Source organism: Leptosomus discolor, chromosome 1, assembly GCF_034619465.1.
Source record: "Leptosomus discolor isolate bLepDis1 chromosome 1, bLepDis1.hap2, whole genome shotgun sequence".
NCBI classification, from domain to species: Eukaryota; Metazoa; Chordata; class Aves; order Leptosomiformes; family Leptosomidae; genus Leptosomus; species Leptosomus discolor.
This window is the reverse complement of record NC_141391.1, coordinates 171,210,235-171,354,413: the sequence shown is the minus strand read 5'-3', so window position 1 is coordinate 171,354,413 and position 144,179 is coordinate 171,210,235. Positions and strand designations below refer to the sequence as shown.

The 144,179-nt window shown below is 37.5% G+C and overlaps 3 protein-coding genes across 3 annotated transcripts; 1 reads left to right on the top strand and 2 right to left on the bottom strand.

The window, feature by feature from the left end:
- Positions 1 to 56,520: 56,520 nt before the first annotated feature.
- ZC3H11D (zinc finger CCCH-type containing 11D) lies at positions 56,521 to 69,432 on the bottom strand. The gene is made up of 12 exons (XM_086461893.1): positions 69,332 to 69,432; positions 69,016 to 69,100; positions 67,226 to 67,394; positions 65,120 to 65,236; positions 63,727 to 63,801; positions 63,526 to 63,636; positions 61,736 to 61,855; positions 60,394 to 60,501; positions 59,963 to 60,160; positions 58,579 to 58,668; positions 57,892 to 57,983; positions 56,521 to 56,586 (listed from the first exon to the last, which is right to left on the bottom strand). The coding sequence occupies exons 1-12, from the start codon at positions 69,430 to 69,432 to the stop codon at positions 56,521 to 56,523; spliced, it is 1,332 nt and encodes a 443-aa protein (XP_086318019.1).
- Positions 69,433 to 72,094: 2,662 nt separating this feature from the next.
- On the top strand, positions 72,095 to 81,068 carry RLIG1 (RNA 5'-phosphate and 3'-OH ligase 1). Its single transcript, XM_086480145.1, has 7 exons — positions 72,095 to 72,184; positions 74,179 to 74,296; positions 74,925 to 75,020; positions 77,455 to 77,571; positions 78,059 to 78,253; positions 79,362 to 79,531; positions 80,118 to 81,068. Exons 1-7 carry the CDS (start codon positions 72,095 to 72,097, stop codon positions 80,304 to 80,306), a joined length of 975 nt encoding a protein of 324 aa, XP_086336271.1. The 3' UTR covers positions 80,307 to 81,068.
- On the bottom strand, positions 81,065 to 136,315 carry CEP290 (centrosomal protein 290). The gene is made up of 54 exons (XM_086480133.1): positions 136,214 to 136,315; positions 135,996 to 136,073; positions 135,150 to 135,219; positions 134,880 to 134,926; positions 134,361 to 134,504; positions 134,102 to 134,155; positions 132,726 to 132,878; positions 132,196 to 132,378; positions 131,759 to 131,848; positions 131,561 to 131,683; positions 129,966 to 129,986; positions 129,699 to 129,822; positions 128,994 to 129,166; positions 128,243 to 128,405; positions 127,498 to 127,598; positions 127,318 to 127,405; positions 126,728 to 126,840; positions 123,509 to 123,593; positions 121,989 to 122,131; positions 121,251 to 121,415; positions 120,153 to 120,302; positions 119,229 to 119,344; positions 116,897 to 116,999; positions 113,922 to 114,152; positions 113,210 to 113,383; positions 111,527 to 111,638; positions 110,575 to 110,780; positions 108,355 to 108,506; positions 106,655 to 106,766; positions 105,462 to 105,917; positions 104,172 to 104,336; positions 103,837 to 103,944; positions 103,615 to 103,749; positions 102,681 to 102,947; positions 101,448 to 101,549; positions 100,190 to 100,386; positions 99,315 to 99,528; positions 98,976 to 99,113; positions 98,662 to 98,883; positions 98,005 to 98,121; positions 96,462 to 96,607; positions 95,385 to 95,540; positions 94,656 to 94,779; positions 93,438 to 94,088; positions 92,274 to 92,408; positions 91,910 to 91,996; positions 89,213 to 89,377; positions 88,749 to 88,871; positions 88,270 to 88,433; positions 85,103 to 85,244; positions 83,355 to 83,428; positions 83,112 to 83,215; positions 82,170 to 82,276; positions 81,065 to 81,890 (listed from the first exon to the last, which is right to left on the bottom strand). Exons 1-54 carry the CDS (start codon positions 136,313 to 136,315, stop codon positions 81,690 to 81,692), a joined length of 8,076 nt encoding a protein of 2,691 aa, XP_086336259.1. The 3' UTR covers positions 81,065 to 81,689.
- Between the last annotated feature and the right edge of the window lie 7,864 nt (positions 136,316 to 144,179).

The following is a 144,179-nucleotide window of genomic DNA, read 5'->3' as shown; positions in this document are numbered from 1 at the left end:
GAGCCAGGAAAGTCAAAGGTCAGCTGGAACAGAAATTACCAAGGAAAACAAGAAAAGCAAAATGAAAGGTGTGTGCATCAGTAACAAAAAGAAAGGTAAAAAGAGCATAGTAGAAGAAAAAATTTTGGTATCGCTTAACCCATTTGGACACACAGAAGTCCCAGGTACAAGGTGGCATATATCCAAGGGTGCTGATGGAGCTGGCTGATGTCATTGCAAGTCGACCCTCTACTGTCTTTGAAAGTTGACAGCAATTGGGGAGGTTCTTGTTGACTGGAAAGATACAAAGGCCACACCTATCTTCAAGAAAAGCAAGAGGGATCCTTACCTCAGTCTGTGGGAAAGCTATGGAGCAAATCTTCCTCTAAGACTTTTTTAACATGTGAAAGACAAGGTGATGGAGGGCTGCCAGTATGGATTTATCACGGGCAAGTCATGCCTAATCAACTTCATTGTCTTCTGTGATGAAGTAACTGGTGCTGTGAGCAAGAGGAGGGCAGTAGATGTTTTATATCTTGATTATAGCAAGGCCTCTGAAAGTCTCCCCATAGTCTTCTTATCACCTCTTCTTATCCATGAGCTACAGGCTGGATAAGCAATGAAGTGGACAGAAAATTTGCTGGACAGCCAGACTCAAAGGTTGAGGTCTGACTATGGAGAAATCAGTTCTGCAGAAAAGGATCTGAAAGTTGTAGCAGAAGATAAGCTGAACACAAAGCAGCAGTGTGCCTTTGTGGCAAAGAAGCTCAAAAGCGTCCTGGGTTACATTAGCAAAAGCATCGCCAGCTGGTCCAGGCAAGTATGTGTGGAGTGCAGCATCCAGTTTGGGGCTCTCTAGTACAAGTATAATGTTGGCATATTGGAACAAGTGCAGTGGAGGGCCACCATCTTGGGATGGTTGAGGGCTGGAGAACATGACCTATAAAGAAATGTTGAGAGAATTCTGTCTTTTCATCCTGAAGAACAGAAGGCTCGGGCAACGAGAGGGCTCACTTCTGTCTACAACTACATAACTGGCGGATACAGTGAAGGCAGAATCAGGCTCTCCTTGGAGTTGCGCAGCAATAGGAGAGGCAGTAAGCACAGCCCTGAGCAACTTGACCTAAATAGACCTATTTAGAGCAAAAGTTTGCACTAGACGACCTCTGGACAACCCTCCCAAACCAAATTACGATTCCATGATTCTTACATATACAGAGCAGAGTTTCTAAAACTAAACAGTTATCTAAACTTCCTCTTGGTCCTCTAACAGTCTACATTTTAGATAGTGGTGTCCTCTACATTGTGTTTTGTTAATTAGTGCGATCGCCAAAGATGTATACCAGTGTCATCGCTGAGATCATAACTTCATTAGAAGTGTAAGCCAGCTTGCTGCATCCTGTTGTACAAGAGGACAAATTCGTCTTAACACGAACTGTTCTGCAAATTTAAAAGTGTGATTTGAGTAGCTTAATATTGATCTAGACTTCTAGAAGCTGTTTCTCTGCTACTGTCTGAGAGCAATAATCCTAAACATTATCATTTCTGTAACAGATTAACTAATGTACTGGAGCTGAAATTTTTGATGCTGTGTATGAAATTATACTTCTTATTATGAAGCTTTATGAGATCCTAAAGGGGAAGATTTTCAATCTGGAGGAGACAGCCCTCCTCTCTCAAACCGTTTATAATTTGAACTCAAAATGACTAAATAATACTAAAAGAGAGAAAAAATAACGTGGGAGGGAATGGTGAAACTTGTAATAAAAGTAGAAGAGGCTTCCAGCTAATTATGTTGTGTTTTTCTTATTTGATGTATTCCTAGGAAGATTAGAAATACGTAGGAACACTATCATCATAAATTCTACTAACTGCCACCTTGTCTTTTGTATATTTAAGTTATTGAGAGCATTGTATCACCTGTGTTCTCTTCCATAGTCAATACAATAAGTTTCCAAAGGTGATATTTGCATAACTACACGTGCAGATCAACAAAGATAAATTACTGCATATCTAGCAGAAAAGTATTCTCTGTTCACACCATTGCTCTAAACTGTTTGGCAGAACTAAATAGGAATGTAGTAGCCCAGATGTTGTTCCAATGACAGGATCATCTAAATTCAGTGTAAATTTAATAGGCAACAGTTACAGGAGTTATTCTGCACTTATGCTTGTATAGCTGGCAGCTGTACAAGACAAAATTTAGAAGGCAGGCTTTAAGGAACAAAAAAGATGAGAAAAAAAAAAGAAGATGGTATGTAGGTCCTAAGTGGTGTAAATGTTCAAAATCCTTAAGTAATTTAGGGGAAGATCTAAAAGAAGCTAGCTTTATAAAACTACTTCTATAATGTTGTGCGCTCTGAAGTTTACAAGTTTGCAAAGAAATTCAGTCAGACACCTGATGGGAGTTAAGCATGTAATCCTTTTTGGATGTTAATTCATTACATAGTCAGCTGAGAGGATTAGAGTGCTCAAGGTTACTTAGTGTAGGCCATCAAAATGAAAACCCATATCAGAGAGCAACCATTTCCTCACAGATACTGCACTTTGCTGTTGCAGAGCCTTCTAGAAACATATCCTATGATTCTTTATGCATGAGTTATTCCAGTTCCTTCCCAATAAACTGTGAAATAGCTTGTCAGTATTTCTGGACGCTTTGGAAGGTGATGGAAGAAGATGAGAACTGAAGTAATTTAGCTTGTTTTATCACTAGCAAGACCAAGCTACTCACGTGTGTAAAACATTCAACCAAGTGTCAGTCATCCTACACATCTCTGCTGGAATTTCTGTGTGTTAAAACCCACATTATTTATTTACCTTTTCATAAGACTAGTATGTGTTCCAGTTTATACTTGGCATTACATTTGCAAATAATTTAGTATACAAATATACTATTGGCTAAACAGTTCACCCCGTCACTTCAGATCGGTAACATTATTGCATAAATCATTAAAAACAAATTCTTATCATCCAGATCAGAACAAAGACATGCTTCCAAGTGTATATAGATATACATACAGTTGTGTAGTGAATTAAATATTTTACAAGAATGGAACTATTTTTAACCAACTATTTTGTGAAAACTGTAAGCATATTTGTGTGGTTAAATAAAGATGTACCTGTCAGGCACATTATTGCCCAAAGCCATCTCTTAGCCAGAGACCTTAAGTTGCATCTAACACAGCACCGTTTCCAAGCTAATGAGCCCACTGAGTGCTTGCAGTTAAGAGCAGGCTACTTTGCAGCATGGTCAAACTGTGCTTGTTTTATTTCCTGATAATAATTTTGTCAGTACTTTTTAAGAGTGAAGATGCTATGCTCAAAACCAGTGCCACACACTGGCATATAATTTAACATAATCTCCACAAAATACCAAGGAATATCCTCAGGTTAATTTAGTGTAAACAGCCATGCTTTACTGAAATCAAGAAACGGCAACAGTGACAGAGATTCTTCATTAAAAGGATCATCAGATGAAAGCAACAAAAGATGGAAGAAATGGATTTTCCCAAGTGTAAATATAATGGAGTAACTCAGTTATCTGTTCAGAGAATAATTTTTTTAGGAAAAATAAACTAAAAAAATGCATAAAACTGCTAAGTCATTGCATTCAGACATTCTGTTTATATGTAAAGACTTTACAAAGTTACAATATTCTGGTGTATCTGTTACATACATAGACTTCACTAGGAGATATCAGGGGACATTTTAGTTCCAATATTCATATTTAGAAACAGGATTTGAAGACATTCTTTTTTATCTCAAGATGTTACTATAATAAGCTGCAAAATTATTTGCAAACAAAAAAAGATACCTAATAGTGTGTATCCTTTTGTATTCAAGGCTTTTCTGTCTCAAATTCTTCCCCTCCTCTTTCAGCAAGACCTTTTAGGAAGATCCTTTTAGCAAGAGCTGCACTTGAAACAATTTACAGTTCAATGTGAATACCAAGTTTCATCTCACATTATTCCAGAATCTGTAGATTATCTCAGTCGTATTCACATTGTATGTGATTCTCTGCAATTAGCAACTGTCATACATATGCCTCACTATCCAACACACATATATGAAGATAAGAAAAATATATATGATTGGACAATGCATTACAGCTCTGACATATGAGATTATGTCCTCCACCTGCTGAAATTACCTCTCACTATACCAGTAATCTTCTCAAGATACCAACCAAAGAAAAAAACCACATACATTGTTAGCTTTCTAAATCAGATTCAATTATATGGATAAACAAACTCCTGTATTCTTCCCTGTAAAAAGATTTTGTAACTTTAAACTTGTTTTCTACACTGAAAAGCTGATGCATATCACTAAGCTCTTCCTTTTTCTTCCTTTAAGAATGACACAATTTTGTTTACTTTTCTAAAATATTTTTTTTCATGGAAATTTACTATTCCAGTCACTGTCGCTCTTTCAACGTCTAAATGTTAGGATGTATTACCAGAAAGAAGAAAATCACAAAACTCTGAAAATTAAGTTGATTTGTATTAATTCATCTACATAATTCATAGGGAAATGTCCTTTATTAGCTTCTTCACTGAGAAAAGAAATGCCTCATTAATTTTAAAGACATCAATCTGAAAATGTTATCCATGTCAGATAGAATAATGACTGACATTACAGAGAGCACAATAAACTGCACAGAAAATACAATCACCCATTATTCACTGTCATGTGAATTTATACTCAGGTGTGTAAATACATACACTTTTTTGCACTGTGAAAGCTTTGAAAAGCAGAAAAATTAATGGTAACTGTGATGTAGGTGAGGAGAGAGATAAGGAACATGGATTTAGAAATTCATATAGAGACAGATAAGATACTGACTTTTGCATATCATTGAAATTATTGATGCTATCGTGCAGTCACTGCTCACTCTTGGTCCACAGACCTAGACATCTCCTCGCAGAAAGCAATCAAGTTGGTCAGGTTTGATTTATTCTTGGTAAATCCATGCTGGCCTATTCCCACTCACTTCTTTTTCTTGTTTCTAGAAACGACTTCCATGCAACTGCAATGTTACATTATATTACTAGTATCAGTCTGTTAGGTATACCTAACTGTCCTATTTAATTTCTGAAATCTGATCATTTTAGAAGTGCATTCTTTCTTGAGGTTGTTACAACAAAAGTTGTCCTTTTGCTTTTTCTTTCTTATTATACACAGCATGAAAACACCAGAAACAGCCTGTTTTTCTGATTAAAAGTTTAAACATCTAATTGAATGGATGAGAGGTGGGGAAACAAATAAACAGTAGTTTCATAATATATGCAGTTGTCAGCTAGGTAAGCTATCATCTATCTAAAGAAGATATCACCTATCTAAATGGCTATTAAAAAAAGTCTGTCAATATGTCTGTTAAAGCACACCCCCACAACACCTTTTTGTAGTCCCTATGGAGGCTTGCTCATCTCATCCAACATCAGTAGTCACATTGTGTAACTTGATTTATTGCAATTAATTTAAGTTGAAGGTAAAAACATCAAAGAGCGGTGAAAAAACACATGGTCACCTGGGATATGTGAAAAACAGTAATTCTCAGAGAAGGAAAAAACAACAACAAAGTAAAATAAGGTTTGTAGAGGTGAAAAAAATTAAGTACTTTTATGAGGTATTTTATTCACCAGCATATACAGTTACTTTGAGCCCTTTCCTCTGTAATACCCAAGTTACATTTGCTGTTCTTAAAACATGAGTTATTCTTCTTGTCTCAATATCTACCCATTTATTAATTTCTACATAGAAAATAAGTAGGTCAGCCAACCATTCAATTGATATGAAGGAAGATGACAACTGAAAAGACCTGACTTACAAATGACTTGTAAATTGTTATCAGCTTTGTATCAACCATTACATCTCTATATTTCTATTAACACTGGTTTTCACCTCTCTGTAAATATAATCTTTAATGCCTGACAACTAAGGTCTGTTCAAAGAAACTTATACTCCTACTGCAGATCTCTCATGTTTCTCAAGTAAAACCTTCTGTCAGGCTAAATTAATGTACATAAGTTTGAGAGAAAAGTATATCTGTCTGTACAAATGGGGGACTAAACATTACAGGACATTTCTGAAGATACAGTTAGCAGTCAATGTGTCTACTTCTATGTTTTATTTCTTCCCTGTTCTAATCTCCAAACTCCTGGCAAGACACAACAATAGTTTTTTACAACAGTTGTGTGTGGAATACATGCTGGATGCTCTAAATGGCCTATAATGCACTGCACTTCACAATTAGTATGATCTTTGTTCCTATTTTACCAGAATTTGAGTGGCTCCAAAGTGATGAAATTAGCAGGTTCCACAGATTCTATTAAAATATCTTCTCTACATACAGACAAAAATGAAAGTAATTCTTGCCCAACTTTCTTCTTCTATATTACATTTTTCACATACATTAAAGAAAAACATAGCTTAGAGTTTATTCTACAAATAGCTTGACATTCAGTTTATGATGAGGCAAGTGTAGAAATCTCCAAGCTGAAAAGACTTTTTAAAGCAAATTAATTTATCAAAGCTACTTCTATCAGAACTCCACTATTCTCAAGTATTTCAAACTAGGATGTTAAAATAGAAAACAAACTCTTATTTAAAGATGCAAAGAAACTGCACTAACATTGCCCTAGTACAAACCAGACATATAGATATAAACCTTTTTCTTACAAAGAACTTCAAATTTCTCTTAATGTTTAAGACCTTTCCATGGCCAAACAGTGAAGCTGACTGGGTTGCAGTTCCCTCCATCACCATTTCCCTTTTTGAAAAATGAGTCCAAGATTTGCCTTTTTGCAGTCATTGGGAATTCCCTCAATCTATACACCATTTAAAAAGTAATGGAGATCTCAGACTTGATCGGCTTCCACTGCTGGTTGTTCCTCTGTTTGAACTCTGCGTCTAACACAAAAGTTTGGTAGAACTTTTAGTGAATGTAGAGGCAAAGAAGGCCTCTACACTTTATCCACATCTTCCTTCCTTATATATACAGCACCTTATCTTCCTTCATATCCTCTACCTTATTTGCATCCTCTACATCACTAAATGACTGGACTGTTTCATCATAGACACACATTTTCATTTACTCTTTTACTGCTCATGTGGCAGTAGAAAGTCACCTTACTGCCTGTAACGTACCTTGCCATTTCAATTCTGACTGAGCCTTGGCTTTTCTGACACCACCCCTGCAGGCCCAGGCAATGCTTCTAAGTTCCCTCTTTGCAGCCTGTCCTCATTTGAATTTACAGTATATGTACTTCATGTATTGGAGCTTGGTCATGAGCTCCCTGTTCAGCCAAGCCAGCCTCCTGATACACATTTGTGCATTTTCCTAAGTAATGGGATGAACCAGACTTATACTTGAAGGCATGCTAAGTATGTGTGGGAAGTCTCAAGGAAAAAACAACACTTAGACATTACCCAAACTTATCATCTTACAATTCCTTTTTAATAGACATGTAAGCTTTTCCTCTGATTTTTTCTGAAACTTACTGCAAACTCAAAACTAGATTTTTGTATAGAAAGATATATATATATATATGTATATATATACACACACACACTAGAGAGGTATAACTCTATATGTCCTATACTGTTTGCAGACCTGAACCCAACATCTATATGTTATTTATTCATCACTAATGAACCACTATATATAGATGCTCAGAAACTCACTGAACTTCACTGGCTTCAGAGAATGTCAGAAGGGTAGGGTTAGTGATGAATAAATAAGAAAAATATTTAAAGCAGGTGAAATATTAGAAATTAAAAAATAAACCATAAGAAAGACATTGGAAGATATGCAGACTTTTTTAGTTCAAATAATTAAGTTTTTATTTTGATTAATAACACAGAAGTTTATATACTAGTTGTATATCCCTAAGAAAAAATATCTTAAGAGTGTAAGATTTTTGACAGTGACAATGTATATACAAATATTGTTTAGGGAGCTAATTAGAAAGAAATAAGGAAGAATAAACAATAATTATTTTTTTTCATCATGACCTTTATCATATTTAGTTCATCTAAGACTTAGCCTAAAAAAATATTAAAAATCCTTACGGTTCTCACCAGAAATACTGAGAATGATCAATCCCTCTGTTCTATCAATACCCGAAGGATCATCTTCATCAAGAAAAACCTTGAAACGTTTTTTTATATCAGTTATCCATAATTATACAATTTCCACATGTTCCAAATCTTTTGGATCACGCAGCAGTCAATCAAGTGAACACATCTTTTCCAGTGCTTCAATTAGTAAGCCTGTATTTTATATTAGCTTCTTAGCAACAGGCAGACATTTATCTTTGCCTAGGATTGTATCTTAAAATCAAGACTAAAGTTCAATATTCTCAGCATCTGATCTTGTTCAGTTTTTCCCTTAATAGACCCAAGTTAATGGGCCATGGGTGAGATGTTATTTATTGATTTGCTTTCTAAAACTCCAGAATTGACACAAAACTACTTTCAATGAGTTTAATTTCTTCTGTCCCTTTCCAAGTAATTTTTTAGTGCTTTTGATATTGTTTATTTGATAGAATGATGGTTTTGCTTAGTGAAATAATAGTCACTGAATCCAGCCTTCTGAAAATCATCAACATATTTTATTTAGCCTCTTTGGCTCCTTGATTTAAACAGAACTTGCAGACAAGCAGCAGCAACACATCCAGTTATCTTCTTCAAAAAAAACACGTTATTTTGACTAGTACTCTTAGAAGATATTTGTGAATATTCAATCAAAAAAATATAGTTAGCTGCTGAGTTCGTTCTTCACTACAGAGCTCTTTCAATAGCTATTCAGATAAATGAATAAATGCATAGCTTTTGTATGTCCATATAGAAAAACTGTTATCCAGAATTCACATTTCATATTTTTATGTCAAATTAACTTAGAAAAAGAAACACTCTAATATAATTCACGACATATCCAGTTTAATTAATAATTAGTTAATATCAGAAGTACTGATCACCAAATCATACACACCATTAAAGCAATTACAATGATAAATATAAGCCATCTTATTCAGGCCCTTGAAAAGTTAAAAAAAAAAAAATAAATCTGTATTTCTGGTGAGCTGATGCCAGACTCAATAGTCAAAAAAACCCAAAACAAATCCAAAAACCATTAGATTAAAAATTCTCCTAATCATTAGATAGCTTACAATAACAGTATCTCTAAAATGAAGATAGAGCTACATTTGTCAATTATGGTAGTGCAATGAACTCTACTCTTGAGAGCTCACCGATGTATGATCTTCTCAATTAAAGGGGAAGGACTGCTGTGCATGGCTGGGAAGGTGATGTACATCTAATGGAGAATATATATATAGCTATATATATTTATGTATTATTTCATCTTGGTCTTTACTTCACACAGCTCAAGTTGTTATGCAGATTATGCTATATGATCTTATAAGTCAATATTAAGAGTGTTTGGACACAATTCAGGTCAATACTTTTTCTGGACACAATAATAGTTCATAAGGCTGTTGACTCATGCTCCTTAATGAGTCCTTAAGAGAATAACTGATGTTAACAACAAGTTGCTCAGAAATATCTCTGTTTTCTTTATGCTACTAACCATCTTCAATTCCCAGCCCACAGCTCTTCAGCAAGGCAGCAACTACTACTTGCCCCTACATGTTCTAGAAAACTGGGTAACTGGAGCAAGTCTGTCATATCTGAAATTGAAACCCATAGGTAACTGACTCAGTTTACAGACATTTCACTATTATATAATGCAAATGAAGGGAAAGATAGAGACAAAGGGAGAGCTAGAGAGAGATAGACTACATTTATAAATAATATTTCATGTCTCCCCAATTCAGTTTATAATCACCTATCATGGAAATAAAACGAAAATTCACACTGAAACAGACTGTGGAAATGAGAGTTAACTTATTTATTTGAGTCTAAAAAGTTAAAAGCAAATCTTCCAGATTTCCAATTACTTCAGCACTTAAAAAGTTAACCACATATTGGTCTACAAATAATTGTTTCCATAGCTTATAAAATGGAGACCATATCTCAACTTTGCCACAGTCACAGAGCAAATGTATAGTTATCTCAGGTCCCAAGCTCTCCTTTGAACTCAGATGCATCAGGTGAACCTATTCAAGTTATCTATTCGTATACAGTATGTATATTGCCTTCACAGGGAACAAAAAATACAATTTGCCAGATCAAAACTACTTCACATATAAGGTCAAATTTGATTAAATATTTTAAGGTGTTATTAAAAAAAGAAAGAAAGAGGCAGAGCAACAGGGACAGAGTAAGAGAACTATTTAGAGACAGAGAGGTGGAGGCAGAAGGGCAACAGGGAGGCAAAAGAGAGGGAGAGGCAGCCCAAGGGGCAGATGACTGAAAGAAGACTACATATGCTTCAGTGACACACACACAAGCCTCAGGCAGCACTGGGACTGCAGCCACACATACACACCCTTGTCCCAAGCAGTTAATTGTTGGTTCCAAGGGAGCTGTTGAAAAACAAGAGCCCAGATGAATTAGAGCAGTCTTTAAACCAGGGAACAAGGAGATTTCTTCCTATTCCTGTCCCTTTACAGAGTCTGATCTATTTGCAGACCTTTGCTTTATTTTCCTCAAGTTTTCTCAACTAAAGGCAAAGGGAAAAGATTTATACTTGAAGTTACCTTGTGATGATCATAAAAGGAACATGCTGTGCTCAGAAAAAAAGAGAAAAAGAATTGCATTTTCCTGAAAATGTCAGTACATCCCATCTGAAAGGCCAAGTCATTCACCTTGGAAGGTATTGCACTCTGTATGGATCATTTCTTTAAACAATTAGTTCTGCTAAAAGCAACAATGCAATTAGTAAAGCTGGACTTGAATACTAGAATAAACTCTGATAGCAAATGATCCTTACATTAGGAGTAATTTCTGAAACTGTTCTTGAGTTTTCACTTACTAGAAGGTTCAAATGGATCAAACAGGATCCAACTGGACATCCCTGCCTAGTGTCAGCACGAGATGAACACTTTTCAAAGTGGGAAAAGAAACAGAGTCCTTAAGCATTTGGTGAGCACTTCAGAGAAGGATCATATACAAACAGCGCCCAGCAACATACCCAATAGGTAAGGCCAGACAAAGCAGTTACTACAGATATTAGGACGATTACAGCATTCTTTCAAAAGAGACTCATTCAACTTCCCCTCCCCCATTTCCACCTGTTTAGGGCTTGGTTTCAAGCAGAGAGAGTAGCAGGATGATCCTGTCTTTGGTAAATATAATTACTGTGCTCCTTAATCAAACTGTTAGCAAGCCTAAGCATGAAAGTTGCTAAAAAAAAAGCGTGAAGGGATGACAAACTACTTGCTAAAAAAGGAGCTCAATGTCTTTAAAAAATATAATTAAGGCAACGTGAGGGAAGGTCTTTCCATGCAGTTAGATTTGTCTGTTGCTCAAACATGCTAATTTGCACCTTCCTTAAAATGCAAGAACTAATTTAGCGAATTATGCTATTGCAACGTCTAGACCAGGAACCGATAATTACTGCATGGTGTGTGTGGTTGTTGTGAGATAATTCTAACCCCTCTCTTGTGGAATACAATGAAACAATGTGCTTCAATTTCTCCCTGCAGAGAATAACCTAAGATATATGCTTTGACGCCTCAAGTCTCAGCCAGGTCACTACTCATTAAACACCTTAAGTACCATCAGTCCTCCCTGAGGAGAAAACACACACAGCTAACACAAAGAAATACTCAGAGTTAGATTTGTCCTGTGCAGAGGAGGGTTTGCCAGAGTTTAACAAAAAGGACCAGCATAACTGTATATATTTGTTAGTGTCCTGAAACTCCCTCAGGGTATCCCAGCAAGAATTAGATTTAACAAAGATGGGGAACCAAAATACCTTGTTCAAGAAAATTAGTCCACGGCCATCTTTTACTGGTTCCCTTCAATTTTCAGTGTTCTCGCTGTTATGTTGAGGGCACTATTTCCAAAGTATTCTTTCCGAAGATACGTCCTTGCTTTTAAAGCGCACAACCTCTACAGTTCACATTTGTAAAAAATTGCAAAGGGCAATCATCAAGGTCTTTACATAGATAAAATTGTTTTAGAAATATGTATAGCAAAATTAAAGTAATTTAAAAGAAAACAAAGGTATGCATAAGTGCATAAGCTGATACTTAATTCACAGATGTAAATTCAAATTCTTTTTGAAAAATAAAATTTTTGGTCAGTCAGTTATTTTATTGTTCTTTCTCCTCAAACAGATAAGTATTTTAAACCTGTACAAGACCTTGATTTGTAGCAGGTTTTTGGTTTGGTTTCCATTTTTTATGATCAAACATAGCTGCCAGCAAAATTTAAATTTATGCAAGACTAGACACAGTATTACAACAACAATAGTAAATCAAAAAAAACATTCAGATAACTGGCTTGATCTTTGTCTTTAATTGTTCACATGCAGTTAAAAATGACCTAAATTTGTGACGCTGCTTTATCACCCATACATCTGCTGCATCAAATGTTTAAAATAAAAATATAAAAAAAATAAAATTTCATGTTACCCAGCCTTCAGTTGACAAATCTGCTGGTTTCCACAACTGTGTGACAAACTAGAAAGTTTGTCTTTTCTCAGAACATCAAAAGTGGGATGTAAATTTAGCCTTTCCACCTTAACTGTTCTGATGCATATGGGGATAATGGATTCCCCTGCTATGTTAGTGAAAACAAGGGCCAGGAGCTGCTGTCTGAGATTTCTGCCCAGCTGAGGGGGCAATCAAATTCTGACGAGCCTTTTCTCAGCAGTTCAGCAGGGCAACCTCTGGGCAGCAGATAATGAACCTCTACCAGCACTGCCTGTCAGAAACTGAACAAATATCAGTACAAGTTAAGAACAAAGGATGGATTTGAAAAGAAACACTCTTTTTAAAGACGCATTAGCTGGAGATGCTATTTTCACAGAGAATATTACCGAGATGCAACAGGAGAGAGGAAAATAGGGGGAGATTCAAAAGCATGTTGTTTCTCCCACAGAGCTGAAACTTGCTTTTATATCATTGTTTATTTAATGTGCTCCTTTTGCAAAACATATAGGTTCAAAAACAACCTTAGGAAATTACATGGTAGGTAAAGAATAAACTGAAATTTTCATCAATCTGATGTTCTGTAGCCAGTGGAATATTAAAAAAAGACCAGTTTACGATCTCAGGCAGCAAAATCAGAGACCTATACTTGAAGTAAAATACCGAAGGGAAACACTGAAGGGGAACACTGAAACTGCATTCAGGTCACTTTTTCCTCACCCCTCTCTCTCTTTGTGTCCAGTGTTTTTGCCCATTCTCAAACATGTTTTCCCAGGGGCATCACTGTCTTAGCTGGGGGGCTCAACTGTGCCTGGGGGGCGGTCCTGGATATCAGAACTTGCTTCTGAAGGTGTATAGCCAGGTTTTGGCCAAAGACAATGGCATGAACCAAGTATTTAAGTTAAGACTTCCTGAACCACAGAATAGTAGGTGTTGGAAGGGATCTCTGGAAATCATCTAGCCCAACCCCACTGCTAAAGGAGGTTCATCTAGAGCAAGTTGCACAGAACTGCATCCAGGAAGGTTTTGAATATCTGCAGGGAAGAAGACTCCACAGACGCTCTGGGCAGCCTTTTTCAGTGCTCTGTCAACATTAGAGTAAAGAAGTTTTTCCTTGTGATCAAGTTGAACTTCCTCTGCTCCAGTTTGTACCCGTTGCCCCTTGTCCTGTCACTGGGCACCACTGAGAAGAGCCTGGCCCCATCCTCTTGACACCTGCCCTTTGGATATTTATAAGCATTGATAAGGTCCCCTCTCAGTCTTCTCTTCTCCAGGCTAAAGAGCCCCAGGTCTCTCAGCCTTTCCTCATAGGAGAGATGCTCCAGCCCCCTCATCATTTTGGTAACCGTCCACTGGACTCTCTCCAGTAGTTCCCTGACCCTCTTGAACTTGCGGCGGCGGAGCGGGGAGGGGGGGGGCGGGGCAGAACTGGTCACAGTACTCCATGTGTGGCCTCTCCTGGCCAACCTCCCTCAGCTTGCTGGCTACACTCTTCTTAACTCACCCCAGGATATCATTGGCTGCCTTGGCCACAAGGGCGCATTGCTGGCTCATGGTCAACTTGCTGTTCATCAGAACTCCCAGGTCCTTCTTCGCAGAGCTGCCCTCCGGCAGGTCAATCCCCAGCCTGTACTGGTGCATGGGGTTATTCCTCAGGCGCAAGACCCTACACTTGCCTTTATTGAACTTTATTAGGTTCCTCTCCACCCAGTACTCTGGCCTGTCCGGGCCTCATTGGATGACAGCACAGCCTTCAGGTCTATCATATACCCTCCTTAAACTTGTCATATTGCATTTGAAAGCATTCACGAAGTTGAGCTCTTTAACAAACTGATATTTATGAGCAGTACTGTCTCTGTATTATGAAATATTGTGAAGTGGCATTTTAAAACAGTTTGAAAAAGTGTAATACGCACACATACACAGACCATAAGTATGTTGTTTTGTTCAGTACTTAAAATGCACAAGATATTCTAGCTGGAAAAAAAAAGTTTGCTATATGAGCTTGTTTGTAAGCCCTGAGAACAGTTAAAATTTTGAATTATCCTGTAAAAGGTCAATAGAATTAATAATTACAACTGTAACTATATGAGAAAACCCATAATTAGGCTTTTCCTAAATACTAATAAAAATAGTCTATCGAAAAGCAAACTAAAGCCTTGCTATTGGATGCAGCAACAATTTTTTTGGAAAGTACATCTGAAAACCAGTCATATCCCATAGTTTTATATGGATCCACATTAATTATCTGTTCTTCTTCAGTGCTTCATTATTCAGTGTGTGAATTGGTATATAAAGGAAAGTTAGTTATGTTTACTTAATATCATACTGTTCATCTCTTCTCTCTTAGCTGTTATCAAAGATCAATAATTTTCAGACAATGCAAGCAGAATGCCAAAGAAGTCAAAAAAACACAGACAACATGACTTATCTTTCAGATCTGAGGTAATTTCAGAACATCTCTCAAGATGTTAATCTTCCTGCTCACGGAAAACGGAAAACAGAAAACAATTTTAGCCCACTGAACAGTCAAGAACCCCATGTAAATGTCAAAAGGTTTAAAAGTATCCACAGCCATTTTTTTGTCAAAGCCCAAAAGAAGAAAATCTAAAGTAAATCCTTTGAAATTACAAATATACCCTCCAATGTGTCCAAGCCTGTTCCCACATTCCTTCAAGGCGCTCTCAAGGTGACTCTGAGTCGTATTATCCAGTCCAACTGGCTCTACAGGCAAGCTGATCTATGAGCCCCTCTCCTGGACCTTTCAGTGTGTGTTAGATTTAACATTAACTCCCTTGAAAAGCTTAACTGCCTGTAACTAGTTATGTAAAAAAAGCCCTACGTTTTTTTCAGGTGTTTTCAGACAACCCAGAAACCAAGACCTTTATTAATCCCCATTTCCTGACTTTCAGAAGGTAAAGTCTGGTTTTAGATAACTTTTTTCTCTCCCTTTCTAAACAAACGTCCCTCTTCCGTATCCTGTGCCCTTACTCCACATTTTGTGTTAACTTTCGTAGCTTTTACAGAAACAACAGATTCCCAGAAAACTTGTACTTAAACTAGAAATATTCTTTCCAACTTAAAATGCCCATAAAGGTGTAATAACTTATGTTGATTCTCAAAAAACTCCAAACACACAATCCATTCCTACTATGAAATCCCAAACTATCTGTAAGTATTCAATCAACTCTGTCTTCAGTAGGACTTACTGCTGTTCACCACTGTAGGATCTAGGGACTAGCAAAGTTTTTCAGTCAGCTGGAGGATGGATCTTCTTACTGTTTCACAACCACTACAGGTATCCAACAGAAGACATGGAAAGAACAATTAGTTCTCCTAGTAAGTAAACGCAAGTCTTCTAGGTTATTCTCTCAGTTGCTGCAAATGAAGAGCAAAGGGCAAGAAAAAAAATTTGCTACAGAGAGTTACAAACCTATGGTCACTGTGTCTTGCTTTTCCTTTGCCTGCTTTCCTCTAAATTCAGATGCAATCATATGGGAATAAACACCCTTCACACATCAAAAAATAACAAGATCTGCCTATCTAGTAAAATGCTGGTGTAAAGACAAATGGACCGTAGATGATAAACCTACTTCCAGAAGGGGTCCAGGCCTCCATCAGCTCCCAAAGTAAAGGTTCCCTAACTAACATTTTGTAAACAGGTAGAAGAAGAGGTAAACAGTAGAACAAGCAAAACTTAGATCCCTCTGAGGCTTAAGTAACAGCAGAAGGCAAAAATCACAATTTGTTAAAGAAATGCTGAGGAATTTGACAGAAAAATCCATCTATGTATTGCTTCAGCTACATTTATACAATTATTTTTCTGTACCTTATAAAAAAAAATATAACTACATGACCTTATCTCATGAATTTTTAAGTTTTTACTCAGAGTAGTCCTTAGGAATCATTTTGAGAGAAAAAAAGTATTAAAAAAAACTAACTAAACCACAGAATCATGCTAGACATGAAGCAAGAAATTCTATTCACTCATAAAGCATGCTAAATCTGAATGGACTGAAACAAAAAATGGTAAGAAACTTTCCATTTCACAGAAGATTAATCTAATTGAACATTAAGCACTGGGACAAATAAGTGTTAAACAAATTAATCAAACTCGAAATTTCCCCCAGAAAATGAAGACAAATTCTAATAGTCTGAAGGGCACTGTCAAGAACCTTTATAAACTTATATAATGAAACGAGAGGTGGCAGCTCCTTAGTAAACGTTTCTTTCATCAAGGAGTTTTGTGTAGTGAGGATGCACCATGAAAGACACAGCCTAAGGTTTTTGGTGTATTTCCTTTCCATACATTTTCTGTAGCTTCCTTAAAAATCCATGTATTAGAAATGTGTCTATGACTGGCTTATAAGCAATTAAAAAGTTGCCAAATTAAAAGATTTTTGTGGAACAAATCTTGTTATATTGCAATACACTCACTTACAAAATGAAGCAAAAAGGTAAGACAAAACAGCACAGCAAAGCATATTAACAACAGTTATTAAAGAAATTACAGGGAATAATTACAAAAAATAATCAAAGCTATGATATGTAAGTGAATGCAAATTTAATACATCACATGCATAGCAGCTCAGCATACCTATGGAAGTGTTTATCTTGTTCCGTGCTTCTGATACTGAGCAGCTGCATGTTTTCAGCTGTAACTAAGTAGGCAGCTTGATTCTGGCACTGACATGTATTCTGGAACTTAATCACTCTTGGGAAGGAGGAGAAAACAATACCATCAGCCATCATTGGGCCACAAATAACCTCACCTGGCAAAGTCATGAACTGTTAAGTTCAACAGAAAGAGAATTTATTTTTTAAACACTTGTATAGTCAGTTAGGAGTTCCACATAGGATTCATTAAACAGATAAAGATCTAACAACTGGTAATTTAAAAAAGAATATAAAAGGTTTATTTGGAAGAGCAGATTTAATTTTCAAGGTGAAGCATTGACTAGCAAGTTCTCATCCAGCAAAACAGGAGCAGAAACTGCAAGAATCATATTAGGAGAGAAAGAGACAAATCATATCTTTCTCCACAAGACTGGATTTTAGAAGGCACAAAACCTGACAAGCTCCCATTAGAGCCTAGCTATTATTGAAATAGAAAGCCAAAGAGAGAGTGGTCAGTATTTCCAACCTAAATCTCCCCTCCAGAAAAAAAAAGATTTGCTAAAAAAGTGCTTTCTTGCGGTGGACAAACAACAGCATGATGTTTTCAAAGTAAAGTCTAACAATCTGGCCTTTCTTTGGGAGCCTAAATGATGTAGAAGAACATGTATGCCTTCTGGATTAGGGTGAGTTCAGTGAGAGAGAAAGCACAGAGCTCCAGTGGCATAGGGCTGTGAAGGACCTGACAAGGGAAGGTGAGGGCTGCCAAAGGCTTTCAGTCCTGGACCCTTCTTTGTTAGAGCCATAGCTGTAACAACACTGTCTCAACAAGCTGCCCAGACTGCACCCTATTAAGTGAAAGTTTAAAGACTTCTATTGAGCTGGGTTGCCATTACCAGCGATTGGTTTTTCTCCTACAGCACGTCAACATGGCTTCCCTGGCTTTCAAATTCCTCAGACATTAGAATTACAGTATCTGTTTTGCTTTGCCTAGACTGTTCCAACTCTGCTCCAAAGATGGTATCTGCTTCAAAGATCTTCTGTCTTATATGTTCATTAAATAATCAAGTTCCACCTTACATTTCCCTCTATTAGCCTTTTTTGTATTTTGTATTTTTGGAAAGAATGTTAGCCAAAAGCTTTGAGACTTAATTTGAAGACACCAACAACTGAAGAACAGCTCATTTCCTTTAATGTCTTCTCCAGATGACAAAGAAGAGGTACCTAAACTTTAGTGGTTTAGCTTCAATTAGAGGTGAGCTTTTGAAAATCTAATCATCACTTCTCTCAATACATGGGCTTGCATTGTGAAAAGGTATTTAAGAGTACACACTGTAGTCTTTCTGTCTGAAGCCATACTAGAAAACGTGCTCTATTAGTGGATCTTCAGGACCTGAATCCTTAGTTTCCTCTTTCATCTTCTCCTTGCACATGAAGGCTGCTGTTCGAGGAAGTTCAGACTGTCTCAAATACATAACAGAAGTTTTCTTTAATTATTACTTTCTTGTGAAATATTAAAGACACTACCACAGATAAAGTTTTGCACCTGGGAAAAGTAATAGATCCAGTATTTGAATAACCCTTTCCATTATTATTAGACCGACTCAAGAACAAAAAAACCCACATAACACACCATGAAGAGAAATGTCTTAATTGCTCAGAGACACTTTAACTTCTTATAAACACACTTTTCATGATAAAATATGGTGACTTATTAAGACCAATTCTAGATCAAACATAAATAATTCACAGGAAAATTAAAAAAAATCATATAGCTTCCTGTAAACTTGCCATTTACAATATTTCTGTTTACCCTTCAGTGGATGATTCAGATTGCTCATTTTCCTAAATCCTTCAGGATATTGTACAAACATGAGGACAAGGAGGGATGTACTGGTTACTGAAGCAATGTGCCTCTCATGTACATTGAAGAGAAAAACAATTAAAAAAAAAAAAAGGAGCTGTAATTCACAGTATGTTTAGGTTTTATCATTGTTTATTATCATCACAATCATACATCATTAGGTCAGTCAAACATTAAAGAGACAAGCCACCCTTAAGACTGAGACGTTTCCATTCAGATATCAAAGCTAGATTTCTATTCCCTTCAAGTTCCAGCTCCACAGAAAGCAGAGTTACTGGTTTATCTTCACTTAACACGATCCAATAAAACAGCCCCCATATGGAATTCCAGTCAGGCTGGCAGGAACACCCAGAAATCAGACACAGGTAGAAAGAGATACTAACAGTGCAGACTCTAAATTGAAATAAGAATGGAAATAATCAAGAACTGAAATAGAAAACAATGGTTCCTTCTTCCTCCCTCACAGGGCAGATATTATGTCCTTAGAACGATGCTAAATGCTTCTTTCACTACTGGATTGTTTCTGCACTGCTTACAAATGTGTTATGTACTTTTTCCTGTTGGAAGAATGGTCTCAGAGCAACTATTCAGATCTGCTGCTGCTCACTGCATGAAGGTATATGAGTCAGCTACAAGGCAGAGTCAGGAGAAGTGCCTGTTTACAAAGTCCCGCAGTTGCCAGAGAAGTTGTGCCGGAAGGGCTGGCACTGCTTCCCTGGGCTCCTCTCAGTTGCAGGTTCTGAGTCAGCTAGAAGTGGTGCAACACCACCTGCTTCTCCTCCCTTTCTTTCCTACTCTTAAACATGCAAGATCCTGCAGTACCACAGTCCATCGGTAGTCTGATGAGAGTAGAGGAAGTTCCATTTGTACTGATGTTGCTGTTTTGTGCAGCCAGCAGACCTTCTGTGAGCTAATTTAATTTACCCCTTCAGGTCTAAATTACAGGATGTTGGGCAAAGAATGAAGAACAGCTCACAGGAGATTGCAGTCAGAATCTCAACATATATACTCTCTAGTGATATATAGTACAGTAAGATCTGATGGACTCCTCTTTTTATTCCATCTGTTTTCTCTACTGATTAAGGGTATCAGTCAGACCTGTTACACAGAAATGTTATTCATTATTTCCCCATGGTGCTTCAAGGAAATCAAAGCAACAAAGAATACTTAGTAAACGGTAATTTGCATTACTTTAGCAATAGGTGGAAAATTAGCTCACTTGTGTTCCCAAGATAAGATGCAGCTTTTAAAAAAGTCCTATCATGCAAGTCAGGAGTGACTTAAAGAACAAAGCCTACAAAACCTGAAATGAAGTAAGCAAAGGGAATAAAGAAAAGGCTTTCAGTTCTAAAGTATTCAGCATTTTAATATAGTTGGTTAGATAAGTTATTGAACTAAGGCTTGAAACACAACATAAACTCTCCAGGAAATGACACTTTCATCCATAAAGTGCTCTTGCTGGATGAGGACTTTAAACTTTTTATCTTTTGCCATTATCTGTATAATTTAGGGAAATTGAATGGATTTTATATAAATAAATATTTTGATCTGACTGCTAATACAATGATTTTATTCTGCTTAATATATGCTGATATTTCCACAGTACAAAATATCGTGACATACAATATCTACCTATACAAATATTGTCAGATGCCAGCCTGATACAGACCAAAAAATTCTCATTCAATTTTAGTACCCCAGCTGAAGTGGCCAATAAACCTTTTGGGCAAAATACGGAACATTTTACAAAAAAAGCAATATTAAGTAATGCGATAGTTCACCTGTTATTTGTTTTGATGTTTATCTCATTGTTACTTCCCTCTCTACTGAGCACAGACATATACTATTTATCTTGAAATCATCATTGCAGTAGAGCCTTAAAGATCAGGTTCTTTTACTACATTTCCAGTACAAATGTTTAGAAAAGTGTGTTCCATGCTTTTAGTGATTTCCAGTTTAAACAGTCACATGGTAGGAAAGAGATACTAGTACAGATGCAGGAGTCGGTGCCTTTCTTCACACAAAGCTAGATGTGGGAGAAGTGGGAAATAAAGTACAAGCAATAGCTACATTTTTTAAGGTTCTGGAATTAGGTATTCTTGCCCTACAAAGCCTCTCACGAGTCAGGCTAAAGGGGGTAATTTTAGATGTCACAGCAAGTAAACAAGCAAATTGCCCTTGAGATACAAATACAAAAACTTCTGGAGATTTCACCACATTAGACTGTAGTTGCACTGCAGTTGGATTAAATATTTCAAGCCATGTCTGAACATACTCAGTCCATTTTTAAGCAGCATGAAAAATTGAAATGGTATCACTTAGTTCATTAATTCTTTATAAATATATAACAGATGTGATTTTAGGATATGAATGAAAAATTTCAGAGGTGACCTGTCTTATCAATCTTCTCATCACAAAATCTTCCATAACCCTCACAGCAAGAAAATATAAGTCACAGAAGACAACTACAAACTAGAGCTGCATTACAAGAAATATTACTCACAAAATTCAAACTGTAATGACACTGCAGATGATCATCTGTCTGTTCCAGTTATCCAACTGTCTGTTTTTTCCTCTAAGATCTGCTAATATCAGCAAATTTGCATAAATTTTTGAAACTTCAGTAATTATTTATAGCACTCATTATTCTTTTGTGAACTAACTACCCAGCTGTTAAATATTTCACTTGTGGAATTTCCATGCCATTAGAAAGGAAACACAAAGTCAACAATAAATACCTTCTACCTCTTCACCCTACACACTCGAAGGTTACATACACACATGATAAAGCACACTTTGTCTTTCTTCCACTGATACTTTCATTTCTTGTATACATTATGAGTTAGAGGATAAGAGTCATTAAATGCATATATTAAAATAACCTGCATTTCTGAATCTCCTGAAAGAGGAATAATTTTCTGAAAGGTAATCTCTAAGCTCTCTGGCTGTCACAGTGCTAACACAGAAGAATTTTTTTTTTTTTCCCATTCTTGACACGAAAACAACATCTTTAAAGAATGCATAAGCAGGTTTTCGGAAATTATATTAGTTTTCACTTTTAGTTCCCAATATATAAATTCATATTCTATGAGAAAAACTTTTAAACTAAACAACTGTTATTTTCAATTACTTCTTAATAGTTCCTTCCAATTTTCTGGCGCTTGTGGAAGAAGGAGCAACATTGACTAGTCAAGATAAGTCCTACAGGAATGCTTCTTGAGGTAGAAAAAGAGCATCCAGTTTCCTCAAAACTAGGTTAACTATTTTCAATTTTCTACTCTAAAAAAAAAAAAAATAAAAGCATTACAATGTAGAAGGGAGAAAGGAGTTGAACAGTGAACTGAAGTGAGAGGCTTCAACACAAGTGTGCCTACACAGGGAGGGGACCTCAACTCTGGCAGTTCCACTCACTACTTCCCCTGACACTCAACACACACACATCCCTAGAAGGCAATAGAATAACACCATGCCCAGGCCCACTCTGCCTATTCCACACAGCCAGCCAAGTTACATCTCCTGGACATCCCAATCCATGGTTATTTTCTGTTCCTCGAAGACAGGGACAAAATGGGTGGCTGTAAGGAGAAGACAGGAAGAGCTCAGTCTGAGTAACATTGTATTACTGAGCCTGCAAGCCCACCAACATCAACTCAGTAGTGTGTTCTACAGTCCACCTCCTTCCCTGCCACTGGTCCCATCCACAGCCCTTCCTCCTATCACTATTCCAGCTCATCACCCAACACCATTCCCCACCTCAGAGGTACCAAACAGAGAGAGGTGACCACAGGAGGATCTTAAGTTGAGGGAAGAAAGATGTAGCTACTTAGTGGGACTAGAGACAAGGAGAATGAAAGATCAAAGTACAATTGTGAAACGGTAAGGAATCACTTCACTCTGGAGAGAGATATACTAAACACGCAAGAAAGTATCAAAGAAGTCTTATTGCAGGTGTCTTGTCAAATTAACTCCTTAGTTAATATGCACTGCTTGTCTGGAGCACCAAGTGAGGAAAAAACAACTTTTTTTAAAGTCCAACATGAAGTGAAAAAGCTAAGGCATACAAATCAAAATGAGAATGGTTAAGATGGTGGCTGCATTTTCAAACATAAAGAATAGTTAAATAGCTGTTTCTTGAGCTGTGCTCTTGATTGATGGACTACATGGATTAACAGTCTATTCTCTGTCTCTGGAAATAGAAATGTTTATTTTGCAGTGACTGTGGTTTCTAGCTCTCACAGCTGAAGACTTAAAGTGATGCTTGCCCCAAATCAAATGTGTCCATTTTTTCCCCTCAACTTTCTCATCTTATGGTTCTGTAAAACTTTTATTATTCCCTGCCATGTTTTGGAAAGATGATGGCAAAATATTGGTAAAGTTTCTTATACACAGCAAGACCCAAGATAAATAATAAAGATTACTCCAAAATAGCATAAGTGTTCATATCTAAGTGTCAAGTGCTTACCACAGCTTTAGAGATTTCACATAGGGCTCTTATGAAGTTTGTTGCTTTTAGCATCACTATCTAATGTAAGGTTTAGATTTGACAGAAAGAACAGAAGCCTAGCTAACACATGAACAGTCCTGTAAAAGCATCACTGCAGCATTAACTGGCCATACCCAGTAAGTGAGGCATGTCAAAGTGTAAACACAGGGACAAATCTAAATTATTTTTCCCTATCTAAAACCTTTTTCTGCTACACTTTAACGTAGTCCACCACTCAGCAAAATATAGTAAGTAAAAAGTTTTCTAATGAGCCAACATGCCATTTTATTGAGACTTCTAAAGATACAGTCAGTAGTGACTTGAACCCTTCTAAGAGGTCACAAGTACAGCTAGTTGCATAGAAGCCAAGACTTTCATATCGCCAGTCTTCAGCTATCATGTCCCAGCCAAAAAATAATATATATGACCTTGAATTAATATTCTGATAGAAGTTTCTGTTTTGGAAGAGTGATTCTTTTTGGTAATTGATCCCATACAGAACTATGACTGACTTACCAACCTAATTGCACGACCATTTATACATACTTCTCCATTATCATTTAAAAAAAAAAAAAAAAGAAATATGGTGATAATGGACTATTTCAAGATGCAGAAGAAAAAAAAAAAAGAGCACTTAGTTTAACTGCATTTAGAAACCACTTTAAAGCTAGATAACTTGTAAAACCCAACAATTTTATAGTGTTACTGGATCTTCAATATAGGCTATAGATAAATAATACTTGTCAGAAAGATTTCTAACTGCCTACACATTCTTCAAAACATTTTATTGTATCAGTCTTTTAAAATGAACATTCCTATGGTTGTGGGGGCACCTAGTGGCAAACTAAGCATGTTTATGTATAAAGTAGCTGATCATCAATTATCAGAAATTTGTATTCTCTCTCTTTCAGACAGCTGTTCTCTTACTTGCATAGCAAACACTCATCTGTGTAAGATGAATTTCAACACAAAGCAACATCAAGAAATAACAACTGAACATTATACACTGGCAATTCCACTGACTTCTGCCTCCTCTCCCCCCTCCCCAGACTGACATGTGTTTGCAGGAGATGAAAAAATAGATTCAGAAAACAAACCCCCTTTTTATTCTGTATGCCCTGGTAGAGCCCATCACTCTCTGAACAGCTTCTCTTAGACATTCCACACAAGAAGGGTTTAATGTTTAACACCAAACTTACTTGTTTGAAGATACTTCACGTTACACTGGATTTTGATTTCGCAGAGGAATGTGACAATGTAGCAAAATCACAGTACAAGCAGAATATAGCTATTCAGCATACAGCTGGATCACAATATAAGTATGATTTTTTACTACCGGTCTTTATATATTCACTATCATGGCACTGGGTATCCCCAGCCACCAGGAGGAAATATTTATGTTGAATCCAGCTTAAGCCCATCGCTGTCAAAGTTCATTCTGTTGGCTGTTCAGTTTTTGTACTCTGTTGAGCAGCTTACACACTTCCTCCATGCTGGTCTGGCTGGCTCAGGAAAACATTCACATTTTTGATTAACTTGGGAAGAAAAAACCCAAACATAATCAATTACACAATCAGTTGTTCCACTCAACTGATACTGCCAGCTGATCTAAAACAAAGCCCAGCCTCCGGTCTCCTTTGCATTGACCTAAATTCAGCTTTCTTTGCAATAGCTGTGGTCACCCCCTGCTTTCTTCCCCGAGCTGCACGATCTGATTACCTGTGCCCACCTCCTCTGAGCAGTCTTCTTGCAGTTGTTGATCAGTCACACCACCATCTATTTTTTTTCCTTGCCTCCATCAGAGAGGGGAAAAAAAAAAAAAAAATCCCTTCAGGGACAGAAAGACAATTATGACAAAGCTGTGCTCTGATACAGTGAGGAAGAAACCATCTGGAAAACTGTTTCCTCTCCTTCATCCCAAGCTGTGCAACATAACATATGCAACAGGTACAAAAGTCAGGAGAAGAGTTTTTGATTTGCAAAAGTTTCCTGAAAATGAACACCTTATCCATAACAAAAAAAATGGATTTTCAGCATAAACTGCTTTTGGTTCTCCCCTGTGATGAAGCTTGCTGCCTAGATGAGCGCTCATTTTGAGTATCCCGGACAACACAAAGGACCTCTATCTGTACTTGAAGTAGCTGAGGAGTTTTTTTTCCTCAACTAACATTAGCATAAGATATTTTCTTCTAGCAACCCAGCACTAGATTGCCACAGAAGTTATTCACATATTTTGGTCTTATAAACCATTTCCTTATTTCAAAAATTAAACATTTTATATGAACAGTGAATGCCATGCTGTAGGTTTTATTGTTTATTTCTTCTATTCAAACTCTACATGCAGTTTCTCAGTGAGCCTTTTAAGTTGTCTTCCTTAAGGCTTTCTCCCTGATCAGTCACCCAGATTCTTCTGTCAAATTGTTTTTCCTTCCCTTGTTTCTGCCCAAGGCCCATATGAAGGAAAACACCCAGGATTTCTTCAGGCAAGCAGTCTGGCTAGGCCTTCATTCTACAGAGCAAAATCCCAATGTTTCCCAGAGAGGTGCACATAAGGATGTTTTACTTGCTCCTCAGGGAGTCCTTGGTACTAAGTTTTGGCCTGCAGATTATTTGGTGGCACATTCTAGGTGCCAAAGACACTGGCACTTCAATTATTATTTTACTAACATCTATCCAGCTGCTCAGAAATCTCATGCTCTAGCCATACCATTACAGCACTAATTCATGAATGCCAGCTTAACTAGGCTTTTTGGGGTTTTTTTGTTTATTTTACTTAGATATATCCAGTAGCAAGTAATACGTCCACTTCACCTCCGCTGGGCTGTGTATATCCTGAACAGAGTATTGAAGGCTGGTAATACACACTACAGCTGCTCCCTAGGGAATCAGAGAAACAAACAAGCAAAGAAATACAGATTTTTCTATAGAAATACAGAACAGTTTTATCATGCTTAGGAACAGAAAAGACAAGATAAACTTAAAGTCTGAATCCAAATACATACCTATCATATGACCCTGTACTAATACCTCCAGGGATCCACCTCCAAAAGCCAGAGGCTTCCCCAAGACTCAGTAACCACCTCTCAGCAGCCACAGAGCTCTAGTCACTGAACCTGCTTCTCACAATCAAGAAGGAACACTGATCCTACTGTCCTCAATTATCTTATGTATCTCAGTCACCAACATCATTTTAACTAACAGCTCTTATCAGCTGAATCTCATCATCAGCTACACAGAAAGTTCACTGAACTCATTACAGAGAGCAGATAGGAATCACTTGTTCATCTTTATCCCAGGATACAGAAATTTTGTGCAACTACATTGCTGCATTGTAGGTTTTTCTCTCCATAAAACTACACGTTTTCACATGTCTGTCTCAAGCCTGCTTTATTGAAGAAGCCTTTTCCTCAAAGAGCTAGCAGCTTTTATCTATGTATAGAAATCATTGATTCTTTTGTCCAAATTATTCTATCAAAACTGCCTCTCACCATTATAATGAAGCATTATGGAGTAGTTATAAAACAATAAGGAGTGAACTGCCCTCTGAATATGTGGTGTGGTCTTGAAGTTTTATCTGGGACCTTTCTAGAAAACCTTACTATGCTCAAGACTGCTTAAAATCACAAAGTCAGTTTTTTCCAGCCCACATTAGGATAGCATAATTGAGTAAACCTATTAACATAAACAAACACAGGAAGAGATTAGTCAATTAGTCAACCTGATTTTCACTGCTTATACATCTGTAAGGCAATAATTTCCATGCATGGATGAAATAACTAAGATATGTTCAGCCAGAAAGGGGCAGGCATAAATGTACAAAATACAAATATTTGTGTGAAGATTTTATTTTAGCTTATATGTACAAAAACATGACATTGCCTCATCTGTGGCAATTAAACTCTTTTAATTGTACCACTATTGTAGTGCTGAAAAGACAGTAGTATTGTCAAAGTGAACTGAAAAATACTTGCTATACACTTTAAGTATTGGAACAAACTCTTTCCCAGATTATTTGCATCAGTGGTGATATCCTTTCACAATGGCAACAGAAGAGGGAAGGATCATTTTTATCTACAATGATGCACAAGTTCGGAAAATCGCAGGAAATTAGAAGTATAAAACAGATGAACAAACTTAGAAAATTTAATTACATGCTACAGGAGTTTCAAATATATCCACAGGACCTCTTTCTAGTATTGCTAAAGAGTATTTTGACATTGTAACCTTTTTGTCTTTCCTTGCCCATATCTAGATATCTTTTCTCTTTTTAAGTGACATAACTCCTATATACCCTCTGTATTGTACGCATGCAATGGTCTTACCATTGCCGTACAGAAAGCATACAAGAGAAAGTTGATTTTTATCATCCAAAACTAGGATACCATGATTTATGAAGACCACAGAGCAAGGAGTCCTATTAAGACTTGTTTGCTGCACTGAGGAGTTATTTTGGTGCATTCATTCACACCTGGATCAGGTCATGCCCTAAAATGACCTCAAAAAGAACTTCACAGTTTTCCCTCATGAATCTGTATTTACTGTTAGTGCAGAAATTCCAGCTCAAGATCACATATATCAGAACATATAAGTACCCTCTAGAGTCCGGCAATTTGTCCACCTAGCACAGTACTCTGTCTCAGGCAGTGGCAACAGGAGACATTACTTCAGGGCAGGAGACAAGCCTGAACATTACTTACATCTTCCCCTCTACCTTCCCAGTATCAGCAACTACTATATTTGTGATACTCTTATTTTCTATTAGCAGAACTCTTTTCTATGAATCTGCTTAAATTTTTTGAACCTGATGATACCCTCTGCTTCTACAGCGTCCTGTGGTAGCAACATTCAGCAGCTCACTGGCTAGTGTATAAAGAATTTCTTCCACCTGTTCAAATCAACTTTTGCTAGTGTCAAGTACTCTTTAATTCTTGTATTATGGGGCTTAGTGAAAAACAGCTCCAAATTAAATTTCCTTCTCAGCTTCATCTAAGCTGAGAGGTCCCAGTCTTTCCTCATTGGGCAGCTGATCTACCCCACTGGTCGTTCCTGTTGCCCTCTTCTAACTCTTCTTGTCTCCTTTCAGCACTTCAATTCCGTCTTGGTATTCACATCCTTCTTGATGGTGTCCTTAAAGTAATCAAACTGAAGGTCACCTGCCACCTTTTGTCCAACGTCTCAGTTTTATAGCATCCTACTTGAAGCCCTTGCAGCTGGCATGGCATTTAGCTGCTTAACAGAGCATCTATTGCACTTTGTGCAATAAATCTAGCAGCCTTTATTCTGCTCGGGGACTTCTACCTGCATATTGAACTAAGACCTTATCGGGTTTTGGAAGTTTATATTAATTTTAACTTCTCTTTTGAAGGATTTTTTTTAGGATTGCTTTTATATTACCCAGCTGTACACTTGTTAGGCTAGCTATCAACACATGAGAAATATCCAAGCCTATAAAGACAACAGCAATAGGCTGACCTGAGGTGCTCTGTGCCTTCACCAACACAGACTCCTAGTGCAAACTGCTCTTTTGGTTGCCTGCAAGTCATTAAGCTACTGCCCTTTATCCTCACCTGGGCATGGTAAGGTTTCATCCCTTTATAAGGGTCTTTCTAAGTCTGTTCACACCCTTTTTGTGTAGCCTTGGCAGGCATACACAGAGCAAGCTTTCAGTTATTTGCTTCTAGCAAACTTACCAACTGTTCATCCAAAGTTCAGGACTGCTATCAAAGAAACATCCTCTGCTCCCAGAAGCTAAACAGTCTCTCAGCTTCCCTGTCCTCCAAGCCAAGAAGTTCTTCCTTCTGCCCTTCCCGAGCAAAGCTGCTGTGTAGACTGCCCTGTCAGCTACGTTCTCATCATCACTGTTACTGCTTTTTATCATTGCCTGAATAAGCTTTATATTTCCCCTTAGAGGGTTCATTAACTCAGAGACAGGGGAGTTTAGTTTCAGTTATCGCTCATCTTACCTAAACATCTGCCAAAAAATTATCACAGTTATACCATTTAAATTAATTATAATTTAACAGTTAACATAATTAACAGAGATACAAGCAATCTATAGCCAGAAGAAGAGTTGATATTTCAGCTTTCATACTTTCCTTTCTGGGCTGAGTTAAGCATCGCCCACAGCCTGTCCCATTTTGAAACGTCTTTCAGACTAACATGGTTGACTCTGCAGAAGTTATCTATGTGATCTTAAAATAAGTGTTGAGAGTTTCCTCAGGGTTGATGTCAACCAAGGGGCCAGCCTTCAGTCTTTCTTTTGCTTCCCTTCTCCCACCAAAACAGACATTTTCTATTCAGCAAATATCCAAAGTCCACCAGCCTGTAAGTCTGTGCACCTCTGTACCACATTGTCTTCTTGTTATAGCACCTTTTTCTTCTAGCACTGTACATGCATAGGGAAGGCCAAGATCTAAAATGCAGAAAGTGAATGTGCTAAGATTGAAAAATAATATTTCAGGGAAGAAGTAGGGAATGTAAGCTAAGGTCCCTTTGATTTAAGCACTTTGTGGGAGGACAGGTAGAATCACAGAAAACTGCTGTCAACAGTGCAACCTGGGAGCAGAAAACGAAAACTCCTAACAAAAGATGCTATACCAAGAAAGTCTTCTGTTAATGCAGACCAGTGGAAGATTATGAAACCGAAACAGACATGTTTTACTGAAAGAGGATTAGAGATATCAGGTTGGCCAAAGCACATATTAATATCTAGAGGGGGAAAGTCTGCAGTCAGTCATGAAAAAGCTGTGTATGTGTCTGATAGAGGAAGAACATGTTTCCAATTTCTTGCTTATAATCTGTTTTTGTCAAAAACTTAGACATTCAGAGGGATAGTTACTGGGTTGCAAATGAAGACAAAAGGACAAGAGTTGCCTCTATTTGAAACCACCAGACATGTTCCCAGGACACATTTATAAAATCATATGAGGATCTGTCTTGACTAAATTTGCCATTAAGCTCTCTCACCCCACTGAAAAAGTGCAGGTTGGGAAATAATCTGCTACAAGAGAGTAAAGGTAAAATGTGATTTGCTGACGTTTAACTGCATCCCTACATGTTTTCCTAACTGTAGGACTGAGAGCTATTCAAAATGGTATGGTTAAACTTGTATATGTGCACTTAGAAAAAATGGTGTCTTATTAAGGATACTTTTTTTCACTAATTTAAATGAAGAGGGAGGCAGGAGGTAAGGAAAAATAAGTGGTGATTTTTTCCAGTAAATATTACATTTTCAAGGAAAAGTAAACCAACCAGCCTTTATTTTTTTAAAAAAAATAGTATATCTATGCATTACGGGTTTTGTTTTCAACTCATTTTGATGTTGAAATAAAGAAGTTCTCAAAGTGATATGTTTTATTTTGTTCAAACATATCATTTCATCATGAAACAAAACTGTGACAAGTCTTATTAACTAAGGTCTGGATCCTGCAAAGATTTATGTACATGCTTACAGTTACAACATTTTGCTATTCTCATCGACTTTGATAAAACTTTTAAATATCCAAGATTTTCTGTGTCTACACAGAGTATATGTTTCAGTGTGTGTGTGTGTGTGTAAACTTCCTCTTCACATATTTTTAAATCTGATGCCTCTCTCCAACCCTGATATTTCCAGTTCTGAAGCTGGTTAAGTCTATGCTTCACTTTGTTTCTCCCTTGTAAAACATTTCCAGAAGACCTTATGTAAATCAGAGAAGTAGCTGGCAGACAAAAGATAATTTCTGTAACACTGACAATGATCTAAGAAGACTACTATTAGCAATACCAGTAGGATTAAACAATGCCTTTGTGAGTAAATTCAGCAGTCTGATCATTCTGTCTCAGACCTAAAGCTGCAGCCTCCTTAGTTATAAAACAAACACAAAACCAAACAAAAAGATTTTTGTCCTTGTTTTTGCAGAAAACTATGGATCTAAATTAGTTTCTGACATATTTCAGATATATGTTAGCTTTCTCTAAAAAGTTGATTCATGTAACTCACATGGCATTTGTGAGTAGTGTGCCAACTTCCAGAAAAAAAAAAACGTGTTTCCATGATATCCCATTTGCGCATTTAAATACACATTTGGCAAGATCCCTTTACTCAGAAAAAAAAAAAAAAAAAGAACGTGCACAAGATACAGTAGTGTTCTTGACTTATGCAAGGAGTTGCAGACACTGTATCGTAGTACATTCTTTGTTCATACAGTTTGTCATTAAAAAAGAACCGATATTTACCGAATTTTTCATGGCTAGGCTTTATTTCAGAACTCCTCAGTATCATATGACTTATGTCTTATAAAATAGTCCTCTTCGATTTCCTCTTTAGCCATTGCTGTTCTCAATTCCACTTTTATGGCTTGTTCTCAGGTTGTATGAATGAGAGACATGATACCATGTATAAGTGAAAAAAAGAACATGCAGACATTTGGATCAATTTGAGACTAAAACCATTAGAGGAAGTAAAACGTTATTTTAAGATTGGATTACATTTCTATTTTTTCTAATTCTTGGTCTGACATGCAAATTCCTTATCTGTTATGCATAGTACATGGACCTTCTTATATGAAATACAAAATACAAACAACAGATTCTCCCTTTAAATGTATAAGATAAAAATTATAAAGGTTTAAAGGTAAAAGCACTAACACTTTAAAGAGTTTTCCTTGCTAAAGTTCCATTTAAAGACTTTCATCACTTCCGCATTGAGAAACCTGCCTTTGAAAAGTTTTTAATTGGTTCTTGAAAATAGAAATAGGTATTACAGTACAGTACATCCTGTATTCTTTGTTACATGAGGTGTCATTCTGTTGCTTACCTTATGATGCAAATATCTTCAATATAACAATAATAACAGTTCCCTAAAGATCCACAGAAATGGTTAGATTTATCCTCTTCTTAGGTAAAGACACGTCTTTCTTTTTTATTTTATTTCATTCAAGCTGATCGATTTCTGGCACGTGTCATCTTCTTTTGAGAGAGAAAGGCTATCATAACTGTGTCATTGGTGCCAATGACAGCTCTTTAAGAGGGGAAGGTCTGTTCACTAGCCGTTTGTTTTAACATTCTTTGTGGGTTATTTAAGGATGAGGAAATTGTCAGAGTCATGGACCTTATTGCAACTGTTGTCAGCCACTGCAATAGATCTCATGACTGTTAAACATGTATCAGTTAAACAAACCTTTACAAATTTGCACAGCTGCAATGAGTCAATTGAGCTCAGGTTACAACGTGATAATAACTAGATGTTTATTTTAATCACTAGCCCTGCATATACACTGTGGGATCTGAGCATAAAACTACAGCTGATTGAAAACAACTTAAATTCACTGGCAGACTCCATCAAGATGAGCAGAGTCATAGTAGCAGTGGTTACAATGACACACTAGTTCTCAAGACCTTTGATTTACAGACACCTAATTATTTCCAGTGGACATGCAGGCTTAAGTATAGCAAATTGAAACCAACTGACCGTTGCCTTGCTCTATAAGTTGCCTATTACATGCTTTGAACATGGTCTCTGATCCCAGTTAGAAAGCACTACTAGAGCCTGGACAGGAAGACAACCAAAAAACCTCATTGTTACTTTCTCAGTATCATGGTTTGGACACCTAGGATATGTAAAAGAGACTCAGCCTCTAAGAAGGCGTGATTATAGCTAACCTCTGCAGGGAAGAGGCAAGAGTCCTAGTTCTTCATTTGCTGGATTAAAAGTTGAAATGGTGTAAACACTTTTTTAAATAGTAAATGATTACACCTCATTATTTCAGATTGTATTGCAATGACTTGGTGATATAGAAAATCATTCTGCTTCTGCATTAAGGCTTATAACTGTTTTATCTGGAGTAATATATCCACACAGGAATTGTAAGAGAACAAAGGAGGAGGGGGCAGAGAAGGTTTGTTTTCTTTTAATTTATTTCAGTAGCATTTGACAATTTGCTGGTCTGTTTTTTATGTGTTAGACTTTGCAGACCATGTCAAGGCAGCTTGCAGACAACTCATTTTTTATTTAGGAAATGTATGCTTAATGGCTTTAGTGTCTGAAGTTTCATCTATATCAAATTTTGTGTAGTGCCAGCTTTGGTTTCATTTCATTTGGAATCTGGCAGAAAACAAGTCACAGAAGGGAAAACAACAAAACCCCACATTCCTTGTTTATGTCCTTTCCCCAAGTCACAATTGAGGCAGGCTATGAATTAATTATGAGTCCATATGAAGCCAATACCTTGGTGACTGAGGTTTTTATGTGTTTTGATGTTTTATTACAATATTATACTCACTGATTGTATTTCCCTTGTTTTTGCTTACATTCAGAGTTGCAAAGATCTATGTGCCTGTGTTTCTCAGGGTTTTTGTAAAACAGATGAGTTAGTTATCTGAATGCAGTTAATTTTAGTGCTAAATATGCTCGTTTGGTATATATTCAAGTAGTTGTTCTGAAAAAAAAAAAAAAAAAAAAAAAAAAAAAAAAAAAAAGATTAATACCAAAGGGGAATGTGGAAATGTGGAATAGCTTATTTAGGTCTAAGAACTGCTATTCCCCTGCAGGTCCAAATGAGCTATGGGAATTAATACTTTCTTTATCTCTGGAAATAAATACAGACCTGTGACATTAATTATGGATGTGTCTTTATGGAAAGCATGGATCAAAAGAGAGTATATACAAATAATTATACAGCAAATGTATTCAATACTGTCCCAGAAACAGATGTAAATCACATTGTAACCTCACAGAAGAGCAGTAAATAATTAGAAAGTTACTGTTAAAGAGGAACATGAGTCATTGAATAAATGATCACAGTGCTACAATGTTTGTTACAATACAGTCAAACATGGGAGACCTGTGTTCAAGAACTCGGATGCAGGCAACATCCTTAGCATACAAGTCTATTGACTCGGAAGTGTTTCAACAATCTTGTAAGTAATTGTCTCACAACTCTTCAAAACATCTTCTAAAAGAGGTAACAATAACCTTAAAAGATCTAAAACAGGAATACTGAGTTTACGTGGGAAATGAAGTCTTGCCTCTGCAGCATCAGACACTGCTCGGATTGTCTACCATGTTTCACATAATCAGTTCCTCCTACTCCTTCCAACTTAAGCCATTCTATGATTCTATGATTCTATACATGGACACTGATACTGCAGCTCTCTACACAGGCATTCAGCTGATACAGCACAGCTACAAGGCCAACGCTCAGATCTGCCAAGAATATGGTTGCTAAGCTGAAAGAAAGTTAGCAAGCTAAAGCCACTCCAGATAATAAAAAGTAAAAACAGAGTGCAGTTTTTGAGATACTGAGTGGCTCAAGGTTTCAGGAGGAAAAATACTGACATGAAAAGATACAAAGCTCTTAAGCTGTCTATATCCTGGTTTCATTGTGCATACTAAAAAACCTCAAACAAAAGTGACCTGGTGAGCTGAATTACAGATAACATCCTACCACAAGCAGTGTAGAACATCAAGCCTTAAGTCTTTGAGTTTGATGTAAGCCGGCAGTGTAAAATTTGATAGCCTGTCATACTGAGGAGGTAAGACTACATGATTTAGACATCCTTTTTGAGCTTAGCTTCATGAATTTAAGTCTCTCTCAAGGAAAGGATAGCTTTGATTTTTAAAAAGAAGCAGTTATAACACTAGAATGCCTTGACACTAACAGCAGCATCTTGCCCAGCCTGGCAGAGGACCCAGAATAGTTTTGTGAATAGCTGCCATGACAATACAGGATTGTGCTTGACAGTGCTATGAAAGGAAATGGCGCTGTAGAATGCCTTAACTGTCCGAAATAAAGAGGATTTTTTTAGCTATGTTTACAATACACCTGCATATTATTTTCCTAAAGCAGAAAGAGCATGCCAGAAGATTCAGCCCACAAAGATAACAGCCTAGCCAATGATTAGGTGGCCTCCATATGGCAGGATCAAAGAAGGCAAAATATTTCATATTTTGACCAAAAAAACCTTCCTTGTTGACATACTTGATTCATCAAGAAGCTTTGAAGGTGCAAATGAACCACCTACAAACTGCAATTCTCAAACCTTTGAATTCAAAAAGTGACTTAGAAGGAGCTACACAAAATTTCATATGAAAGCATTTTCAGGAGTCCAAGCATTGTTGAGATGGGACAGTAAGGAGCTCAGTGATTTCAGAGTAAAAATACTAATATAAAAGTGTAAAATCTTCAAGGGGGAAAAAAAAAAAAGAAAAAAGAAGAAGAAAAGCAGAGCATAAGACACAACACTAGAGCCTGAAGGATTAGCCTATACCAAAGAGCAACAAAGGTTAATAACTCTCCATTTGATGGGCAAATGGGTTGGCAGACACTCCCTTCATTGGACCTGGTGAGTATATTAATACTTAGCCTCCTAGATAATTAATTTTATCTATCTATTGTGTGCAGTCACCAATAAGCAATTGCTGCAGAGCCTTTCTATGACTGGTAAAAGATATCAAAGTGGCCCAAAGTGGGTGGAAACAGCTGTTATCAGAGTGTGCTATGTCCTGGTTATATCTTGTTTTCTCTCCAGCTAAGTTAACCCTGAATTATTTAAAAGAAGATGAGATAACAAAGCCATATTTTCCACATCCCATTATTTTAACTTTCAGGAAATAATTGAAGAGGAAGGCAGGTCCACACTGTCACTACCTTCTCTTTCTACAGCAGTCATGCTGTGAAAATTCAGTGCTTGGCTCTTATCAGTCCTTTTAGAGAGTGCTGAAAAAAGTTAGGAGACTACTCTCAAGACAAACTCTTGCTTTCTGAATTTCAAGCAGAATCATGTCTTTTGCCAAAGAATGGTCTGACTTCAGCACTGAAGGTCCACAGAGGAATCAGAGATTAAATGTTGCACTAATCCTTTCCCACCAGCTCTAGGTGGCCTCCAACCACACTTGAGATGTTTATTCACTTTCCAAAGTTCTAGTTCTCCCAACACACTATATAAAGATCCTTATCAGCCTTCACAATCCTCTCTGAGACCATTCACCTGTCATTTGGGATTTGGAGTGTGTGAAACTATGGACATGTACATGCTGTTGCAGGATTGGGGCCTGCCCTAATGCATATTTTTGGAAATAGCACAACTGATTTGTTTTGCTAATTTCAAGGACAAGCCACCAACACCATGACAAATATATACGGTATGCCTTAAAATTCACATAGCTAAAAACACATTGAGTCTTTTTGAAGGTCCTCTTGCTTCAAACTTCAAAACCATGAAGGCAAAATCAAAACTAAAAAAATACAACCAACAAACCAACCCTTTTTATTCCATGGAATTCTTAAATATTTATTACAAATTGGTAGGATGGAATCACTTGGGAAATCAATAATTAATTAGTAGAAATCTTTCAGATATCTTATAAATATCAAAGGCTTTTAATAATTACTTTACAAATCCAGATCAGCACAAGTCATGAAGGCTTAAAACATTGTGGGAGGTGGAAACAAGCTAAGAAGTTGAGAGCTATAAAATTTATAAAAAATGAATCAAATATGTTTTGATCCTATGCTGCCTTGTTATGAAGGAGATTAATACTATAAGCGTGGGGTAGGATGGATCTTCTGATGCTCACCAGAGTTAACATCAAAGCTTTTCACAGCTTTAATGATCCAGAACCAGGCCTACAGAAAGGTCACAGTATCGATGATACACGGTTCAGGTATCATTAATAGCACTTCAAAGCAAGTGAGCTAGCAGTTGCTGCTAGAAAGTAAATTTACTTTTGAATCTTATAAAAAACATATTAAAGGTTTCTGAAGTACCATTTTATGTGAGCAAATGAGTAAAAGTCTACAGAACTAAGTTCAAATGTAAAAAAATCCTCTCCCCTGGAGATTGAAAAAAAAAAAAAAAACAAAAAAGACCTCACCATGTATTCTTAAAGAAAAGCAAATGATTATTGTTTCAAATGAAGAGTCAATGCTGACCATTTCTAATTATGAAAAAAAGCATAAGAAAGACATTTAAATTAGACAACATTGCCTAAACCATAGTTCTGACAGTTGTCCTGCAAGAGCAGGATATCCATGAAGAGTCTTTCAATTGTATGCAAAAAGCAGGAGTTTTCTTCTTAATTCATTAGATTGCTATACAAATGCTGTGAAATCTTCTGTTACAGTTCTTGAAACCGACATTTTCATAAAGAAAAACACAACCAAAAAAATAGGGTTTAAAATCTTGTCCAAACTTCAATGCTTTTACTAAATATAAGCAAGTATAAGTCCCATTACTCTGCCATTGGCAGGAGACAGACAAATTGCAAATAACTAAACAGTTCATTGTCAAGTATGCTATTTCTTGTATAATATAGATATGAAAAAAAAAATCCTGTGAAGCTGTAAGAGCAGGAGTCTATAATATATATTGATTTGCACCAAAACCAGAGGACAAACATGCTGAAGAACTAAGGCAAGACTGAGATATTGAAAGTGCAGGATTCCTTGAAGGAGAGACTATTGCCAAATCTAGCATCCCTCTACTTCGTTCTACAAACATAGTGTCACTACAATAACCACAGTAAAAGTCAACATAATTTAATTAAACAATCATTTGCCATTTGTGTGTGTCGGCTTTGGTTTTTAACTAAGAGTTAGCCAGTTTATCACAGAATCACAGAACGTTAGGTGTTGGAAGGGACCTCGAAAGATCATCTAGTCCAACCCCTCTCCCAGAGCAAGACCACCTAGAGTAGATCACACAGGAACGCATCCAGGTGGGTTTTGAATGTCTCCAGAGGAGGCGACTCCAAAACCTCTCTGGGCAGCCTGTTCCAGTGCTCTGTCACCCTCACAGGGAAAAAGTTTTTCCTTATGTTAATGTGGAACCTCCTGTGCTCCAGCTTGCACCCGTTGCCCCTTGCCCTGTCATTGGACATCACCGAGAAGAGCCTGGCTCCATCCTCCTGACACTCACCCTTTATGTATTTATAAACATTAATGAGGTCACCCCTCAGTCTACTCCAAGCTAAAGAGACCCAGCTCCCTCAACCTTTCATCATCAGGGAGAAGTTCCACGCCCTTAATCGTCTCTGTGGCTCTGCACTGGACTCTTTCAAGGAGTTCCCTGTCCTTCTTGAACTGAGGGGCCCAGACCTGGCCACAATATTCCAGATCGTGTCACACCAGGGCAGAGTAGAGTGGAAGGAGAATCTCTCTCGACCTATTAACCACATCAATATTTAATAGAAGTTATTAGTTACATAATCCCAATGTCTTTATGTTTATAGACTGTACTTGAACATCCATTCATGTATTTCTGTCATCTTAAACTGATGCATATGAATCTTCCTCCTCTTTCCGTTTACTGCTCCTCTTTCCCTTTACTACTCTGTGGGTGTTTGTCAGTAACATGAACACAGTTAATTCCAACTCTTGGAACCCAAGCATTAACAGAGAGGTGCATGATGTTAGCCAGACTAAACCCAGAGATAAAATGAAAAAGCACTTGACATCATTTATGTGGTTATCAGTTGAAGACCTTTTAAAACAGGGATTTCCTACCTTAACCTGAAACAACAGATTCCACTAAAATAATTGCAGGGTTTGTTGAGCAACAGATGTTATTAACATCTTAAATAGTTAACATATTGTAAAATCTAATTTTTTTAAAATAGAATTGTCTCAGTAAGGCTGGCAGACTAGGACTGTTTAAAAGAAGAATAGAGAAGAGGGAGGTCTGATGAATATCTGGGGAGAGAAACAAATTGGTTGTGCATTTGTCTTCCTGAATAAATACCTTATCCACTTCACCATAGCCATGCTATCTAATATCATAAGTCCTGCGTCATTCTTAGCAGCCTTATAATTATTTAAGGAAGGATCTGTTCAGCTCATCTCCAACAGCTGTTAATCCCCCAGAAACTAATAGTTTATTCACTAACGAATCCATCCTCACTGGCAACATTATACTTAGTATTCACCTTCACTCTTCATTAAACCTCATTTAGTGATATGCTTATATCCTTTTGTATCAAGACTACTTGTATTAAGAATTTTTTGTTTTTAAAAAATTATGCTTCTGGCTGAGGGGAAAAAAAAGCTGGTTTTGGAACTGAAATATATGTGTGTGTGTTGACACAAAAGGAATATATCCATATACTATTAACTATGACTTGTGCATATTACACATTCCGCTCATAAGTATTACAACGCAAATAAACAACAGCAGTAAGAGGATATATTTCTAAAGAGTAGAAGGTACCCAAAACCCAGTTCCTTTTGCAAGCCTTACAACTGAGACTTCTGCAGCACCAAGTTACAGAACCTGGGAGGTGTTAAAAACAACTCACATTATTTTCCTCTCCTAAATTTATGCACTATATTCCTCCTAAGATTAATCTGAAGACTGGTGCAAACTCCTCTTTTCTATCATGCACACTCACTCAAACGTTGGCACTTTTATATTTTAATCATCCCCTTTACTGGCCTTGGGAAAAATTACACAAATTTTTGTCTAATCTTTGTAAATAAGAGCCTAACTTCTATGAAACAATACACATCAGTAAGCCAATTGCCACAGGAATGTGCCAGGGAGAACAAGAGAGAGAGTTTTCAAAAGGATTTCTCTAAGGTCATCTGCTCCCAAAACAAAGATAGTGAAATACAGCTATTGAGATAAAGATACTGAGATACAATGAACTTAATCTGAAAGTTGTATTTGTCACTCTCTCCTCCCATTCTTCTCTCAGTTTAGGAAACAAAATTGCATTTCCACAATAATGTATTTGGAAAGGCCTCTTTCTCTCTGGTTTTCCTCTTCCTCCTCTCTTTCCCAAAGGCCATCAGTCAAAGGCATTATCATCAGCCATCCCACAGAAGACATTAAAATCCTATGTTCCATCTTAAGTAAAACAACACAAGGATATAAATTTCCTTGTGTTTTTGTGAAACTGTGGGGTTTTTTTCAGAAATCAAACAGCATAGCTATCAGACTTCTGAAAAGGCAGGTATTCTTCAGATAAATCATACATGGTAACAAGTTCAGTGTTAAGTTTACTTTTGATCTGCGCATGCTTAGCAAACCTGACACATCAGACATGCAAGTGTATCTATCCCATGCAAGTGTATCTGTCCCAGCCTATGAACACCTCCAATCAGTACCACAGTCAGTAACCAAAAGGATTAAAATAGCTGGGGGAACAGAAAGGGGCTGGTAACAAGTGCATGATCTTGCAGTGAGGTGTGGAGGTACAGAAGCCTGGGCATTTATTCTAACCTGAATAGTTGAGTCTATTTGTCACGTTATTCAGTTGCCAAAAATCTCTTTACTGTCAAAACACTTCGTTACGAAGGTATTCAATTATGTTACTTCTTTGCTTGCAAGAGAAGAATGCAAGAGTATTTCTCTCTCCCACATTCCATTACAACTCAGTAGCTGGAATTTGTACCTAATATTTGGAATTCCTCTACATTCCTTCATGCAAAAATAGCCAGGTATTAATAAATAGACATGTATAATTTAGATCTTATGCTGTAGTCCATCCTGTTTAGTTAATAAATGAATTCAATTAACTCTAGTATCTGGCATAGATTCAGTCTGGATATTTATTAGAAAAAAGAAGTAAAAATACAACTAGACTAAAGCAGCTGGACAGGAAAAAAAAAACAGTGCTGGTCATAACTGCAGCAGTAGTACAGGATGGTCCTAACTTTGATTATTCAGGTGAGCCACAGTCTCTGGTCCATCCTAGAATGTCATCAACACCCATGAAGGAAAAAAGAGCAAACAAAGAGGTCCACTGCATCAATGCATGTAAGAGGCAGCATTTGCCAGGGGAGATCCTGGTGGAGCTACTATTTCTTGGTGAAAAAAGATCACTCTGCTGTAGAGTTACTTCCTGGTTTACAGGAATATCTGGGTTATAGAATCATAGAATCATAGAACAGTTTCTGTTGGAAGAGACCTCCAAGATCATCGAGTTCAACCTTTGTCCTAGCTCTACTAACACTGCTAAACTGTGGCCCTAAGTACAACATCTACCCGTCTCTTAAACACCTCCAGGGATGGTGACTCCACCATCTCCCTGGGCAGGCTGTTCCAATGCCTGACAACCCTTTCAGCAAAGAAATTCTTCCTAATATCCAGCCTGAACCTCCCCTGGTGCAGCTTAAGGCCATTTCCCCTTGTTCTATCACTTATTACTAGGGAGAACAGACCAACCTCCGCCTCACTACAACTTCCTGTCAGGTAGTTGTAGAGAGCGATAAGGTCTCCTCTCAACCTTCTCTTCTCCAGGCTGAACAGCCTCAGATCCCTCAGCTGCTCCTCATACAAGACATGCTCCAAATCCTTTACTAACTTGGTAGCCCGCCTCTGTACCCTCTCCAGCACCTCAATGTCCTTGTAGAGAGGGGGCCCAAAACTGGACATGGTGTTTGAGGTGCGGTTTCACCAAAGCCGAGTACAAGGGAACGATCACCTCCCTCCTCCTGCTGACACTATTCCTGATACAGGCCAGGAAGCCATTGGCCTTCTTGGGCACCTGAGCACACTGCTGGCTCATGTTCAGCCAGCTGTCAATCAACACTCCCAGGCCCCTCTCTGCCTGGCAGCTCTCCAGCCACTCCTCCCCAAAAGTGTAGCTCTTCTAGGGGTTGTTGTGGCTGAAGTACAGGACCCGGCACTTGGCCTTATTGAAACTCATGGAATTGGCCTTGACCCAGAAATCCAGCCTATCCAGATCCTTCTGTAGATTCCCTACCCTCAAGCAGATTGACACTTCCACCCAGCTTGGTGTCATCTGCAAACTTACTAAGGCTGCACTCCATCCCCTCGTCCAAATCATTGATAAAGATGTTAAAGAGAAGTGGCCTCAGTACTGAGCCCTGGGGGGGTTGTGCCTGCCTGGTACAATGTGACTAAATCCTATGCTGTATCTGTCTGTATTTCACTAAAGAGGCTGTATTGTGTTGATTACCTCTTCACCAAATAGTTTTTGTTTTCTTCAATCTGATAGATTTACATTTCTTTTTTCTCCCAATCTGTTTTTTACAACAGCCCAAATACAAGCATCCTACTTTTTTTTTTCCCCATAATTCACCAATGCTAACACTGCCATTTCCAGCACATCCTTTTACCCACAGTGGATATCATGCAATGAAAATTACAGTCTTAATCTTCTTAAACTCTGAAGTTGAGATTGTATAAAGGCATTTAGCTCATGAGTGATTCATTCGTACAGTGAAGGTTGGACAGAAAGTAATATAATTACAATGATTGCCTGTGAGACCTCAAGAGGCAGAACCTTTCAAGACCTGAGAATTTAACCTCATAAAAGAGATAGCAGAGTCTCACAGGAGAAGATCAGGCGAGGCCAGAGAATACTGGCCACAAAAGAAGTGTCTTGATTGTTGTTGAACTGTTTTCTTTTGGCAAAACGAAAATGATTTCTTATTTATTAAGTACTGACACAATGGTGACAGCAGACATTTATGAAAAGTTGGGTAAAGTACAATAGTGCTTTTTTCTCTACTTTAGTACGGAGTAACAAGAGCAGAGGATAGTGAGAAAGAATAAGACTTTGATCACTACTTAGGAGCTCAAATGAAGTGATTATAATAGCAGGATTTATTTTAATTCCAAGACCCAGAAGGGCAAATACACAGTTACCTTCTCTTTTATTTTATAGCTACACTCTATAATCTGTTCTAGTTTTTAATCGTCTTTCAGAAAGAAACCAGCTCCCAAAAGAAATGGCCACATAAGCTTCATATTTTTGTATTTTTGCTTCCATCTTGTGCAAAATAATTTTCTGACTGCCAAGAAACTTGTAGAACAAACAAAGAACAAGGGTATAAGAAAATATCAAAGTTTCCATAAATGTTGTGAAAAAGTAGACAGCCAACTACAAGTGGAAAACAAAAAAAAAACCCCACAAATCTCCTTCACCTAATTCTGCCCCCTCTTCCTAAGTCACAATAAGTACTCGTTAATAAGTATCGAAGAACCCACAGAAGTCCTCAGTCTCAGGATGCATTTCCAGAAAAAGTTCTTTTAAAACCTCAAGATGTTGATCCTTTTCTTTTGCTAATTTTTAACTTTCTAACATATAAAAGCCACTTGTAGGCTAGAAGCTATAGTTGTAAGCATCTAGTCTAAATTCAATGGCCATACAATGACACCTATTTGGATCAAATTCACAACACTGTTTTTCCTCCTCCCCTTGACTTGTTCTACAAATTCTTCACCTGTTAGCACTTGTCTTGTGCATCTCAATCATGCACATATTTTCATTCATTTGTTTCTTGACCTTATTTTAGACTTTTCCCTCCTTCCATTTTTGATGTTTTCCTCCCTCTCTATTTAACCAAATACTTAAGTTTCATAAACTCTGTTAGAGTAACAAGTCTCAAATATTATTCTAATGAGAGTAGTAGGACCAATGGGTTAATAAACACTGGGTACAAACAGGTGACATACACTAGGTAGACAGGAGTGAATTGGGGTTGATAATGGGGGAGGTCACCATTAGAACATCCATCTGCAACATGCTATGCAATAAGGATGCAGAGAGAAGGATAGCTCTGTTATTTACAGACAGAAAGGTAAAGACAAAAGGCAATTCACAGTGCTGAGAAAGAGGAGGTACCTCCAGCTTCTGCAATAGGTACAGAAGCTCTGCTGCTTTTCTCACATTTCATGTCTGACCAGCTTCCCATCCAGCTGCTCCTGAGGACTTTCCCCAATGCATTTTCACTGTATCTGCCTGGCAGCCCAGGTGTCTATTTATGCTTGAGAACTGTATTAAGCAGAAGTTGCCAAAGGGTCAGGTAATATATCCTTTGCATTATCCAGTGCATTTTTTTCTCCCAAGATTAGTCTTCCTCAGTTATTTTGCCTCCAAACTCTCCCAAATAACTTCTGTGATTCATGCTTTGTTTCTACCTGGGCCACACCTAGCACTTTGGTTATCTTGGCTACACTTTGATTAACGTGGCTACTTTGGTTTTTTTTATTCCAGAAATTAGGCTAAATCTTCATTATTTCTCACTTCTCACAGTTTGTGGGAGGTTACACTAAGACCTCACTTTCCTGTCAGCCTAAACAACACTGTAGGGTACCTCCACACCCCAGTCCCCAGATAGTGTCTCGGAGAGTGACTGTAAATTCTTGTAGCCTTTTACCCTATCTAGAGTTTTCTCTTTGTCTAATTTACAGCTCACATTGCAAAGAAAACTCCCCTCTTCAGACCCAGACCAAAACAACTGTCCTCCTTGATGCTCCCGGGAAGGTGTAGCTGTTCTACATTTGTAAGTGAAAACCCTGGGAGCAGGTGAGGGGAGAAACCAGAGAGCAGAGAAGCATCGTCTCACCTAATGGTAATGGAAGTGTCAGCTTACAGGGAAGGCACCATTTACCCAATCGCTCTCCCACTTCTGCACTTAAATTCCATTCAGCTACAAAAAAACCTACACAAAAGCAGCAGTGTTTATGCACTTGCTCCCAACACAGCAGAGAGGCTGAGCAGGATGCTGCCATTTCTCATGCTTCACTAACAAGCTTCTCTGCTAACCTCTGCTAAGCTATACCTCAGCAATCCTGACTGTGGGCCCTGTGTTTGCCAAGGTGCTGTTAATAAATTAATCAGAAGAGTAGAGTTTGCACAGGAGTCGTGAGGAAGTTAATTTGATTCCTCTTCATTTTCAATATTGATTATTCCTTGGGAAAGAAAAATAAAATGAAAATTTGATATTTTTGGAGGCCTGGTTGAGTTTTTAGTGTTAGTAGCTCTTAGGACTCGGGGTTTGTTTTTTTAGTAGGTTGATCATTAATATTGGGAGTTTATTCAGAGGTAACACTCAGTTATACCGTTATACATCCCTTTGCAAGAGCAATATTCAGTAGGATGTGTAATGCCCCTCCTTCAGGAGGAAGAGTTTCTTCTGACACTTGCTTTTAATCATACTTCCAGGACATGACTGAGCAACTTATGATGAACAGGCTCTCTCCTGGACAGTACTCCTCCAGGAAGTAATTGAAAGGTAAATTGGAAATATAACTTGTGTTGCTATTGAGCTATAAATGTATGCAAAGAATCTCTCCTACTTCAATGCTTTAGTAGCTGACAAATTTCTTTTATGAGCAAGAACGATTGAGCAGGGAACCTGACAGAAGACAGCTGCTTAATCTGCCATAAAAATGGATCTAGTTTAATCCGTGTTATTTGTTCTACCAGCAGCAAACTGTTATGTTGCAAAATCCCAAGAGGCTAACTGTTCTCTCAGCTGTTGCCTACTAGATGTAGAAAATCTTCATTCATGAAATCTAGATCATTTATCTGTTTAAATGTCTTTCCATGCTGACCACTCTAATATAAACTTTTTTGTGTGTGTGGCAAAAAAACTTTTTTTTTGCCGTGTTACACTCTATTTGCCGTGTTACACTATATTTGGCATTTTTTCCCCTGTGAGTTATTTGTTCTTTGTATTTGCCTGTAGGAGAGAGCCTGTGTTGTTTGGCTGGTGTGCTCAACTCAGCATAGTTTGCAGACAGGTGGTAGAAAGGCCAATTAAAAGCACATCATAAAAACAAAACAAAACAAAACAAAACAATCCAAAAGCCCAAGACATTGAGCATTTCCACAGCAGCTGAGAGGTTAGTTTTTCAGGAAGCCTTCAGGTCCCTTAAAAACAGAACATTTAAGCAAAGGCCACAGACTGTTTTATAGAACTGGGATTAGCAATTTAAATGAAAGCATTTATCTTGCCAGTTCTTGTCCTAAACCATAGGGATGACCAATAGTGACGACCAATTATGTAACAGATTATTTTTAATGTAATACTAGGAAATAATTTCTTCAGACATCATACAGTCTGCAGTAAAACCTAGGCTTATGAGGCACAATTCTTTGAGAAAACTAAGGACATGTCACCTTCTCCTTAGTAGCTGCTCCCCTGGTAACTTGCAGCTGGAGTGTGTAATTGTGAGAGCAGGGGGAGGTTACACTGATGATGAAGAGGACAGGTCTCTGTGGGGAAGACATTACCTCTGTGCTTCTCCCTGATGACTGCTGGTGCAGTATGCTCATACAGTCCCAGACCAAATTTCAAGCTGTGCTCCTTAGGGGGAAGCCTGATTGCAGTACCACTGCCTGCCTGCCTCGCAGGGCTCAGAAAGAAAAGATGATGATAGACATTGGGAAGAATAATCTGACCTACTAATGCACCTTACAGGGCTCTAAATTACCTGCTACCACAGAGGGGAAAAAAGGACTCAGATACTTCTGTGAACAACTCAATAACCATCTCTGGTCAATACACATTGATCAAAAGAGCAAACAGAACGTTAGGATGCAAACAGAGCGATGTTGAAAACGATATTGAAAGTGAACAACATCATATAAATCAATGAGAGAGCTTCCTCTGAACCACTGTTCTGCGCTGATCACTTCATCAAAAAAGTGTGTGGCAGAAGGTTTACAGACATACAACAAAAATGAAGAGAGGCTTGGGAAAATATCGATTATGTGCAGAATGAAATGACTGGGACAGTTCAGCTTTGAGAGGTACTCTTTAGGGTGCCATGAATAATACATTCGCTAAATTGAACTTAGGAAGAGCTGGGAATTTTCTAACCACTTAGTTCCAGTAGAAAATGTGAATTTGTCAAAACAGAAGTATTTTGTGGGAATGTATCATTTAAAAGAATGATTTCAAAGGAATCACAGCCAAGGTTTCTGCCTGTCAAGGACTTTTCTCCCATTAGAAACTTGACTTATTTCCTCCAAGCAGGCTATCTGGGGTCCCAACTTTCTGTGGCAGATCTGTATCACAGGACTCCTCAGATATAGGACAAGAGATTATTTAGGTTCAATACTCCAGGGCAAAGCCACTCTAGGGACAACCAATAATTTAAAACTCAAAATTTCCAGTGCTCTGGGAGCTTTGGACCCAGTAGAATTGTGCCTGTAAAAAGGCAGAAAATCTTAAATCCCTCTAAGTTGAGTCTCTCAGGAATTCATGAGTATGGCTCGAACACATACCATCCTTCATTGTTCTTTTAGCACAGTCCTTTTCATAGAGGAAATCAGTAGGCACAATACAGACTGGAATCCAAAGTGATCCAAAGGGTGCAGGTCCTGTGTCTTTCCCAAGAAGCCTTCTAAGACAACAGTGAATTTGCACCAATAGCCCTCCAAAGCCCAAAGAGCAACTTAGTGGTAGACCTCACAGTTTAGGTCTGCTCCTGTGGCTTAGTTGCTAGACTGGGAGTGCAAATCTGCAGAATCCAAATAGTTCAGGCATTCCCAGTGAGAAAAGGCTTGGATGATCTCATTCATGTTTCCCATTTACACTATCCATAAGAGTAGGTTTGGAGAATGGCTACAGACACCTTGACGATAGTTTTTGCTGTCTTCATTTGCATTTACCTACCTCAAAGTGGTCAGTTGCTGAGTAGCCAGGTTGGGCATAATAAGGCTATGCAGGGTGATAGCCATCATCTTGAACTGTTGCTCCTGAAACGTTGGTGAGCAACGACAAAGTCATGGCATTGATTCTTGGCAGAAGGCCTCCACTGTGCCCCTCCACATCTAAAGGTCTTTCTGCATCCATTACTGGTCATCCCTGCCCTGAGGACAATGTTGTCCTACAAGCTGGATGTTGCCTTGCCCTCTAGACGTGATCTCTGACCAACAAGGGGCAGAACAACTGCAGAGACCCTGAGGATGTTATTAACGCATCTTCCTGATCTGTGAGGGTTGAGAGCAGGCCATCAAGGTGTCCTCTCAGAGGTGTGCTGCAGCTGTGTGTGTAAGCCCATTATTCCCTCAACCTTCACTGAGCCTTTGTAGTGGTCAGCAGCAATTCAGGCAGCAGGCACTGCAATGTCGTCTGTAAGAAATCTAGAAATGGACAAGCAGGAACAGAATTCACACTTTATTGAGGGTGATGGCCACAGGGACAGTGATGTGTAGTCACCATTTATGTGGGGCAGGTGAAGGGACTCAGTAGCACATCCTCATGAGGCCCACTGTCCTGATGGCAAAGGTTTGTAGGAAAAAATTTCCTTAGAGAGTGCTTGGGAATGCATCTTTTCCCCACAGCACGCTAATATGCACAACTGCAACTTTCTACCTCAATTTGAGGAACTCCTTACTTTGTCCTTAAATCCAAGAAATTTTTATAATTTCCCAGTTCTCAGACAACAGCCTGTGGAAAGTTGCCCTTGCAGGATCCAGGGGAATGCAGGCACAGTGGCATCATAAAATTCCTAAGAACTGAGACAATAAACTGCTCTGATTTTACAAAAATGACAGGGTGGGGGGATGGAGGGTGGGGGGTGGTCGGGAGACACGACATGACTTTAACTTTTTTGAAATGTCAGAATTTTTAACAGAATAAAAATACCAATTGCCTGTCTTCAGTGCAGTTACTTGTTTGTAGAAAAATGGCACATCATTTAAAGCGAAGTCAAGAAGTTGAAACTTGATTTTAAAAAAGAATACATTTAGTACCACCTGGGCACACTGTTGGCTCATGTTCAGCCAGCTGTCAACCAGCACCCCCAGGTCCTTTTCTGCCAGGCAGATTTCCAGCCACTCATCCCCAAGCCTGTAGCGCTGCATGAGGTTGTTGCGATGAAACTGCAGGACCCAGCACTTGGCCTTGTTAAACCTCATGCAGTTGGCCTCAGCCAATTGGTCCAGCCTGTCCAGGTCCCTCTGCAGAGCCTTCCTACTCTAAAGCAGATCAACTCTCCCACCCAGAGTGGGAGTTTCAATCAGCACAGGAATCTTCTTCATGCAGGAACTACAAATTGCAGGCATTGTAGTCTCTAAGAAAAAGGAGGTACAGGTTATGAATGTACAGTACAAGGAGGTCACTGAAACAAGCTATGTAGTGTGGAAAATAGTACTTTCGGGTACAGTAAAATAGTGTACATTTAAATACATAAATATATATTTAGAGAGTTGATCACTACCCTGTACTTGGCTTTGATGAGGCTGCACCTTGAACACTGTGTCCGGTTTTGGGCCCCTCTCTACAAGAAGGGCATTGAGGTGCTGGAGAGGGTACAGAGGCAGGCTACCAAGCTAGTAAAGGATTTGGAGCATGTCTTGTATGAGGAGCGGCTGAGGGATCTGGGGCTGTTTAGCCAGGAGAAGAGAAGACTGAGGGGAGACCTTATCGCTCTCTACAACTACCCGAGACGAGGTTGTAGCCAGGTGGGGGTTGGTCTGTTCTCCCTAGTAACAAGCGATAGAACAAGGGGAAATGGCCTTAAGCTGCACCAGGGGAGGTTCAGGCTGGATATTAGGAAGAATTTCTTTACTGAAACTGTTGTCAGGCATTGGAACAGCCTGCCTGGGGAGGTGGTGGAGTCACCATCCCTGGAGGTGTTTAAGAGATGGGTAGATGTTGTACTTAGGGCCACAGTTTAGCAGTGTTATTAGAGCTAGGACAAAGGTTGAACTCAATGATCTTAGAGGTCTCTTCCAACCGAAACTGTTCTATGATTCTATGATTCTATATATATAATCCGGAAACCTTTTCAGAACATTAGCTCATTGCTGTTGTTTGCCTGGAGTTTACATGGGAATTAAGAGGTTGGTTTTATCTAGAGCAGTTTTGATGAGAGTCATATATCAAATTCTTGAGAGATGAATGATATGATCTAGTAAGCTAAAACTTATTTCCATTATGTACCCTAACAAAAAGTGGTTGCTAGTCTACTAGAGTAGATCTTATGCACTGCTATTCCTTGGTTTTTAAATAATGTTAGTGCATACCATCCTAGGGATTTTGAAATAATGGCTTTTAAAACAGCTTTTTCCAGCAAACCAAATGTTGGATCAGTCATGCTGGAATAAGGGGAGGAGAGTCTGCTGTGAATCCCTGAGGCATGTTACTTTAAAATAGTGCAGTGCACTGTAGGGCAAATAAAGCAACAGGAAATCATGAGAGTTCAACTGTTGCAGCTATTTATTCTACAGCAACCTCAGTTCAAGCCATGCTGATAGTTTTTTTAATGCCTTAAATCAAACAGCAGGTATTTGTTGCCTCAAGGTAAGAAATGCTGAACATCTGCCAGTTTCCAGACTTGAAACATTGCAGCTGCCTTACCTGAAGGAAATTTTACTGTTAGTGTACCAGGAATCTCAGTGCTACTGTCATGTAGCATTTTCACTAAGGAATACACGATTGTCACTTCACAAAACATTGAACAATTCCCTCTCCCAAAGACATAATTTTAAGTAATTTGCAAAATATGTTGGTTATCATATTTTTCAATTTATTATACTGGCCACGAAAATACAGCCACAAACTACTCAGTTTTAGTTCTTCAACAGCCTCAAGACTTCTCCTGACAGCTGGCAGTGGCATGAGAAGACATGTCAATGTCTACTTCAGCAGTCCATCCATCCAAGCTGTACTGGCACTATTCCTGCTGACATGTCCTTTGGCCTATAAGAAAGACCTACGGATCTAAACATAATGGAATAAACCAAACAAACCCCTAAGGCAAATATTTCATTTCTGAATGTTAATGGTCTGGTACTCATGAGAACAAGCTATTTAAGATTTCTGTCTTCCCTTCACCATCAAGTACTTCTTCCGCCAACAGAACAAAGGTTTAGATTGGTACTGGCCAACTGAAAGAGCTTGTGTGAGGCATGTTTTATCTAACTTGCAACTGATTGTCACATTTCCATAATTTATTGTTCCTCCCATGATTCTTTACTATATTTGCCCTGTGTGCAAATTTCACTTCAAAAGTTAAAGTCTTGCTGGATTTTACATCCTCATTCATGTCCAGAAACAACATCAATTTGGCAAGCTGCAACACATATTGCAATGAAAATTTTGGAAGCCACTGCTGTGATCAGTCAAAATACACTTGAATTTATAATATGAATAATTACATTGAAGTCAATAGAATTACCATGGGTCATGCCAGAGTATGTTGTGCTTGCTGCATACTCCTGTAAAGCAGTATAATCTTCAAAATCTGCTCTACAGATTCTCCTTGGGGGGCAGAAGGAGTTGTGAAGATGTAAGCAGCACATTCTACCCTCACAGTAGAAATTCATTAACAAGCCTTCATCATACGTGAACAGCAACAACGAGGATACCAACCTCTGAAAATATTGCTTTTGTCCAGGGGAAGTAAAATGTGTCATAAAAAAAAATTCGAAAGTGTCTTTTGTATACGTGTTCTTAAACCAAGTAAATAGTCTTGGATGTTCACCTTAGCTCTTCAAAAGGTCCTGTAAATTTTAATATTTAATTTTAATATTTAGTTCTGTCTAACTGCCTTTTACTTGGGAAATAGAAGGAGGAAAGAAACAGCAGGACTTCCCTTGTATTTTAAGCTTGATAGTTGTACTCTCAGGTGCCTCAAATATTACATACCACAGTAGCATGTTTCTATCATTATTTTCATCTGTAAGAAAACAGAATGTGAAAAGCAAAGGCATTTAAAATGATCTAAAATGTTTCCAGACAGGAAAGGTTAAAGGAGACTCTCAGTCTGTGAACACCTCTTTTCAAAGACTATTTCCCTGAGAAGAAGCTGTGATGAGGGGGGGTCCAGATCAGGATGTAACAGAAATGCCTTTTGGAAAGCATGTAGGATGAGAGAGGAGTAAGGTTAGATTATCGCTGTGTTTTAAGAGACAAAAAGTAGCTATTTAGCAATTTTGAATATAGGTTGTTGTACCTCTCCCCTGAGTTGGTCATTAGGAAACATAACAAGCCTGTTGGGTCCTTTTAATTTAAAGCCACTGCAGACACTGCGGAGAGGCTTTAGCTCTGGGGAGCTGGAATGAAGCACACTCTAATGAAGGTTCACTACTGGGCGTAGTTCGAGCCCATTGCTGTGACTGCACTGACCCCTAGTGACTGCAGAGCTAATTAAACAATTTACACACAATTTCTTTTTTAAATAAACATATATATTTACATAAAGGATTGCTATACAAGGGAGCTTTTATGAGAAAATGTCTTCATTAGGAGGAAATCGTCAAAATCCTTCTTTTTAAAGCAAGCTTTACAATTCCGATGAAGTTTCATTCAGCTTTTATTTTACAACAATTAATTAATTTTTTTCTTATTTGGGTGTTGACTTGAGACAGACTTTGCCACCTTAATTAATAAACAGCTTATTTGAAATATCAATGCTGCCAAGATGCTGGGAGTCAGTGGTTTTAATTTAGCCGTATAAGTTTGTTCAGGAACACAGGGTTGCAGGCTGGAAGCTTTGCATACTTTTAATAAAATACAGGTGGTAACACTGTTAATCTGTTTACTGTCTAATATGAGATTGTAATGGGTTTGCGTGGCAAGGATTTGGTAGTGGGGGGGGGGGGGGGAGGGAAGTGGGTTATAGGGGTGGCTTCTGTGAGAAGCTGCTAGAAGTTTCCCCTATGTCCAATACAGCCAATGCCAGCCAGCTCCAAGACGGACCCACCGCTGGCCAAGGCTGAGCCAATCAGCGACGGTGGTAGTGCCTCTGGGATAACGTGTTTAAGAAAGGGAAAAGGTTACTGCCCAGCAGCAATTGCAGCGAGGGAGAGGAGTGAGAATATGTGAGAGAAACATTTCTGCAGACACCAAGGTCAGTGAAGAAGGAGGGGGAGGAGATGCTCCAGGCACTAGAGCAGCGATTCCTCTGCGGCCTGTGGTGAAGACCATGGTGAAGCAGGCCATCCCCCTGCAGCCCGTGGGTGGTGGAGCAGATGACTGCCTACACCCTGTGGAGGACCCCACGCCGGAGTAGGTGGATACCTGAAGGAAGCTGTGACCCTGTGAGAAGCCTCCATCAGAGTAGGCTCCTGGTGGGACCTGTGGCCCGTGGAGAGAGAGAGGCCCACGCTGGAGCAGGTCTGCTGCTAGTAACCCCATGGGGGGGGCACGCTGGAGCAGTCAGTTCCTCAAGGACTGCACCCCATGGAGGAGACGCACGCTGGAGAACTGTAGCCCATAGGAAGGACTCACGCTGTAGAAGTCATGGAGGACTGTCTCCCGTTAGAGGGACCCCACATTGGAGCAGGTGAAGTGTGTGAGGAGTCCCCCCCCTGAGGAGGAAGGAGCGACAGGAACAACAGTGTGATAGACTGAACACAACCCCCATTCCCTGTGCCTCTGCATCACTCGGGGAGGAGGGAGGGAAATTTGGAAAAAAGTTAGGCCTGTGAAAGAAGGGAGGGGTGGGGGGAAGGTGTTTTAAGATTTATTTTTATTTCTCACTACTCATCTCTGAGTTAATTGGTAATAAATTACATTTTCCCCAAGGTGAATCTGTTCTGCCCGTGATGGTGAATGTTGAGTGATCTCCCTGTCCTTATCTTGACCCCACAAGCCTGTTGTTATATTTTTTTCTCCCCTGTCCAGTTGAGGAGGGGGAGTGACAGAGCAGCTTTGGTGGGTGCCTGGCATTCAGCCAGGGTCAAAGCACCACAGATATACTACACTAGATGTTTGATATGTTTTTAGAAATACCATCTGGAAAAACATTAGCATATTTTAACATGTATAAGGTGAAAGTAACGAATCATTTCTTTCCCCTGAGCCTTTCAATTCAGCAGCAGATTATGTACACGCATACAGAATTGCAGGGCAAGTTCAATTCTCCTTCAGTAGCCCTCTGCCTCTGATCTTTGTCTCATTATCTCAGGACTTATTTTCAAGTACTATTAGTTTAAATCAGTGTGGGGGATCTGTCATGCAGCAAGGATGTGAAAAAACAGAAATGCAATCTTTAGGGCCTCACTGCATGAAATGCTGAGTATCCTGAATTTCCTTTGACTCCTCTTTGGTGCCCTAACGATAAAGACAACCAGACGGAAGGGGATTAGGTAATATAATAGAGGATGCATCTGTGATCTGGAAACACGCATTTTTATTATTTTAGTGGATCTTAGTGCCTTTAAAGCTGTGAAAGGGGAATCTCAAACAAGAATTTGATCACACAAAGCACTTATCACTTTTTGTACCTCTGATTTCATCCAAGAGTAGTTAACACTTCACAGAAACTGTTAATATCTCATTGAGCCATATATTTATTGTATAATGATGAGGTATTTCTTAGTATCTGTGACTTGCTGGGTTAAGCAACTGATGACTAAGAGAACAGTATTTGTAATTTCTCTACAGCTAGCTCCAGTGGAAAGGGAAGAGACAATGTACTGAGGCTGTGGTTCCACAGCAATCCAGGATCAGACAAGCATCACCCTCATCCTTCTCCTCCTGCATTTCTTTGTCCTTCCCTTGAGCTGGGCCTGACACTTAGCCAGATGCTCTGCTGGGAGTATTGGCATGTTAAGATGTTAGGAAATTATCTTCTTTTGGCTGTGGCTTGTCGGGTTGGCTTTTCAGGGTGGGGAGGTGGGTTGAATTGCACCAGGAGGTGCTAGTTCTTTATGATCCCAGTCATAAAGGCACACAGATTCTATAAAGCATCTCTTCAGATGCTGGATTTTTGAGATCACACTAAAAAGAAAAGGAAGATAGTATAGATAATCGCACAACCCTCCAGATGCTTTGAACCCCAAGTTGTGCAGCACCAAATGAACCTCCAACCACGGCCCAGCACACCCTGCAGATCCCGTCCACAGAAAAGTTACCCCATTTTGGTCATTTGAACTCTCACAGGATTTTCCCAAAGCAGCCAACTCAATTCCTCATTTCTACTGTTAAACAAAAAGGATGTTCCCCTGAGAACTTCTTGCTGCACTGTCAGATACAGGCAAGGCCAGGCAGGAGGCTCTATATAACTGGACACAATACCCCTCTGAATTAAGATTTTAAATTGCCTCAGGCAGACAACATATAAAATGTTGCCACAAGGCATCACGTGCTACCATTTGAAACTCCACTTTCTAATTAGAGGGGGGAAAACATTTTCAGTACACTTAGTCCTCGATTTTAAAAACATGTATCTTGTCTGGTTTTTTTTTTACATTTCCTAACTCTCAGTTACACCAGATACTCTAGATTTTTCTACTGTTCCCTCACTTAAGGAAAGTGATGCTCAGCTGCATACATGTTTGTAATCACTACAGGGTTTTTTAAGTTTAAATCATTAAAAATTAAATTTCAAAATAGGAAAATAAATTACAGCATTACCACCCAAGGTTTATGCAAGATATTCTAAATAAAGCAGGATAGAGAAATGTATGATTATACTTCTCATAGAATGACAACATTTCAGCTAGAAGGCACCCTGGAAGATAACTGATCCAACCTCATATTCTAAACAGTCACAATGAAGAAAAGGTCCCAAGGAAGCAAAATGCTTTTATATTCACAGTTACAGGTGCCACCGAGATAATTAGTGGATCCCAGTGCTACACAAAGAAGTTTGAAAGGCTCTCCCCCAAAACTGATTATGTTGTAAGAATAACAAAAGGTCAAGCAAAGGCAAACACACAAAAACATCTGAGGCAAAGATATAAATCACATAAACGTAACAATTTAGTATGAGGTTTGTTTCTTCAGAAAGCAATATTAAAGTATCCTTCTTATCAGTCTCCCTCTCAATCTTTACCCAATCTTTTTTAGATTTTAAAATGTGTGTAAAGAAATAATTCAGTTAATTCTAAAAGTTTTGGTGTGAAGTTCATTTAGTTCATAACACAGTTCTGCTGCCCTGATAAAATGTCAGCATCTCAAGATCAAACTCAGACTGAGCCTCCAAACACCTGGCAAACAGCTAAACCACGTAAGAACCTGGCTTTCACACCAAAACAGCTACTTTCTAGAATGCATTACTATCACTGTTTCAATTAAAAGTCCTCTGAAACTGCTAAGTGAAACTAATAGTATCCATTCATATTAGGAATTATGCCTTAAAATACAGTCTGCAAAAATCATTTCAACTGTCAAATATTCATAACAGATCAAACAATGAATATATCGAAGACTTTTATATGTGACCATACAGAGCATACTTTTTAATTTTTTAATCCGTTATGAAATGTTACAGTGTACTTCCTGCATCTTGTTTTTGGAATTTGTAATTTTATCATCTTTGGATTTTCCAGTTGATCATCCTTATTTCAATTTAGATTTTTCTTGTAAATTGATGCACTCCCTTCATCTCTTTCTCCTTTCTACACATCGTTCTACTTTTCTGTTCCTTTCCATGTCTTCTTGGCTCTGCTGTCAAAATAATTATAGAGAACATTTTGTGCATAATTTATTAGAGTAAAACTATGTGCTCCTTCAGAAACATTCTGAGAAGTAAGTTTCAACACTTCCAGAAGCAACAGAAATAAAAATATTTCATCCCAATATAATTCACCCATGTTTCAAAATGTTCCATCCAAGTATTTTTCCTCTAAAACCTTCCCAAGCAGATGTTTGAGAACAATGTGGTACTTGCACAAAGAAACCAAATACACTAGCACAACCAGTGAGGGATTACAGAGGGTGGTTTTAGGTGCTCTGCACCAATGTGGTGCCTCAACAGTATTTTCATCTCGGAATTGAATCAAAATGGCCTCATGCTGAGTATGGAACTGCCCTGGGTAAACTCGTAGGAATACTGACAGCTGGGCCGTCTGCAGGGCTTTGAAACACAAAATCACAAAGTTGCACTTTCCTGAGCCACCCGCTTTGAACTAGTCTCCTCGAGCAGGCTCATACTCTCAAAACCTTATGAGACCACTTGGAGGAAGTGTTACTGACCATCTGCTATAAAATAAAGTAGCAGAAAAAGAATTCACCCACGAAAGGGGCAGTGATCAGCAGGGTTCAAACTTATCACTTTTCCCTTTCAGGGAAGCACTTTCATAGCAAGCTGGCAGGCTAAGCTTACAAGAACGAGGACGCTCTGCTAGTCCACATTTCGAACCATGCAGCTGCAGAGCGAAGTCCCTGTTACACCCATAGGGGACACAGGGAGATGGGAGATAAGAAGGAAATGCCACACTGACGCACAGACTGCAGACTATAAAGGTTTGGCCATTCATCCGAGGGACATGAGATAGAGGTTTTAATCTCTGCTTTCAAGACAGCTGTAAAATTTATTAACGGACCTTAGGGCACCTTGTCAATGTTTTACACCCCGAGTCCTTTTATGAATTTGGACCTCAGTTAATCATCGTTCAGCTATTGCAGAAGCTTCACGAGCAGAGAGGCAAATAGGTCACACCCATATACTCTCTGCTGTGCTTTGTCCAGTGTTACAAGCCAAAACTCACTTCTTGCAGCTCCTCACTTTAAAGGCAGGTATTTTGCTTTCGTATCAGTAATATTGTAAAAAACTAGAAATACACAGGCAAAATTACAACTCTGCAAACAAACAAAATGATTAACTGCTCTTTCAGACTACTCAGCATTGCTTAGAATCTTGTGGGTTTTGGTTGGGAAAGTTTTAAGAGCACTTTTACATTTTCTGGTGGGGAGAGGTATCTTACTTTTACTGAAAAGACTGAATAATAGAAATTTCTATCAAACAGTTACCTGAATGGTTGCTTTAAACTTAGAGAACGTGTTTGCATGTGGATTTCTTTTCCTCCAGGTTGGTGCATTATAAGATCCTGAATTATATTTGTCTGCAGAAGAAACATACACATTGTTTCTTAATTTCAGGTACAATTTCAGGAAAGACTCTCTCAGTCTGATGTGTGAATTAAATATTACATTAGCTGAAGTATCAATGAATGCATTGGGTGAATCATACATGACCTCTGAAATACAAGCTAATATTAAATACAGACTCTCTCATGGGTACTTTAAAGATCATTTGTAATCTTGCAGCATTTCCTTGAGGATCACAGGATCTTCCAAATGAGGTTATTCTGCCGTGGACACCCTTGACTTGAACAAAGTGAATGTTCCTGCCTTGAAAGTCTTCCCAAAGGCATCAGTTGCTTTTAGATTAAACTAATCCATAATCCAATCTCCTGTTTCATTCCTGCTTGTGAAAGCACTAGAGGCAAGGCAGCATTATGTTTTTGTGCTAGACAGTTGATTTTTCATCACAGTATGTTGCCTAAGGACTAACCACCTTCTGTAAAATTTGGTTAAAAATTAATATTATTAATATTTTTATTTTCTATTAATTCCGTCTTAATTCCACTAACTCAAATTATTAATTCCACAATAATCCAAAATTTTTCATTTTGTACCCAACACGGTAAGTATTACCACAGTTTTCCATTTGAGTCCAAAATCTTCTGTTTGTGTCAAGCTGATTTGTTTGTTTGGAGCATTTCCCACCATATGGCTGAGGTACTGCTGAAAAGAAAGTTAGCAAAAACACTAACGGTTGTTCTTATGACAAAAATACTGATCACATTTATTTTGAAATGCTCTATGCTTTTTTAACCTGGAAGTTTGATAAAATGTATTTTTCACATTAAGAGCGTTCTCTCTGTAATCTCTACACTAATCTGTCAACATTTAATCAAAACAAACATTAAAAGAAAAAACCCACAGCCGTTAGTCCCCGAGATGAAGCAGTGATGTCAGGATTCATTTCACTTAATTTTATTCATCTTAAAGCAGAGGTTACTCTGTTTGAAGGAGGTTCTTTTTATTGACAGGGAGGCACCGCAAGATCAAGATTCAACCCAGCTTAAGTGAGATGACTGAAACTGGCAAGATGAAATCATTTTCTTAATCAAATTTGTTGATGAAGTGACAGATGAAAAAACCGCGATTATCCAGAGAAACCATGGAAACGGAAAGTAAAAAGGCAAATAAAAGCAAAAAGATACCAAATTGTCTGAAGCTATATTAGAAATTAAAAATAAGGCGAAAGATGTAAAATTATGATTACAGCTGAAATAGATTGCCAAAAAGAGAGGTACAAGACTCAGAATTCCATCTGTAGCCTCATGTCAAATTTATGACAAAGTACCTACTCTCGAGGGAACGGTAGAGTATTTCAAAGATGGAAAAAAGATGAAGGAAAGTACCATCCTGCAGGAATGGCAGGAAGAATTAATTCAGTCCTCTGTCCAACATAAATAATGTGAAAAAATAATAAAATAAATCACAAAAATTTACACATTTAAATTGATAACAGACGTTTGAATAAGACCCAAGCCCTTTTTTATTCAAGATGCAAAATAATCCTAAATAATGAAAATAATCAGAAATCCATCATAGTCAAATGAGATGTTAAAGATGGATTATTACAAGGTTTATTTATTAAACATTGCAAAATAATAAATCACATAAAAGATGCTGTAAAAAGTAGAGATCGGTATATTTGTGCATATATCAGCATATCATTGCATTCATCCCTCTTTGTTGGCAGAGAAACAAATTCCTGCTATGAAGGTGGCCAAATTATTGTTCATGAATATTCTGTCTGACTAATTGTGAAGTTTTATACAGCTTTACTTTTCTGTCTGTGGATACTGCTGCAATCTACTTACAAAAATTATGCTGGATCAAATTTACTCTTGCTCATATTGAGGCATAAATAACTTAGTATTCGCCTGCCGGGACAAAATTGAAAGCAGCACGATGCAGACAGGTACATTTGAGGCATTTTAAGAATCCTGTGTAAGCAGGAACCCACCTGTAGATCCATTGATCTTCGGTTCTTGGGTGACGGTGACAGTGCAGTAGACTACATAGGCTGATCTTTGAGGTTCTGAAGAACTGAAGTAAGTCTTTCTTCCAGTTTCTTTCACATAAGGAGGAGCAGTTTTGTCATTCTTACTTTGACCCCTTTGTTGATAACTTGTTTTTACTTTGGGGTCTGAAGTGTGAATTCCTAAAAGTGAAAAAACAGACAAACAATAATGCTGTGCTATTACTCAAAATTTGACATATTGCAGGAGACTGGAGGCTGGAAGACAAGATTAAGAAAACATTCTTTGTGGATATTCTAATCCCAATATGGATTATCCATATTTGGCACTAAGAACAGAAATTAACTAGGTAGTGCTAAATCATCTAACAGTTTAGTAAATAAAAACGAATAAGCCAACTGTTTTCTCAAAATACCTTTGCCTGTCACTCTATTGGGTGAATGTCTTTGTTCCTCAGAAATCCGTTTCTTCTTCTTTACTTCTTTATAGTGATGGTCCTTTACCAGCTCAATGTGGTTTGTTTCTAAGGGATTAAAATAACACATATTTACTTTTTTAAAAAGCATGCAAAATTTTCTCATCCAAAAAAGCTATGGTGTTTTGAAAACCTAATCTCCCAGTTCATACACAGGTCTTCTTGGGTGGAACACGGTTTTAAATGTTAACTATTCTAAAAGTATCATTCCTCAAAAGGAAAGCAAAAGTGGCTATATATCCTCTAGCAGAGGTCACAAAATCTTGAAAGCAAACTCAAAAATTATCTGTAAACACAAAGACCAACACTACTTTGAACTTTTACAACTGCTTTGACCAGTGCTGTCTCAGAATGTGACTCATTAGGAATCAGAAAATCTTCATGAATACTGTATTTAGGGTTTACAGTTCAAAACTACAAACATTTGCTTTAATCCACATACACATTTGTAATAAGTGAGAATCAAATGTTGCATGCAATTTATATGTGTGTGTCACAGGGGAAAAAATCCTTTTACAAAGTCAAAATGTAACATATAAATGGGAACCCAACGCAGACTCCCAAGCATAAGGTGACAACTTCTGAGCTTGAACAGCATATCATTACAAGATAACTCAGTTAGCAACAAAACAGGAATCTTAATATGTTCCTGTCTACCTATGCTTATTTCTCATCCCTTGCTCACAAGGTATGCCCCACTTCTGTCTCAGTTGTATCAATTCAGCTATGTGTTGTCCTGCAACCTGAACAATTAAAATGATGTGGAATAAAAAACAACTTCAATTTATAAAAGGATTACTTTAATCCTCAGGCACTTCAGTGATACAGTTTACAGCATGGGCCCACACATAGTTTTAACAGCTGAACTGGCATTGCTGACGTGGTGACAAACAGCATTGCAGAAATACCACTGAATGGCTGAAGATTCAACCTTATTATACTAGCTTTACCTCCAATGTCAACATACATAATAACTAAAGGTATTATACTACAGACATGACTTTTTATAACTCCACAGAACCATTTATTTTCCAAAATTAAGCAGGAAAAAACCAATTGGAGTCAGCATAGAGGAAATTTTTTTCTAGTGTAATCCTAAAACAAGCAGAATCATAAACAGTGCTTTTGATTGTTACAATTAACAGTGAAGTGTGAGAAAGTCTCTAGAACATAAAAGAACAAAGAATAAATCAAATATAAAATGGGGAAGTTTAACGCACAAATATTCAGTTATTTATCACATGATGCTCAGCAATGAGAAGCCAAGGTTAAAGTCTATTACCTCCATTTTCAAATGACCTACGATCTGTTCTGGGAATACTCTCTGTTGGCACTTTATTTCCTGAATGCTCTCCTTCTTTTTTTGTATTATTAAATGTTGTAACAATTGTATTATCATCACCTGGAAAGGCAACAGAAAAAATGTTTTAGCTGCTTGTGTGTAAGCACAGTGAATGGCACTTCCTCCCACCTCTATGAGCTAGTGATTAGCTTACTGCAATTTCCTTTATCCTCTCGTTTTATATTCTTCTTCCTCTTTTGTTAGTTATTTGGATCCTGTCTAGTGTGACTGATGTGTAACTCTCACGCTCTCTAAGGAAATACCATAATACACAAGTTAAAGAAGAGTATGGCTCCAAAGTAAAGAACCAGCTACAAACTACCTGTTTGTTCTTTAGCTTCTCAGTTTCATGAATGATATTTATGAATCCTACCTGATCGAATACATGGTATTGCTAAGATGCGTGTCGTCATAGTACCTAAAACCTCGGAGAAAATTGAAGAAATGCTTTGGGGAGACATCTCTATCCTTTTTTCTGAATGTATCTAGTTATAAATATAGATACATATTACAAGCTATGTTCATATATTTGTTACTGATTTCCTTGTCTATAGTCTAAATATACCTAAACACTTGCCAGAAATAGCTTATCAAAACTATCAAACGTTTTAAACGTAGAAATTAGAAGAAAATAATTTTGCCCTGTTCTATTGAACAATTTCGGCTAGCAAAAAAGGTCAGTCAAAAAACATGACCTCATATGTCTGTATTATTCGAAATGGAGACAATTTTTCCATTCCCATTTCTTACTAGCATATAATACTACTACATAATACTACAGTATTATCCAAATTTTAATCCCTGAAATTTACACTACTGTGAAAATAAAAAATAATTTATATTTTTTATTAAAAGTAGCAGGTCATATTTCTGCCCAGCAATTTTTGATGACCGATCTACTGATTACTCTCGTGTCTTGTTATATTAAGACATAATTCACTCTCCTAAAATGGAATTATGCAATTACTTATTCAGTAAAAAAACTAATATAGATTTTTTTTTCACTCATGCCACTTACTCAAGAATGAAGGAGAATTGTAATAAGGAAGGTAAATATTTATTAATTTGTATTTCTTTGACCTTAATTATGTTGGCTAAAGCCCAACATTCAAAACCAAATGAAACTTTTTTGTTACTATCTTTTATAAGACACTTAAAGGAGGCATTTATTTAATCTAAATCTAGTTACAGAAAAGTTAGATGTATCACTGCATTTCATCATCTAGACATCCAAGACAGCCATCAGAGAGCACGGAGCACCTCTGGGACCTTTCTTTGGCACTATCTTATGATGCAATAAATAGCCCCATAATAGTGTCTGTCTCTCTCAATTTACAACAGAGGGCCTGGATGAGAAATTTAACCTATATTCCTAACCTTAGGATGGTTAAAACTAGACTACATAAATCTTGATCTTGACGAAAAATTATATGAAAGACCTATGTTGTATATCTCAGGGAAGTACAAATAGGGTTAATAGCCCGTTTCTACCTTTTCCATTTACAGTCATTACAGGTGGTCACCACACATATGACACACTATTTATATATATATATATATATGGGAAAAAATAATGAAGTATTTTTATGCTTTTTGTCATATGCTTTTATTGTCACTAAATCAAAAAAGTGAGGAGGAGAGGCAAACTACGTAATAGTTTCTCCCTGTAACAGTAATTTTAAAAGTGGTAAACATTGTCCAAGATGTCCAAGAAGATGCAAAGTTCTTGCCTTTCTGCAAGTCTTGCTTGGTAGCTTCCAAAGGTAATAGCTTATTTTCAACAGGAGAAGACAGCCTCTTTGATTGGTGTTCGTGAGGGTACTCAATCTTGTAATGCTCTCCTAAACATACCCCAAGAGGGAAAAAAACACCGAAGTTTACTATATTTGCAGCATTACTGTTTAGGAAAGAGCGACTTATTTCATATTTACCAGATTTATAGCATATTTCCTTTATTGCTTGTTCCTCTTCAATATCTGCTTCAGTCTTAGGCACCCAAGAAACATCTGTAGGAAATATTTTAAAAAGATTACTAGATAGCTATACAAAGACCTTCAACAATTCATAATAATCAAATCCCATAATAAATTTCACTTCAGTCACCAATTTTTATTTTCTTCTTTTTTTTTCTTGACTGCAACCTCTGCTTCTGGACAAAAAAGTTATTCCTTAATATTAGGTATTTCCACGTGCAATGGAATTGCAGTTACAACATATACCATGAAGCTAATGTTTGTTGATTAAAAATGATTCAAAAACATCTTCAGTAGTCATTTTCAAAATGATCCTTCTTTAACACCCAAAAGGTAATCTTCTGATTAAACGTGTCACCAGAGAGTGCTTGCACAAAAACCTCTGGCCAATGTTACTGTAATGTCTGCCAGCAGAGATGGTGAAGTGAGTGCTTCTCACCTGTCTCAGTAAGATTAGCAAAGCCTTACTTTTTATATTATTTCAGTTAATGAAGCTTACTCAGACCGAGTCAGGAAGCATGAACAGGCCGCCCTGCAAGCCAACCTGAAGGGCAGGGGAAGGTGAAAAGCAGCTTGGGGCTGCCTGAGAACTAGCACAGTAATTTGCAGGGTGCACAGATGGAAGTGGTCGTTCTCTCCCTGTCTCTCTCCAGGAATGTGCAATTCATTCCTTCCCTACGAATCTCTCATCTCTAAGTGAGATAGTCAACAGTTTAACTACATTAAAAAAATTAAAAATGAATGAATAAATAAATTATTAAATATATATGTACACGTACACATTCAGTTAAACTAGTGAAGAGTTTTGCACGGATTCTTTTCACTAGATTTAAGACGAACTTTCTGTAATAAAATGAGACTGCCTACAGAGTTTAGGAAATCAGTTGAACAAACTATTTAAGTTGAAGTCATACAACTATCTTTTGTAAATAAACCTGTGACTTCACCTTCAGTGATGAGTGTGTACAGCCCCTGTTCAAAAGTTTGTTTCCCAGAAAAGAAGCATCTCCTAAACTTGAATTTTGAGAAATTGTGAACAGTATTTGATGGCTATCTGAACTGTGGATCACATCCTCTGAATTGTGGATTGCATTTCAAATTTTATTTAATGAAAAAGAGGTATGTGAATCATATCACTATTGAAATAGGCAGCTAGGATTTCACAGGATTTAGAAAATGTTGCCTCATTCACATCTGGTGACTACCAGTTCCAATATTTTGAAGATTAGCTGGAAACTATTTAAAAACTTGTCAACAACTCTTTTCTAAGAATGTAATAGTTATAATAAATCAGTTGTGCAGTACACTCCCATTCTACTTCCTTGTAAAAGAAAGAAAAAAACCTGTTTACAGTTCTCATCCTCTTCATCGTCTTCTTCGCCATCATCTCCATCCTCTTCGTCACTGAGTTTTATAATCAGTGGAGGGTGAATTGGTAGTAAAATATTCTCTTGACTTCTGAGTGATGCTAAGCACAAGATTATACATTTTTATCTTGCAGAGAGTTTATTCTAATCAAAATTTTCTGAATCACAGCTCTCTTTACTAAGTACAAAATACAGAATTTGAAAGGGAATATGAAGTTCATGAAAATAATTTACACTTAATTAAAGAACATCAGAAAATATATTATTTTCCTTAGAAATTTGTATCTACTCATAATAGTTGCAGCAAAAATTTTCCAGTACTGAGGTAGCATTTTCTGAGCACCAGGAAATGCAACTGACTGAAAATAAAAATGATTTAAAATGGTGAGTCTATTTATATTGTTCAAGCTGCCCAATTTGCAGCTATAGATACAATTGGGGCTCTGTGCAGTATATTAAAAATATCAAAGTTGGATATTTTTTCCAGTTTTAAGGAAATAAGATGAAGCATAGGCATTTTCCATTCTTGTTATTCTTGTGCATCTCTTGCTTGCCTATAAGCAGCTTATGTATCATATTAAATGCATTTTAATAACACAGCAAATCAGATTTGTTGTATCTCATACAGGGGAAAGTAAGATACAACACTTGATAGAGCCTTTTTCACTGTCCGGAATAGAGTATTATTAGCTCCAGTTAGCGTAAGCCAAATCAAACTTATATTAGCTTAAAAATATTTCTAAGTATTAAAATGAATAAATGCAGTTTTAATGTTTGCAATGCTACTGTGCAGCACATGGACTTTGGATTTCTACATATTGCAGTAAAAAGGAAAAGGGCTGGGTCCATTTTCTTGTTCTGATTGTTTTACGTTGCTCTTATACAGGATACCCTTGTCCATAGTGCCTCTTGAGCACAGTTTCTGACTTAACACCACACCCAAAAGCGTGCCTACATGGTGTTCACAACAGTATGAGCTGCCAGGGGCTGATGCTGTGGATGTGGGAACTGTACCAAAAAATGTATGGGCACTCACAGAAACAGCACTGAAGCTCTTGCCTTAGTCCTACATGGTCAGTTAGGCTCATCATGCCCAGATATGACAGGCTACCTTTTCCTGAGGAATTTCAGGAACACAAGGTGTTTGCTTCTGACTAGGAGTCTTTCTGGACTTCTCTTATGACACCTGTCTACAGCTCTGGAGGTAAGGCCCATGAACAACTATATTTTAGTCCACTTTCCCATGCATCTATAAGAAATCCTGCTGACTTGCTCTCACTCCTGCTTCCTTCCAATTTCTGACATCTGTCTTGATTCCTTGCCCTGGACTCTTACGCTGTTCCAGGTGCCAGCTGTCTACCAGGACTCCTGGTAGACAAGAGCTCCCCTTAGAAATGACTGAGGAAAAAATCCACCTTGTAATGGTGGTTTTTTCCCATAAATAATCTGATTTTCAGATATTGTACTTCTTTATATACTAATACTGTACTTCCATAGCCTGCACCCAATGTTCAAGCCCGAAAAATTTATTCGAAACAATGAACTGGAAATATATCTGCACACAGAGCACTGTAACCTGATGTTATCTATACAAGGAGTGTCTCATCCATATAAGATGTTGGGCTCTATCCACAGATACAGCTACTAGTGGCTCTAACAACCTCCTCCCCCCCCCCCCGCGACACACACTATTTTTCATTTGTCTTAAATGATTATCTGCCCACTAACCTTTTTCACTACTAGAGAGATTTAATCTAGTAAATATTCGAGTAAAATGACATTTTTACTCTACGGATCTCAGCAACCTAAATTGTCATTTGTGACTTCATCTTTCATGTCACTGGTAGTTACAAAGATTTGTAAAATGACAGCTAAAAATATTAATGTGGCAACCCTACTCAAATGCCAGTACAATTCCCTCCTTTGCCTTCAACTTGCTGGGGTAGCAGATCATACCTGATTGATTTGCCATGGTACATTTCTTGACCTTAATACGTATTACATAAGCACTGGAAGTAAGCACTGGAAGGACATCTTCATGTATTTAATTACTCTAATGAACAAATTGTTGAGAAAATACTTGTACTCACTGTTACTAGGTGGCAAAAAAAGTCCATTTATATTACGAGGTTTGCTGTGATGGAAGGCACAGCTGATCCTCACACAACCTAAGGGTTGTGTTTCCCAGAAACAGGAGACGTTGCTGTACTTTTGCTGCAGAAGAAAACAGTTTTCAGATATTGTGACAATAAAAATGGACTAAATGCATTAGTACACAGTGTACTGCATATGACTAAGATTTTGTGGGATGATGTTCTGATATTTTAGAAAATTTAAAGTTATCTCAAGCTTCAGATAGCTCTAACGGTATCTTGAGTTAGGTCAAAGGAGCTTTTATGATGTAAAACTCTTCCTAGATAAGAATGGAAGGAAAGGAGTCTACTTACTGTATTGCAGGCTTTTCATGAGATGCTGGGAAGAAAAAAAATCTGTTAGTCACTTAGCTGACATGTGGCTGAGTTTCCTTTTCTGCACAATGGGATAATCAGGTCGATCTCAAAATCAGCTGTACAAGTACAAAGTTTACACTAGTACTCTCTTACTATTAAAGGACATTGGTCTATGGGAAAATAAGGAGTAAGAAACAAAACCCAGAAAGATTCCTAACTGAAACTGAAAAACTTTTAATCCTTTTACAGACTTGTCAGACTTGGATTTCAAAATAAGGAAAAAAATCTTTTGTTACAATTCCCACCGGAAACATCAGCTCAGCTAGAAGAAAGTCACTTTTGTTTTCAGACTAAAATATGTGCTTGAAGGGACTTGCTCCTTTCTACCTTTATTTCCATATCTCTAAATCTGCAAAACAGATGTGAACATCTCCCCTGGCTCCATAATGAGCGTACAGTATCGCAGCCAAGAGGTTTATGCAAAGTGACAGAATCCGCAGCTGGAACCCTCATCAGGAAAATGACTTTGTGGGTAAGTCACGCTGGATTGCCATACCCTAGTGGTAGCCTTAAATGTGAATGTCCTCTTTTAAAACTTTTTGGTTTTAATTAATGGGGGAGATGTTACATCAGCCCATGTATAACAGTATTATGGTGACAAATATAAACCCAGGTTTAAATCCTGGATATGACCTACATCCCAGCTGAGAGCTGTAAATGCCAGGTTGCTGATTATTTCTTAATGAGTTTCTGTGTGGTTTATTATAGGAAAACAAAGTCACACTTGAAAATATTTGAATATTTGAAGGCAAGTTTCACCCAGTTCCAGACATGAACAGCTGGGTCTAGGAACAGCTTCTCCAAAACACACCACTTTTGGACTGTAACCAGTACAACTGGGCCATCTCTTGAGCCAAAGCCTGTCTCCCCCCAGGCACTAACACCTCAGTCCCCAGGGATGAAACGGATACAATAACAAGAAGCGCTACACACACCCCTGGATTTTTACCAGCTACATATAAATACTTCTTTGGAGGACAAACCCATTTTGAAGGTCTTTGTTTTAAATAACTGATTTTGCAGAAATTCAGGTAGTTGCTATAAGCAGAAATTATAAACGTGGCCTATTTATTCAGAATCAATATAATGTTCATTCAACAAGAACGTGATAAGTGATCTTTATGCACGATTTTTAACTTATGTGTTCCTTGAGTGTCTGAGCCCAGTTCACAGGATAAATTGTCCATAGTTTAGATGATCATTAGCTCTTCTCACAACTTCCGAAAATCAGTTATTTGATCTGCAGATGTGGCCATGACCCAGACAGAATGACATATTGGCTTCTAATTTTACATAATAAACCTCCCTTTCAGCATAGATATATCAAGAAAATCAAGGATACACACCACTGTAAAGTCTACAGTATTTACCTGTGCGTAGGGGGAGCAAAAATAGAAATCGTGGTCATTCCCAGCTGCAGCCATTTTTACTTCTTGTGCTTCTCCTCTATCAATACTGGCAGAACATAGATGAAAACGTTAAAGCTATCAACAGTAAGGCAAATAGTAATCTTATCCTGAAAGCAGTAGTTTTCTTTCAAAAACTGGATCTACAGAACCTTAGGTCTGCTTCTTTTTTGAAACAAAACTCCAACTGATAGTAAAATACACTTCAACGACGGAGCTGGTACCTTCTCCAGGCTTGTTGAACTGACGATGGCAGTTGATAGCCAGTATAGAACGTTACCTTTCAACGGTTGCTAACTGCTCCTCCAGCTCGTGACGTTGGCTTGATGGTGCTATGTGACCAGTCCAGCTCGAACACCTTCCTTTATCTCCATGCTCCATTGCAAAGTACTTAAAATCGGACTGTTTCAGAGAGTCTCCTATTCCAGTGTTTCTTTAACATAAAATAGAACGAACCCATTTGGCGGGGCTTAAATACTACCCAATTTCTTGCCGCAGGAACTCTGGTCTTAGAAACAAATCTTTGATACCACAGAGACAAATTAGACTAAAACATAACAGGAAGTGCAGAAATGAAAAGGAGCCACGACCTCAAAAGAGAAGGATGCCATTGCTTAAAGCGTAGTAAGGATACAGATGAAGCCAAAGAGAAGGGAGGTAGATACAAGGCAGAATTCAAGAAAGAGGACTAGTGGTTCATAGCACCACCAGAAGTGCATGTGACTAGTGGTTCCCTGGTAAAAAAAAAAAAAAAACAGACCAAAACCCACCACCACTGCACTGGATGGACTAATCACCAGAGCACACCATTGGTCTGCCAGTGGGAAGGGTGACAGACGTGTAAATGAAAAGCAAGTGTCAGTGACTCCATGGGCACAAATGGTACAAGGCTGGCTCTGCAGAGGTTACACCCAAGATGGGGAAGAAGTATGAAGCCATTGAAACAACTGGAAGTCTTCCAGTCTCTGTAGGAGCCTATCAATTTGTTTGTAACTCGAGTATCAGCAGATGGCCCGAAGACTAACTACAAAGGAAAATACCACACGCCGGACCACCAGGACTTTGACACTGGAATAAATCGATTTCTACAGGAATGCCCACACCTAAGTACAGAATGAAACTGCTCACTAGGATCAAGGTGGGAAGTACTGGCGAGACCTGCGAAACAATTTGAAAAGGCTTCCACAGTTCCGTAAGCCCTACAACTGATGGAGGCACATAGGGGAAGGAAAACTCAGAAAAGCGGGTGAGGGCCATGGATAATGAACTGTCAGAGGGCAGCAGCAGCCACGGGAAGAAAGTGTTAACACTGCCAAAAACTATCCAAATAGGGGCTCTTTGTGGCTATATAGCTGTGCCTAAACGAGGCACAGAAGAAGGTACGATCAGGAAGAATTAATTCTGTATTGGGTTTGCATGGCAAGGTTTTGGCAGTGGGGGGGTGGGGGGCTACAGGAATGGCTTCTGTGAGAAACTGCTAGAAGCTGCCCATGTCCAACAGTGCCAATGCCAGACAGCTCTAAGATGGACCCGATGCTGGCCAAGGCTGAGCCCATCACTGACAGTGGTAGGGTCTCTGTGATAACATATTTAAGAAGGGGAAAAAAATGCCGGGCAACAGCAGCTGTGGAGAGAAGTGTGAATATGTGAGAGAAACACTCCTGCAGACACCAAGGTCAGTGAAGAGGGAAGAGGGAGGAAGTGCTCCAGGCACCGAAGCTGAGATTCCCCTGCAGCTTGTGGTGAAGACCATGGTGAGGCAGGCTGTTCTGCAGCCCATGGAGGTCCACGGCAGAGCAGAAATCCACTTACAGCCCATGGAGGACCCCACGCCAGAGCAGGTGGCTGCCCGAAGGAGGCTGTGACCTCGTGGAGAGCCTGCACAGGAGCAGCCTTCTGCAGGACCTATGGACCCATGGAGAGAGGAGCCCATGCTGGAGCAGGTTTGCTGGCAGGACTTGTGATCCTGCAGGGGACCCAGACTTTGAGCAGTCTGTTCCTGAAGGACTGCACTCCATGGAAGGGACCCACGCTGGAGCAGCTTGTGAAGAACTGCAGCTCAGGGGACAGACTTACGCTGGAGAAATTCAGAGGGGACTGTCTCCTGTGGGTGGGTCTCCACATTGGAGCTGGGGGAGAGTGAGGAGGAAGGAGCAGCGGGCACAATGTGTGATGAACTGACTGAAACCCCATTCCCTGTCCCCCTGCACCACTCAGGGGGAGGAGACAAGAGGAAAATCCGGAGTGAAGTTGAGCCCGGGAAGGAGGGGTGGGGGGAAAAGTGTTTTAAGATTTAGGGTTTATTTCTCATTACCGTACTCTGATTTGATTGGTAATAAATTAAATTAATTTCCCCAAGTCGAGTCTGTTTTGCCTGTGACGATAATTGCTGAGTGATCTCCCTATCCTTATCTCGACCCATGAGACTGTCCCTGTATTTTCTCTCCCCTGTCCAGCTGACGAGGGCAGTGACAGGACGGCTTTGGTGGGCACCTGGCCGGGGTCAACCCACCACAGCCATTGCCAGGCTGTGCCCCGAGGCAGACAGCCTGGGTAACAACAGGCGGCGGCTGTCCCGACGGAGGCAAAATCAGTTACAGAGATGTCCCCACACCCTGGGGACAGGGCAGCCGTGTCCCAGGCCCGGGCGTGTGGCTCTCCAGGAAGCAGAGGGGCCAGCCTGCGGGAAGGCTGCCAGGCCGGGGGTAAGGCGAACGGCACCGCCGACGGCTAACGGCCGCCGCCACGCCGCGCGACCGGGCCACCAGGCGGCCGCCTCAGCCCGGCGCCGAGCCCGGGAGCCGCCGCTGGGGAAAGCGGAGCTGGACCAGGCCCGCAGTCGGGCTGGGCGGCGAAGAACGGTGCGGGCAGCGCCTGGCTGAGAGCCGCGGGAGAGAGGCGGCCGCCCCCCGCCCCGCCCCGCCGTCCCCGGCGCCCAGGTGCGTCGCGGGTCTCGGTGCCGGACTCCATTTCCCGTCGTGCTGGGCGGCGCAGGCGCAGTTGGTGCCCGGCGCTGGGAGCGGGCGGCCGGCCGGCCGGGGCCATGAGCCGGCGGTGCGCGGTGCAGCGGAAGGTGCCGTGTCTGTTCGTGACCGAGGTGAAGGAGGAGCCGTCGGCCAAGCGGGAGCGCCAGGTAGCCGGGGCGGCACGGGGCCGGGCAGGGCCGCAGCCCTCGCGCCGGGGCCGGGGCCGGGGCCGGGGCCGGGCCGAGGCCCAGGGGGAGCCGTTGGGCCGCGGGTAGCGGCGTCGCACGGCGGGGAGGGGGGAACAGGCAGCAGCGCCGACCGTGACGGACCTGCCCGGCCGCGAGGAGGGGTACGCCCGGGTGGAGAGGGGTTTCGCTGTAGGTCTTGAGCGAAATGCACGGTAGAGGTTTCCAAAGGGCACCCCTCCCACCCCCTCCCCCCTTAAGCGTGGGAAAGAAAGGTTGTTTGGGAGCCGTTTGAGCTCTGTCCCGCTCTTTCCTGCCACGTGCTCCCAGGTGTTTACCCTGATGTTGTGTTTGCTTTTTCTAAGTGTCGGGAACAGTCATGGCAAGGAATGAGGCCACTCCAACGGGACCGCAGTGGGAGCTTGTGCAAAACCATCCTGTCGTCCCTGCCTGTGAGCCTTGTGGGGGAACAAATAAGCTTGTCTTTTTTTTTTCTTTTTTTCTTTTTTTTTTGTGCTCAAAGGACTATCAGGCTTATGACAGAAGAATTCCTTTGAGGCTGTAAGACGTGGAATACTTACGAAGGTGAAAGTAATGGAGCCAAATCAAAAGTTATTTCTTGCCGAGATGTAAAAGGCAGTGTCAGGACAGATTGGGGTGGCATTCAGCTGTCTAGCTTTAGACCTCCAAGTTCTATTTCCCGATTTTGGTAGCAGCGCCTACTGCTGTCTGCCGGCCACGTAATGAACTTGAATCCATCTGGATGGCTTTCTCCTGTTGGTATTTGTTTTCTGATGAAGAGATGAAATTATTACCAAAACGTCAGTAACTTAATTGTTAAACTTTGAGTACCAACATCATCTATATTATAGTCATGTAAGGGTACCTCTGTACGTTGTTGTTCCTTCATATAGAAGAAGCAGACAGGGGATTAGATCTGGAACTGGCATACACTATTTTTTTGGTTATAAAGTGCTGGCAAGTATAATACAGGGGGTTATGGTGGCTAGGGAAGAAGGGAGTGGTAGTGGAAAACCCAACAGGAATGTTTTCTCACTACCCTAAAATTTTTCTTTTCCATGTAAGCTTTGTGAAATCTTCATATATGCTGTGTGTAATGGTTACAAATATGATTACTAAAATACAAAACAGCCGTGTAATGTAACAAAAGCATGTAGAAGGTTCTCATTTTACAAATTACGAATTCTGTTTCAAGACTTTTGTAAGACAAGGACTCGCTTTGTGTTTTGCTAGCAGAAAGAAACAGTGACGAGCTTACAAGTCAGACCTGAGTAGGGAGAGAGGAGGGAGGGCTGATGATTATACAGGAAAATATTTGAATCCAAACACAACTGATTATATGTTTGCACTGAAACTGTTACAGAAGTCCTATAGATGTCCTAGAAATTTAGATTAGTTGTGGGTGCATGTTTGTTTCAAATGCCCGGATCAATTATTTCTTTGCTCTTTTGAAGCAGAAAAAGTGTTTAGTTGACAGCACTAAGTATTTACACCAGGATGCTTTTGCCACCTTGCATTCCACTGGTCTGTGTATTGGCTAATATGGTGCTGTTGACTTTCAGCTCCAAACTGCAAGCTCAGAGCAGCTAGTTGTGATGAATTTCTATTGCCATAATAACATAGGAAGACACATCTCAAAATTTTGTAGCATTGGACTGGCACTCTTCTAGTTATATGCACTGTTTAAAGTGGAAGGCAAAGTCATCTCTAAATACTAATCAAGAATGGAAAAGAGGAAGTTTGCAAATAGATTGCCTTTGTTCTTTTGTCTTAGAGCATTTTCCAAACTGTCATGTCTTGAAGAAGCAATGGTGTATTTTGATAGTATTAGACATCAGCAGTATAATGTGTACTACTGGACTTAAAAAGGCCAGCTGTAAGGAGCAAGAATCCATATGAGAACAAGGCAGTAACATAGCCATGATGAGGGTTTAAAATACCTGTCTTCTTTTCAGCCATTTAAAGTTTTGGCAACTGAAACTATAACTGAAAAGGCGTTAGAGGCAGATATATACAATGCAATTCCTACTGAAAAGGTGGATGGAACCTGCTGTTATGTAACTACCTATAAAGGTAATAAGGAAGATCCATATGCAGATTTTTCATGTTGACTAGAAGGCTTGTTTTATGTAGTTTTCACTTTTATTGTGTAATTTATTGGATTACAGCTGTTGTGAATTCAACTGTAGTTAAGCATCTTGACCACAAAGTAATAGTTACTGTAAACATAGGAGGTGTTTATAAAGTTGTTATAGATTTTACTGTCTAAAATACATAAAGTATGATTTAAATGAACGTGCCAATCAAGGAGCTATTCCAGTTTTAAAATTTCTTAGTAGCACATCTTCCTCACACACTAGAATTTATATAATAAAGGGTGTCTATTTTCCTTGAGAAGGATTAAAAGAAATATAGAGGCTGGGAGGAAATGAGAAGACTGTGGTTCATTCCATCACTGGGGTTCTTGCCTTTATCTGAAATTGTAAGGAAACTCTGTATTAAACTAGGCAAGAATCTATGAATAGATTTTTAGATTCATATACAGTAATTAATTTATTAATGTAAATAGTATCTTTGAATAGAAAATTTCTCTAGTGACAAATGAGAATTCATATCTTGCCTTTTATGTAGTTGATATCAGAACTCTGCAGATTATGGTTACCTCAGTAAACTGCTGATTTTATCCCTCTGGAAACTCTAGGGCAACCGTATCTATGGGCCAGGCTGGATCGAAAACCCAACAAACAAGCTGAAAAAAGGTTTAAACGATTCTTGTATTCGTTGGAAGATTGCAAAGGTTAGTGAAGATTTCTTTCCTTCTTTTTGGCAATGTAAGTTATCCAGTTGGAAAAACACCTCTAGTCTAACACGGGAAATTTCAGTGATCCTGCTCCAATTTTTTTAATGTCACCCTCCTTTGAGAGAGCTTAAACTAAAATCAGTGGGGGAAGGCGATAACCAACAGGACTGCAGTAGGAAGACAAGGGTTGGCATGCCGTTGCCAGAAGGTGGCAGTACTAATGGGAATATTTGCACCCCTTCTGGGAGCCTGGAGGGCTCAGGAGCGTATCTGAAGTGCTTGTAGATGAACACGTGCAGTGTGAGAAACAAACATGATGAGCTGAAAGCATCGGTCAGCTCCCAGAGCTACGATATCATTGGCATTAGGGGGACTTGGTGGAATGAGTCCTATGATTGGAGTGCTGGGGTGGAGGGTATGGGCTGTTCAGGAGGGATAGGCAGGGCAGGCGAGGTGGAGGTGTTGCACTATATGTAAGGGGGAGGTTTGATTGTACATCCCTTACAGTTAGTGGTGGTTGAGGATTTTTTACTTCAGTCTTTAATAATGCTGGCAGCCCAGTCCCCTGAGTTGGAAGACCATGAGTGTGGGAACAGTGACTTTCCGTTTGAGGACGCTGAAATCGTAAGGCATCAGCTGTATCAGCTGAAAGTTCACAAGTTCGTGCAGCCTGATGGGATTCATCCCAGAGTACTGAAGGAGCTAGCAGATGTTACGTGAGGACCCCTCTTCATCATCTACCAAAGGTCTTTGGAATCTGGGGAAGTCCCTGCTGACTGGAAGCTAGCCGGGGTTACTCCAGTCTACAAAGAGGGTGTGAGGGAAGACCCAGGGAACTACAGACATGTTAGTCTAAGCTCAGTTCCTGGAAAAATTATGGAGAAGATTATGCTGGGTACTACTGGAAGGCGTTTGAAGAATAATGCAATCATCAGGCACAGTCAACATGGGTTCCCAGAGGGAAAGTCCTGTTCAACTAATTTTATATCCTTCTATGATAATGTCACCCACTTGGTGGATAAAGGGAAGGCGGCGGATGTAGTTTTTCTGGATTTTAGTAAAGCTTATGATACTGTCCCTCACAGCATCCTTCTGGACAACTGTGGGATGAGCAGGTTCTTGGTGCGCTGGGTAAAGAACTGGCTGAAGGGCAGAGCTGAAAGGGTGGTGGCAGTGAATTGGGCTACATCTGGCTGGTGTTCCTCAGAGCTTAGTTCTAGGGAGAGTCCTCTTCAATGTATTTGTCAATGATCTGGATGTAGGAGTTGAATGCACCATTAGCAAGTTTGCTGATGATACCACGCTGGGAGGTGCTGTTGACTCTTTTGTGGGACAGGAGGCCTCGCAGAGGGATCTAGATAAATTAGAGCATTGGGCTATGATTAATGGGATGAAATTTAACAAGTCTAAATGCTGGATTCTGCATCTGGGACAGAGTAACACCAAGCACAAGTATAAGCTGGGAGAGGAGTGGCTGGAGATCAGCCCTGCAGAAAGGGGTCTGGGGGTGCTGGTCGACATCAGGCTCAGCATGAGTCAGCAGTGTGCCCTGGCAGCCCAGAGGGCAAACTGCATCCTGGGGTGCATCAAACACAGCCTAACCAGCCGGTCAAAAGTGGTGGTTATCCCGCTGTATTCAGTGTTGGTGCAGCCTCACCCGAGTACCGTGTGCCGTTCTGGGCCCCACAATTTAACACTGATGTGAAGGTCCTTGAATGTGTCCAGAGGAGGCAACAAAGCTGGTGGCAGGGCTGGCTGGCAGGTCCTGTGAGGAGCAGCTCAGGACTTTGGGCTTGACTAGCATGGAGCAAAGGAGGCTGAGGGGTGACCTAATTGCTCTCTATAGCATCCTGAGGTGCTGATCTCTTCTCCCCCGTATCCAATGACAGGACACAGGGGAATGGTTCAAAGCTGCACCACAGGAGATTTAGACTGACATTAGGAAGCATTTCTTTACTGAGAGGGGGGGTCAAACACTGGAACAGGCTTCACAGAGAGGTGGTTGATGCCCCCAGCCTGTCAGTGTTTAAGAGGCTTTTGGACAATGCCCTTAACAGGCTGTAACTTTTGGTCAGTCCTAATTTGGTCAGGCAGTTGGCCTACGTTGTAGGTCCCTTCCAACTGAAATAGTCTAGTCTATTCTACTTCTCTTACTCTAGTTTAAATATAATGTTAGCTATTTAGGTAGCTATTTTTTAACCTTAGTTTTGAACTTTTAAACTACTTGAAGGCTACTATGCTTCTTCAAACCCTACTAATTGTAGACTGCTTGAGTGTGCCAGATGTTGGTGCTTGTACAAAGTAACTGGGACTACTGTTTGTGAAACAAGAGTTAGATCCATGGTATTTTAATACTTGCATTGAGAGATGATGAAAATGTAAAATTGGCTAACAGTTTGCCAAAAACTGAATGTCACATTTATATGCCTAGAATTTGTTTGGAATGTTGAAGAGGATTTCAAGCCTGTTCCAGATACCTGGATTCCAGCAAAGGACATAGAGTTCTCTAATGGCAATCCTTTGCCTGATGAAAATGGACATATGCCAGGTACCTATGATGCATCACAGGTAAAAGGGGGGGAGGAAATCCATTTTTTTAAGTGAATTAAAATTAGTTACAGAGTTAAAAGTAGTAGTTAACGTATTTGGAAAACAATTAGAATGTCATAGAATCATTAGGTTGGAATAGATCTCTAAGATCATCAAGTCCAACTGTTGACCTAATGCCACCATGCCCACTAAACCATGTCTGCAAGTGCTACAACCTGTCAACTAGTCATTCATTCGCTATCCAGAAAGGCTTTGTTCTTCTCACACAGTGAAAATGATTGCAGTTTGCTGTACAGACTTACAGGGCTTCAGTTGAAGGCACAGTTGACACGTTTGCCATTTCTCTGACATGTCTCTGAGATACGACACAGTTTTTCTTGTTACTCTCTGTAGGTAACTGTGAGAGGTTTAATGCATGTACAGTTCTTATACACATTTGATAACTTCAGATATTTACTTTGGTAAAATGCAATGTTTTCTCATAGGTTGGGTGCCTGTAGAGAAGAATAGTAAGCAGTATTGCTGGCACTCATCTGTGGTAAATTATGAGGCCGAAGTAGCACTGGTGTTGAAACATCATGCTGACCCGGGGCTTCTGGAAATCAGCCCGGTGCCGCTATCAGAGATTTTAGAACAAACTTTGGAGCTTATTGGGACTAATATTAATGCAAATCCATATGGTAAGTTTGTATGGTCTGTTCTTAAATAGTTTTTGATATAGTGATATTTTTGAGTGAAAATTGTGCATTTTCTATGAATGCTTTAAAAAAAAAAGTTCTAAGGTAGCAATGTCATGTTTTTAGAAAGGAGAGAAAGAGCTAGCTCGAAGAATACTCACCTTGGGAAGATGAGTTGTTGTGAGACTGTTTATTAAACCTCCTTCCACCTATGTGTTCTTTAGGAGTTAATATAAACATGCTTTGCTTTAGTCTTTCGAAAAATAATCTGACTGGAAAAGTTGTTTTAAATATTACTATTAAAATATGTTAAGATTGATTGTCTATCCCTTTTCTTGGCTTTTTTTTACTTGCTCTTCTGATGCTGTTTAGTCCGTTGAAGTAGAAAATTTTATACAGCCTTTTGTTTTTGAGTCCCTAGAAGTTAGTCATAAGTTGCAATTTTTAAATTATGAAATATTACGACTTTTTTTTAAGGAAATGTAATTTAAGCTAAATTGTGGTTGCGGCTTCTCCCTTTAAAAGCCTTATAATGAAAAAACATTAGATATGGGCACAAGTGAGTGCTAATTTCTGAGCTTTGCTGTTAGGGTAACTTGCAAGGACGGACAGGAGAAATAGTAGTTCCTGGTCTAAGCATTTTCTCAGAATGTAAAGGAACTGCAATAAATTAATCAAATAGCTGTATTCTTAGATGAAGATTAACACTGAGCAGTCAGTGAAGAGGCAATGTATTAATCCTTATTCATAAGAAAATATTTGTGCTGTGGATCGTGATCTGAAGTGTGAAGAATTCAGCTAGAAGCTTTATGGTTACTGAGGAAGTGACCACAAGGACAAAGCAGGCAACTGTATGAACGTCATGTTTATTTTATAGAAATAAATAGTTATATGAGGAGGAGACAGCTACATTTGATACTTAGAGTATGTTTAACTAAATGTTACTTCAGTTACATGTAACTAAAATGTTCTTTTAAAGGCAGGACCGTGTTGCAGTATCTAATAGAAGTGTACCTGTATAGGGTGTTTTTAAGATAGCCGTACTAACGAAAGTGAGGAGAATCTTACCACATGTAACTAGCAGAAAGATTTTTTGTTCCTTTTACCATAGGATTAGGAAGCAAGAAGCAGCCTGTACATCTTCTTGTACCACATGGAGCATTTGAAATAAAGAATCCACCTACTTTGAAACAAAATGACATACTGTCTTGGTTTGAAGGCTGCAGCGAGGGTAAAGTTGAAGGAATTGTGTGGCACTGCCATGATGGGTGTTTAATCAAGGTAAATATATACATGGACATGTGGTTTAAAGCACTATAATAATTCATAATATGTGAAGTATTGTGAGGTATTCACTTTTTGTCTTGTTTTCCAAATTCTTTAGTAGTAAATGTTCTCCTAGCAAATCAGGTGACAGTGGAATTAGTCAAGCCAGTGAATCACTACAATGACAACATACTAAACTTTTTAATTATCTACACTATGCTAACAACTTGAAGTAATCGAGAACATAAAATATTATTTTCTGGCCTCTCTCTATAGGAATCACTCAACATTTTAAAGCTTAATTCTTTTTTTTAAAAAATTAATTTCTTGGAATGTTGGCTTATAAAACAAGTATTGTTAATAAGAATGTGATTTTTGATTAATTAGCAAGTTTATATTCTTTCTGAAGCTATGGAGGACCTTGGTTCTGGTTTGCTTTTTGTGCTTCATTGTTATACAGAAAACTGATTAATGGTTGGTTATAAGAGCCCTAACGCAGAGGAGCTTAGAGTTAAAGCACACACCCCTGCACCCCCAAGTCAGGAACTGTTGGGCTACTGTATCGAAATCTCTAAACTGATCTTATTTCTTTTTATTTTAGCTCCATCGCCATCATCTTGGTTTACGCTGGCCACTTGCAGAGACATACCTGAATTCTCAGCCTGTTGTAATTTCTTTTAATAGAACTAAGTATGACTGTGACTTTGAACCAAAGAGTTTGTTTCACCATTTTTCAAACTTGGATGGTCAAAGATTTGACAGACTGAAAGATATCAAGTTTGATGCTTGAGATGATCTTTCTCTTTTAGGTTGTCGTCTGTGCTGCATTTCTCTTACTTGTGTCTACCACAGAACTCTTTACAAATAATCTTCTAGGTTAGGCAGCAGGCTAGGTACTGTACAATTTTAAGTTTTTCCTAAATGACTGATTTTATATATAAAGAGAGATCCAACATCCAGAGCAGAGATCTAACTTTCACCATGTTTATTTTCAGTTCTGAAAAATCCCTAACTTCTGAATCCATTTCTGGAAACTGTTATAATTTAGTACGTTGTCTTCACACTGGCTGGTCCTAATAGCTTAGCTAATGAATGCAAGCAACTGTCAAAGTTCCATAGGTTGTAATTCTATAAATACCATTATTATGACACTGTTACATGTAGGATTCAGATTTAGGATCTAGTTGTTTCTTAACAGTAAAGGACATACTTCAGGTGGAACCAGAATTAGTCGTGAAATTTGAGATTTTTTTTTTAAAGTTGTAGCGAAGTCTTTTGGAGGAAAACTTTTCACTGTAGTATTTAACTGGTAAGCTGCAGCATTATGCTATTACTTGAAAACCTAATTAAGGTATATGCTACAGGTACTTCCACTGTTTTGTGACAAAAAGAGTAAATAATAGAAAGTATACTAGCTCTATTTTGGAAATCCTTTGTAATTAGAGACGTGACTTGGCTTAATACCCATTTTCAGACTGCATCTCAATTAGGAAATTTCATCAAGGGCGTATTAAGTAAGATGGCAAATAATAAAGGTGAGATTGCATGATCATTTGAGTTGGCTTTATTTTCACTGAGCTATAAAAGTATACATCCAGCTGTATAAAATGTACAAAGTGAAAAATCATTTATGTACAAAAATACCATTAGTTTGGCTGAAATATTATAACTTTTATTTTCAATTCTTTGTTCTTGGATTTTTCTCAAATTGAGGTACAAATAACCAGAGATGTAAGAAGAGACCTACAGCATGCTGACCCTGAGTCCATAGTTAAGAAGTATGACAGCAAGAGACAGCAAGAACAAATTACATACTCGTATCCAGCTGGAACTTAGCATACTTTGCACAATTTAAGAGTTTCTCAGCTTTTGGTGTAAGTCCAAGGTTTCAACTTCACCTGACACCTGTGTATTACCCAAATTACTGTTCTGAATTAAAATAATAATTATTGCAAAGGAGGTGGGGGAGAAAACTCCCTTTTATTTTGACTGGTGTATATAAATACATACATAAAGACCATAATCTGTTGACTAATCCAATTCTGCACTCCTAAGTATGTGCCAAACTATTGTAACTTTAATAGCCTTGTATCATTCCAAGATAAAACCAGACAAATAAATCACTATTATGTAACTGCTCCAGAATTTATTTTCTGTATCAATACGGAGGATACTAAACACTAGCCTGATCAACAGAAACGCTGCCTGGACTGTCCACTTGAATGCCAAACTCTTCAGAAATCTTCTTTAATCTCTCTTCTAAGATAATATTTTTTTTTACTTCTTCATTGTAGTTATATTTCAGATCCTCAATTTCTTCAAAAAAGGAAGGGTCAAAGTTTTCTAATTCTCTTCTCAGCTTTTGTATTTCTTCCTATTAAAAAGAATGAAGGAGAACCACCTTTATCCAGAATTTAGGAAATAAGTGTCAACAAGAGCTTTTTTTGCTGTAAAAGGCTAAGCAATGAGAAAACAAGCATGTTCTCTAGATACACAAAAATCTACTCCTGAACAGCACATTCACTAACAACAACATAGACTTCATAACGATAATGTTTAGAAATTTACTTTGTCATTAAAAATTAGTTTAGATACTAAACAGCTAACCATAATTTTGCTCGTTATCTTGCTTAGGATGACCCTTGCAACTCACCTTTAATTGCTCTTTTTCCAACTCTGAGGCTTTCAGCTGTATCTGGAGGTCAGTTACGTCTGTCACTAGCTTGTCATTTTTATCCTTCTCTACAATTTCATTATGTCCTGCAAAAATAATGATAATTTGTTATGAAATTTAAGGTAATGAAAATAAATGACATGAATAATCTTGTTACAGTAATTCTGCATCTCCTGAGAGCTGAAATAGTTGAAGTGTATAAACCCAACTGGGATTAACAACCATCAAAAATTCAAGTCATCTGGGCTTTTCTTCAGTTCTTGTACAGATTAGGTGGTGGTGCCTACTTCCTGTGACTGAACGCAGTCTATTAGCACACTCCTAAGGACAGTACAGTTTCTCTGAATTAGATGCAGGAAATTTAGCAATAACATAGTGTAAGGACCTTGTCAATTGTATTCATAATTTCAAGAGGGTTAATTTTTTTTACCAGTCATATGGCAATGTGCTGCTTCTAGAGTGCTGCTCTTCCCATGGGACTGATGCCTGCTAAATCTTAAATCATTCACAGAGCTGGTATCTGGAAACAGATGCTTGTTCTTTGGCAGCTTGGAACCCAAGGCAAAAGGGGTGGGCAAGAGGGTTTCCATGAATGACTGACATCTTACAAGCAGTCCTTCGAGGTTTATAAAGCAAATGGTGGCATGAACTATACGTCATCTTGGAAAGGGAAATTGTACAAAGATTACTGCCTCTTGTTCAAGATAATTAATTATGGAGATTTTTACTAACACTTGTCTATAAAAAGCTTGTGTAAGTAGTTGAAAATCCAAGACTTTAGTCTGCTCCAGTTTACATTACTCTAGTATTAATGTAATTCAAATAATTCTGTAGATTTATCATTTTGCACACAAATATTACGTAAAAACAGGTTTAGGCCCAAAACAGAAGCTCTTTATTTTAGGTATTGAAAACAATTACCGGCTGCAGGACCTTCGCTTGTATATGTGTGTATGTGGTGCTTATAATCCTCCACCTGGTGAGCCAGTTCTGCTTTTTCTTTCTCTAATCGATTATTAGTTAATCTGGAATATACAACAATTTTATAATAACTTTTAAAAATTATTAAAATACTTTAGATATAAAATATGTAACTAAAAATGGCAATGGCCATTTCATGTATATTGTCTGAGGTATTTATTTAGTTATTTAAAAGTACATTACCGTAAAAGCTGAAGCTCCCTGACAAGGCCTTGCTCTGTCCTTGCACCTTCAGGAAAGTGTTTGAGAAGCTCAATCTTAAAAAGAAAAATTAAGGAAGTTTTATTCTCAAACAGTAACCATGGACAAAGCAGTGCAGATGGAGTTCTCTTTGATACAGGATTTAAAAATGAAGGAAAATAATACTAAGGATGTAACCAAGTACTATCACAAGGTTATCACAGAGAAACAAAACCCAAGCGTTTGTATACTGACAGTTTTGACAAAGGTAATTATCTACAGCCTTTTAAAAGTTGGTATAGATCATTGCTGTGTATTTCATGAAGGGGGAAGAAAAAAGTATTCAAAAGTTAGATCTACAAAGAAAGTTAGACACACAGCTACGTTAGCATAATTTATAGACATGCTTAAGGAAGTGATATGCCCAAATCATTTAAGTGCTTTAAAAATACCACTGACGTACTTGCATACCTAGATGTCCATGTTCCTTTTTTAAACATAATATGAAAAGCCTGTGATTTTGCAGCGAACACCAAGTGACTACAGTGACTAGAATCAACCTGCAGTCGTAAGTTAGAATAGGTCCCTGCCCAGAGAGGGAGTCAGCCTCTAGACATGCCTTTCAGTAAAAGGTGCAGCAGCAAAAAATCACTGTTTTAAATATGAGACTATAGTTTTTTAATACAGTGACAATTTATGAACTCCCATATGGCTACTGTTAGTGATAGGCTTTTGTTCTATCACTACCTAAAATGGTAAGGATTTGGGGTTTTTGTCCACAATCAATCTCTCTTTCTGTGGAATGTAGTTAACCTTGACCACCATTCATCAGTATTGGAGACATGAAAGAAACTGGAAAGTGTGTTGCTCTAGAGCAGTATCACATTATGAAAGAATTTTCTCTGTGTTAATTTTGCTGCTGGTATACACTTCATGTTAATAGTTTTGACTTTAGAAAAGGGAAAACAAGCAGAAATTAACAAAATACTTGTTTTATAGGACTCAATTCCAAGTTGTTCATTGAACACATTTACTTGCTTACATATATGACTTCTTATATTGAAAGTCATGTATTCGATACCTTACACTGAGAACGGCCAGTAGGAGATGTCTGGGGAAGAAAACCACGCACATACTAATAGAAGAGGGGAGCTAATCTAGGTGGACAGTCCTAGGGCTGCATCTCTGGAGTACTTAAAGGCTAAAATTCGACACATCTTTTCAAAGGTACCTGAGTTTAAAATTCATAAACTCTTCCATGTGTGAAATAATATTTGTAAGACTTACTAGGGACTGCATGTAAGAGGCCATATTGGAAATGGGCACAAAGGATCCCCTTTAGGAGGGCAAAGTCAATCCCCCAAAAAAGACCTGGAAGGAAGAGGGAAGTCCTTGCAGCACTCGCTCTGCAGAACAAGCTAGAAAAATGTTAACACCATTTGAATCCTCTATACTACCGGCTTTCATGTGATCAATGAAACTATATATAAAAAAAAAAACCCTACAGAGAATATAGTAGAAGAAATTAATTTTCCCCTAAGGCTGCAACTCAAGAATATATATTGATAATACATGGTAAGCCTCATTAATTAGCTAAAATATGTAAATGTACAATTATGGCAACTAGGTCTGAAAAAACTTATAAAAGCATAGATTAGAGAAAAAAATGTACTCTCAATGTAGACATTAGAAAGAGATTAATTAATATTAAGCAACCTATTCTCAGAGTCACCTGGCTAAATTTTACTCACTTGTTCTTTTAGATCTTGCAAGTGTTTATCAGCATTGTGTTCACGTTCTGTTGCTTCCTGAAGCAGCCGTTTAAGGTCAATAATGCTTTGGGTTTTTTTAGCAATATCCATTTCCATTTCCTTCATCTTAGTTTCATGCATCCTGGTAGTATTTTTGTTCAGAAAAAGGTAAAGAGAAAAAGCTAATACTTTTGCAGAAATAGAGATTAAGGTATCTTTTAAGAGATCAAATGCCATAAAATACACCCTAAAATATGTTTAGGGCATTGGCCTTGAAATAATCCGGGTCTTATTTATAAGCGAGCTGAAAGAAACAATGAAGAATACATTTTTATTCTCAGAATAAAGGTTTTTACAAATGTTATACCTTCGTGGATCTATTTTTGTGTCTACACTTTATTAAAGGGGGAGTGGAATCTTTTTATGATTTTGCACATAAACCCCAAACCACCTCCCGCTGAAAACATGCATGTCTTTTACTGATGCAGTGTGCACATTGGTCGGGTCTTACTTCAGTGTCGTACCTTTGACAGTATTTTTCTTATGATTTATTAATTTATGGAAAATAAATTAATGTAATGAGAAAAGGGCTAATGCAGATACAGAAGATGACTCCAAGGGCAAAAATGTTCTACAAGAAATTACGTTTACCCTGGAGTAACAGCAGTCTGCGGAGGATTCCATTTTGCTTTGAGCCAAAGGCAGCTACAAAAAGGGTTTTGTAGGATCATTGAAATGTTGGTTGGAAGGTGACTCTGGAGATCATGTAGTCCAATCTCCCATCTGAAGTGGGTTTTCAGATAGCAATACAATTTCCAACATCTTCCTACCTGCAGAAGAGCCTTCTGAAGGATCACCTGGATGACAGCTTTGTTTGCCCTATCAAATACTTCCTATTACCTTGTACATGCTTTGGAAGATCTGCTGGTGAGGGGACTTGCATGTTAAAGTGCCCCAATGAGATCCTCTGTGTTAGTAATGTCTTAATGTTATTCACTTACTTTAAAATCATGTTAAAATAAATGCAAATAAAATTTTTTATTCACACCAGTTGAAATAGGCAAGTACAGTTAAGCACAACTATATATTTTATATTTATCTATCTATACACAACTACCTATTTGTATTGACTAAATAGAACTAAGTAGAAATGCTTTTGAAAGAGGTTAAGAACTATTAGAAAAACTATATTCAAACTCCTGAACTGAAACGTTAGCTGTTAAGGGCCTACCATCTGCAGGGCATGTTCCTGTCTTCCTCCTCCTGTGGCACACAGCCAGTTTTGTCTCCCTTCCTTACGCTAAATACGGCTGTCATCTGACCTTGCATAGAGAAATTTTACCTCACTACACAGTTAGGGGGAAGGTTAAAAAAAAAAAAAAAAAAAGGCATGTCTTTCTGACATTCCAGTGAAGTGAAATGGCTCCGCGCTATGTCAGAGAAACACTAGAACTCCCCCAAGGGGTCCTGTGGGAGTGCAAGACTGGGAAGTGGGTAAAATCTTGGACATCTGCAGATAAGACTGTTCAACAGTGATCTGATCTCAGATGAAATCAGACAAGTCTCTCTCCTGTCCAGCTGATTTTCTGTCCTAATAAAGTTGCTGTCAGAGGTTCTGTTATCGTAGATACCTTGCACCTCTGTTTACGACTACTAATGACTACTTTTGCAACACATCGTATTTCATCCTGAGGTCATGTATGTGCCCAGGACTATGTATTCCTTACCCAGAATTTGCTCTTTTCCTCATGCAGGACACAGGCTGTTTATTTCTCTTAATAGCACAAGCATTGTTTCATTTTTGTGTCCTTTTCTGAGATACGTCAATACAAGAGATGATATCCAATGCAAAACTCTTGCCTCAAGAGGGTAAAATTCTCCTTCCTCATCCACTTAAATGAATCACAGGCATGTTTCACGTGAATGTATCTTAGATCAAACTTGATATTCTATATCAATCTGTTCATTATTAAACCTGCTAGCGTGACCTATAACTAGCATCTTTGTATATAGCTCATTATTGAAAACAGGTGTAATAGTATTGCTTTTTGGACTGGCAATGGTTTTGGGGTGACTGTAAGCAAACCACAAAACACAGAACTAAACAGCTTGCTTCTAGCAAAGAAATGAATGCAATTAAAGCTGTTCAGGCTGCAGAGTTAAGATCTCCAGCCTGTATAAGTACGTTGCCATAGAAAAAGCATCTGAACTAATTGCAGAAGTATAGATAAATTGAAAATGTATGTCTAAGTTGGAAAGCAGAAATCAGTGTCACAAAACTGTTTTCTTCGGTTTGTTCTATGTTGAGTGATGCAAGTGATACCTGAATTTTAAAACAACTGACAGGTAACTTTCAGGTAACTTACTGGCAAAGAGTTGTAGACATTTACTATTATTACCAAACCAAAAATGATTTTTGATGCTGATTTCAAAGTCTCAGTTTTATCTTAAAATCTAGAAATGGTGATTCCCACACTTCATTTTATATATTGGAAAAGATAATCCAGTGCTAGTCTTTGAGTATTTCTCCCTTCTTCTACAAGTAACCGAATCTACTGGCTGACTGTAATTGGCTTTCAGGGCCTTTAGAACACACATGAAGGATCCTTAGCTATGCCTACATGTCCCAGGGAGTATAGAAAACCCACTGGGTTTTCTAACACAACCACTGCACGTTCACATGGTTAAATGTAGATTCATATGCAGCCAAGCTAGAAAATGCAGGTTGCTGGCTTCCAGTTTCTGTTTCAGATTGTCATCCATGTGGTAATGTACTGAAATACTTTCTACGCTCAGCAAAAATGCTGACATTGTTCCACAAAGCCCAAATACAACACACTTAAGCAGCAAGAAACACAAAATGCTTCCTTTACCAGAACTATCCAGAAGTCTACAGCTGATCGGAAGAAAGGAGGTAACTGGCTACTGTACAGATCAGCTAATGAGGCCAGTACTTAAGGACACTAGAGCTCTGCTAAATTCGTATCAGAGACCTGTATACTGGTTCTATATACTAATACAGAATCAGAAAATAAAATACAGATATAGAAAACTATCCTCAAAGGAGGAATGAAAAATTATGAAAATGAAAGTCTAATTTGTTTGCTAATATTTGAAGAGGAATTAACGCTTGTGTTTATCTTCTTTACTTCATTCTCAATTCCCACCTTGTTACAACAGTGGACTTCCAGCTTTTGCTGTCAGCTCCGTCAAATTTGCTCTCAGCCAAATTGAGCCTCTTAATGGTTTCCTCCAGCTGTACAGTTAACTTCTCATTTAATATCTCCAAGTTATTCTTCGCTATTCGTAGCTTCTCTCCACTGTCAGCTTCCTATTGTTCAATAAAAACAAATGTTTATGGAATACTTAACCTCACATGAAGCACGGGGACTATCTAAAATGTTGGTGAGATAGGGTCAGTGCTGATTTAGAGGAAAACAGTGCATCCAAGATCAGTAGCACTACAACTTCCAAATTCTGTCTTGGGCTGCTCCTTGGATGTCTCCTCTCCACATACAATTAAAAATTCTGTCATAGCAATATCAGTGCTATTTAAACCATTCAAAACCATTTAAAAAAAAACCCACAAATACTTACCACAACCAATAACTAATCGAAATATAGGGATGCATTACAATGATCATACCTTTTTCAGTTCTTTACGCAGCCTCTCATTTTCAGTAATGACTTTTTCCATTCCTTTGGTTTTAGATTCATCACGCGTACTCAGCTGGCCCCCCAGATGAAGTTTCATTTTTTCCATTTCAGACTAAATATCGAACAGTTTGTTAAAACACATATACATTGCTCAGTAGAAAATGTCAGATTTCCATTTTTAAAGCACAGCATAGTTACAGCTACCTAGCACAGTGAACATAACATTTCATCACATACTTAAATAGATCCTTAAGGAACAGAGTACCTTCACATAAATCGTGCAGTATGTTATGCTAAAATGAAGTTTTGCTTTTCTGCTCTACATGGTTCATATTTGGTATTCTTAAAACACTTTTATGCCAATCAATGTCAACAACAGGCTTGCTGCTCCATTCTCCTACTAACTCGCATGTAACGGCTATCTAAATATATTTACTGGAGACAAATCAGTACCTTTAGTCTCTCATTTTCCTGTTCAAGACCAAGTAATTTCTCATTAGAAACCACAGCTGGAGCTTTTTTCAGCTCTTCATTTTCTCTTTGGACTCTCTCTACAACCTTTTTCATCAAACCTATTGTTTTTTCCAGTTCTGGGACTGTCTTTCCACTTCTGCCAGCCTATAGAGAGGGAAGAAAAAAAGTAAAAGGAAGTAAACAGTTCATCTTAACATTCTGAGATACTCCAAATCTTACTTTATCACTTATTATATTTTAGTGTGACTCAAACCCCAAAAGTTTCTTGCATACTTAGCTTTCCAAAATGTCTAGTGATATATTCACCTGCAAAGTCAACATATGGGCTCCTTCATTTTCTGTGTTAATCAAGAAAGCTGCAGTTAGTCTCCAAACCTGCTGTACTTTATGAACCAAACTGAAACATTAGGAAAATAAATCAAAGTACTATTTTATTTTCTTAGCTTCTCTTGTAGAGCAATTCCCTGATCCAACAGACCATGCAATTGCTTCAATGCTAGTACTGAGGGGAAAAACCCCAGAAGAATGGCTGAGAGCTTGAGAGGAAAAAAGGCCCTTTTTTCGCAACCATACTTCTGCTGAATTAAAGTGACAGAAGTACTACATCTTAAAGCATGAGTAAATCTTCTCCCTTTCCCAAGGCATATATTGTCCTTGCAATAAATAAATAAATATGGGAAAAAAAAGCTTGTAAATTCTCTATCTTTCTTCTTTCACTATGTTCATTTATGAGGTAGAAAAGCTGTTAAAGGGTCTTCAAATACATTTATTTTCTCATCATCTTTGTAGCAACTGTTTTCTTCAGCAATAATAATTTAGAGATGCTGCTATTTCTAGTTCTAGGCCCATGAAGTACCACCTTTTCTTTCTGCAGAGGTAAGGAGCACAGTGTAATGGAAAACAGGGAAGATTTTACTCCCTGGACCCCTACGTAAACTATATAGCAACCAAGTTTTGGAAGTAAAAATTACTTATTCTTTCTTCTCTAAAATAACTGGAGGGATCAGGAGGTTTGTGTTGGTAAACAGCAGAGTTAAAGAAAAACCTCTGTCAGATCTTGGTGCCTGAAAAAGGAGTAAGATTCAGAATTTGATGCCTCCTCACAACCTTTGCATGAGACAGTTTTTGAAACTGAATTTCCTTATCCAAAAAGTATCACTGCATAAGAAACAGGCAGATACACAAGCAGTCCATGCAAGACAGACATGGACCTGTTGGAGTGAGTCCAGAGGAGGGCCACAAAAATGACCACAGGGATGGAGCACCTCTCCTCTGAGGAAAGACTGAGAGATTTGGGGTTGTTCAGCCTGGAGAAGAGAAGGCTCTGGGGAGACCTTGTAGTACCTTCCAGTACTTAAAGGGGGCATACAGGAAAGGTGGGGCTAATCTTTTTAGCAGGGCCTATTGCGACAGGACAAGGAGTAATGGTTTTAAACTAAAAGAAGGCAGATTTGGACCAGAGATAAAGAAGAAATTTTTTACAATGAGGGTGGTGAAACACTGGAACAGGTTGCTCAGAGAGGTGGTAGAAGCCCCAATCCTGGAAACATTCAAGGTCAGGTTGGACGGGGCTCTGAGCAACCTGATCTAGTGGAAGGTGTCTGGAGTAGGGGACTGCAGCATCTCTCCTATGAGGAAAGGGTGAGAGACCTGGGGCTCTTTAGCCTGGGGAAGAGAAGACTGAGAGGGGACTTTATCAACGCTTATAAATACATAAAGGGCAGGTGTCAAGAGGATGGGGCCAGGCTCTTCGCAGTGGTGCCCAGTGACAGGACAAGGGGCAATGGGCACAAACTGGAGCACAGGAAGTTCCACCTCAACATGAGGAAAAACTGCTTTGAGGGTGACAGGGCACTGGAACAGGCTGCCCAAAGAGGCTGTGGAGTCTCCTTCCCTGGAGATATTCAAAACCTGCGTGGATGAAGTCCTGTGCGACCTGCTGTAGGTGAACCTGCTTTAGCAGGGGGGTTGGACTAGATGACCTCCAGAGGTCCCTTCCAACCCCTACCGTTCTGTCATTCTGTGTCCCTGCTCACCGCAGGGAGTTTGGACTAGGTGAGCTTCCAAGCCAAACTGTTTTATGATAAGTAGAACTCCTTGTATACTGAAAGAGCTACAAAGGCATTTAAGAGCTTTTATTAAGCCAGCTTCCTTTAAAAGGTCACACAAATATTTTGACAAGTTAGTGGCAAGGCAGGTACCTGGCAGTACTGAAGTCTTTTTCTTGTAACTTCTGAAAAATTGCTCTACTTAAGTAGCTGACAGTAGCTAGGGTAAAGTTTAACTGTCATCTTGCATAGTGCAACAACCAAAAAACTTCACTACAATAACTTATACTTTCTAATATCTGCATGAAATCAAAACTCTATCTTTTAAATCATAAAGCTGTAACAATTATGTATTTACATAAATAAGTTTCATTATTAGGGCTGTAACTCCTATTTTTTGTACAAATACAATTTTGAAGATAACTTGAATCCAAATGCCAAAACAGGGCCATGATAGTGCAAATATTTAATAGCATAGCTCTAGTCCTTCCAATGGTCCTATTAACTGAATTTAATTAATTTATTATAGCACTTTGGCAATAAATTAAATAATTTAACTTTAATAAAACATTGGGGGTTTTGTTTTTTGGTTGCATTTAGTTATGATGAAAAATGCTATGATACTTACCCCTCTAATGCTGCCCAGCTTTCGTTCAACATCTGCTTTCTCTTTTTTGAGAAGTTCACACATTTCTTTTAAGTCACCTACTTGGTCCTAAAAAAAAAAAAAATAAAAAAAATAAGCAATTTATTCATGTTTAAATTGAGGTGAACAGTAAGAAAATTACAGTTGGTTTACTTTGAAAAATGTAAAGAAAAAGCAATTTCCCATTGCAATGACATTTTTCATTATTTCTACCAGCCATTCAACCTTCTCATCTTCCATAAAACTGTGAAAAACTTACAGCATGTACAGAAAAGATACCCATTTCTTTTTAAGCAATCGCCTAACCTGTGTCGGGTAAAGGGGACTAAAAGTAAAAACATGTTACCTTTAGTCTTGGCAAATCTTTATTAGCCTGCTCTAGCTGGAATCTTAGCTCAATATTTTCAGATGACAATCTTAAGTTTTCCTTTAAAACCTCTTGTTCTCTTCGATACTGATCATCTGATCCTATTCCTGATGTCTTGAGAAAATGGAGAGAAAAAAACTATTATTAAGTGGTAATGCACTAATCATTGTATCAGCTGCAGCTGATGAAGAGCAACAGAGAATTAGTATTTTTCACAGAAATAAAACAGATGACAGTTGTATCACTAGTTTTCATCTGAGCTGCTCTGACTTTAACTCCTTCTCTTACCTTACATTTTCTAATTTGCTTAACCTTTAAGGGAAGTTTACAAATCAGTATAAACCAGTAAAAATGTTGTGAAACCAAAATTAACCCTCAAACTGTTGGGTAGAAATAAATCCCAAAGTCTAAAAGAAAAAAAGCTACTGAGTGTAGTAAGCTGTGACACTGTACCTGGGAACACCATCTAATTTTAAGGACATATTCTGATATGTATATTAAATAGTACATATGGCATAAAGAATTTCACTTAAGTCAAACAGATGACAGAGCAAGTCAGGAAGAGTAGTATATAACTCTAGTTCTTAGTCTGTTACTTCCTACAGTCTTAAGTCTTTAACCATAAAGGCTAGTAATTTCTATCATGTAAAGAGTGCTTTGCATGTCTAACATTGCCAATTCAAATCATAAGAATACAGTAAATTATTATGCCTGACTAGTAAAGAGAAAAACCTTTAGATGAAATAATAATCAGCAATTTTTACTTATGTAATTGTGGAATTAGCTGTATGATCCATTAATTCATCACTAATATATTTGCTTCAATAAAGTATATATTTTTCTTAGTGTAAGTAATAACATCCTAAGTCTCTTACAGAATGAAGGTCATAACTAACTCCATGTATCCCTGGGATTATTTGTAAACTTTCTGGATCAAAATTTTAGAACTCACAGTAGCTTACTTGTGAGCTGACATGCATGCCTATCATGAAAGTGTAAGGTTTGCTTTATGGACCTCTTGGTGACTACTTCAATATCCCTGCAGACCATGCATACGAAACCACTGCATTATCAAGATCAAGCTATTCTATTTCTACATCATTTATACAGAAGAAATGCTAGAGGATAGCTACAGCATCAAACCTCAGGCATTTCACAAAATTCTGGGGTTGTTTCAACCCCCTCTGTACCACTTTGATAAGTTTCATGTTTATCCTCTGCAGTGTGTTGATTCACTTCATTATTCACATTTATTTTTTCGGCTTCATAGTCATTAGCTTGATTAGAAGGTTCCCCTGAATCAGACTGATTGCAGCCCATTCTGTCAGTATCAGGCTCTTCTACACTTTCTTCTTCATCAACATTTGATTGCTTTAGTATTTCTTGCTTCCTCTCCTCTTCTTCAAGTTCCTCATTAAGTTTTCCATTTTCAGGTTGGGTTACATTTTCTTCTTTTTCACTGCAGTTCTCTTCATCAGCTTCTTCTATATTTTTGTTTTTCAATCCTTCCCTAGAAATATCTGTGTCTTTGCATTTCTCACTATCTTCAGCCTGCTGTTCAGGAGACACCTCTGTGCTTGCATCTGCAGCAGCCTCATGGCCTTCATTATGCATGTTACATGTTTGCATATCTGCTTCCTCATCTATTTCATTGCCATTAGTAATCCTATGATTAGTCTGATGTTTGATTTCATCCCTATTTGAAACAGATTTCTTTCGAAGGGAATTGAAATACTTTTGTTTACTCATACTGATAGGAACAGACTTCGTCAGTTCACTTTGGTCACATGTACTCTGATTCAAGTTGAAGACAGAAATGAAGCATGAAAGAAAAGCAGAAGACAGTAAAACAAACCAGGAAATAAACCTACAATGTACTGTTAAATCTACTTATTGAAAGATTAAGATAACCTAATAATGCAATATTTGCAATATAATGAACCTTGTAAAAATCAAAACACAACAAAAACCCCCTAAGGTAACTAAAATGCAGCTCAGTATTTCCCCAAACTCTGTGTAATCCAAATTTTCAATCAATATGGAATATAAAAGTAGTCTCTCACTTGCAGACTCACAGATTTAAAAATACATATCCCTTATTTCTCCACATATTCTAGGATGCTGAATGTTCAGATTCTACCTGTAGAACATAAAAACTGTAAGTTTCAGGATTATAGGGTTTTTTGTGTTTTGTTTTGTTGTGTTTTTTAAAAACATTAAAAGCTGAGTATTTCATATCCTGTTTTAGAATACTATAATTTGAAATAAAACCAGCTAAATCACACAGGATACCAAACAGACAACAAGTATTTTTAAGTAACTGTGATTCCTCTAGGTAATATGGTTGCATTACTAACTTACTGAGGGTCTAGAACACGTCTCTCTCGAATATTGTCTCTGCAATGCATGAAGCTTTTCCTGGAGGTACTGATTTTTGAAATGTAATTCTTCTACCACAGAATCTCGTGGGATTGCTTGCTGTGTTCTGCACCAAAAAATGAATCAAGCCAAAACAAACAAATGGCTATTAATGAGGAAAAACATCCCTTAAGGTAAAAACCCCATGAACTTCTGGATTACTTGACTGGATTTTCTAGTATTACTGGACTAGTTAGTATAAATCAATGTTAGCCATATCCACTATTTCAACTAATCCCCGTGAATCGAAAGTACATAATCTGGCGAAAGGAATCTGCTCTTCTGAGATGTGTACAGCTTCTAATACTCAGGTACATTGTCCACTGTGATAGTGGATACACTGATTAAGAATACACTCCCTAACTGCAACTTAGCAGTTCCAGTAACTTTCACCAATTGTAATTATAATTTTACACAATAGGAGCTAGATGGTTTTTGTATTATTTAGCTTTTTAGAATAATAAGCCAATGCTGCATATTCTCTGAACACGCACAATTGCTCCCAAGTAGCTTTAAGTCTGCTCATCATAGACTTAAAGAAGGATTTTTTATATTCCTGTCTGTTTTCTTCTTTATTGAATCAGTCGGTCTATCAGAGACTATCTCTTTCCACAGATTTTTGTCTCATTTTGATTTTTTAGTTTTTATCAATTCTTTTAAAATGCCTCTCACCTCATGTGAGCAACTTCATTTTCTAATTCTAGATTCCGTTTTTTTAGTTCTTCCAGTTCTTTTTCAAACTCTGAGGCTCTTACTCCAACAACACGGTCAACAGTGACACCAGTAGTTTTCAGTTTCTTCTGTAGAGCAATTTTCTCTTTTTCAGTCCTGCAACATCCAATAGATTTACATTTAAAACTTTATTTGCTCACTTGCTTTTTTTAGGAGAAAATATTTCTGTCTTAAAGAATCCACACTTGCAATTTATTTGCTCACTGAACCACACCCCCTTTTCTTTTTAATACAGTTACCTTATAGACAGTACCAAAAGAAAAAAAAAAACAAAGAAAAAACTCAACCAAACTAAAAAAGACCCCAAACCCAAAAACCAAACATGGAAAAAACAATGAACATGAAGTCAGTATCATGCATATTGTAAACCACTTGCTGGTCTTGCCTCTGTATTACATGAAATTCGTGCAAGACTTGCTAAGAATAAATTTTGAAGCAGTTTTAAACCCCAGTCTGACAACAGCTACAATCACCATCACAGTTTCCTTTCTCTTCTGCATCTTTTGTCAGTAAACCCTTGACATTACTGCACTGAAGTAAACATAACAGTTGCAGAGGGTTTGCACATGCTTTTTTTTTAAAAGGCTTCCATGTCATAATCCTGGAACTGCCAGTACTGCAGTGGCACTACATATAACAAACAGCAGCACTGTACCCAATCCTAGCAATCCCATTAAATAACACAGCAATGAGAAACAGACTGTCTTCATAAAGCTGTTATTTGTTTCATGAGAAAACCAGAATGCTATATACAAGACGCATAACAAAGGACTTAAATTAGTTGTATTCAGAGACAGTTTGTTCTAATGAAGGTTCTTGGCTTCTACAAGGGCAAGGATACTACAGGAGTAGCCTGCTGCTTGAAAATTAACTAATCCTTTTAATCTCAATAGCAATGTCAAATTCTAGACATCAATCTTACAAACATAACAAACTGTTATAATTGTTATGTGGCAAACATATTTGGATTTCCCTTATGTCATCATTTCGTAGTTGAATCTATTAAAACCAACTCACTTGGTATAAATTTCCTTCAATGTATTCAACTGTTTGCCTAAAGCATCTGCTTCTTTCTCTCTTTCCCTCAGTTTGTTCCGCAGTCCCTCCATTCTGATTTGCCATCTTTTACCTTCTTCCCATCTAATTATTTCCTCCTTGGAGGTCTGCAAAAAAGAAATAAATCATGTGTTTCTTTTTGAATTTTTTTCTTAAAAGCAAAGTAAGCAAACACATTAGAAAACCAAGAATTATATATTCTTCGTTTATCAATTTAATGAAGCCATAGCAGGCATGTATTATTTACCCTATTTACCATAAGGTAAATAGCAGGTCCAGCTGAATACCTTAATTATGCTGTAGTGACTGGTATATAAAACTGATGCATTTAATGCTATTACTAAATTCTTCCTTTGCTTTTAATACTCATTTTACAAAAAAGGAGTGACACTTTTTATTAAAGTAGAGGTGCTACTGCAATGTATCCTTTTACTTTGAATTACACATTAGTAAAGAAGACAGATTAAAGAAAAGGTTTTTTTCTATCCTATTTTACAGAAGATCTGTCTTCTGCAGCTCACCAGGAGTTTATATGCCCCTGCTGCACAGTTGTGCAATTTAGTTTATTTTTTCCTATAAGAAATGGAATCTCTACTTAAAGTTACAATTCAGTAATGATAAAGCATACATCAGTTAAAACCTGTACTTACGTGATCACAAATAGCTACTGAAAAATCACAGTCAATACTCCTGTAAGCAATTTTGGGGTTTTTTAATTGGACTTTTCCCTTGTCCAGTTAGCCCCTGTACTTTCTTTTCTGTCTTTGTTCTAAATAGTTACTGCTACTGAGGGACAGACAGAAAGGAAAATCTTGGAAAAAGGAAAAAACATGACAAGACTGAGAAAAATATCTCTAGACACTAAGCAACAAGTTTAAAAAGTCTCAAATTAATTGGAAGCATAAGTGCCTTCCTAGAATATTTACTATCATAAATAGTCTGAATGTCTTCATACAAGCATTCTATAATAGTCCAGTATACTTTATGGTTACTGTGACAAGCCACTAAGTAGTTACAGAAGTAGTAAAATAACAAACAAACCAAGCAAAACAACTGGCAAAATGTACACATCTCCAACAGCTCAGAACCTCTTGTCTGTGGAGATCACTGTTGTGAAGAATAATCACTTACACAGATGCCATCCCTTTTAGGAGTCACACTTTTGCTCTGAAGTACTTCAGGTTTTTATCATTGCATTGATTTTACAAATGCACACTTGACAGCACTTATGTAATCAATTTCCCTCCTACCTAAAATCTTAGTTTTCTAAGATTTGTAAAGGATCTTTAATTCTACAGAAAGGGCAGGAAAACATTACCAGTACGAAGCAACAGGAGCTGTAACAAAGAGCGTGGGAAACATGAAGTTACAGTCATGAAACAGCTTTTATTCTGATCAACTTTGTTTGGCGGGTTGGGTTTTTTTTAGAGGCAACAGGGACAGTTGAACTGCCTAGACCTAGGCTGATGATGTCTTTGAAAGATATGACCTAAATATCACATACCTTGTCTTCTCTTACACCTTTTTTTTCTGTTTCTTCACACTTCTTCTCAAGTTCACTTTCCAACTTTTTATTTTTTTTCTGAAGTGCATCTATCAGATTTTGTTCATCAGCTTTGCTCTGAAAAATTACAAACTTTTACAAACTTAAAGTTTAATGACCACTACACCTAAGTTTTTTTCTCCACTCAAAAAATGACTTTAATTCCAATTGGTAGAATTAGCTTACAACCTAAATAATAGTTTTAAAATTATCTTTAAATTATTAAAGTATTGGAATGTTACTTTGCATTCTAAACTGAATAATCAGCAGCAAGTATCTGAATTTAAAAACAAAAATAGACAATTCTACTGTAAATCCCTTACTTTTCTTCTGAAAGTGGAAATAAGGACAGCCAAGAAGCTTTGCAAGTGGTAATTCAACTCCTCAGACTCTTTCAGACATATTTCAAGGAGCAAGTATTTTTCAGCCTCTTCCTTTATTTGAGGCATTCTTCCAACAGCAAAAGCTAATACCTCACATGTAACCCAGCTGATAAGCAAAAATTAATTTTTAAATCAAATACAAGTCTCAATGCCTGCCAAAATCTTTCCCCCCAAATCAGAACAACTATGCAGAAACTTGACCAAGATCAAACGTATTTTTAAAAATCCCTTCTACCTGAACGCTGCTGCTTAGCCTCCTAATCCGTTTCTTCAGTTCTTCATTTTCTTTTTCCATTTCATTTTTTTCTCTCAGCATTTTAGCAAATGCTTTTTGTTTCCTCTGAAGTTCTTGGTTCAACTCATCCCTTTCATCAGACAAAGAACTTTCCCTGGTTTTACTTATTTTAAGGTTATCTGTAAGATTTGTAATCTGATTATTTAATTCCTCTATCTGTGTCTAGAAGAAAACAAACAAACAAACAGCAAATCCTCACAATCAGGATTATTAACAATACAACAATGCAATTCATGATATTACCTAGTACTCACCATAAGCCCCTTTGTTTGTCTGTCAACAATCTCCTGGATATTCATATATGCCTCTTTCTGTGATGCAGCAGAAATAATCTGCTGTTCAGCATTAGCAGTCATTTCGGCTCGGAGTTCCAGAAGTGCTTTACTCAAAGCCTGTAAATAATAAATTCAAGTTCTTTTAAGTGAAAAAACTGCTAACATGAACACCTTACAAAACAAGAAAGGGGAATTACATTTCACTATGTTATATTATGCAATTATATCCTACCTCCTGCTGTACTATACATAGAATACTTAAGCATTAAGCAACATTAAACGTTTATGTGACACAGGGATTAATTTTTGCTGACTAACTTTCTGTTGCTTCTCTTTTACAGCTAACTCGCTCTTCAGCTGTTCCACCAGGTTTTTCAGTGTTGCTGTGGGTGCTCTATTATTGGCTTCTTTTTGGACCTCTAGTTCAGCTTTTACATTTGCTAATTCCTTCTCCGTCTGAGATAAAACTTTCCTTAATTCATTTGCTTCATCTTTCAGTTGTTCCACATCAACTGTGTGCTTTTCCTGAAGCCTAATAAAAAAAAGCATTAATAGGGTACACTGCAATAATTGTTAGCAAACTCCAAATAAGTAACAAAGGGCACAATGTTATATTTTTTATTATTGTTAAAGCAAATGATACATAGATTTGGAAACAGCAAAAAAAGACTGACTCAACAAAGAAGGCCTCCATTTAATAAGAAAATTACTCAACAAGATCAGCAAAGTGAGATTAGAGCATTATTCATTCTAACTCCTGGCCCTTAGAGGTAAAGAAAGCATCATACTTTTCTCCTTTTTAACATGGGTTAAATTTTCATGAGTATAAACTCCTTAGGCAGCAAGCCCAATTGGATATATCAGAGGAAAATAAACCCGAAAAGTATCACAGTAGCTTAAAGACAACGCTTATACCAAGACTCCTTGAGTATTTTTCACTGAATGGCACAAAGCCAACAACTGAAAGGCATTTTTCCAAGCCATAGTTCTTCAGTATTAGCCCTGATGAAGGGCTACAGATTAAAAATAATTTACCATTACCAACCATAGTAATTCTTTTGAGTTACTTTTTTCAGCCAAATCTTAAATTCAGCAAAAACATGCTCAGTTTGATAGACCAGCCCTGTAGCAGCAATACATAATTGACTTGCTCTAACCCAACTGTGACTTAGGTTAACAGTCTAAAAACTTACTGGGCTCTGATAGTCTCGAACTCTTTGATTTTCATTAAAGTAATTTGTTTTTGTTTCTCCAAGTCAAATGATGTTTTCTTTAATTTTCCAACAAGTGAAGCAAGAGAATTATCCTGTTCTGCTACAGTTTGCTCCATTTCTGCTAAGCGGAGAAAATGTTTGCTGTTGGAAAGTGATAAAGAAGTCTTTTTCACTAACTCCTGTAAAACAGAACAAATACATGTGATAAACATTTTAAGCTTTAAATCAAAGGTAAGCATTACTGATGCATTTTAAACTCAATCCTGAATATAACCAAGCATTAATACCTAACATTTTTTTACTGAGATGTGATTCTTAGTCCACAGAGAAAGCAGTCACTCTGGTTTGAAAAGAGCTTTGTGCATCTAAAATCCACAGAATAATGAGTTAAATACAGGTTTCACCTTATCACAAAGTATCAAGAGAAAATTTGTATAGATAATGGGTGAGTTTAACATAACCATAGCTGAATGAAAAGAACAGGAAACAAAACACACCCCTCTTTCCCAGATGTCTCCATAAACTAGTGTTGTCCGAAAAAGCAGATTCTTACCCGGTGTGCCATAAATCAATTCAACACACAGAGATATTGCTTATTTATTCAAGCTTGGGCAAGCCTGGGTGCTCGGTGGCATTCCACAAATCAAGCACAAGCGCAACATAGGGTGTCTTGTCTGCAGTATTTATACAGAACTTGGTTACAGCGTACACTCCACTAATTTTACTCCACATACACTTTACTAATTAGCATAAGTAAGTCACTCTGTTCTGCTACTTCTCTTCTGCCAATTCAGGGATTTCTGCTTCCAATGATCTGGTCAAAACAAGTCCATAAAAATGTCTTCAAAATTTTGAACTCCCAGTTTAGACACTGAGTTCCCTTCTTACCTTATCTGCGTCCTTGTGATAGTCATTTGCACATTTAGACTTGTCATACAGCCTTCTGCTAACGCTCATTACCAAGGCCATCCGGCCTTCTGTTGTGCTACACCAGGATGATATGAAAAATGCTCATATATACTGATGTGGTAACTTTTGGGTTTTTACACTTGACTTCTAATCCATCTCTTGCGAATTATCTCAAGAAAATACAATAACTCTGTATCAAGCACCCATTAATTTTTCCTACCATCATTTATTAATTACTTTTGACTGCAAAACTGTTCTTTTGAGCAACAGTTTTAAACACTTGGGAAGAACTTCACTAATCCCACAAATACACATAACTCACCAAAGCAGTCTGTTTGAATTTATTAAGGGAATTGTCAGTATGAAAATTTAACTTCTGGTGTAGAACTCTAAGGTCTTCCTCATGCTTCTTTGCTATTTCCTCTTGTTCCTGTTAGTTCAAAATAAAAATGTAACTCTACCAATGCACACTATTCCAGAAAGTCACGAAACTGCAGTCCCTTCATGTTGATTGCTCACTCTCTGACAGTATTGCTCCCGAAATTTTCCTCTAATTCTGGCAGTTTTCAGAATTCTTTTCTTCTTGTATAATCAATGATTTTTTTTCCCCTCCTGTTTTAACACTATTGGAAAGAAAATCTACTATTGCAGTTTTAAGCTATGTAGGAAGTAGTACGGTGCAACAGAACAGGAGCTGGAGAGCAAAACGGTTGGTGTAGGTCCTCACCAACTATGACTATCAATACGGACAGTGATAGCCATACTGTGTACATTTCAGGCCTACTTACTTCGGACTATAGAGTGATCCCATGGATTGAATGTCTGCTAGCAGACAGAGCACAGCAGGCTCATTTTTAGACTGCACCTTCTGGTTTAATTTCAAACCAAAAAACTTGATTTCTCCCAGAATAAATAGCTACACATGTTAACCAAAGCACACTAAGTGAAGATGACAGGAAGTCTGCTTTGGAAATGTGCTCCTGATCCAAACACACTAGAACAGATGCATGTTTAGTCTTGAAGTACGTCTTAGACACAAGGTTTATGCTTTAAAATACATTTTAAGGGTATAAAGAATATAAAGTATGCTTAAATAACAAAAAGTATGCTTAGATATCCCATTTATGCTTTAAAATATGCTTTAATTTTAAATATGCTTTAAGAAGCATATTTTCCATAAATGCACATCTTTCCTGTACCTTCCAAACTCACTACCAGATGCAGTCCAGAGATCATCATTGCAAGTACTGGAAAATCCCATATAAACATACAATATACTGAGACCACTTCTCACAGCAAAATTTTAATTTTTTTCCTGTCGTACTTATTTAATTTCTAGACAGACATCATATACATAACCTCCTGACTGAGCAACCCTCCTATTTTAAGGAACTAAAAACTTCTACATGAACTTTCTACTTAAAAGATTACTAATTGTCTCTGTTCTGTTACCCCTGAGGTGAGAAACTTAAGATTTTACTAGCAATAAGATAAACAAAGAATCAACTAAACCAACTTAAAAATAGAAGAAATTTTATTTAAATTTAAAAAGTTTAACTACCTCTCTTGCTTTAGCAAGCAAACATTGATATTTTTTTAATACTTCCTCCTTCTGATTTAATCTTGCTTGCATATTTGCAATGGTCTGATGAGCAATTTTTACAGCATGACGATACTCCGGATCATCTTCTTGTTTGCCTAATTCAGCCATTATTTTCTCTCTTTCTGATGTTTCAGGTAATCGAAGTCTTAGTTCATTTATAACTTTGTCTCTTGATAAAACATTTTGTTCAGCTTTCCACAGAGCAGTTTCCTTTTCTTTTAATTTCTGCAATGAAAGGAAATTGTTGAATTTCCAGAATTCAAACACAGAAAAAAGATCTTACTTTTTAAAAAATGTACCAGAAAGATTTGTCCAAATGGACTTAAAAACACAAAACGTTTTGCAATCGGTTCTGGCTGTATGAGATTACTACCAGATGAAAAAAGTTCCAGAATATCATTACCATGTCTTTATGAATTATTTGCTTAGTACAAGACACTTTTGCATCTCATTTTGTGCTACCAAATTAAGAAGCTGGGGTTGTTTTTAAATTTGTTAAGAACCACAAATATCTTCTGTAACAGAATTTTAATTTAGCAACCTGAGATAAAAGGATTTTGCTATGCTACTTGTTAAATTTAATGTAACACTTGCTAAATTTAACTAGCTATGGTCAACTGAATTTCGTACAGCAAAATCATCTTACCCTAGTAAATGAACAACCTAAAAGAGGAAAAAAAAATTTCCCCAATAATTTGTTCCAATGGAAAAAATATTTCATTTTAGTCTTAGTGTGATTATATTATTTAGATTTTCTCTGTGTTAAATACTTCTAAGGGATTGTACACATCTGAGTGACACTTATAAAAGGATATTTATTACAGTAAAAAAATTAAAGGGCATAGAAATACAAACTTTGGCCCTTTATGTCATCATTTATACATTTAATTACCTCCTCCAGTGACTTGCAGGTTGCCTTAGTTTCCAGGATTGTCCGAATATGCTCCTGAATCTTTCTCAAAGCCAACTCAAGTTGTTGTGTGAGTGGCAAACTAGGGTCTGGAACTGATCCTGCAGCCTCTTCTAACTGCACAGAAAGATTGATATTCATGTAATCTGACAGCTCTGAAAAACGTGCTTATGAGACTATTTTTAGTTAATTCAGTGCATGTACCTTTAGAGTGGTACTGAGTATTTCACTTTGTTGATGATCATACTGGTCTAACTGGCGCTGCAGTTCTACTTCCCTCTGGTCCCAAGCCATTTGCCTTTCTTCATGGAACTGTAACAAACATTTGATAATGGTATTTTATTTATTGAAGGCAATGAGAATTTTATAACGAACTTAAACAAGAAAAAAGAGATACCAAAACGTTAAATACTCAACTCTGCTATTAAAAAGAATTATGGAACCAAGATACAAACACCTATACTAGGAAGAATCTTTGTTTTTAAAATCACTTAGTGAAATAATAGGCTGTTTTTCTAATAGCATGCAGAAATACATACCTTGTTCTGCTGTACAATTTCTTCTTCCAGATTATTGATTGTCCGTTCATATTCAGAAATTATATTATGCAAATACTTCACCTCTTCCTTTTGCTTGACTAACTCTCGATTGAGTTTAAGTTCTTGCAGATGGAGTTCCTCCATCTTCATATGCCATTCAATTACCTAATAACAAATGACACACAGTAGTATAATTTACCAAGCCTAATTTACCAAGCCTACAGGCCAACTAGATGCAGCTACACTCTTTGACACTGAGGCAATATGGCACTTATCAAACCAACAGGAAGAAAGACAGTCCGCCTTTTTAAGCTTCTTCACTGCTCTTGAGTGAGGAGGCATGGCAAGAGTATGAAACTGCAAGAGGAATGACTGAAAAGTGTAGGAGACAATTGGAGACGCAATAGGTTTCCCCTACACTGACAGAAGCACATTGCAAATAATTTTCAAATGACCTAACTAAGCTATATCCTATGCATCTGTCCAGACTGAACAAAAAAAAATCATGCAAGAAATTTGGTTGACTTTTCTAAAACAGCAAAAGATTTTCAAAACCATTAAAAACTAGATGTTTTAAAAAATGCACGTGTACTAAGAATAACAGACATACCTAGGTCAAAATGCTCTGGAAATGTATTTGAAAACTGGCTTAAAACTAGAACATGCCAAGAGTGCTACAACCATTGCTTATATGTGGACATCTCTAGTCATGACAACTACAACTATATTACATAATACACAGTGATCTGGAAGAGAAGTGAAAAAAACCTTACTCATACTTCAAGGCAACAGTGTTTACAATAGCAAAAATGATTAAGTAGAATTAAATGAGTATAATAACATTTCTGACCACGCTGCCTAAATTATTGCCCCCGGATTTATTTAAGAAGACATGGATTTGTAGTGAAGATTTCGATGCAAGCTCATGAAACAGAACTTCACAAAACTATTCTGTGTTTAATTTCATTCATAATTTAATTCAAATCCTAATTTAATTTGATTTAATACAACTGAATTCATTGTTAGCCTCTGCTTCCTATGCCGGTTAATTGGGCACAAAAAAAAATTAGTAAATCTGACTGCACTGATTTTTACGGGGCAAATAACTAATAATGTATTACTTTTTTAAAATATGAAAACAAAAAAGGTAGCTATCATATGCTAACAAAGCGTATTTTGAAAACATTAAGTTCTACATTAAAACAGACATTTAGGGAACAGGCTGAACTGAAATGTAATTTAAATGGAGATCAGATGAACAAAGCTATTCAAAGTTGTAAAACAGCAAACCTTTTGAGCTCCTCTTGTATCCTTCAATGCACTTATTAATTCTTCCAAACTTTTAAGTTTCAACTCCATCTCTAATGCTCTGTTTTCCGCATTTCGACGCTCCTGCTGGGCATGCTGAACTTCTTCCAGGACCATTAGTTTGTCATTCTGTAGCTGAATCATTGTTTTAGAGAATTTTTCTTGCTGTGCTAAAGGCAGAGCACCACTAAACTGTCGCCGCAAAGACTGAACTGTCTGTTGTAGATGTTTGGCTCTATTTCTTCCTTCCAGTCGGGCAAAATATAAGGCTTGCTCTCTCTCATCAAGCTTCTGCTCTAAACGTAGATTATGGATCTCCATCTTCTGTAGTTTCAATTTAAGCGTCTCCAATTTGCCTACAGCAACAGATTCACTACCTTGAAGGGCTATGATATGTTGATGTAGTTTTGCAATAACTGCTTTTTCATCTGACTGTGCCTAAGAACAAAATTTATAGAACAAAATTATTTTTCATTTTGAAAAATATAAACAAGCTATTATTTTTTCATACTTTATATACCCCATGTATTTTATTCCATAGATAAGAGAAAGAATTAGCCCCTAAAGCCAGCTTTTATTTTTCAACTATTGTTTCTACATTTTAGAAATACACCTTTTCAGCTACTGATCTTAAAAATTGTATCTTTCTAGAATACCAGGAAATGAGGAAGAAATGTATACCTAAACCTGGAAAAATATGGTAATGTAAAAGCTGACACAAGTGTTCTATTTAGCAACTCAAACCATTCTAGAACATGAAAACAAATCCCAAGAAATTGTTTCAGCTAATAACAAAGCAATATAACAAGTCTACTGCAAATCTTCAAGATTTACAAGTCATTGCTTGTCTTCTAAAAAGCAATCAAACTTTCCTGAGATTATATTTAAATGTTGACCATGAGCTATTAATCATATAGGAATAAATATTACCTAAATAGCATGGAAAAAAAACTCAGGATCTCTAACAGCTGTATAGCTAGAAATGGGAAAAAAGTAGAAGGGAATAATTAAGGTAATATAGAAGTCTTGAAAGGGTATGACCACTATAAGGACCAGATGGCTAAGATCCATCTGAAATGCTTTTGCAGTTTCCAAATCACTGCAAAATTACTTCATTTCTTCTCAATCCAGGGAAAAAAAAATCCAAACTGCAGCATATAAAGGTTGAATTTTACCTGATAGTCTAAAATTTGCATTCTAAGAGATTCCACTTCTTTATCTCTGTATTGCTGGCGTGCCTCCAGAGCTTCAACTTGCATTTTTGCTACATCAGACAGTTCTCTTAACCTTGCAGGGAAAACAAGAGTGTCAGTTGAAACCACTGCATAACCTATTAAGGTATTCTACATAGAAGATGCTAAGAAAAGACGCTTAGTATGTTCCCTCATTTCAGAACACTTGAAGACTTGGTTCTTTACGGCATACTCTTCTCTACTACTCAGTCATTGTTATGAAAATTCTTCTGCATTGCCTCTCAACTTTTTTACAGGACATTTTCCTGTATAGTATACAGAAGTTTGCTAGCAGTGACCTACTCCAAAAAAACAATGCCATGGTTTTTACTTGAACTAAGGATCTCTGTCCTCTATTTCTCTCCCACTTCAGGACATAAATGCTCAAAAAGTTTAATTCACAATTATTTTCTCTGCTTCCCCAAGTCTAATCACTCATTTTCAGTGTTAAAAATCATTGCAAATATCCCCACAGACTTTGCTGTTTTAGGAATAAAACAGGATTACATTACTCAAAGACAAATGTCCATATCAATATATCTAAAAAGGTAATTTTTTCAATTTATGCAAAGTAAGTTAACCACTTGTCAGTAAATGGCCAAAGTCCCCCTATTGCAGTGTAATCTTTGAGATACCCATGACTCTTTGAAAGTAAGAATTGCTTTCGTAGAATTATAGAATGGTTTGAGTTGGAAGGGATCTTAAAGACCATCTGGTTCCTACCCCCTGCCATGGGCCGGGACACCTCACACTAGACCAGGTTGCTCAAAGCCCCATCCAACCTGGCCTTGAACACTGCCAGGGAGGGGGCAGCCACAGCTTCTCTGGGCAACCTGTTCCCAGTGTCTCACCACCCTCAGAGCCAAGAACTTCTTCCTAATAGCTAATCTACATCTCCCCTCTTTCAGTTTGAAACCTTTACCCCTCGTCCTATCACTACACCTACTGATAAAGAGTCCCTCCCCACCTTTCCAGTAGACCCCCTTTAAGTACTGGAAGGCCACTATAAGGTCCCCCTGGAGCCTTCTCTTCTCCAGGCTGAACAAGCCCAACCCTCTCAGCCGTTCCTCATCATCTCTGTGGCCCTCCTCTTGATCCACTTGAGCACGTCCATGTCTTTCTCATGCTGGAGTCCTGAAAGCTGGACACAGCACTGCAGGTGGAGTCTCACCAGAGCAGAGTAGAGTGGGAGAATCACCTCCCTCAACCTGCTGGCCACACTTCTCTTGATGCAGCCCAGGGTGCAACTGGCCTTCTGGGCTGCGAGCGCACATTGCTGGAAATTGCAATTCCAACTTCTTTTATGAGATTTTCATGTATTTAAGGGAGGTTACGGCACAGAAACAAAACAAACCTTAATTAATTAGTTTAAAAATCTAGCAATAAGTATCTAATTGCACACTTACCCATGTCTATCCAGGTCAGCCCTTAATTCCTTGTTCAAATCAAAATAAAGTAAAATATTTTCTTTATAGTCATGAATTTAATGCTTCATTGTCAATTCCAAATTTGGCATATATAAATGCCAAAAAAATTAGGCATTGAAAATTATCTGTTAGTAATACATTAGTGTATTACATAAGCCTAAATTTTTGCATGCTTCCAAACATACTGCATTTGAAATTTGTTACTTCAACACTTACTTTGATACTTCGGTCTTGAGCTCCATCTCACGCTTCTCTAGGTCCATGATTTGTCGTCTATCTGCATCACTTACTGCCTTACTTACACTCTTTGATAGTTCATCTCTTAATTCTTGTTCCACTTTCTGTGCCTCAAGGTTGATTTTGGTGAGCTTAAAAAAAAAAAACAAAACCAGAACCAAACAAAATGGTATCCTAAGCATACAAATGCTCCCAACCCTGCAAAGAAAAAGCAGTGCCAAAAATATTTTTTCTTTTCTAGTCATTACAAAACACTGTTCAGCCGTGTTCAAAAACCAATTTCTTTTCCTCTCTGCTTAAATGTCATTTTGTTTGCTGCACTGTATACATATAGAAACAGATACACAGGTGGGCACAGAACAGGATTTTAAATTAAAAACAACTTTTATTAGTGAATTTTCTTAAAACCATTACTGCAATAACTTGCTCTTAAAGCAAAACAAGAAAAAAGGAGTAAGACTGTAAACTCTTTAAGAAATGAACAGTCTTATTTATATATTTATATACTGTCTAATATCTCAGGACTGCTAACACAAATACAGGTTATAAGTGCCGTGACTCACGACAGTGTAGTTGTACTTTCTAAGAAGAACTTCCATTATTAGGTGACGCTCTTTCAAGCAGTGTGATTTGCCAAGTTGATTATTAAATACTGAGTAACCAATGTTTCGATTCAAACAAAAAAGCATTAATAAAAGACAGATATCCAAAAAGCTTTAGGCAATATAGAGAAGCCTCAGGAATTAATTTAGTAAACAAAGTTGTAGCAGATTAATCTGATACCACTCTGCCTTCCTAAACAAACAAAAGAAGCGTGGTGTATCTTATCATCTGCAATTCACAGTTGCAGTACATTGAGGCAGTACTATCTGGAAACTAATAGTAATGTTGAAGTAGATTTATGAGTTTAGAAGGAGATGTCTAGTAGACTTCTTTTAGTTATCAGTTGTTAAACTGGTATCATTTACAACTTCCATTAATTACCTTAGCACTATCTAGTTTTATATATCTCTATCTCCATGATGCCAGATTAGGAGGCACAGACAACAGGAGTATATGAAACAGAAAATGTGTGTCCAGGAGCTACAGAAATGAGGAAAAAAGGGATGCATAAGTAAGAAAAAATTGTAGCATTAGGAGTTCATCAACTCAAAATGAAAGAAGATCAATAGACTTAAACGCATCGCAAGGCAGATAATAATATACGCAAAAGAGAAAAAGGAAAATGTGATCCTAGGGTGCACCACCTGAGGTATTTCTTAATGAAATAAAAGAAGTCATGCCATCAGAAAAGGCTTTAACAATACTGCTGCTGAAAAGCTTTATACACTTTCAGTTACTTCATGTCCCAAATGAATTCAAATCAAAACAGTCTAACAAACTCTACTAAGACAACAGAGAAATGGGAAGTCAGATAACAGCAATCTAAAATAGCTAGGCTAAAGTCTAACAAAGCACAAGGAGGGGAAATGAATACAATCTGTCAAGGTAACTGTTCTTTTTCTTCTCTTGTTTAAATTATAGGCTAGTACAGGCACAAGAACAAATGTATACAACTGCATACAAATAAATTTAGAATGGAAATTATAATAAAGTCTCCTACTATTAAATAAGGAAATTATGCAACAAACTTCAACTAGAAATAGTGAGGATAAAAAATATAACAAGATTAAGACTGATACGACAAGAATTCTAAGGACCATCAGCTGCAATGGTACATGACTTCTCTTCTATTCCTGTATTATACACAATGCCTGGCACATGACAGAGAACACAGCTGGTCTGTAACAGAATCATGACACTATTATTTGCAAAAGGAATACAAAGGTCTAACATTTTTTGAATCACTGGTAATTAAGTGAAAATTAGCAGAAAATGGATCATGTGAATTAGACACAAGAAATAACAGGTCAAGAATAGACATTTTCCTAGCAGGCTGATGAAAAACTAGCAATGTCAAGATGCTCACCATGTGTTTTACAGAGATTAACTAATGTTTGAAATAAACTACTGACAAATTAATGAGTAATGTTTTTTACAAATGTCCTGTCCACGCAAATTGCAGCTCTTAAAGGAAGCTGCATTTTTCATCATAAACTTATTTGCCAGTTGTGATACAAGAGATTGATATTTTTGAAAAGCTCAAAAATATGCTTTTAAGTTGTGTCAAATTATGTTGTTAAATCTCAACAGATTTACCTCAGCAAATTTTGTTTCCAATTCAAAATTACGTTCTTCTATTTGCTTTACAGTATTCTTCAAATGTTCATACATTCGTTGCGAATGTTCTGCTCTTTGTCTTTCATTTAGCTCCTTCATTTCCAACACGGTGATTTTCTTAGAAATGGACAAAATCTCGCTGTTGGTTATTGCTTTTGTGGCCTTGTCCATGGCATTGTCATCACCTACATTAAAAAAATATTTAAAACAGGAAATACACAAGCTGATTCAACCAAAAATTATTTGCAGCATGCAACAGAACATGAGTTTTGCTTTATCTCTGTCAGACAAAATTTATCGAAACACCTCTATTATTTTTTAAACTGGAGGCATAGTTATCTTGCCTTATTACATGTTTGACAAGTATCTAATTTGAATAAAATATTATTATCAATTATAAATGGGTATATCTGTAAACATGGTTATTGCGACTGATAATTATTTTCAGTGCAGCCTCTCACTTTATCCTTAATTCAGCTGGTAAATCTTCAGGAAATTTGATTTAAAATCTGTAAATGAAATAGATGTGGATGAGTTCTTGAATAATGGGATTGTAAACCATACACAAAGAAGTCCCAGCTATTTTTTATTAAAATAAATAAATAAATAAATAAATAACAGGTGATGTTGCTTTACAAGTTCCAGCTTTTAAACCCTTGACCCATGAACTCAAGAAAAGTCTATGTGGAACAGTTTCCAGAGGAAAATACCAAACTTGGTTTTGGTCAAATAGCTAAGTAAAATGAAGCAAACAAACAAATAAACAAACAAAATCACAACAACAAAAAAAGACTGTTAATGAAAGATACAAAATAGTTTTGACTATTTTTTTGTTTGTTTAATGCATAGATTTTAAAATGTTTTAAAATATTACATTTATACAGGACATACCACTTGATTTTTAATGCTGCAATATAACTTTCATACTTGCCCAGTTTAGCCATCTGTTCCCAAGCCTGTTCTACAGTGTGAAGTTTCTCTTTTGTGATCTCCAGTTCCTTATTCAATGAGCTCATCTGTGCTTTCAGGGATTCATTCTCACGCTGTATGACAAAAAAGTTGCAACATAACAGCAAACTATTTAACTGTAGCAGACTTGATGTTTAATAGCTATAAAGCTTTTAAATTAACAGATTTTAGCTAGGCACAACACGTATTCTACACATACGGCAGCAACAGAAGTGCATATGTTTCCTCCTAACCATAAAAATGTTAGTCTTTGCTCTCTATGTTGTACCTTACTGTCAACTAGTATCACCGTGAATATTTCTCATCAGTGACTGTGATTCCTACAGCATCTAGAATTAGATGAAGAAATCTGTTTGTTGTACTAAACACCTCATTAACAGTGGGAAAGAAAGAAGTACTTCTGGAGGATATTTCATCCCGCACTGGATACTTCATCTTGCACATAAATACACCTTTGAGACAGATCATATGCTTCTTTTAGTTCTTTTAGGCATCTAATATGATGCCAAACATTAGTTTTGTAAATGTTCCTTCACTCCTCCAAATAGAAACACAAATTTCCACATTAATGAGTAAAACAAATTGAATATTAATTTTCAACTTCTACTTTTCTAAACACATTTTTAGTTTACTATTGATAAATGATTCTCTAGCTCTATTGAGCTGCTGAAATAGGCAATGCAAGTTTTCATACGCACAAAATTTCATAAAATAGAGAAAGAATCATTCATTCATTCTTTAGCTAACACAAAAGCACCTACCTGTTCCCAAGCAGACAAATCTAGTAGCTCAGTTAAGTTTACCCACCACATGTATTTAACCTGTGTCAACCACAGAAACCAAATAGACAAGAACACAACATGAGCTTTGACTACTGGTTAAAGTGCTACTTTCTTGGACTACTATTTCTGATGTGAATAAAAAGTGGGAGGTAGTAATTTATCTTTGAAGCCAGCTTCACCATTCTTGAAAAGAAGCTCCCTTCCACTTGAGAATAACAGTTCAAAGGAATAGTTACATATTTATACAGTCCCTACAACACTGCAAACACATTGTAAACTATCTTTGCTTATTTACTTTTTTTTATGGAACTAAAATTCGAAAAGTTTACTGCCTTTTGGAACTGAACATTTCATTCTTTTAAGTCAGGAATTAGTAAAAGCACTTACTTTGAGAGAAAGGTTTGAAAGTGTTTACACTCATTCTACTTTCCTTATGATCCCCAAAACTGAAGATGATAGCAAACATTCCTTCTGCCAGCCTTGTTTTGGTAATGAATGAACTAAAAGTACTTTGTGAGGGAAGAGACTCAGAGCTTACTTAAAAAGCAAATAAACAAACAAAAAACCCCAAACAACAAAAACCACAAGAAGTAAACAAAACGTTTTTATGTATGCCCATTGAAATAAAACCTGGGACTTTGTGTATGTTTCTTCATCTCCTGAAAAATACCAGGTAATCACATTAAAATTCGGTAGCAACAGACTAGTTCCAACATCTCATACCCACTATGGAACTCTTGTAACCAGCAGTTCTAGCGTTGGGACTTCTGTTCTATCTTTCAATTAATTGAGAATAAAAACCAATGCGGAACAAACGTATGGTTTTTTTTCCCCTTAAAGTTCAAACATAAAGCACACACTACCTCCATATGTTCCATGTTTGTTGTCCTTTGGACGAGCAAGTTATCTTTTTGTAACATGTCTCTGTACTTAGCAGTTAATGCATTATACTGCTTATTAGCCAGTTCTAGCTCAGTCAATGGCACGCTACCATCCAACACTTTCTGCAGCGCTGCAATCTTAAAGCTAGCCATTTCCTATGAAAATAATCGACATGATGCGTTACTAAGGTCTGCTAGATCTTTAAAAAGAAAAATTAAAATTATTCCACAGAAAAAGAACATCACTTAAAATAATGCTTTAGAACATGATACTGGTTCACTTTACTATATTACTGTCCATCTTTATTAACTGCTTGCAATAAACATTGACAAAATTTATCTGGTATTGCAACTCTCTGGGTAATTATATCCATAATTGCCTCTCAATTATAAGACACTGTCAAAAATGTATACAGGCCCCAGCAACCTGCAAGGACAAAAAGTAAGATTTGGTTTCACACACTTTCAATAATAAGAATCTGTTGAACCAACTTTAGAAGGGGAAAACTGACAGGTTTTGTATTATGATGCTTATTTAAATTCAAAAAATGTTTTCACAAAATTTGTAACAGTATGTGACAAGCATTTGGGTAATTCATTCAAGAAACTAGTAGTGCCACCATTTAAAAAAAAAGTGTATTTATTGTCAAATTGAAAAAATGAAAATGTGTAGTGTTTCTACTATAAACCATACCTTGAATCGTTGCAAGTTTCCAATCTTCCCTATAATTGCAGTCTCCATATGTGTTATTTCACCCTTTAGTTTCTCATTTTCTTTTCTAAGATGCCGTTCCGTTTCAAGTAAAGTGGTATACTGCCTTGTTAGTGACCTTTCATTAACTTGTAAAACAGTTATTTTTCTATTATTTTCTGCAAGTACTTTTTTTGTTTCATCAGGATCCAGCTGAAGTGCACTGAGTAAATTCTGTAAAATAATTTTTTAAATAAGAACCTTGTACAGAAATACAGTAAAACTCTACTATGTAGACAAGCTTTCTTGTACATTTTTCAAAAAAAAAAAAATCCATTGATCCATCTGAAATAATTTATTTTTGCTAATAAAACATATACACGCACTCAACACATGCATAAGCAAACAATATTCTATTATAAGAAAAGAAAAGAAAAAAATCTTCAAAATCATTAGTTTCTCAGGAATAGAAGCTAAACACATCTGACCGACTAATTGGAATTTTAGTTAATGCTGACATTTTCAAAATTTAGAACAAAAATAATTTTCTGCATTCACTGTAATCAGTCTTCCCCCCTTTTACTAGAATCAAAACAAATGACTGGAAAAATTTTCTAAACCAAATAGAATCCCTCTAGTTCCTAAGAAACACTAATAACTTTCTACTGTGAGGACCAAACCGGTATTTGTAAAGTAGCCACGGGACCCTTCCTACGGAAACACACACGTGTTTGTGTGCATGTGTGCACACACATGTGTTTGCATGCATGTATAAATCCCAGGAGGAGCAGGTGGGGGGGGGGGGGGGGGGCGGGGAACTACAGCAATCAGGTTGCAGAAGGAATGTGAGGCGAGCTTTAGCTTTACTGTCACACACATCAGCTTGCCAAGGAGACAGGGAGTAGAAATTGGAGATGTGAAATCCCAGACTCCTATGAGCTTAATGAAGAGTGAGTAGGTAGGTAGAAAAGACTCCACAGTCCTGAAAGGCTGAAGCCACGAGAAAAATCTAGTTCCATGATAACCGGCAAAGATTTGGCTTTTCTGATCAAGAAGCCTGTTTTTCTTAGAATTTTAAGAGCAAGCAACACATTTTCATTGATTATTCACAGTGAATTCATTTCAGAGAAATGTTTAATCTGAAAATGTTCACTTACTTCTAATCAAAATAACATTCTAACCAAAAAATCATAATAAATAATAGTCTATATTTCTTATAATTGGATAGGGTGTATTTCCAGAAACAAAAGCTATTGGGAAATAGTAAATTCTTAAAAGATCTCAGCAATACTTTGATAGCACTGCTAACATCATAAAACTTTATTATATTTTAAAGACATTTAAAAAACAAATCCCAGAAATAGGTTAACCGTGCTACAATTTACTTCTGTGATTCTCGAAATGCAGAATAAGATACTGAACAAATTAAGTAAGATGGTGTACGCTCTCTCTCATTTATTTAAACAAAACTTCTGCAAAACAATTTCAATTTCACTTTTCTAAAATATATTTAAGACTTAATTGCCTTAGGATACAATTATTTTGCAAATCAGTTACAGTTATGAACATGATTATAAGCAGGACCACATACCACTACATTTACCCCACAGCAGAAGAAAAAGGTTAGAACTCAGCTGTCTAAACTTAGGCATCCACAGGCATTTTCAACATCTTATGATATCCTTACCCTGTGTCTCCTTCTCTAAAAGGACATGTGGGTCCCATACGTTTCCTGTTGTATTTGGCAGCTTTTGGTATCTGCCCAAAGACACACAAAGCCATCTAAAATTGTACTATGTCTGTGATTAGACATCTGCACCAATTCTAAATACATCACCTTCTTAAAAAGTTATTTTTCAGTTTTCTTAATAGAATATTGAATTCAGTCTTGGTGGAAGTAAATCGAAATAGAAAGATGAATTCTGTTTCCTGTTTTTGTGAAACACTGATACATATACATTAACAGGTATATACAAATAAGATGTAATTCAAAATGATAACCTTAATTCTTAGTAGGAATTAAAGTGTTTTCCATGAGGATGTCTGCACTGCTCCTCCCAATAACAATTGCTGTTAGGAGAGCAGTGCGACTGTAAGTAGTGTGTGTGAACAAAATACCTGAGACTGAGTGGGCCTTTGCTCAAAACTGATAAAGAGGAAGATGACCATCAATCAGATTGAACAGTAACCATAAAATTAGAGACCTGAAATAAACAAGTGGTCGAACTGAAAATTAGTATAAAAGAAGCATGAAAACTAACAGCGAGGGCAGAGAGAGTTACAATGCAGCACTCATGATCTAGTTCAGCTTCAGAAGTTTCCCACTGTTCCTGCAGATGTAAGCGCTTCCTCTCTGCTGGATGCCATCAGCCTTGGCACTCCAGCTAACGGACTGGCAGTACCAAGCGCAGCACATAAGGACCCACACCACATGAGGGCATGTGACCTCCTGGGGTGATTTCTCACCAGTGCATGGATTAGCAGACTGCAGGGAGGCGCATGGGTGCACATAACACCAGAGCACCCCCACGTGTACACAGCACCCTGGAGCACATACAGGAGGTGTGTGCACACAGTGAACTTGCACTCTCAGGAAAGGGTGCGTATGCTGGTAACCTGAAGAGTCAGGGAGTGCAAATAACTGTGTGAATGTGGATGTATGGGATGAAAAATATTTGGGATTAATTCCTGAATAGTGCTTAAAGATTTTTAGGTCTATAGTAACATTTGTATGTGGCTTAATATTGTGATTTACCTTTTGCATTGTTGATATCGATTCTGAATGTATAGTTCACTGACTGCCAGTTATTTAACATTTTACTAACAAACCAATAAACCATTCCTGTTCTGATTTGATTTGAATTGAGCAGTTTATCCCTGTAACATTTTCCTCATCTAACAAATTACATTATTGTATTAAAACCTCTGTTTTATGTATTAAAACCCTTTTGAAAAATGAAAGCAGCAAAATTACTTACAGAATATGCCTTTATTTTTGTAGCATCCTGTTCTTTTTGCTCTTCTAGCTTTTTCTTTTCCTCTCTCATATCTTCTGATTCTTTCTGCCAGCTTTCCTTTTGACTAAAACAGTAATTAAATACTTTCATTTAGAATGATGAAAGACTTGAGGATTTTTAAAACCATAACTAAAACAGCAACCCTGAAATATTGCAAACCAAAATACTTTTATTTTTAGCAGTAAGATATTTTGAAAAAGACATTATAAATTGTAGATGGATCACTGAAAAACTATCCCCTCTGTTTAGGCTTCAGCTGGTTTTGTAATTATGAAAATACTTCTTAAGTTAAAGTGTCTTATCTCTTTTTCACATGTGTACTATAGTGCTGAGATATAGATGGCTTACTCCCCAAAAATATACACTCACAGGATTTAATCTGCTTTAAATTACACACTTGTATTTCAAATTAATTACTTTCTTGAACATGTCTTTGTAAAAATAGGCAAAGTTTAAAATTTTGCAAATGAAAACATTTCCACTTGAGTACCTCTCTGGAAACTCCAGGTCTCCCAGGGAGACAAAAATCATACTACTGGCATTTACCACGCTGTGAGCTTGTAAATGGGCCTTTTCTTTTTGAAGCAGACTATGCCCAGCAGATTTCAGCAGGTATTCACAACTGTTCCCAACAATTTGGCCAATAAGATTTACAGATAGATAAAACGGTTTGGCAAATAATCAATGACTCTTTCCATAACTGTTTCTTCTGCATGAAGCACTTGCACATCCATTAGCTAAGAGAGTCTGTTTGCAAGGGGAACAAGGTTTCTGCAGTTCCTGAGAGCCAGAATACCTAAGTTGATTTTGAAATATTTTTCATTAATCATACAGAATGGTACAGTATCATAAGGAAAGATTACTTGCTCATGCTCTGAGAATTCCCCACAGCACAGTAGTTGTCTTTTTCTTTAGAAGATGTCAGTTCAAATTTCCCACAGGAAGTGGACAGAATTAAACTTAGGTTTCCCATATCCAAATTCTGCATTAGAGATCAGACTTCTAAACAAAAGGGCAGGCAATGGCTTTAATATTAACTCAAATTTTTCAATGGTTTTCAGATCCTTCCTTCTATTACATTCATTTTATTTCAGATGCATAAAGGACATAATTTCCCACCCTAGTTTTTCTATTTCAGTGAAAAACAAACAAAAACATAAAAAGATTAAGCTTTGCTTTGGCCCAAACCACTCTCCTCTATCCACTGACTTATTTGAAAACAAAAAAGACTATGAACTGCTTATGCATGTCTAATAAGGAAGTTCCTATAGACTGTACAGGACAGTTTAGGCTAATTTAAACAAGTAATCACGGGTACTTCGTCAGTAGTATTTCCTCTTCAAAGAAGATCTCTTAGTTTCTTCCATAATTGAAGAAAACGGATGAAAAGGAAAGAAAATACTCTGAAAGTGAGCCCTTATGGGATGCTAAGTCAAAGAATCTCCTCCCCTAACTTCAATCAGTAACAGGTTTGGAGAAGAAGCCGTGAATCATTTTATCCCTGTCATTGGCGAGATCTAATCTAGTAGTAAATGAGGCAGTATATTATAGCCTTTACATTTTCAAAAAGCTATAGCCTTAATGCGTCAAACAGAAGTAATGGGATCTGGGAAGTCTTAACTGATTCAAAGAATGAACAGAAGGTCCTAAAAGATAAAACACGCTTATTCTAAACGCCATCCAGTGACTGTTCATTCCAATCCAAAGACAGCGATGACACAACTAACAGTCTGTTAGCTGAAGAACCCAAATGTCCATATTCATCCCTATGCTCCTAAGAGATGAAAATCCTTTTTTTTTAGACCATAGGAATTTTACAGAAATTGCATTCAATGAAGCATATAAAGGAACTAAGAGTCTGAAAGAAAATCAACTACAAAGTCCTGACAACCTGAAATTCTGAAACAGAGATCTCTGACTGTGTTTGGATATCAGTTTTCTTTTTTTCACCCACAAAGAAAATGTAAGGACCCATACTTGAAAGCAAAAGAAAATGAGACTGAAGGGTCCATAATACCAGGTTCTAACAAAATATGAGATATCAGATTCAGAAAGCACAATGCAATCCTCATCATAAAGTATGCAATATGAAAAGAGTCCAGCAGAAAATGTTTTCATAAGAGTTTTCTGAATCTTTACAGGAATAAAGAAAACATATGGAGTCCATATCCAAAAGCAGCAGCATTTATGACATTAAACAAATAACTACTTCAACACAGCAGCAAATCTTGTATTAAAAATTAATAAACATTTAGATAGTTGAACTTCCATAATTCAGAAAAGAGAACAATACCTTTGATATTCTTTATACAGCAAGCCTTGCTGATGACGAATTACTGCAAATTTTCGTTTGTAGTCCTCTACTGCATCTTCTAATTGTTTAAGTAACTGTTCTTTATTTTCCAGCTCCTAATGATTATTTTCCAAATAAAAACATTGCAGTGATTAATATATGTTTTAAACATGAAAAGATTAATCAAAATGCCAGTTCTCCCTTGGGTTTTTCAAGATAGATGCTTGTGTCATCAACTGTGTGAACTGCACATATGAAATGTGTATTTTCTTCAGAAGCAACAGATGAAAAAAGGCCAATAAATTTTCACATTCATATTAACAGGCGTTAAATAGTGCATAATTGCACTGTGGATTACAGCCCTCAAAGTTCAAAACACCATGACGTATTGCTAGTCCACAAAGAATACTAGTTGAATGTCTAACTGTTCCCAAATACTCTTCTACTTCATAGTCATGTACAGCTGAAAAATATTCTTTAATCAGCAAACTGATTAAAAGACAGAACAAAATAATTTAATAATAATAAATAGAGACCTTTGCTGTACAGAGAAAAACTGTTCAGAGTAGGATTTGCACATACAGAGTCTGGTGTGGAATCCAGACAGCAGTAAGAGACAATTTCTCATAGTAAGAGAGCAACTGCAGCAGTAGAAGGAAGAGTAGGCAAATATTTAAATCAAAATTCAGATTCAAACAAAAAAAATCTGAATTGTTGTCAAAAAGTTCCAGGTTTACAACACAGCAAAATATTTAGAGCTTTAAAAAAAACAGAATAGTCCAAAAGGTTTACTGGGTATCAGAACTTCAACTTCAAAAGAATTTTGGAGTGTTCTCCCATGTCCATATGTGGGACGGTACTAGGTTTTGGAGGAATTAGCTATATGTTACAAATATTCTTGTCATCAAGGAGTAAATGAGTTACCTGTATAAGACGTATTAAATACTCATTCAGAGAATTAATCATATTAACACTTGAAGGAACCATTCCTTCTGGAAGATTCACTGTTTGGAAGACAATATTGGCACCTTCTGACTGACGTAATAAGCATATTTCATTTTTCAGTTGTGCAATCTAAAGAAAAGAAACAAAAACATAAAGAAGTAGCTCTTGCTATTCAATTAAAAAAAACCCAACACCTGATGGAAAATATATTCTTTTCCTGTGCCACATCAGCTGTTATTAACAACCTAATTCACTTCCATTTATATTCTAAAACATTTGAACAGTCTTTTAAAAATGCTGTGATTCCATAAATCATTAAATCCCTAATATCTCAGGCCAAACTTATCACATAACTGCAGCCATCAGAGTAGCTTCACATATCTGAGGACTCATCACAGTTTTATACTAAATTGTTTAAAATGTAGTGCATTTCTATTCCTTCTAAAAAAGATGAAGTTTTGGAAAGATTATTGCAGTGGCTATTTGATGTTTTATTCTAAACAAACCTTTGCCTTTTCATTTAACTTCTTAAAAGCTCTCCAGTTCTCTAACAGTACCTAAAATACTATTCTAGAATATTAGTTACTGGCAAATTTTTTTGCATCACCAAAGCTGTTCTAAAAGGCAAATTTAAATTCGGCTTCTCGTAAGATTATATTCAATTCCTCAATCCTGCCCTGGAGGAAGCATTTCACAGAATCAACTGTACAACTTAAAATAAAAAACAGGATTTTATAGAACAATTAATTATTTTAGAACTACAAATGCAAAAGTACTGGCTTTTTGAAGAAAGAAATACGTGAGCTTTTTTGGGCACAGCTCTCCCCAAAATATAGGCGTGCTTGGTGTTTAACACGACAGGATATTCAGAGGATAAAATAACATTAAGAAGAGTAAGATTTGAACTTAAAGTTGACAAATTGGTAGATCCAACACGTAAATTTAATTAAGATTTGTATAATTACACTGTTCACATAAGCTAAAGTCAGTATCTTATAGACTGTGTGGTTTTGGTCTAAAATATCACAGCAACCACTTTTCAAGTACAAAATAAATTTAATTAAATAAATTGTATACCTTTTCATTTGCATTTGCCAGCTGATTAGAGAAATTTGTTGCCTCCTTCTGAGCCTGTTTCAGTTCCTGTCTTAATTCTTCATTCCGTCCTGTAAGCTGGTCAACCTGAGCTTTCAAGTGCACACTAGCATCAAAGATTCCCTCTGAATTCTTTGATTCCATTGCCTAATGCAATAAACATTTTATTAAGAAGTGCAGAAAAGCTTTGTTTTTTCTTAATAAACTGAAGCCCTCAAGTTTAGACTACATGAAATTAGCAAAACCCATGACATTTCAAGGTTTAAAATCTACTTATCAGTTTCCTGATGGTATATTTGCTATAGACATTGATTTAAATGGTTAAATTTTCTTGTAAAAATAGTGGGTTTTTGGTAAGATGTTTGAAAAAAGAATGTTCTTAAACATTTCCTGCAAGTCCCATAGACATAAAAGACATTCAAATGAACTTTTACCTACGCTTTATGACCGGGACAATACACTTGCCAACACTTGCCAAAGACCGTTTTATACTATCCAGCTGAAGATTATTGTTATTTTTTTTAATTTTATGGCAATGTCTTGTTGCTATATATTTTTAATTTGCATTTTAGAGGTATCACACTATGTACTCCTTCTTGTAACTAAGGAAGCATATGTATAAGGAAACTACTATTTAATTATACAATAACTCAATAACTAAGGAGAATAAAAAGCCCGTAAATCCTATAAAGCTAAATATACTTTAGAAAGCAAGCTTACGTTAACTAAGCGATCCAGACTAGGGATTATTAAGGCTGTTTCTCCTCCCTTCACATTAGGATCCTTCTGCATGTCCTTGACAGCTTGCAATATTTCTTTCATTCCTTGTTCAAGGTGTTTATTCTCTTCTGATAACACTTTTACTGTAATAAAAATTGTAAACACGTCTAAACAGTGAAAAAATGAGTTAAGGTTTCCTAAGACATGACATCATAATACGTGTTAATTTGATACATAAAAAGAATGTTCATATTATATATAGACATAACCAATTAGGACGTTAAAAGCAGAACTGCTAGGAACATCTGAAGAGTGTATTTTGCTGGAGAAATACCAACAGAACAATAATAAAATGGTTCACGGGAACACATTTGATCTTATTGAACCTTCCAGTCTTCAATGTTTCCTGCCACTTTTTTCACTTCTTTAGTAGCCTGTCTGACTGGCTTTCACAAATCCAGAAACATTAGAAATGTTTGGGTGTAACAATGACGCACATATGAACTGCCTGAATTCCTGCTGCAGACTGCGAAAAGAGAACATTTAAACTATGTGGCTGTAATAAGGACTTTCACGACATACAATTTTCCTGCCACCACCATTACTTTCTCTGTGGAATCCCAGAGTTTCCAGCACAGAGCAAGAAGTCTAGAAATTTTTTTAAAAACCCCAACAAACCTATCACAACATTCTCTGCATCTTCACAATATGGCGAACTGTCCTGAAGACCCAGCAGTGAACTGCAAAATTAGGCAGTTTCACCAAGTCTATTTTGAAAAGTCAAAAAGAATTTTTAGAATTCACCTTCTGTGGGAAAAAAATAAGATTCTTGTCTAGAGAAATTAGCATTATTTTTATTTCAGAGTTTGCAAGCAGTGCAATTCAGCTAACGTACATATATACGTAGACAGCTAGTGGGTTTAATCCCCCAACACTTCCTTGGAGCCATAAAAGCACTACAATTATACAAGTAAATTGTATAATTGCTATAATTGGGATCACTCACAGCCTTAAAGCCTATTACATCTTATTCAGGAAGGATAAACATGAGAGATCCTAGTTTAATGTGTTTACTATGAATAAACTATGTTTCATGTACTATCACTAATTTGTTTTAAATTAGCAACACTATATATGTATTTATACACACGTACACAAAGATGTGCATTAATATAAACACAAAATTAAGAAAAAAGAAGTCATTAATGAGAATTCGAAGAAATTCCAATTTGACAAATGCCATTTACATTCATTGTTTTGTAGTCATTATGTTCATACCTGGACAATTCACAACCATAATTTCCACAGTTCATAAGTGTATCAGAATGATTGCAGAATAACCTTCCATGTACACAGAAAATTCAGTCATTGTGAAAGATAACAAACTAAATTGCATTTAAAACAGAAACTGTAAAGTCAGACACTTGTGGTTACAATCACAGAAACAGAACAACTACATAGGCAAGCTATCGGCAGGTACCTGATAATATTCCTTAGTTTTAAAATACGTTGCAACTTACATTTAGATTGAAATTTGGCTATTACAGTCCTGCTGTTCTCCAAATCTCTTTCTCTCACACTTAATTCATTTGCAAGATACTCATTCTAAAGAAATGAACAAAGAAAACTCAAAAATTGTAATTTAGGAATTTTAGTATCAGAATTTTCATTAAGACTCTCTGGTTAAATAAGAATAAATTCTTGAAAATATTGCTAATACACATATATTCAACAGTGAAATTACATAGCATGTAAACCGAAATGAGGTGTTATATAGAAAGTAACAACCAAAGAAATAGCCTCATCTTCACAGCAACAAAATTATCAGGAAAAAAATATTTAAACCATGAATAAACTTCATATATATATTTTTCCTGCTTTTTTGGGTTGGTTTTTTTTTGTTTGTTTGTTTGTTTGTTTGTTTTTTAAGAACACTGTACTACCTGCACTGCCTGGCTTCTGCATCTTTCAAGATTTAATTCTGTTTAACTATTTAGCAAACTCTTGATAAACAAATCTGCTCATTGTGAAAAAAAAACAAAAAAACCCAACAGTAAGTTATTAGTATAGGATTCTATCTCCATTTATATACAAATATATATATATATATTTCGAAGACTTACCTTCCAAAAAAATAAAAAACCCACTTTTCTACTGAAAATGCAATTAGTAGGCACTATTCATTCCACAGCTTGGCTAACAAAGTATTTTAAGACAAATCACAACAGCAAAGCATACTCCTGCAGCATGGAAAAACTCTTGTATAGTTTAAAAAAGCCTGATGTATATAGACGTGTACTTTCCATTGATCAATTACATAGATCAGTGGGCTCAGCAGAAATGCCAACAGTTCCAAAACATTTCAGCCAGCGATAGCAGAAAGACCTATTTGCTTATCTTATACATTGTAACCATGATGTTTCCTCATCACATTCTTAGATGGTTTCTCCAGCACAAAAAATAGATAGATTCTAATTTCAGCAGTCTAATGTTCTAGTCCCAGTCTTTTTTTCAAATTTGGAGTATGCCTTCATGAAAATTTCCCAGTCTGCATATGAATCTCCTGCCTGAAATGCAATGGCAACAGAGATGGATTCACCAGAAGAATTACACAGGGTGTATCCCATGGAACACTGCCCAGGGAAACACGTATTCTTGGGTCATGCAGAAGATGGAACAGCAGTGTAGTATAGACCAGAAGTCTGTGCGACTCTGAGGGATTGGCTTGATCCATACCCCAAATGTATCTCTAAGCAACCAAAGCAATGTTCCTCTATACAGAAAACTAACGCAGAACTTCAAGGTACCATTTTATGAAGCTTCAGTGAATAATTTTTTTATATAATTTACCATGTGAATAAAAGAAACCACAGCAAGCATCCTGAAATCTGTTCTTTCACTGATTATAAAAAGTTTTCAAAACCCCTTTTGAGAACCTAAAAGATTTTATCATTAGAGATCATTTTAATAAAAAGTGGAATTTTTCATTGGAAATATTTTTTTTCTGAAAACAGATATATATTATCTTTGTCAGTTGGCAGGGAAATAGATAAAAGATACATAAATAGATAGAAGAACAAACTCAGGAACTTCTTAGTTGTTTCCCAGAAGGAATAGTTCCCCTTTCTCATTCCAAAAATCTATACCATGCACTCTCTCTGGAGCTATGAGATATCCTCTAGTCAAATAATATCTGCAACTTTTAACAGAAATCTCATCTTCTACCTTTCATAACAAAGGACTGAATCAGTACCTACTTGATCCAACTAACGCTTATAAATTACCATTTGCATTTCTCTATATTTATTTAAAACATTTTAAAAAAATAATCCTCGAACTACATTGTTTAAAATATAGTTGCAACAATCAATTTGTGTGAGATGCAAGGCTGTATGCACTGATAAGAAAAGTGATGAGAACATTGTTTACACAGATGTGTGTAAAGTTTCAGAATAAAAACTGTTCTCTCTTCGTACCCATCTATGTGTGAGTGCATGGGTGTTGTGAAAATTTTTTCCACCAACAGGATGAAAATACATGCCTGCATTTTTCAATCCTATGTCAACAAATAAACTGCAAATTAATGACTTGGCACTTTTGTTATTAGAATAAAAACCCCATCAAATTCTATCAGAACTATCCTATAGCTTTAATAAATAAAGATGAAAGTAAACTAACACATTTTCATTATTTGAATTTACCTTCTAAATAACTCCAATGGAAATAAACATACTCATTCTATAAAAGTGTCTCACCTGTGACCTAAGAAGGGCTAAGTCTCTCCTCAACTGCTTTATGAGATTTTCAACAGGATCTACCTGATCTGAGTGTTCTGACTGTCCATTTTCAAGTCCACTTTCCAAAGTTTTTACTTGCAAGAATTCTGTTAGGCATTTCTTTCCTTCTCTGACCTCTTGAAAGGCAGTTAAATCAGAAAACCTTACTTACAAATAGTCTGCTTTATCCCTCCATGTCATCACTTGTGTTTTCTACATTACTGGCTTTCCAATAGCAGACGCACAAGGAATCAAGAGTATTTTCTGAGCAACAGTTCCAGGCGAAAATTTTCCTGAGCTGTTTGGTCTGAATGAGAAGTTACAGACACCTGATTCTGAAAAGATGGTTTGTTTCTGTAATTTCGGTTATTTACCTCTGAGGTCTGACACACTCGCTGATAAGCAGAAAGTGAATCCATGTTGTCTGATTTTAAATCTTTTGACATCTCTCTACTGTCTGTATAATCTGTTACCCACAATGTCTGTGTAAACTGTAGATCTGGTGATTCTAAAAGCTCTTCTATACTAAGAGCTTCAGAACTACAGTTGTCATTAACTAGTTGCCACTCTGTCATGTGTTTTGAACCTAAATGAACCAAAGAAGTATTTCTATTGCTTTCCAAGTGATCTAAATTCTCAAGTATGCCACAAGTTCTTCTAGATAGATTTCCCACAGCCTTACCGCTACATCTTTCTCTGACTTCAAAAGTCTAACTGGTGCTTCTCTATCTGCAAGTGTGTTTCTCTCTTCCACACTACATGACCCACTAGCCTATATCCACAAAAAAAATGGAATATTCACTAGTCTTCTAAAAAAATTATGCATTATTAATTCTTGATTTTTTTAAAAGCAATTAATAAAAGGACCTAGAGAAATATCTGAACAGGTATTTACAAGATAACACTACTTTATTATAAAAGAGAAATACAATAAATGTTTATGAACTTGCTTTATGAACCTACCTTTGCTTTTACTTCAGCAATATCATGCCTGTTCAAAAAATCCAATGTCCTCTTACTCATTCCCTTCTCTTCAGTAAAGCTATCAGTTATCTGCACATCACCAGCATCCAATCCTAATTGCAATTAAATGTACAAGTAATAAAGCATTATGAATTTTCATTAGTCCCCAAGCAAGGGAATATATTCCATTTAGTATATCTGGGTTCTAGTTTTCTACCTGCAAGGCAAGAAGCTGTAAACCTTTCCACTTGAGCACATTATGCTTCCCCGGGTGGCAAAGAACGGAAATTTTAAGATTTTTGAAACACATACATGATGCAGATTTACTGGAAATCATGGCAAGATCATCCTGCATCTAAGAACTGCAAGCCAATGACACAACTCTCAGTGATGTATAACTAGCCATCACAAGTCAAAAAGCTACTGGGCTGTAAGACTACGAAAATACAAAATCACTCACCTCTTCCTACTGATTCATGAAACGTATTTAGCCTTGTAATTTAAACAAATGAGTAAATACAACATAGCTATATTATTACGTATAGACAGCATGTTTTTGAAAATACAGTTTATAGCAAAAAAAATCCTACCTATTGTTGCAACTCTTCTTCCTTTATCCTGAGCAAACTTACGAATCTGTTTTTTCAGTTCAATTCTTTCCTCTTCTAGTCTTTCAATCTACATATTATTATTCACAGATCAGTATTTCATTTTGTTCAAATACATTTTTATTATGTCGCTCTTAGACAAAAATAGAATTTATCACTTGCCTCTTGCAAAAGAATCTGGTTTTCAGCTCTGTACTGCTGCTGCTTCAGTCCTTTGCTGTTTCTAAATTCATTTAAATCAATCATTGCCTTTGGCTCAAGCCCTAAAACACAGTACACGCTGTATAATTACTCACTAAGGAGTAACATTAAGGACAGTAATGATTAGAGTGCAGGTAATTTAAATAAGGACATAACTAGTCAAGTAGAATTAAAAAATACTATGTTGATAGTTGAATATATGTATTTCTTTATATGTACACACATCTTATGCTCCATGCAATAATACCAGAAGAAAGCATAGTTTTACTTCACTTAAAAAGCAAAATGCAATAAAATGCCACCCAAAATTAACTATACTTATGTTTAGATTCTTCTATGTAAAAACAAGCCTGTCCAAAGTTTTCTCTGTGTTTTTCAATCTAGCATTACAACTTCAGCATGTTATGGTTCCCAACTACCATATTATGAAATTAATTAAACAGTGTATAGTCAAAGAGGACTCGAAACCAAAAAGCACTAAAAAACCTATTCTACTTTCTTCAGTCAAGTAAGCCAAGTTTAGTCATGTACATTCAAGTTTAACCATGCAGTTTGTCCTAACTAACTAAAACTACTTGCAAGAACTAGCAGAATATACAAAATCATTTCCAAGTAGTTACTTGGTATAGTTAAAAATTGTCATGGTAATAATTTTATTTCAATTCTTACACAACAAATAATTGAAAAATTAATGGATATAGCATACCTAAGCGCTCTCTGAGTTCTTCATTTTCATCAAGAAAATCATTTATTTTAAGTTCAAGTTTATTGACTTCCTTAACTAATGTTTCAATCTCATGATCTCGTATTTTGATTTGCTTTTTTAAGTCTTTTATTTCAGCAACAGCCTCTTCCAAACCATATATTCCCTGCAAAAACCCAAATGGAAAGTGAAAACAAAACTTCAGAAAAGTTTGATTGAAAAAAATCAACAGAAGATGTAAGAAAATTAATCTGTCTTTCATCATTACACAGATAAGAAAAAATATTTTTCAACCTGTATCGCTCTTCTGCACTGTGCTTAGTGAAAAAAGTTACTGAATAAAAGCAGATCCTACAAATCAATCTCTTGAATAGAGGAGTCTCTGCGTATTTCAAAATTGAGTCCTCTTACTACATGATCCTTCAAATAATCCTATCTTGAGTGTTCAACTAGGGTTCAATGGATTTCACAAACCTATATCAGTATGTTAAAACCGAGGACTTGTAAACATTGTCATGTATGGCTAACAAATCACATGCAGTTAGTGACTGCTAAATGTTATTAAGAAAAGGAAAGGGCAGAAGAGGGGGAAAAGAAACGGGGGAAAAGAAACAGGGGAAAAGAAACGGGAAAGCCAGCATCAGACGTCATTACTTAATTTCTAATTAGAACCCAGTCAATAAAAAAACGGAAGGACAAAACAATCTCCTAAAAATAAGATGATATACTCTGTCCACTCTGACAAATTGTTTACCAGTTCATAGTCCCTCATTCGTTTCAGAGTCTCAACAAGCTCTTTGTCCTTTTCTTTAGCATCTGCTTCTGCTAATTCTGCTGATTTCTCAGCCTCCTTAGTTCTCTCTTCCAGCAATTTTAACTTTTCTTGCATATCCCCAAAACGGTTCTGCTGAGGAAGAGATGAGTGACCTGGAAAGAAAAACCTTGCTCTGTTTACATTTCAACTAGGAATTCTTGCTATCAGCCATTAAGCACAAAAGAAACACTACAGACGATGCTATAAAGGAGATCTTAATTTTCTGCTCTTTTTAATTAAGTAATTACAAAATTCTACATACGAGAGCTTTTTTTCTCCCCAATTGTTCATTCAAACAATATTTATAAGAAGTAAGTGCATGTAAGAGACGTCAGAATTACATCTGAATTGCATGCTACTACTCATTTGCGATTCTTGATAGAGCTGAGACCTTATATAACCTCTACAGACCAGGTATAGTTTTATTAGGCACTGCATTATCCATAAAATCCACTGAAGTACTGTGAATGAATTTAAACTCTTCACAAATGTTTAATAAATGGAAATGAACAAAAAAATTGGAGACTAATATTACTCAAATACTACAAATATTTTTCGGTATTTCTAGAGAATAAGGAATGAACAGTAAATTTATGGTTTCTTACTTACCTTTCCATAGCCATTAAAATAAAATGGTCATGTTACCTTTATCTTTTTGGAGATCATTTTTTAATTGCTCAATAACAAATGCATTTTGTTCCATTTCTTTGGTATACTGTTCAACTTGCTCAGTAAGCAATCTTATCTGAGCATCTCGGTCTTGCACACCCTTCACACACAAGAAAAGAAATTTCATTAAATAATTCTTTACTGACAAGTAAGCTACCAACATAGAACACCACACAGTAAATCAAGAAATTAAAAGTAGCTAATACAAAACAATTTACAGAATGTCAAATATACTGTACTTACAACATAGAGTTCAGATATTATCTAGAAGTTGGGTATATAAAGGCAAAGCAGGAAAAATAAAAGAAAGAGTAAAAATAAAGCATTGAGACGCCAAAAAAAAATAAAAGCAGTATTGTAGTATATCAGTTTTAAATGGAACAGTTCTCTAAGAGTTAGCCAATGTATGACGAAAAGTTTCAGATGATACAGGTTTCTTAAAGCTTCCTCACAAACAACTGCCAGTGGGAACGGAAAGATACAAGTTTAAGATGGGGAGGACTAACAATCCATCATACATGACACCTGTATTGCAGGTTGCCTTTCAGCAAATCATCCAACTTTTAAAATTTCATATCACACCTTGTTTTGCATGCATATACATCCATATGTACACACAGACTATGAAAGCGACTTCTGTTTATATTATACCATTTGTGTGGTTATACATGAAAAAAAGTCACAGAAAGTAATTATAATGTAAAAATCTCAACAGCTGCCAACCTTTCTTTATACCAACGTTAGACAAACTGAGAGGATACATATAACCACACTTCAAATCGAAAGGTGAATAGCTTCGCAAAGTTGTAAGGAGCTAAACATAACCCTTTATAATGCAAACATACACTAAACCATAACAAGCTCAGTCCATTTTGAGTTAAAACGCAGTGCAGTAACTTGATTTAAATTTTAAGTGTCTGCTTTAAAAATATGCTTATTTCCACAAAACTGTTCAAAATGTCATGCTAATGACAAAAAAGCAACCTCCACAGCCATCTAGTCAGCTAAAATCAGGCTCTAGAAGCGTTATCAAAGTTAACTTTCACCTGCCTTCCTCTTCTCATCATCAGAGGTTGATTTGTACATATGGTTTTTCTTCTCTATCTGTTCCTAGTTTTGGCAGACTGCATAAATGTATCTCACCACACTGCTCAGCCTACAAGGGCCCAACATGTAACATAAATGTCATGCCACATTTATTTAAAAAACTTGAAGGAAGGCAGAAAATCATCCTGGTATTATACAGTATGCTTTCCATAAGGCATATTTCAGGGCTCCTAATGGACTATGTCATTTATTTATTCTTTACATGTTTTTTAAGAAAGTGGGGAAAATTCAGATCAGAAAGAACTGCATCATTTTGTACAAATAAGAGAGATACTTAAATTCTGGCTAGCTCTATCATGGACTGAACCACAGACTTAATAGTATAGCACCAGATGAGACAAAGGAACACAGAAAATTAAACGTTAGGTAAGACTCTTCCTTGACTAACAAATTTAGAGGACAGAAACTAAGCTATAATTTAAAAACATTGAATTATGGATGCTCAGATGTTAAAGCAATCACTTTACTAATAGTTAGAAAAGATAAATATGAAACTAACAGAAGCAACTACCAAGAGCTCAGTTCATACATACAGCAAGAGAATTTTCCTTTGTGCCTTGTCTATTAAGCTAACTTTGCAGTGGAATGAATCAACCTGTCTCATACTTCTCAAACATAAGTAACACACATTCTGGTACTTGCAAACTATGAAAGACTAAATAATTATGTGGTCACTAGCATATTTAGTGAATGGTGATTTCTATGCATGTAATTTCTCGCATAGACTGTACCTGCTGAAGGGCCAGTATACTGTTTCTGTCAACATCAAGTTGGGCCATTTTCATTTTCTCTTTCAAGTGAAACAACATTTGCTGATACTCTAGGAGTTCATCATCTTTTGAAGCTAAGATTTTCTGAAAAGAAGATAAAAACCCATCAGAACACTTGAAATAATTCCTAAAATAATAAGAAAAAGTATTAAAAAGTACCTTCCATTCTTCAACTTTTGCATTTACAGCTGCCATGAGTGGATCATCTTCCTCATTCTTTGCTTTTAGCTGGTCTGAAAGCTCCTGAACCTAGAAATGACATTTGGACGAACATCACATCACAAAAATATTTTGCTTAACCAACGTAGATCTACCAACACGCTACATCAAGCACATACAGTTCAACAGATTAGCATTACAGCAGCAAGGGAAGGACAAGAACAGAGTACGACCAATATTTTGTACAAAAAAATATTTTGATCTGCAGTCAAGTTTTAAAATTTGCAGCAAATTTAAAGTTCACATTACTTTTAGAGACTTATTTCGGCAGAGCATGTGTTTTTAACTGGGTATGTTGAATGTTTTTTAATTTAAGATACGAAAATACAGTATAAACCTAAAAAAAATTACGTTCAATACTATAAGTCAGTTCTTACTTGAAATTTGTACTGTTCTTTCTCTTTTCTTAACTGATCCATAACAATATCAGATTGTTGCACAATTAATTTCATTTTGTTATATTCATCAGTCATTTTCTCCATTTCTTGCACTGATTCCTCAAGATTCTTCCTCATTTCTTGGTTTTGAATGTCTAACTTCTCATTAGCTTCAGTCAAATTCTGCAAAATTATAGAAAAAGCTGCACACCTTAGTACCTGAATAAGCACTGATTTATAGCTACCTTAAATGTAAGGTTGAAAGTCTTACATGAAATTAGCACAGAAAAGAGTACTTGACCATCAATTTCAACAAATCCTAACAGCAAACAGAAGACACATCTCCCACTGCCAGTAACTTCGTTACCTTTGCCAGACTCACAGATGCAGAGTGTATGCATCGCAGAACCCAATTGCATTATGAATTCCCTTACTCTACGTGACTTCAACTGTAAATTGACACAGCTCTGTGAAAAACACTACTGTCAGTAACAGTTTAATAAATACTCAATAGCATGCATAGATTTTACCTGAATTTCATCCAAATACTGGACAAGCTCAAAGTTCTTTTTGGACAACTGTGATCTGTAATCAGAATCCTCTCCTCTTCTTAACAGAGTTGTTTCTTTTTGAGAATCTATTTGCCTCTGATAGTCAACTACATCCTGACGCAATTGTTCATTCTGCACAGAAAACAACCCAAACTTCAATCTATTTTGAAGAGTTGAAGACAAAACTGTTGCTTTTCTAGCAAGCTAACACAAAGAGCTAAGACAGTCAAAACCCACCCAAATTCCTACAGTCTGCTTTTAAAAAACTTAAAATCCTCACCTTTTTCTTTATGTGTTTTTTCTTCAGATTAAAAAGGAGAGGACAAGACCAAGAGAACAAAGCATGAAAAATATTAGAAATTAACTTTGTTTTAGGAAGCCCTAACCTGTGACAGAAGACTAAATAGGAATCAACATAGAAACAAAATAAAATAGTTTTCTATATACCTGTGCACGCATGTACACACACACACACACACACGTACATAAAAGGGCATTTTCATAGAATCACAAAATGGTTTGGGCTGGAAGGACCTTAAAGCTCATCTAGTTCCAACCCCTCTGCCACGGGCAGGGACAACCTCCACTAGACCAGGCTGCTCAAAGCCCCATCCAACCTGGCCTTGAGTACTTCCAGGGAAGGGGCAGCCACAGCTTCTCTGGACAACCTGTTCCAGTGCCTCACCACCCTCACAGTAAGGAATTTCTTCCTAATATCTAATCTAAATCTAAATTTTGAGGAATGATTCTCGAGGTTTCCCCCCAGGACACTAATTTAACTTGTGCTGTGTGTTTTATTCTCTCAGAGGCCAAGATTATAGGCATTAAATGCTATAAAATATGCATTGTTTTCCTAAAAACAGCTAGAAAAAATGTTTCAAGAGAATGAATAAAAAAAATTCTAGTAATAAAGAATGTTAATTCTATCTTTGCCTTTATCATTATATTACTTTTGACTTTTTCTACCTTTATTTTAACCAGACAATCTTACCAAAAGCAGCAAGCATAAACTGAATCCTGTCTAATATCCACCAAATCTATTTGTCAGTAGTATTTAAGAAAAATACTAAGATTCAAAACACAAATCCAGACTAAATTAATGCACAGCAGGACCATATAAATTCAAATGTAGACACCTCCTGACCTCTATTAACTAAGTTTCATTGGAGCAGATGTACCGTATATCTGCTAAATGTGATTAAAATTCCATATTCTCTTTGTAGCAGTAACCAGGAAATGTTCTAAAACCGAATTAAACATCACGCCATACCAAAGATTACAAAATACAGAAAGCAAATAATACACTTATTAATGAAGTTAAAAATACAGTAAATCAGCAATAATTCTTTACTAACCTCTCTCCTTAATTTGATGTTTTCATTTTCGGCATCTTCATTTCGAAGAGCAAGCTAGAACAAGACACAAAATCTTTATATGTATTACTGACAGCACAAATTATGAAAACAAAGAACTTCAGAAACAAATAGAAAACAAAAGCACAGCAGTCCTATTTCATCAGTATTTCAATTTTGGAGACTCTTTTCAGAACATCGACTTTTCAAAAGATGTGCCAGAACAGCTTTTAGAGAAGTCAAGCTGAAGTCCTTTTCTTACCTGTTCATTCACTTTCTTCTCTTTTTCCAGTTCTTTTTCTGTATCCGTTAACTGTCTCTCTTTTTGTTCTAATTGTTTTTCCAGTTGGCGGATCTCATCACGCAGAAAACGAGTATCACGACCACCAGCAGATCTTTGTGCCATCTTAAGAACATTAAAATGACACTATAAATATAGTACAGTTATTCAAAATAGAAAGAACTAAAAAAGCAAAGTAGATGCTAAGAATAACATTCCCAACGTTCAGGAAAAGCAACAGGAAGGGTTCACGAGCTTCTTTCAACAAAACCCAGAAATCTCAAAAAAATAAATGGGATTTATTCAAGTATTAAAAAAATCATTGTACATATAGCTCTTTACAAACCTGAGGCTGGTAAATATTCAAAAGCCCATAAAAAGCATTAGTTAAAATGTAGAGCTATCACATCTCTTTACTAGATTAAAATACTAGTCTGAAAAACCTCATTTAGAAAAAACACCAAACAGCATGCTATAAACTAACAAAATTTTAAAACATACCTCTAATTCATTTTGAAGTTTCATCACCTTTGTTTTAAATTGATTTTCTGTTAAAATAGAACAGGTATAGTGAATTACCAACAAGGTGAAAAGTACATAAATCAACAATGGTTAACCTCGGTCTTTAAATACTTGGCTTCACTGAAGCAATTGACTTCAGAGCAGTTAGTATTTTATTCAGTTACTTAAACTTTAAAAAAACCCCAAACGCCCAAACTAAAAAATGCATTTAACAAATCATTTAGGAACAGCATAAAAAGGCTTGCTTACCACATTTGGCTTGCTCTTCCCCAGCTTTTTCAACTTCTTCTAGTGCCAGCTCTACCTCTTGAACTTTCATCTGGGAAAAACGTATAGTAAACAAAGAAGAAACATTTACTACTAACGTAAATTAAAAGATTGTTCTGTAGATCTTATGTTTAAAATTATGAAAACAGTCACAAAAGAACATTAATTTTCCCTCTTTAAACAAATGAAACCACTGCAATTTTTCCCCATGCTGACAATTAAGCAGTTCAGATTGTTTAAATATCGTCTTTAGTAAGTTATTCTTCAGGGCTACCTAAACATTCAAAAGCATACTGCTGAGAATTGCACACAGCAAAAAAACCTCTCTAAAACCAATGTGCTAACCTATGCTGCTGTTATTTCTTGCTTTCAGTAGTACAGTTATGAGTAAATACAAGAAAGTATGACAGACTTATAGGAGCAGTTTTAGGATGGCAGTGCTTCTTCATTCACAGTGACATTTTTATTTACTCTAAAACATCAACCTACCACAAAAACGCCTATTACAGTTAATTACCAACAACCTACAACCAATTTTTGAGATACTTGTTTGTATTTTCCATCCATAAAACTAAAGTTCCTTAACTATGTAACTATGTTAGTCCTATTCACTTTACTTCCCACCGCCACATGCCATAATCCCAAGAGCTACAAGCAGATATTCTGGTGCAAGCACACACGTAGCACATAAATGCTCTTAGGAATAACCAGTGTGTTCAATGCAGGAAAAGAAAAAAAAAAAAAAAAGGAGAGTAATGACGTTTTCATTTAAAAAAAAAATAAACAAATGCATCTGCAGAACTGTAAGAAGTGAGGATGAATACAAACCCTCAATAGTGTCTGAGTAATTTTAAAAAGGTGTATCAGTTGTTCCAGAGTTTCAGTTTTTAACTCTTTCCCATCAACCTAAGGAAAGAGACAACAGTGTTTTTACACAAATATCAAAGAAATCCACAAAATAAATCATTTATATATGTGAAGGACCAGAGACAGTTTAGGGAAGAATGTATAACAAAACCCCAACGTTCTACTTTCCCTTTGAGTACCTTGGACACAATCTCCAGCAACCTGTCTGCTAGTTTCTCTTGATGAGGCAGAGTATCTGGATCAACTTTCATAAGCTTCTTCCAATCTAAAATGGGTGCCATACTGAATTTATAATTTTTTCCTAGAATAACAAATAAAATAACAATTATCAGATGTTTTCAGTGCCAATCAATTTTACATCAAATGATTGAAAGGAGAGTGGCCACTGAACAACACAAGATGACTCTAATAACTGTATCAATTTTGTAACACTGATTAACATTGTGTTCACATTTTGGTCTACTGCAAACAAGGACAGTATAGCAAAACCATTTTTTCTTTAAGTTTAAAATTACATCATGCATACTCAATGAATTTGTGACACTAACGGTGAAGATCAGGACACATGTGAAACCTCTATTTTAACTCCAATATCCTCTTTTCCTCCCCACCTCTCAATGAGGTATTTTTATGTCAAATGAACAAATGCAGCTGGATGCCCTTTGAACCAGGCCTTGTAGGATAAACATGTCCCCACAGTCACAAAATCATTATTCCTAATATTCAAAACACAACCAACACCCGCTTTAGTTTGATACTGTGAGCATCAGTTTCCTGCCATTAATTTCTAAGATATTAAATTTTCCTTTTGATTAGAATACTTGAGATAAAGGACAGTAAACAACTTGGAAACTGACAAAAATCCAATTAGAATGTGGTGCAAAGCTTTATTCTACTGCTTACCTAGTGGTCGCTGCGGGCCACAGTGACTTCTCATATACTTGAAAGTCAATGCAGTATCTGAAAAAAGCAAAAGGGATTGGAAGTCTTGCATTATTTCATTCTCTGCAGCTGTCTAGCCTTTGTTATGAAAAATTAAGATTCTGCCAAGTTTAAAACAGAACATTTTTTAATCTACTTATTGCCCTAAATAACAATTATGGCATAAATGATTAAGAAAATTAAGAAAGAAATAAAACTAACTAGAATATTCAATTCATTATTATTCAAAAAACTAATGACACAGAAGGGACATATATTTTATAGAACAAAAACCAAGCTCAATCAGTAACTGTAAAAATGCTTCTATGCTAAGCATAAGATTTTGAGATCTGTTCCATCATGTACCCTGTTTATCATTCAGCAGTTTAAAGACTCAACAACTGAAACTTCCTTCCTTAATGAAAGGCTGAACTGGTATTACTTTCCCCAACAAATATGCCTAAGCAGTCTGAAAGAAGAGCTGTAATACTGAAATCCAGCTGTATGCTTAAGGGAGGACAAAAAAAATCAACATTTCCTCATCTTTTCTGAATACCTGAACTTCTTGAGAGCTCCCCTATATTTATCATTTCTTCAGTGTTTGCTAAATGTTTTATAAAACATATGTTCCACATAATCCATGACTTCATAAGGATGACATCACATGTATGTTTTTGCTTTTCTGCTTTGTCACAGATGGCAAAGGAAAACAGGAGAAAATCACATGCAGGCGCATACCGATCTTTGCACTCCTCCTTCTGCAGTGAATTGAATACTACTTGATTAACATACTTGTTTAAGGGTTGTTTTTTTAAAAAACATATTAATTTTTTCTTAAATGATGAGATGAAGGAATTCTGGGTATGAAATGCTCACTAGTCAAAACTATTCTGAAAGCAAATACACAACCTTACTACTGTCAGTCTCTACCTACCTTCCATCTCTTTTTCTCTTAACTTATAAACCAACATCTTAAGAAAGTATCAGTCCTAAAATTCTATCCAAAAGGAGAGGTATCAGTACATAAATCAGAGACCAGCTGTAGTAGGTGCAGGGGCCACAACCTAAGCATACAGTATGTTCCACAGTACGTACCCACTTAAGGAAAATAAGAGAGAACTTATTTAATTGAAAAGTTTTCCATCATAAAATTTAGCCGATCACTCTCCTCAACTAGAACCTGTGCTTTTAGTTAACAGATGATCTGTGTGGTGAGACACTGAGATCAAGGCTCTACACGAAGTGTGAAATAGACGTGTATTTGACATTAATTATCACAGGATTTTCTTGACTTATTCAAGGAGTCAAACCGACATAAAATGGCCAGATGTTACAAAGTTCAGCAAGGGTAGCCAGGAAAGGAGGTCTGGTGGGCATGTTGAAGTACCATCAGAACAAAAATAATGTCCTGTGCTGACTACAGGAAACCACGTAAAGAGGCAGCTAAGCTACCATGGTGATACCTATCATCACAGTGAAGTTAAGCACCAGCAGCAACAGGTGTTCTTTTTCCACGAGGGTGTGTACGATGTGCAGCACAGTCACATATATTTGAGCAAGGCTGAATACCAAGAAGCAGCAGAGTCACACGGGAGGTGTACTCTGCTGTAACTTCGTATTAGTTTGCCAGGCCTGAACCCACTTAAGCTACTTCTGGTTTCCCAGTGACATCACCCAGAGCAGCTCTCATCTGCCAGCTCCGCAAAGCGCCAGATCTTAACTACAAAGCTCCAAGCAAAACGGCACCTGGTGCAGGGTTCCTATTTTCTTCCGATTTGTATATCCCAGACCCGGGAATGACACAGTCACAGACCACGACCCCTCCAGGATGCTGCCGAGAGTCGGCTTTACCTCCATTTCACCCGACTCGGCCGAATTAACAAATTGCTTTATTTTACGCCCAACTTCACACGGGGCACGGCCGAGGCACCAGCCGAGAGTGGACCCGGTGGCTGTGACCTCCACCGGCGGTAACGACTACGGTGCCCGTGCCCGGCCTCTCCCGCCTGGGGCCCGCGGCCCACCCGCAGGAGCGGCCCCGCCCTGCCGCACCCCGCCCCACCCCCGGCCCGGCTCCTGCGGTCCACGGCGCTCCCGCGGCAGAGGGGGCCGCCCCGGCTGGCGGAAGCGCACGGCGCAGCGATGTTGGCCTCGGAGCGCCCCCCGCCCCTTGACCTCACCGCTCCCCGAGGGCGGCGGAGGCCGCTGCTAGGCGACGCCATCAAACTCTCCCGCCGGCTCCGCTCCCGGGCACCCGCAGGCGCGGGGAAAGGCCCCGCGGTGCCAGCCGGGCGCTCCCAACCCCGGGGTACAGCGGCGCCGCGCAGCGGGGAGACGGGCGGGGCCGGCCGTGACCCCGCTCGGGCGAACCGTTCCACCGGGGCAACGGCGCCGGTGGCGGACTGCGCGTCCCGGCGTGCCGCGCGGCTCCGCGGGGATGGCAGCTCCCGGCATGCCTCGGGGCCGCCGCCAGGGGAGGGGGGGGGGCCGGTTTCCCGACAGCCTTTACCGGCTGGCGGGTGGGCAGGCGTGGTGCGCGTGCGCGGTGTCTGGCGGCGGCGGCGGCGGAACGAGCAGTGGGCGGCGGCGCCGGTAGCGGTGAGGCCGCTTCCTCCGCGGCCTCAGGTAGGGCGGGCAGCGGCGGGTGGGGGCTGTTCGCCCTCAAGGCGGGATTCGGGGAGGCGGGAGGGTTGGATCCGGTCCGGTGTAGCTGCTGCCCACGGTAGTTTCCCGCGGCGGCGGGTGGACGTTTCTCCGCTGGCCCTGCTGCTGGGCCTCATCCGCGCCTGCGGAGCGCCGGGCTGCTGTGCGGCCTCGGTGCCTGGCTGCGTTGCCGCCTCTTGAGCGGGGCGCGGGCGCCGCGGCCGGGCTTGGCTCGCTCCCCGCCTTGGGCTTCCTGGAGGCGGCCGCCCCACCGGCCCCCTCCGCCCCCTGCCCGGCCCTGCCTTTCCTGCGTAGCCCCGGGGCTGCGGGCGACACGCTCTACCCGCATGACCGGCTGGCTGGAGGGCTGCAGCGCTGCCCCGACACGCGTGAGCTATGTGTGTGAGAATGTAACAGCCGGGGCCCGGAAGGCAGCTTGCAGGAAGAGATCACATCTATGAACTGCTAGGATCCATTGAGTACCGTACCGGTGGCCCCCGAGGAAGTCTGAGCGTTGGTAGTGGTCTGATGGCCCTAAAAAACTTGGGATCCCGTGTTTGAGCTAATTGGGTGTGAACATATCTTTTCAAATAAAAAAAGGAAAACCAGCAACCATTCAGGGTGTGTGTATAGCTTTGTATTCATTCAACAGCTGTGGAGGGCTGAAGAGGATTTCTTTTTTTCTTAATGGAGAGGGAAAAGTGACCATAATGTCATCTTTGGCCTTATGCCTTTGTCTGGATTACTCATTTTTTTTTCTTTTTTCTTTGCTATCTCTTGATTAGTGTTGATATTTAATGAAGGCTGACAAGACACAAGATACTTGGCACTCCTTGTAGTTATGTAACTTGTTCTAGTTGCGGCATAACTTGTAATTCTTGATTGAAAGTAAGGACTTTTATACCTCAGCCAGAGATGCGTAATTACAGCTCTACATTGAGTAAGAAAAGCAAACTTTGTTGTTAGGGAAGGGAAAGAGACTGGATTATATTTCATGAATGGGAGATGTTACTAAAAATAAAATTCATTATGGCTAAGTGTGAAACAATGATTTCTTAGCGGGAGGGACTTTTATAGGTTGAACAGGTGATCCACAGAGAATAATGCTGCCTTGCTACAAGATGAGCTTTCTGGAAGTGGGTCCCCCTGTGATATAGAAAATAAAATAATCCATTGATGCTTCTGAACAGGCACTTTTTAAAATCCTTTTCATCAGGTTAACAAGCTGTCAAAGCCAGTATAGCTGTTTAATGTGCTTTGCTTAATGTGCTTCAGCATTTCTTGAGTGTTGTTTTGTTACAGAATCAACAGAAAATACACGGTTACATACACTGGTAGTGAAACCACATCTAGATTATAACTGTAAATAGTTAAAGAAGATTGATGGAGAGCTAAAAGGGATTTTGAGGTGAGCATGAAAACTTCCAAAAGTGAAGAAAGAGTGAAAAGAATGCAGCATTAACCCCATACAAAATGAGAACAGAAAATACAGAATGGCTTAGAGCAAATGGATTAGTTTTTCTTTGGTTCACATCGAATTGCATGACAAACTTTGTGTAAGTGGATCTTCTTTTAGTGGGAATACATGCTTGTAGTTCTGGAGTCAAGGAACATTTTAGCTCCATAGTACCCAGCTTGACCTACCCTGACAGAAGAGTTAGGCATCCATGTTAAACCACAGTTTTGACAACAGTATGCCATTTCAAAGGCCTAATACAAAAACTGCAATATGAAAGACCTGATGGAATGTTATTAAAAATACCACAAGAAGTCCCATACAGACCAAGCATACTAAATAAGGACATGCATAGCAGAGACTAAAGGCTGTCTTTTCAGCTTATGCCACCCATGTTGCTTTTGTTCGTTTATTCTTTGGAGTTAATAAACATGCAGTTTCTGCTGTTGTACACTGTTGATCAGCATTATTTCAGAGAGACTATTTTTGCATCAGTGTCCTATAAGGAAACAAATCACGTTTTATGTAGTTATTCTGAATATAAAAGGTATTATTTTGTTACTGTTTAAATGTAGGAAAAAAACCCCGAACAGAACCAACAAAAAAAAACCCGTAAAGGTTTGACTTGGAAGTGCGAGATCCTGTTAATCATTTTAAGCTATAAAATACCTTAAAATAAAACCATATCTATGTGGTTTGTATTTCAACTGACTGTTGCACCACTTGCATTGAACAAATTGAAGCTAAACCACCGACTAAGCCAGTATCTTTATCTCGCCTGTTTTTAAATTGTTTTATGGTTTGGTCCTTATTTGTACCAAAGTACCTTAAAATGTCCCGAGTATTAGTTCAGCTGCTTGGTTGCTGGGAAACTTCACAGTCCTCCCCCTGGGAAATAGTTCCTCTGTCCTGCAACACGTGTTCTGACTCCATGTCAGAATTTAACCAAAAATAAAAATACAGAAAAGGTAGCAAGTAAGCAAGACAAATTAGGACATTAGCAGAGCCTCAGAAGGTGAACTAAAATGCCATTTTTAAGTGACTATACTGCTGGGTTTGGTAACCCATCATATATGTCTCCGCTGATACTCATGAATTCAGCCACCAGCTCCTGGATAAACATGTTGCTCACCTGTTTAAATATAAAAATAAATATAGGAGTGGTTTTAACAGTTCTTTGTTTTCCTTCACCTTTGACAGTTTTCTGTGAGAACTGTAAATAAGTTTTAAACAGTTCAGGACCTTCAATGGTTGTCAAAGTACATGTCTCCAGAGTAAATGAGATGCACAGTTAGTTTTTGGGAGCTCCTTTGTGTGTGTCTGTCTCTTCAGTGGCTTTAGAACTCCAAACAGGAGAGGGAAGTCCCCATTTTATGATTAGATATGTGAGTAAATGTTCTTTAGTTTGTTTTCAAAGCCTTTCAAGAAACTGCCTGATGCCTATACAAATTACTGAGTTTTTGCTTCCAGCAGCCGAATTAATATAACACAAAATTAAGTTCCTTGAGATTTACATAATAATTATGCTTGACATTGCACACGCAAAGCACTTATCAAAGTGACTGTGGAGTTACAGACTGTTGCCTCACTGATGCTTACATCATCATCTCCAGAGAACAGCTGCAGTTTGATTGTGGTTGAAAATGCTAACATCTTGGTATGACTGGAAAGTGTCAGGTGTATTCTTAATATCTGAATATTTAATAAAGTGTGAATGAAAATATTCTCCAAATATGAGATAAAAATAATCAGTCTTTAGACTGTAGTAACTAATGTTCTGTTGTGGACTATGAATAAGGTGAATTTTAAAAATTCAGCTTGAGCTGACTTTCAAAATAGTGAGTGCATCAAAAGCTGCCAATATCAATAATATGTTGATTATTCAGGGCATTTTCAGGAATAGTAAGAGCTTTCATAAAAAAGCTGGAACAGGTTGAAACTTTGCAATTTTAACATCTGTTTGAGATAAGTTTTAATGATCATGTTTGTTCCCGTCAGGTTTTGTGGAAATCCTGAGCAGGATTAGATGGATGGTACAAGCTTTTTCCCATACACAAATGCCATGGTTCTCAAATTCGCTGTTACTGCCATTACCTGTCTTTTTTCCTAAAGAAGAAAAAAGTGATTTGCATAAAACATTTTCTTTGAAGTAAGACTGATTGGGACAGAAGTTGTTACTAATGCCTTTCAGGATTAAAAGTGCCATTACCCAGTAGAATTTTAAATGTATGTTTAAGTTTCTAAAGTTAGGTAGCAAGATGTGTCTAATCAGCACAATTATATTTGCTCCTCTGAGGGTTTGTTGTTCATGTAAGGTGGCAGATAGCATGTTTATTAAGGTGATAGCTAATTATGGAGTGCTAAGTAGCTGTTGCATTTTTAGGCATTGCAGCTGTATTCCATACTTGGTAATTTTTTTGTAAATTCATATGGGCAGAAAATGGCTTCCACATTCCCAGATTTCCCAACTGAGGATACTCTTAGAACATCATTATGCGTCTTTTATTTGTGTTGAATTTTCTTCGGCAGCCTACTATATTTTGCAGTTTGCAGTGCTAAACCGTCTGTAGTGTCATGAATTTGGCAGTGATTGTAGAGAAATATTTTGTTTTCCTACTTTTCTAAGTGTTTTAGTTTTTTGATTGGGTTTGTTTGTTTGTTATGTCTTACTCTTTGTAATTCTTGAAGAAGACTGGATGAACTGGTAGAGGGTTCTCAAGAAGTTGGAAGAGGAAATCTACATGCCATACAAGCCAGACCTGCTCGAGGGCTCTGGTTCTTGTCTGTCCTTTCCACTTAATGTCTCTGTACATGCATGAAAACAGTGCTGTGCAAAATGCATATTTCTGTGCTGAACAGGTTGAGAAAATTAGACTAACAATCAAGTGTTTTGCACAGCTTGGGCGTTCTGTTTTTCCACAGTTGGCTCTCATGATCATACAGTTTCTGTCCCACAAGGCTTATCTTGCTGCTTATTTTCAGCTGTATATTCTTCATGACGTGGTCAGATGTTGTAAATTAAAACATCCTACGGAAATCTTTGTAATAAAATATGTGTCTGTCCTGATTTCATCCCATCAAATGGGGGCTCTCTGGCTGTTCCGTAGACCATGAAGTGACAGTCA

What these genes read in the sequence shown, in the direction of transcription:
- ZC3H11D (XM_086461893.1), bottom strand. Translation starts at nt 69,432, where the DNA reads ATGGAGCATGGAGATAAAGGAAGGTGTTCGAGCTGGACTGGTCACATA. An exon ending in TTTTTTGCCACCTAGTAACA is followed by an intron (nt 65,237 to 67,225) that starts GTGAGTACAAGT and finishes TCTTGTGCTTAG; the next exon opens with CATCACTCAGAAGTCAAGAG. An exon ending in AGTTTAAAGCAACCATTCAG is followed by an intron (nt 56,587 to 57,891) that starts GTAACTGTTTGA and finishes TTATTTTGACAG; the next exon opens with CAGAGCCAAGAAGACATGGA.
- RLIG1 (XM_086480145.1), top strand. Translation starts at nt 72,095, where the DNA reads ATGAGCCGGCGGTGCGCGGTGCAGCGGAAGGTGCCGTGTCTGTTCGTG. An exon ending in TTATGTAACTACCTATAAAG is followed by an intron (nt 74,297 to 74,924) that starts GTAATAAGGAAG and finishes TGGAAACTCTAG; the next exon opens with GGCAACCGTATCTATGGGCC. An exon ending in TTCGTTGGAAGATTGCAAAG is followed by an intron (nt 75,021 to 77,454) that starts GTTAGTGAAGAT and finishes TTATATGCCTAG; the next exon opens with AATTTGTTTGGAATGTTGAA.
- CEP290 (XM_086480133.1), bottom strand. Translation starts at nt 136,315, where the DNA reads ATGGCACCCATTTTAGATTGGAAGAAGCTTATGAAAGTTGATCCAGAT. An exon ending in TGGCAAATGCAAATGAAAAG is followed by an intron (nt 120,303 to 121,250) that starts GTATACAATTTA and finishes TCTTTTCTTTAG; the next exon opens with ATTGCACAACTGAAAAATGA. An exon ending in AAGCGAAGGTCCTGCAGCCG is followed by an intron (nt 82,277 to 83,111) that starts GTAATTGTTTTC and finishes TTATTTTTGCAG; the next exon opens with GACATAATGAAATTGTAGAG.